The sequence below is a fragment of the Helianthus annuus genome, chromosome 2 (assembly GCF_002127325.2).
Source record: "Helianthus annuus cultivar XRQ/B chromosome 2, HanXRQr2.0-SUNRISE, whole genome shotgun sequence".
NCBI lineage: Eukaryota > Viridiplantae > Streptophyta > Magnoliopsida > Asterales > Asteraceae > Helianthus > Helianthus annuus.
This window is the reverse complement of record NC_035434.2, coordinates 51,953,553-52,097,731: the sequence shown is the minus strand read 5'-3', so window position 1 is coordinate 52,097,731 and position 144,179 is coordinate 51,953,553. Positions and strand designations below refer to the sequence as shown.

Sequence of the window (144,179 nt, the reverse complement as noted above, 5' to 3'; positions counted from 1 at the left end):
TAATTTATGTCGACGAACATTTCACCAACCTTCCGCAGCAAATCGAATCTCTGACAAATGCAGGTTACAAGACAAATAAAAATCATCCTCTTGAAAATGTCATTGGCGCAGTAGAAGAAGGAGTACGCACTCGAGGGCAGTCAGCAAGCATCAACAAAGGTCTCTTCGCAGCTTTTCTATCACAATCAGTTCCACGTGACATCGAAGACGCTATTCAAGACTCCAGCTGGGTTCAGGCAATGCAAGAAGAATTATCCCAATTCAGGAAACTCAAAGTGTGGGAACTTGTAGATCTACCTGAAGGAAAGTTTCCTATCGGCACTAAATGGGTCTTTCGAAACAAGATGGATGATCGTGGGGTGGTTATCAAGAACAAGGCTCGATTGGTGGTGCAGGGTTTTCGACAAGAAGAGGGGATTGACTACGAAGAGGTTTTTGCTCCAGTTGCAAGATTGGAAGCAATCAGAATATTCCTGGCGTATGCCTCTTATAGAAACTTCAAGGTCTTTCAAATGGATGTCAAAAGTGCGTTTCTGTACGGGAAAGTCAAGGAAGAAGTTTACGTGTGTCAACCTCCAGGGTTCGAAGATCCTCATTTTCCGGGCCGTTATTTCAAATTGGATAAAGCACTTTATGGCCTTCATCAAGCTCCACGCGCCTGGTATGAAACTCTGTCCACATACCTTCTGGATTGTGGTTATTCCAGAGGGACGATTGACATGACACTCTTCACCAAGAAGGTAGGGGAAGATGTTATGCTAGTCCAAATCTATGTGGACGATATCATATTCGGGTCAACCAATGAGGCCTTGTGCAGAGAGTTTGAATCGATCATGAAGGCAAAATTCGAAATGAGCATGATGGGAGAACTGAATTTCTTTCTGGGTTTAGAAGTGAAGCAAAGGGAGGATGGAATTCTGATTCATCAAGCTAAGTATATTCGGGACATTCTCTCGAAATATAACATGAATGACTGCAAAGTGGCAAGCACGCCATTCGCCACCCAAACAGAGCTCACTTTGGATCCTCAGGGAAAGTCAGTGAACAAATCTTTCTATCGCTCAATGATCGGATCTTTGATGTATCTGACAGCAAGCAGACCTGATATCATGTGGGCAGTTTGTCTTTGCGCTCGTTTCCAGACAAATCCCAAGGAATCCCATGAGATTGCCGTAAAGCGCATCTTCCGCTATCTGAAAGGAACACCAAAACTAGGGCTTTGGTATCCTAAAGATAGTAATTTTGACTTAATTGCTTACTCTGACAGCGATCATGCAGGTTGCAAAGTGGATCGCAGGTCGGTTTCAGGAGGATGCCAATTTCTGGGAAACCGGCTGATTTCATGGCAAAGCAAGAAGCAAACAACAGTGTCCACGTCAACAGCTCAAGCGGAATACACTGCGGCATACAGTTGCTGTTCACAAGTTCTCTGGATACAGAATCAGTTGTTGGATTACGGAATCAACATCATGAAGACTCCGATATTCATCGACAATGAGGCTTGTCTGGGAATTGTGAAGAATCCCGTGCACCACTCCAGAACCAAGCACATCGAAATTCGCATTCATGCAATTCGAGACGCTTACGAAAAGGGTTACATTCAAGTGGTGCCAGTGGATACGACACAGCAACGTGCCGACATCTTTACGAAAGCTTTTGACAAAACCCGTTTTAACCAGTTGGTAACCTGGTTAGAAATGGTTAATTTCCTTGATTGGAAATGAATCTTGTGTTGATTAAAAAAAAAAAAAATTAATTCATAATAATAACGTTTTTGCTTGTTGATAATAAAACGTGCATTGAAAGACGTCGCCTACCAAAAAGATTTTCTGTTTAAAATTTTATTTTCGGGCAAATGGACTTACGAAAATGAAAATTTTAGGAGGGATATTCAGAAAATCCTTAAAACAGGATGCTTATGTCAGACGACGCTTATGTCAGACTCCTGTTAGAGGAAGTGATAGAAAATTGCTAACACTTTGTCATTTCTTTGAACAGAATACAATATACAATCAGGGTACCAAGCAACGATGTGTCGGTAGATTCAGCAACACCGACGAGTAAACTGCTGGTAGGGAGCCGAACATAATGTCTACACAAGAATTCTGGCTTTTCTCAGGCATTACGCTCCTTAGTGGGTAACACGTTGCGGCATATGACTTAATGGTCTTGAATCTTGCGTTGACGGATTGCCAAAATCTGAGATTTCGGGTCTTTATATTGGGATATCATTCGGAGAATATCATAGTTGCTCTTCTGCTGTACGGTGGTACTGACCTAGACGCAATGCTATGATATTCTCTTATTAATAAGTGCCTATTAAAAAAAAAAAAAAAAAAAAAAAAAAAAAAAGGGGCCAAACCTTGTATAATAAGCGCCATTATTGGCCAAAAATCCATAATAAGTGCCATCCTTGGCCAATCTCTCTGATAGATCAGTAGGCAACTCTGCTGTACGGTGGTACTGACCTGTTAGCCGAACCATCTATCTTAACCCTCGATAGTTCCTGGAATCTCTGTTGTACGAAAGTACAGACCTGATCTCCGATCTATTGTTGAAGAGAATGAACCCAATATACTCACCTGTTATGAGGAATCTTTGTGCATACCCTGATCGCGGGGGTATGTCCTGATGTGGGACTCACGAGGGCGTAATGATTCTATTTTCAATAGCTTGTGTGGGGGCCATCGAAGACTTGTCAAAATTACCAAAAACATGATAAAACACGCTCTCCGAAGGTATGTTGAAAGAAGGATGCATGGATTTAAGCGGACAAACATACTGACAGTTTTTCTTGTGCCCTGGTTAGTAATATAATAGTAATAATATATAAAGAATGTGGCAAGTGTTGGCAGTATGATCCTCTGCAGGTAAGCTCGGTAAGTGTCGGACATATCAGGAAATTCTAAGTTAAATGAATCCTCGCAGAGCAAGATATTTGAAGTTCGGAGTCAAAATGGCCCAAATTTTAGCATCACTGTAAATATTCCGAAGTAAACAAGCTTTCAAATTTAAACGGGCACGTTTTTCGAGAACGTTTGAAATTTTCAAGCAAAAACCAAAATCCTTTTGAAAATAATAAATGGGCCGGCGAAATTAAGATTCCAGTGTTCGCTGGCTACTTTTTGACCGTACCCATATATACCTTCTTTAACCGTCATATTTCAAATTTTTACTTCTTCTTCTTCATTTCATCGCCGATATTTCCCTCTCTTCATTTTCTTTTACACTGACTTTCATATCATCAATCAACACAAGGTCCATTTCAAATCAAAGAATATCAGGTATGTTTGTCGGGTTAATTTAAAGTTCATTGGTTTGATGATTATCTGTTTAAATCGCCGTTCATGATGGATACCATTGTGTTGAATTTGTTTGAAGGTCTTGGGTTAGTTAGTGGGATTTGTCTGATGAATCTGTTATTGAGTTTTAGGAAGTTTTTAATCATGTTCTAGTTCTCATCCGTAAATGTTGTTAATATTCGAGTCAATTTTGGGTAAGTTAATCAAAAGATTTAAGAGGAATCGATTAATCATGAACAAGTTGGGGGTTTTGAAAAGGGTTTTTCAAGAAAAACATGAACACAGCGATGAATACAGCGATGATAGCGAATTTAAGGGAAACCCAAAAGTCTCGAACGCGAGTTCGAGCAATCAGCGAGCGATTTAATTCGCTCGGATAGTGATCAAAGTCGCTATCTTCGCTGATCAACCTTTTCCGGTAATAAAACGCTGTCTTCGCTATGCTCGCTAGCGAAGATTCACTTGAAATCACGACTGATCCACCAGCGAACATAGCGAATTTGTCGATAGTTATCAAGATCAGAAGTGTTGGCGAAGTCAGCGAAGACCGCAAGTCTTGAACGCGAGTTCAAGCACCGAGCCACATACTCTATTTCGCTCGGTTGGCGAGATAGATCGTGATCTTCGCTAACAAATCAGTTCCGTGTCAGAACCATGTTTTCATTATCTTCGCTAGCGGATTTAACTTATCTATCCGGTAATCTGTGTCTTTGGCCAACATTAGCGAAGAAATCATCTGATCTGGCAGTGAAGTTGTTGTATATATTCAAATTTTCTTTAATTGATTTCTTTTCATGGTTAAATTGTATATATCTTATGTAAATTCTAGTCTCGTACATAGTTTATCTGGTATCCACACACTCTAACTTGCTTCGTTTTCTGTGCAGAATGGTGAAAGTGCTCGAATGGGATAAAACCCTCAAGCATAACCAGAGTATAAATCTTAATCTAGTTCCAACCGACTTCGAGGACGTATCTAGATGGGTTCACGATAGCAGAATCAGTTATGCAGTGGAGACTTCCGTTCCTGTCTACCCTCTTCACATTCGAGAATTCTGGGAGAACGTAAAGCTGGAATCAATTAACAACAAACCGGGAATCTCTTCAACAGTACGCAATAAAAGAGTTGAAGTGACAGAGGAAAGGGTACGTAAAGTTCTGAAGCTCAAAGACAACAGTGATGAACCACAAAGCATGAGTCAAGACGATATTCTTGACGGTTTCAAAGGAATGGGATACGCAGGGGATTTTAGAAATAAGAAGGAGATTAAAAGGGGCGGTCTAACTCAGGATTGGAGGTTTATTGTTTATGTAATTTCGACAAGTCTAGCGCATCGAAAAGGCGGGTTTGATGGCTTAAATTTGGAATGGTCTGCAGCTATGCTGAGCCTATGCACAAATCAAAAATTCAATCTCTCTGGATTAATTTTCAATTATATGAGAGAAAATGCAAATGGAGCGACTTGGGCGATGTATCCGAGATTTATTCAGATGCTCATAAATGATCAGCACAAAGACCTCCCCAATGACGGAAATACCTACAAATTCCACGTGCCCACAAGTAGACAATATACTGAAATCAAAACCAACGAATGGGTTTTGTTGCACGACTGGATGTACAGAGCTGAAAGACTACCCATCGTGAAAGCTGCATATCAGAGGTACAAAGAAGGGGTCAAAGCTAAACAACAGAGAGCAGCACAAGCACAGGCCGAAGCAGCCGCCAAAGAAGGAAGTAGCAAAGAAAAACGAAAGGGCAAGCAACCTGCAGATGAAGAACCTCCTAAGAAGAAAAAGACAACAGGAGGTTCTGAACGTTTGATGAGTTCTGCAATCAATGCGGCACAAACTGAAGAGCAACGTAAACATATTCAAGATCTGAAAGCCATTCATGCAATGCAGGAGAAAGAGAAAAGAGAAAAGAGCCTGAAACGTAAAGAAATATCTTCTTCAGAGATGCCCGAAGTAGTTCCTGAAGAAACTCAAAACCTCAATGATTTCGTTGATCAAATTCTTGTTGATCCAGATGAGGCAGAAGCAGATGAAGGCACATCAAAAGTTTCCCCAGTCAAACCAACAAGAATCTCAAAACCACCTGTTGTTCCACAAAGGCTACGTCCATTTCAAGATCTGTATGATCGGCTCATAAAAGACACCGGGCCTTCTGTGGCGAAAGAAATTTGTCTTTTAAAGAATCAAGTTAATGATACGAACATTCTGAGAGAGAAACTCAAAGATCAAAGAAAGAAGAACAAGGAAATGAAGGAATACATGGCCAAGCAAGCCAAGTTTGTCAGATTTCAGCAAGCCAGCTTGGAGAAGCTCTACAGGATGATGCGGGGAATATGTGAAAAAGCGAACATTGAGCCGATGTTTACATTTGATGAGATCTTCGATTTTGAAGCTTTCATTCAAGAAGAAACGGCTCGCAAAGAAAAGGAAGCCGAAGCGAAGAAAAAGAGATTAGAGTCGGTTGACAAGGCATTGGAGGGAAACGAAAGCGAAGAAGAGGAAGCAGATCGAGAAGTCATGCCACCAACCTTTGTTGAATGGGGGCTAGAAGACGAGGTCTTATATGAGCAAGAAGACGGCAAGACATTTGCTCCTGAACATCCCGAGTGGTTCAGAAAAGAACGAGAAAAGCTCCCTGATCTGCATCAAGTGATAAAGGTCGTTAAATCTGAGGAGACTGAGAAAATAATTAGTTGGATGTATGACAACCTCAGGGGCATGTTTGTAGTAAAGAGACGGGGTGGTGTGATACAATATTTCGCAACTGGATTTGATCTCTTCTCGCTCCCAAGGTGGGATTTAAGAGAGCTTGGGCGTCTGAATTTGCTAAACCATGGCGACAGAGGCATCGGAAGAGACTTTGAACGTCTAATTACGAGCGAATGCGACAAGAACTTCCCTAATCATGCCCCACAGCGCCCAAGACGCCGAGTGTCCAAAACTTCTTTTGATACAGTAACAGGCAAGGGAAAGGTGACGTGGGTTATTAACCCTGCTAAAGTAGTCACCAGAGTCAAGCTTCCGGAAGAAATCCCTGTGGCTCTTAAGGATTTCAAGAAATGGTTCTACGATAGTCAAACCGGTGAAGCTGTAATAAGGTCGAACGACAATGTTGATATTCGAATACTGGATCCTATGGACGTGTTTCAGTTCGGGCTCTCTGATCTCACCATGCTGAATGCGAGTCGTATCAATGTCGGAGCTGGAAATGCAAATCTTGAAGAGGCAGCACTGTTTCAGCGAGCAGTGGAGCGTGCCTGGAGATTGAAAAGGGAGATGCTCGACATGGTAGACAAAATAGAGAAGCGAAAAGAGAAAGAGCAGAAAAAGAAAGAAGGTCGAAGGAAAAAGAAACACGAGAAAACCATGGAAGGAAGCTCTGCCTCAACTGTAGATCCATCCACCACCGACTCTCAAGCCACACCAACACCTCCGGCCTCATCCACATATGAGGCCACTAAGGAGGACCCAAAATCAAGTGAAGCCGTCATTAATCAGGAACCTCCGGTAGCACCAACGGAGATTGTCGCACCACCAGAAACGATCGTTGTAGAAGAAAATCCAATCGAGCCAGAAAAACAAACTACAGAAGATCCAGTGGTTACAACAGAAGATCCAGTGGTCACCACGGAAGAATGAGAAGACAAGCACGCAACGATCTAGGGGGGATATTGTTAGAGCATGTGAGATCGTTGGTACTTGTACTGGATTAGTTTAGTTGTAGTTTGTATGCCTTTTGAATGTTTAGGGGGTTGTTTTGTAATTATCTAGAAGTAATATTCCTGACCTAGTGTAGTTAAGATTCCAGCAAATTTATAAATTTGCTGGTTAGTCAGGATGCTAGTATAAATACCCCAAGCATTGTAACACATTTAAGCTTTTGGCTCTTGGTGGAATCAAGTGTTGTTTACATTCTTATTGAGCTTTGATCTGATTTCCAAGGTTGTTTATTGTTATATCATTCTGTTTGGATTCAATACAACACTAGTTGTATTCCTCAATCCATTAGCTTCACCTTCATCTTCATTCTTGATATTTCTTGACTAGTCATAGTTCAAACACTTAATCAATAGGTGTTTTGGACTAAAACAACCAACCACTGTGATCCGGATACGTTTTGGGATCTACAAAGGCGGAAGAAACGAAGAAATCAAATGCGAGAGTTTTCCGCTTGGATGCAAAGGAAGCGGTCAAGGACGACAATGTGCTTACAGGTACTTTTCTCGTAAATAATATATTTGCAAGAGTACTATTCGATTCTGGCGCTGACAAGTCCTTTGTAGACCAGAAATTTTGCCAACTACTAAATATGCCAATCAAAACCCTTGACGTGAAATACGAAGTAGAGTTAGCAGACGGCACGATAGAAACCGTCTCTACCGTTCTAGAAGGATGTGAAATATCCATTAGGAACCATTCTTTTCCTTTATCTCTACTTCCTTTCAAACTTGCGGGTTTTGACATTGTGCTAGGCATGGACTGGTTATCCCGTAATCAGGCCCAAATCATCTGCGGCAAGAAGCAGATAGTTTTAAAGACTCCGAGTGGTGAATCTCTTACCATTCGAGGAGATACGCAGTACGGGTTGCCCGAAGACGTATCTATGCTGAAAGCTTCAAGGTGTTTGAACAGAGGCTGTGTAATTTACATGGCTCAGGTGATAATTGAAGAACCAAAGCCGAAGATCGAGGATCTTCCTGTCATTTCTGAATACCCCGAGGTCTTTCCTGAAGAACTACCTGGTTTGCCACCAGATAGACAAGTGGAGTTCAGAATTGACATCATTCCTGGAGCAGCTCCGATAGCAAGAGCACCTTATAGGCTAGCTCCAACGGAAATGAAAGAACTGAGGACCCAGTTGGATGAACTACTGGCGAAAGGTTTTATCAGACCTAGTTCATCTCCCTGGGGAGCTCCTGTCCTATTTGTAAAGAAGAAGGACGGATCGATGCGGTTGTGCATCGACTATAGAGAACTGAACAAAGTTACCATAAAGAATAGATATCCTTTACCAAGGATCGATGATCTATTCGATCAGCTGCAAGGAGCAAGCTACTTCTCAAAGATCGACTTAAGGTCGGGTTATCATCAACTAAGGGTCAGAGATGAAGATGTACACAAGACTGCATTTAGGACTCGCTATGGTCATTACGAGTTCCTAGTGATGCCTTTTGGGCTCACAAATGCACCGGCTGCGTTCATGGATCTCATGAATCGCGTTTGCAAGCCATACTTGGACAAATTCGTCATAGTCTTCATTGACGATATCCTTATATATTCCAAGAACCAAGCTAACCACGAGAAGCACCTCCGTTGCATTCTCGAATTACTACAGCGTGAGAAACTCTACGCCAAATTCTCGAAATGTGAATTCTGGCTACGAGAGGTTCAATTTTTAGGACACGTTGTGAGTGAGCGTGGTATCCAAGTGGATCCCGCTAAGGTGGAGGCAGTCATGAACTGGCAAGAGCCAAAGACGCCTACCGAAATTCGTAGCTTCCTGGGATTAGCAGGATACTACCGAAGATTTATTGAAAATTTTTCGAGGATTGCTGCGCCCTTGACTTCCTTGACCAAGAAGAAAGAAAAGTACATTTGGGGCCCAAAGCAGCAAGAGTCCTTTGAAATACTGAAGCAAAAGCTGAGCAACGCACCTGTGTTAACCCTACCTGAGGGTACAGATGAATTCGTAGTTTACTGCGATGCATCACACACAGGCATAGGGTGTGTTCTTATGCAGAAGGGCAAGGTGATTGCCTATGCTTCAAGACAATTAAAGGTGCATGAAAAGAATTACACCACCCATGATTTGGAGTTGGGTGCCGTTGTATTTGCACTAAAGTTGTGGAGGCACTACCTTTATGGTATTAAATTTGTGATTTATTCAGATCACAAAAGCCTTCAGCACTTGTTCAACCAGAAAGAGTTGAACATGAGGCAACGCCGTTGGATGGAAACCCTGAATGATTATGACTGTGAAATCAGGTACCATCCCGGTAAGGCGAATGTAGTCGCCGATGCATTGAGCAGGAAAGAAAGGGTAAAACCCATTCGAATCAATGCCAAGAGCATTGAAGTTAAAAATAATTTGATTGAAAGGATTTTGGCTGCACAGCGAGAGGCTGTGTTGGAAGCTAATTATCCTAATGAAAAGCTGGGAGTAACTGAGGAGCAGTTGGCTCTTAGCAAGGATGGAATTCTTAGGCTGAATGGACGTATATGGGTTCCGATTTATGGGGGACTACGAGATGTTGTTCTCCAGGAAGCCCATAGTTCCAAATACTCAGTCCATCCTGGTGCTGATAAAATGTACCAAGACTTAAAGGCAAATTATTGGTGGATAGGCTTGAAAAAGTCTGTTGCCGCCCAAGTAGCAAAGTGCTTGACTTGTGCTCAAGTCAAAGCCGAGCACCAAAAGCCGTCTGGCTTGCTACAACAGCCTGAACTTCCCGAGTGGAAGTGGGAATGTGTAACTATGGACTTCATAACCAAGTTACCCAAAACCAGGAAAGGAAACGATACAATATGGGTCATAGTCGACAGGCTGACTAAATCAGCTCATTTTCTACCCATCAAGGAGACGTATAGCTCCGATATGTTAGCCCAACTATATGTTGATAAGATTGTAGCCTTACACGGCATACCTGTGTCTATTATCTCCGACAGGGATACTAGATACACATCTCACTTCTGGAAAAGTTTCCAGCAATCTTTGGGCACGCGTTTAAACTTTAGTACGGCTTACCATCCACAAACGGACGGTCAAAGTGAGCGTACTATACAAACGCTAGAAGACATGCTTCGTGCATGTGCAGTCGATTTAGGTGGTAACTGGGATAAAAACCTGCCCCTGATCGAATTCTCCTACAATAATAGCTACCACACCAGCATAAAGGCTGCGCCTTTTGAGGCATTATATGGTAGGAAATGTAGATCGCCTGTTTGTTGGGCGGAAGTAGGACAGGTCCAATTATCAGGACCAGAGATTGTTTTCCAGACAACGGACAAGATTGTCCAGATCCGGGAACGTCTCAAGGCTGCCCGCGATAGGCAGAAGAGCTACGCTGATCCAAAGCGTAAGGATGTTCACTTCGAAGTGGGTGAAAAGGTATTACTTAAGGTATCGCCCTGGAAGGGGGTGATGCGTTTCGGCAAGAAGGGCAAGCTGAGTCCGAGATACATAGGGCCTTTTGAGGTCATTGAACGAGTCGGATCAGTTGCCTATAAACTGAACTTGCCTGAAGAGCTCAATGGAATTCACAATGTGTTCCACATCTGCAATCTCAAAAAGTGCTTCGCCGATGAGTCGTTGGTGATTCCACACACAGATGTGCATATAGATGAGAGCTTAAAGTTTATAGAAAAACCCTTGTCGATTGAAGATCGACAGGTGAAGAAGCTTCGCAGAAAGCACGTACCGATTGTAAAAGTCAAATGGGATGCTCGTAGAGGTCCTGAATATACGTGGGAAGTCGAAGCTACAATGAAAGAAAAATACCCCTATTTATTTGAGTAAATCTCGGGTCGAGATTTATTTTAAGGGGGTGAGGATGTAACACCTCGAATTTTTGTGTCCAATAATGTGTTAACACGTGTCATTTGTTTACACGTGGCATCTATAATAAATAAAGGACTAATTTTGACAAACCTTGAAAGTATATAAATTCGAGGGTTATAAATGTCAACAAGGGTAAATATACTGTATAGTATCCCTAAATAGTGCTTAAACCTTCAAACGAATAAATTATAGATCGTACAAAAACAAAACGCGGAAGAAAGTGAGAGATTACAAACTACAGGGGTTAACTGTGTCAACATGTTTAATAATACCTCTGAGTGACCCTTTAACGTTCCAAAGACTTTGTAACAGTATTATACCCTCACTAAAATAATATATATGAATTTCGCGAAGTTTCGATATGAAACGAGAAAGTTACGATCGAATTCGTAGAAGAAGGGTTAAAAGCGTCAACAATGAAAGTTAAGGCTTTCAGAATAATTAAATAAATAAACCGGGGACTTTATAATGCGGGTAAATAACACGAGGCCCCTATCGGTAAATAACCGAGGGCCAAACCGCAAAGTTACCCCTTCAAAACCGAAAGGTCAGGCGAATCATTACGAAAGATTTCGTTATTAATGGCCAGATTCTGTAATCATTATAAAAGATTTGAGAAATTCAGAAAATATAACCTCTCGCGACCCGCGTGAGGTTTAGACATAAGTTGAGGCGAGCCGCGAGCCTCCTCACTAACTCGCCTGGTTTCTTAATCTTTAGGCGACCCGCATTATAATGTATGGGAACTCCCATGCGGGCCGCGTAAAGTGCCCAGATGCAGAATTGTTGTAACTACTTGGCTTTTGGAGCTTTTGAACGATCATGAGCCAACAAATGGGGCATGGGCACCCTATGCTCGACCCATAACACTTAGGGGACATCTACCCATCACCCCTGACCTGTTGTAGGTGTTTGTAATGATCATACATCCTTGACATTGGCTATAAATACCAAGGTTATGAGCATATGTTTACCACACCTCAAACAACACCTCTCTGATCATTCTAAGTGCTCCCAAGCATTCTCTTCTGTTCCATATTCAAGTACTAACTTCTGTAAGTTACCTTGATCATCCATTGTTCAGTTTATGCTTAGTTTTTAGCTAAAAACCAAACCGTCGTAACTACGGTTTGACTTTACAATAAATCAGTAATGGTTCAGTCGTATGACGAATCAAAAATGGTTAGGAGTTGGTATTTATGTGGGTAATAAACCTCTAAAATGGTTCCCCCTGATCACCACTCTAACTATGTCAAATGTCGAGTCAAACGTGCGGTTAAAAAGTCAACAGAAAGCTATTTTAGCGATTTATGCATAATCTGTAATATATATGTTATGGAACCTGTTTTGATAATCATAAAACATGATAATAAGTATATAAACATGTTTGCGCTCGTTTGAATCGATCATTTACTATATAGAACCGGTTCGGAGCCGAATGTCGCATAAGTTTGACTTTTGCTTTGACTTCAGTTCTGACCCGTTTTAGTGAGGTATAAATATACCTTAGGACTCTCTTAGGACCAGGTCACATGTTGGTATACGCCTCTGTGGTCGGTTCATGAGTTATCCGAGTCTTTTACGTATTTCCGTCATTCGCCTAAAAGTTGACCGTAACGACCTTTTAAAATTAAAACGAGTATTTCGGACACGTGAACGGACCAAAACCTTGCTTGTTAAATTATAAGCATGTCCTCAAAGTTTCACGTCAATCCGAGACCTAGAATGAGAGTTATGCTAAAAGGCGCACTTTTAAGAAAGTTTTGTAATTAACGGCGCAATTAGCATAACGCCCATCTAACCCAAGTTTTCGTCACCAATGCTTTTACCCACTGTGGTAAAATAATATTTTGGGAATTTTAAAGATTTTTAATAATTTTTACCTTGCTCATAACCTGCGGTTATGGCTACGGTTCGGTAAATACCGAATATGCCCTTTTTGGCCAAAACGGGAGTTCTACAAGGTCTTTTGACCCGATTCCAATTGCCACTGATTTTAAATAATAAATAAAGTATTTTAAGATTTATAAGCTGTTCGGGAAACTCAGATTTCCTGTAGAACTCGAAAAACCCTTTTTAAGTCTTTAAAATGACCGAAAAGCCCCTACGGGGCATAATATAAACTTAAACTCGTTACGGGCATTACGGAAGGTATCCTACTGATACCAAAATACTTTTAAGGCATATTGACTTAGGAAATAAGCGTAGGACACTTATGATTAACCGTTTCGCCTATTTGCGCACACGGTACGGCTCATGGAACTAGTTTTAGTGCAATAGCCGATATGGGTCAAATTATATTATTTGAACCCCAAAATCCAGAGTATGGACTATAAACCCATATAAAACAAGTCACTGAACTTGTTGGGTCCAAATCATACTCCATTCTCGGTTTTCGCCTTTTCGTGCGAATTAACCATATCCATATATCGGAATCAACCGGTTTAAGCTACGGCTACTATAAGGACCGTTAGGATTCTAAGAGGTTAATTAAAACCTTCGTTCCAGATTAGGAGCCCCAGTAAAAGCTATCGGTGACTTGATCTAAATTAAGGATTAATACTTGCAAAGGTAAATACTTTAACTTATTTCCCCTATATGGGCTTGGGTTACGGTATATTAATACCGCTTGATTGAGCATTATATAATTGTGTGGTTTGACTATATTGTTGCCAACATCGTCACGGTAATCCCCCACCGGGCCCACCGGTGAGACACGTGGAAATCGGGGTGTGACAAAAAGGTTGGGCCCTAGCTGGGCTTTGGGCCGGCGAAATCAGGTGAAAACCCTTTTGGTTTTCATCTAGTATGTTAGGGCGAAATCACTCTTGTGCTTTTGTCATATACTTAACATGTATAATAATAAGATTAAACAAGATGTTAACACACCCATATATACATATATCAAACAGTACTTAGTTTATTATTTCATTCCACTATAGCTTAATGCTCCAAACATACCACAAGTATAAGCAAATCATAATGCAAGTAAGTTATGAAAGTGTGACTGTAAACAAATAACGTGTTAAAGAAAGACCTTGGAAATTCGGGTTGTCACATTATCCCCAACTTGAAAGAAATTTCGTCCCGAAATTTGGTACGCACTCACTGAGGAAGCTAGGTAGGTTGTGTCGTTCACTGGTTTTCCTGGGGTGTCACATCATCCCCCCGTTGATTTGGAATTTCGTCCCGAAATTCTGTAGTAGTAGCTTCAGCCTCAGTAGTGGTTGCACGGTTTTCGAATAACTGGGGATACTTTTCTGTCATCTGGTCTTCGCGTTCCCAGGTGTACTCTGGGCCACGTTTGGAGTTCCAACGTACTCAAACAAGAGGGATTCTCTTGCTTTTGAGGACCTTCACATCCCGGTCCGTGATTTCTACTGGTTCCTCGACGAACTGTAACCGCTCGTCGATAGTGAGTTCCTTAAAAGGAATGATAAGGGTCTCATCTGATAGGCACTTCTTCAGATTCGACACGTGAAATACATTGTGAACTGCCCCGAGTTCAGCTGGTAGGTTTAGCTTGTAGGCTACTTTGCCGATTTTCTCAATGATCTCGAACGGTCCGACATACCGCGGATTTAGTTTGCCCCGTTTGCCAAAACGAACCACACCCTTCCAGGGTGAGAATTTTAGTAAAACCCGGTCCCCGACCTGAAATTCCAAAGGCTTTCTACGCTTGTCCGCGTAGGCTTTCTGACGGTCGCGTGCTGCCGCCATGCGTTGTCGTATCTGTGCTATCTTTTCTGTGGCGTCCACTACAATCTCTGGACCCGTAATCTGACTATCCCCCACCTCTGCCCAACCGAGAGGTGACCGGCATTTACGCCCGTACAATGCCTCGAATGGAGCGGCTTGAATGCTGGTGTGATAGCTGTTATTGTACGAAAACTCCACCAAAGGAAGGTGCTTTTCCCAGCCGTTGCCGAAATCGATGACACACGCTCGAAGCATGTCTTCAAGAGTTTGGATCGTTCGCTCAGACTGCCCATCCGTCTGAGGGTGATACGCTGTGCTCATATCTAACCGTGAGCCGAAAGATTTGTGCATCGCTTGCCATAGCTCTGACGTGAATCGTGCATCCCGATCCGAAATGATGGAGGTGGGCACCCCGTGCCTCGAAACAACTTCCTTTAGATAAACGTCTGCGAGAGTGGAGAACTTATCCGTTTCCTTTATCGCCAGAAAGTGTGCAGACTTGGTGAGTCGATCCACGATCACCCATATGGTATCATTCCCGCGCTGGGATCTAGGTAAGCCTGTAACGAAATCCATGGAAATTTCTTCCCATTTCCATTGCGGTATCTTGGGTTGCTGAAGTAGGCCCGCTGGTTTCTGGTACTCGACCTTGACTCTCGCACAAGTCAGACATTTGCCGACGTACGTTGCGATGTGGGCTTTCATGCTTGGCCACCAGTATGTTGTTTTGAGATCGTGGTACATTTTATCCGACCCTGGATGTACCGAGTAGCGAGACTTGTGAGCTTCATCCATCACAAGTTCTCGTAAACCGCCATAAAGTGGGACCCAAATACGCCCCGTTACATAGTAGGCGCCGTCTTCTTTTTGTTCCATTCGTTGCCTTGAGCCGCGTAAGGCTTCAGCCATGACGTTTTCGGGTTTCAATGCTTCTATCTGAGCAGCTCGTATCTGTGCAGGAAGACTGGACTGAATAGTAAGCTGTAGCGCTCGCACGCGCTTAGGTAGAGTGTCTTTCCGACTGAGGGCGTTAGCCACAACATTGGCTTTGCCTGGATGGTACTTGATAGCGCATTCATAATCGTTCAGTAGTTCAACCCATCGTCGTTGACGCATGTTCAAATCCTTTTGCTTAAGGATATGCTCGAGACTCCTGTGATCGGTGTAAATCGTGCACCTGGTACCGTACAGGTAGTGTCGCCATATCTTAAGCGCGAAAACAACAGCTCCCAGCTCTAAATCGTGCGTCGTGTAATTTCGTTCATGTATCTTAAGTTGGCGTGAAGCGTAAGCAATATCCTTGTCGCGCTGCATTAACACACATCCAAGACCCTGAATGGATGCATCACAGTAAACCACGAAGTCGTCTGTGCCCTCTGGCAAAGAGAGGATAGGTGCACTGGAAAGTCTATCCTTTAAGTGCTGAAAAGCAGTCTCCTGAGGGTCTCCCCAGCGATAGGTGACACCCTTCTGTGTCAGTAGCGTAAGCGGCTGAGCAATCTTTGAAAAGTCTTTAATAAACCGTCTATAGTAACCCGCCAAACCCAAGAATTGGCGTATTTCCGTTGGCGTATGTGGCGCAGGCCAGTTTCTGATCGAATCTACCTTGGATGGATCGACATGGATCCCATCCTTGTTCTCTACATGGCCTAGAAAGTGGACTTCACGAAGCCAAAAGTCGCATTTCGAAAACTTAGCGTACAGCTGTTCCTTCCGTAGGAGTTCCAGAATAAGGCGTAGGTGCTGCTCGTGTTCCTCCTGACTCTTGGAGTAAATTAGAATGTCGTCGATGAATACTATGATGAACTTGTCAAGATAGGGTTTGCATACCCTGTTCATAAGGTCCATAAATACGGCAGGCGCGTTCGTTAACCCGAATGGCATGACAAGAAACTCGTAGTGGCCGTAACGAGTTCTGAATACGGTTTTGGAGACGTCCTCATCCCGGACTCTCAGCTGATGATACCCTGACCTCAAGTCTATCTTGGAGTAGTAACTCGACCCCTGCAACTGGTCGAATAAGTCGTCTATACGCGGAAGAGGATAACGGTTCTTCACCGTCACCTTGTTTAGTTCACGGTAATCAATTTCACATCCTGAAGGTGCCATCCTTCTTTTTCACAGATAATTGGTATCCAAGAGTTCTTGTAGCTCCCCAAGGCGAAGAGATAGGTCGGATAAATCCCTTATCCAAGATTCCTTGTAGTTGCGTCGATAGTTCCTCCGATTCTGGTGGAGCTAAGCGATACGGTGCTCGAGTTATGGGTGCTGCTCCTGGAGCGAGCTCGATTTGAAATTCGACCTGACGATGAGACGGTAGACCAGGTAAATCTTTAGGAAACACCTGAGGTAAGTCGCGTACAACTGGATGGTCTTCCAACTTCTTTTCTTTCACTGATGCGTCAGTAACAAGAGCCAAAATTGCGGTGTGGCCCTTCCGCAAACATTTCTGAGCCTTCAAGAAAGAGGTGATGCCAACCACAGCACCACTCTTGTCGCCTTGAACTTCGAGAGGTTCTTGACCAGAACGAGGAATGCGAACAATCTTTTCTTTGCATAGGATTTCTGCTTGCTGTTGCTGCTGGCGATTCCGATTTGCAGGCCGTGGACTCCTGAATCCTAAGCTTCATGGCCCATCTTGAGACACCTCTGGCAACGTCCCTCGTTGCACTAACCACCGTGGTGTCTGTTGCATTAGTTACACGTTGGGTGATTTCTCCGATATCCACCCTGCCCTTGACCACCAGAAGTTGGCTGACTCGGCTCTGGTGATCACTATTCTTGCGCTGCTGCTGTGCTTGAGACCGAACAGTAGCTGAACCCTTGCTGGAATACCCATCCCATTTCCGGTTGCTGTCACTAGGAGTAGCGGGAGTAGTAGAAGTGATAGCGGTAGTAATAGTGCTGATACAACTAGGTAGCCTGTTCTGTTCCACTGCCTGATCCGTGAGGCGATGAGCAAGACGCTGAATGTCTTGGATATTGTCGAGGTTAGCCGATGTAGCATGGCTCTGAATCTCTGAGGCTACCCCCTTGAGGTACAATTCGATACGTTTGCTTGGAGGGTCCACCATGGTTGGACACAAGATGGCCAGTTCGTTCGACCGTTTCGTATAAGTTTCAATTTCTGACCCCGTCATTTTCAAATGGTAAAGCTCCACTTCCAACTTGTGGATGTCATCACGCGTGTAGTATTTCATTTTAATGCGTTCGTTGATTTCGTTCCAGGGGGTGGCGTTAGCAGCTGCCAACCCTAGTATCCGTCCTTGCGCGTTCCACCAGGTTAGCGCGATTCCCTCCAAAGTACCAGTGGCGTACTTGACCCTGCGAGCCTCAGGGCATTCACACATCTCGAATTCTGACTCGAGCTTCCCAAACCAATGGAGTAGTCCCACTGCTCCTTCCGTGCCACTGAATGTGCTTGGACGACAGTCCATGAAGTTCTTGAAAGTGCAGACAGGTTGCTGTGCGTTCTGACCCGTTGCGCGAGAAAGATAGGTCAAGGTTAAGCGCGAGAGTTGGGTCACGAGAGTAGGATCTAACATCCTAGGATAGGTCTGGAATAGCAGGTTGTACCTCCTGCTTGTGCGGCTGCAAGTGCCGCAGCAACTTGTTCGTTAATGAGAGCCGTCAACTGGGCTTGAGTCATGTGCACACGTCCACACATGATCGAGTAGTAAAAGTAGCATAAGTATGGATGGTTCGCGAATAGTGCGATGACAGAAGAGTGTAAGCACATAAGTGTTCTTAAGCAATAACAGGTAGTGAGCAAAAGTAAGGTATGCATACTACGAGCAAAGTTCTAAGCAGTTCTAGCAAGCAGGTAATAAACATAAACCTTATTACCTAGGATGTCGAGTCTTGCACGTGGAGCGAAGCGTCGTTGTGGATCGTTGAGAGCACTATTCTGGTTATAGTCTGGTTTTAATAAAAACGTTTTCCCATATTAAAACCAAGTTCTCTATAACCAATGGCTCTGATACCAATCTGTCACACCCCCAAAATCCACACGCGGAGTATCACCGCTTGGAGGCGTGACGCGACCAGGATCAAGCCATCAATCATATTGAACATAGCATAATATAATTAATATAGTTTGTAAAACCCAAATCAATACGACTGATGTTCCAAACCAAACATAGTATCAATAGCGGAAGCGTAATAATGAAAATCCAAAGTAAAGTTATAAGTTCAATTGTTTAACATAAAGTTTGCGATCCGAGTCCCACAACGATCCGCTCCTCCAGTGCAAGCTCCATAAGTACCTAAGGTCCTGCAAGGCATGCAACAGAGAGTCAACAACTAGTTGAGCGAGTTCACAGTTAATAGTTCAGTAATAGTATAGCGTGAGTAGTAGTATGTTCGTTCGTTATATCGTATGTCATATATTGTATCTCCATCGCGGCCTCCCAGGCAGGTATGCGAAGATGTTAGGGGATGTTCCTCCCAAGTATTCTAGACTAGGTTTAATTGTATCGCGGCCTACCAGGCAGGTGTGCGAAGATTAGTATGTTTAGTTCGCGGCCTTCCAAAGGCAGGTGTGCGAAGATGTTAATAAGTTTAGTTCGCGGCCTTCCAAAGGCAGGTGTGCGAAGTCAGTCATAATATCGCGGCCAACCCTTGGCAGGTGTGCGAAGATCAGTTCAATAAGTGTTACTAGTCTAGTCGGTTTGTATTCGATAAGTTCTATCAGCTAAGTATACACAATAATCCATCAACCCCATTCCCACCCGGGAACCCATGCCTTGGCTGTGTGAACTCACCTTGGTTTGCTCGGTATGCTAAAAGGGTTACACGCCCACAATTAATCAATCACGACCTATAGTACGCACGTGTATATAATCAGTTCATGTTCGTAATATTTTACATGTCATTTATGTCACACAGTGTGTTCATGCATTTCTCATCAAAAGCACATACCAGTTGGTTCATGTTCAGACTGTCCTACTACATATGACTGAGTTCTTAGTAATATCTAACATGGTTAATCAATTAACATGCTTGATGGGGGCTAACAGACTTAACCAGGTTAAGGTATCGAGCAAAGATAACAAGCTTCCAGAATAACAGGTATAACAGGAATAATAAACTGACAGAGCTAGATAATTAACAGAGTTACAAGCTAATAAAGTTAACTACTTAGCAGAGTGTTCTAAATGAATTCAACATAGTAAATAACGTTAATTGAGTTAATAAACTTAACTCAGTTAATAGGCTAACCCAGTTACATAATCAACAGAGTTACATTCTCAACTTATTAGCGCTCAGTGTACAATCAAATCAAGAAAATCACTAAGTGAACGAAGACACTCTATGGCGAAATCCCTATGTGGCCGAAAACCAATACTTGGGCCGAAAACATTAATGGGCCGAAAACCCTTTATTTGGGCCAGAAATCACCTAAAGTGATTTCGTCCAGTTTGTTGTTGTAGGGGGTGTTTTCGTTGAGTATGTGAGTGACGAAATCACTAGGGTGCCGAAATCCCTTAGTGATTTCGTTGGTTTCCCCAACCTCTACAACATCAGTTACGTAATAACCCTCAACATCGCTAACAATCTTGACAGTTTTAACCAAACAAATCATTCAATCATCAACAGTTATAAAAACAGAAAAAAAATTCTAACGATTGTATAATAGTTATAACAGTTGCAACAATCATGCACTCTATCCGAATCTATTCATATATTACCCATACGAACAGAATCATCATTCTTTCCACAACAACACCACATAGCAACCGATCTACGTACATGCAATTTATCCGAGATATCGAACCGTTTACAGATAATAGTTACAATCATGCAGTACATAACAATAATCTAACAACAGAGGTGGTCTACTAACCGGTTACAATGTGAGACTATCAACGGTTCGAGAGGACCAAGGATTGCCGTCGCACGAAAGAGAGGAAGTGAGAGATCTTAGGGTTTTCTAATAACTGATTACGTAACCTATATTCACTTATACGGGAATTATGAAAAAGGTTGGGCCCTAGCTGGGCTTTGGGCCGGCGAAATCAGGTGAAAACCCTTTTGGTTTTCGTCTAGTATGTTAGGGCGAAATCACTCTTGTGCTTTTGTCATATACTTAACATGTATAATAATAAGATTAAACAAGATGTTAACACACCCATATATACATATATCAAACAGTACTTAGTTTATTATTTCATTCCACTATAGCTTAATGCTCCAAACATACCACAAGTATAAGCAAATCATAATGCAAGTAAGTTATGAAAGTGTGACTGTAAACAAATAACGTGTTAAAGAAAGACCTTGGAAATTCGGGTTGTCACACAACCTCAGCCACAAATGCATATCCGACCACATCTTCTTCAGGGTAAACTTGACTCCAGTCGTAACCTTCATCGTCATGAATAACTGCCATTGCCCTAGATTTTGATGACCCATCATCGATCTGTTTCTGATTCACATTTGATGATCCACTGGAACGATGATAAATTGCTTTCTTGTAGTAATCATCTCTGAATGGATTCGTGGGTTCGTCAGTTTCCCTGTTGGTACACTCTCTTTTGAAGTGTCCTTTCTGTTTGCATTTGAAACAGGTAACTTTTGTTTTATCAAAACCCAATTTCGAATCACCAGATGCCAAAGACGATCTTCCAGTGATCTCCATGAATCGTTGTGCTCTCCTCATTGTGCTAGCCATGCACCATTTAATATCCATTAGCTCCATCTCCTCTGGATCGATCTGATCATAATCTTCTTTTGTCATTTTTGGGTTTCCAACTTTTCCTGCAATCAGACTTTCGTACGATTCCAGGATGGATGCTAAGAACACCATTTGTTGCTTGACAGCTTCAGCATTCAGATTTTGAGAGTTTTTCAGATCAATGGCGATATTGCAATGGACTATGTTTGAATTTGAAGAATTTGAATCAAATGAATGATAACCAGGATCTCTTGAAGAAACCTGCTGAGGTGAATCCTTTGAGCTTTCAGCACTAAATCCCGAATTTGACTTTTGTTCAAATATGTTTCCTCTGTAATATAGCTCCATATTCTGTTGGTATGTTTTGACTTTATTTGTTTTTCTAGTCTCCAATTCATGGCTTTCAAGTCTTTCAATCAACAAGTCGACTGTAAGATCCTCAGACTTGATCGTATTCTTCAACATTAACGCATAATATTGCCAATCTGGTTCATCTGGCAACGATTCAAACAATTTATCGACTAACTCTTCTTGAGAGTATACAACCCCATGTCTTGCCAATTCTAATTTCAAATGCCCAAACCTCTCAATCATTTGACCAACTGATTCATTTTTAAAACAACCAAATAAATCATACTCTTTTCTAAGCAATTTCTTTTTGTTCTTTATGATTTCGGCACTTCCCAAACATTTTCTTTCAAAAGCTTCCCATAACCCCTTAGATGTTTTTTCATTTTCAAGCAGTGAAATAATGTCTTCTCTTACCGATTGATGTAACAATGTGATCATTTTGTTTTCAGCTACAAGATTTTTAACATCTATCTCTGTGAATTCTTTTTCATTTACTAATTCTCCTCCCTCTTTTACTGGTTCTGTGTATCCATATTTTAATTTTAACCAGCTTTCAGGAGCGAAAGCTTTTACCCAACCCTCAAACCGGTTTTTCCACCAATTATAATCTTCAATCTTCATTAGTTTTGGCGGTTTCTGTTGGTTTCCATACAGACTATCAAACTTCAAATGATCTGAGATTTCCTTCGAATAATTTCTTGTTTCTGATCTTCTCTCAGATGATTCCGAAGTGAAAGCGTTGTAAAAAGTATTGTAGAATTCTTCGCTGTTGTCTGACATCTTCGATTAATTTCTTGGAATCTTGAAGTCTGTACTTTGTTGATTTTCTTGAATTTCCTTGAATCACCTACAAGCAATCAAACAATCGATTAGTTTAAACTATGAAATAACTCTTGATTAAACTTGAAATGACAAGTATTGATGCTCTTTGATCGAATGAGCCGATCGAACGGATAGGATACTGGTCAAACGGATGGAATGAGATGAGATACTGTCCGAACGGTTGAACAATGTACGACAAATATGTTGTTTGATCGGATAAGCTAGCCGAACGGTTGGGAACTTGCTAGCTGATCGAATGAGAGTTGTTGCTAGCCGATCGAATGAGAGTTGTTGCTAGCCGATCGAATGAGAGCTGATGCTAGCCGATCGAATGAGAGCTGATTCAATGCTAGTCGATCGAGACAAAATGTTATTCGATCAACTTTGCTACTTGTGAAAGTTTTGATATTTTCTAATAAAGCTTACCGACAATCTGATAAACAATCACATTCAATCAATCCTATTTGACCTTTTAATTCCCTAACCCGACAATGCTATAGGACCTCTTCTTTCCACCTTTAAAATTCTACTTGATTTGACAATTAAAGAGACCGAATGACTTTAATGAATTCTGACAATTTATGTGATGACTTTTCAATACAAATTCAAAATATAAGACCTCACAATCTTAGTGGACGACAAACAATGCATGAACCGACAATGAGTAATGCACTTATTTGTTTTGCTCAATTCTTTAACATATCACGTGCATTTGTTAAGTGGCACTTAATTCTCATAGGGCCTCACTTATGAAGTGGCTGACAAAGACTTTGAGTCAAACAACAATGATTGAACCGAACAAAAGGTGCAATAGAATTCACATGCAAACTGTTAATGGGCGGCACCGTCTTGGAATTTTAAAAAGATGTATTTGACCGATATTTATAACAGAGTTGACTTAGTAAGTTGAAATGAATGATGTGTTATAATATGATTTGCTAATCGATCGGTTGAAAGTGATGTGTCATAATCGATTTGCTTAACCGAACAGTTGGCCTAGCCTATCATGTAACAATTTACTCTGCTGTTCGATCGGCCGAGTTCTAGCCGATCGGCTGAAAGCTAGCCGATCGAGTGAGATGTTCAATACACAAAATACTAGCCGATCGGCGGGGAATATATGTCTGCTGTTCGATCGGCCGAGTCCTAGCCGATCGAGTGGCTGGTTCGATCGAAACACTTCCTAGCCGATCGAGTGACTGCTTCGATCGAACAGAAAGTTTTGCTAGCCGATCGAGTGGTTGGTTCGATCGAAGTTCCTAGCCGATTCAAATTCTGTTCGATCAAAGACATCACACAACAAACTTGAATTGCTTGGCACAAAAGGACAAATCTTAACCGATCGTTTAACCTGTTGATTTATCACACGCAACAAACTGACTGACACTTTGACTTACAATCTCAAAAATCTGCCAACTTTTAACAAATACAGTGTCACATGGGTTGAATCAAAATGGCTGACAAATTTGGCCGCTCAATGAATGTTTTAAGTGAATCACGTGACATTGTTGATTATAGTTATCAATTTCATTTACTGTTTCACATGAGTAAAAAAAAAACTTTAATCACGCATTGATTGGATGCATATGACGGTGAGTGCTAATATGTCGGCCGATCGATTGGTCTAGCCGATCGGCTGGGCTAGCCGATCGGCTGACATCCATCTTCAACAACAACAGTGAACATGAACAACTTTTTCGAACACAAAATTTCAGATTTCTCTCAAACCGTTAAGAATTAAGATCTGAAAATTTGTAGGCTTGTAGATCAAGTGTTTCCGCACATCATATCCAGAAATCAGCAATTTTCGACCATGAAAACCTGTTCAATCAGTCAACATTCAGTTAAAAACGTGAAGAACAAGAAAATATGAAGAAATTTTACAAATCTGAATGATTTTGGCTCTGAATCTGCTCAAAACTTGTACGAATCTATGTGTTTTGATCTTTCAATCGAGCACCTGCTCTGATACCACTTGTTGGTCCCGGATTTGACACCAAATCGATTGCGAAACGACCGTGCGACGTGCGGAATCCGTGCACGAACGAGACCGAAACACAAAACCGTACTAATAACGTGATTCTGTTTATAGATCTGAAAATATACACACCTTGAATCACCACTTGAAGCACTTTCTCTCTCTAGTTTCTCTCACTAGACTCTAAGCTTCAAGTTGCACAAATGGCCAAAAGTCTTAAATTCTAAGCCTAAGACTTCTATTTATAGGACAAGGAATAAGAGATTTCCCCTTATTTACAAGTTTGCCACCTTGACCTTTTTAACTAGATATTATAATAAAACTCTATAAAACTCTATAAAACTCTATGATTCTTCTGTTTCTGCTACGGTTCTGATTGACGCAGGCGATAGACATTACTGCACTAACAATAATTCTTTCTAGAAATATTATTTACTGACTTATAAATAATATACTTGACATCGTCTAATCCACGTAGTATACGGGTACTTAAACTCGAAAGTTTTAACAACTTATGATTTTTTTTTGATTGACTTTTTTCAGTTCTTTATAATTTAATCTTTTCATCAGTAATGGAACGAACGGTTCCTTCCTTTCAAAATTTACGTGAACACTAAATCAGGCAGCCACTTTGAGAAATGTCCGTATGTTTTGTCATACATTGAAGGTTACGGAATCAGGCAACCACTTTGAGAAATGTCGGCACCTCTCGACCACTATATCAGGATCTACTGCCTCCAAAGTTGCAGTAAGTTTATCGTTTAAACTTCATATATAACTTGATTCTGATAATGTACGGCAAACCGGAATATTGGTTACAATATATGCTGGTTGGTGGGTTGAATTAATGAGCCCGAGCAGAACCCATGCATTTTATTTGTGTAAAAAACGTCAATTTTAACCCGAGCAGACTAAAAATAGTGTAATCCGTTGAATGGGTTGGCGGGTAATATTCATATCATGCATCAATAGTGGTGGCAACCGTTTTAGAGGAGATATTTGGTAACTTAGGATGTAATTTTCACTTTCAGTTTGATATATTTGAAGTTTCCTTTAAGTTATTTTGGTTTGAAATAAATTTTTCTAAATTGCATTGACTACTTTATTTTGTCGTATATTGACTACTTTATTATGTTGAAGTTGGTATGCTGAGTAATTATACTAGCTGTTTCTATGGCCATATGTTATTTATTATAAAATAAAAAATTATATACTCAAACAGTAAACCAATAATCATTAATAATGTGTCATAATTTATATAGGATTATCAGTGAATATCCTCACAAAATTTTAAAAAATAAGTCGTTAAACTTAAAAAATATACATGATTAATAACTAATAAAATAAAACAACCCGTGGGTACCATACCATTTCGAGAAGCATATGAATACACGAAAACTATGAATACACATGGAGACAAAATTAGGATACTGATGAAACCGAACAAATAAATTATTGTGGAAGGGGTTGAAGATACTAATGAGTTTGACAATGTTGTTTATATACTTTTTATTATTGAAAACTATAATTTTCCAAGCCCGGGATGTTCCGGGTGATAGCCTAGTTTTTTTTTTAAATAAACAAGTGGGCCGCCCCCCATATGTCTTCCCAAGACATAATGTTGGTCCAATGAGAAAGCATGCAAATTGTCATATTTGCATGAATTTTGATTGGGTGAAAAGGTGGCAAGATATCTCTCATCTTTTAAGGCATTTGTATGACAAACGAAAAGTGAAGAACTTGATAAACCTCTCATAATTTTCGGCCAAAATAGTGCCAATTTTAGGAGATAATTTTTCAAGTGAAGAACTAGTAAAAGTGTCTCTTATTTTCGGCCAACATGTGGTTGATCAAGAGGGTTTTTCAAGTTTGAAAAATCAAGTGCAAGAACTCAAATAGTCCTTCTAATTTTCGGCCATATGAGGGTTTCAAATTTGAGTTATAAGTGTATAAAATTCTAGCTACAATCAAGGTGTTTGTTGGAAGGCTTGGGGTATACAAGCTTGAGGTCTTCTAAACTTGAAGGCAACCGTTCAAGAAGCATTATCTTCTTCATATCCTTTACTCCTTGTAAGGTAGAATTCTAAACACCCTATGGTTGTGTTTTAATTTTTGATATCATGCATGTTCATATATGGATCCGGGGATTGGGTTTTGCATATAAAATAGGTTTTATATCTTGAAAGTAAACATGTTTTAAATAATATTCCGCTGCGTTTTTATTTCATACACGGATGAAATCACTTTGATAAACATGTGAAAAACCCAACAAAACCCACTTTGTTTTGTTATGTAACAAAAAAAAAACACTATGTTTCATGATTATACCAAGAACCCAATATGTTTCATGATTATACCAAGAACCCACTCTATTTTTATGTAACTACATTGATCTAACAATCATCTGTTTCATGTAACAAAACCCACTATATTTTTATGTAACCAAACCCACTCTATTTTGTTATGTAACAAAAAAAAAAAAATTGAGAGTACAACCAAGGGTATTTACGGGTATCATGTGTTAAAATTATGAATCTTTGGGAAAATTGAAATTGCATGTGTCAGATGTTTTGTTTCTTTTGATGTAATTCTCCTTTTTTCATTTTTTATATACATCAGATCTTTTGTTTCTTTTTTATATACATCTGTATTTTTGTATTATATAAAAATGTAACATACATTTTTTCATTATCAATTTATGCCACATTTGTAATAACACACTTTATTTTTGTAACATAAAATATTACATAGAAATGTAACATATAATTTTTACATGATCAATTTTACGTCACATATGTAACACTTTTTTGTAACATAAAAGAATGTAACACTTTGTTTCTGTAACAGGCACTTTATTTTTAAAATAATCTGGAAAAAAAATTGACAACACACTTTATTTTTACAATAATCTAAAAAAGTGTAACAAAGCACTTTATTTTCTGTAGCGGGCATTATTTCTGTAACACAAAAAAATATAACAGCCACTTTTGCTTTGATTGACTGTTACATTTCTAACACAAAAAAAAAATATAACAACATACTTTGTTTCTGTAACAGTCACTTTATTTTTACAATAATCTAGAAAAAAATGTGACAACACACTTTATTTTTACAACAATCTAAAAAAGTGTAACAATGCACTTTATTTTCAGTAACATGCATAATTTATGTAACACGAAAAAATATAAGATGCATTTTTTTCTTTTATTGTTAAATTTCGTAACTAAGACGCAAAAGAATTGTTATGAGAATTGTTACATCAAAAATAAACTTCATTAACAATAATCCAACATAAAGTAATGTAACTAGCAATGTTACAAAATGTATATAAAAAATATAACTTCATTAACAAGAATCCAACAACAATAGATTTTTTAGATTCAATCATAAAATCAGTAACAAAAAACAACATATCCAGAAAAAAGAACTTAATAACATTCATCTTCTTAAACAAAAAAATAAAAATAAAAGTTGCAGATCTACAAAACACAAAAAAATAAAGATCTACAAAACACAAAAAAATGCAAATCTAGAGGACCTTTTAGATCTGGAACAAAAAAAAAATTGCAAATCTGAAAATTACGAAAAAGGTTGGAGTCTACAAAACACAAAAAAAAAAAATGAAGATCTACAAAAACACAAACATACTTATGGATCTGGATGATCTTTTAGATCTGTAATATCATGTTCAACATCAAACATCTTTTGGATCATCTTCAACATCTGAAACATCATCTTCAACATCGGATTTGTTGACCACGCCGGATCTTGAAACCACCATCGGGTCTTGAACCACTCAAAGCACTAAATCCAAGAAAACAAGTGGTTTTGGTGATTATTTGTGGTGGATCGATGGATAAGAAGAAGAATTTTGAACTACATCGTCACTGGGTTGTTACGCTTGTAGATCTAGTGTTTTGGTGGTTGATTATGAATGATTTTGATAAAAAGAAGAATTTTGGTGGTTGATTATGAATGATCTTAGATCTGGAAAAAAAAGTTATCTAGAGAGAGAGAGAAAGAGAGAGAGAAGTGTGTGTCCATGTCTATTGCAAATTTAATGTCCATGTCTAGTGCCAATTTCAACTGGTACATTTAATGTCCTTGTCTAGTGCAAATTTCTCAATATGCCCCTCAGTCAATCTCTTACAAAAAAACATGTGGCTACTTCTAGTCCACTTATAGAGTTTTCATAGTTTTCTTAACTGGAGTGGTTTTCTTCATTATAATTAGCACATATATATATATATATATAGGGTAAGATTCATGCGAGAACCACCTTTATAGCGAGAACCGCGAGAACCAATGTGAACACAACCTAAAATAGCTAAAAAAACCTAACCCCCACCCCCCCCCCCCCCCCAAAGAAAACCTAACCCCCCCCCCCGAAGCTAAATGCTAAAAACTAAAACCCCCCAAAAAACCTAAAAAAACCTAACAACCCCCTCCCCCACCCCCCCAAAAATCTAACCCCCTCTCCCCCAAGCTAAAATGCTAAAAACTAAACCCCCAAAAAACCTAAAAAAATCTAAAAAAAAAAATTAATATTTTTTATGTTAAAATCGCTACTTTTAGTAGCCAAAAGGAAAAAAAATTTTAAAAAAATTGCTTTGCTACTAAAAGTAGCGATTTTTTATAAAAAATATTAAAAGAACTTGTGTGTTTTTTAGCTATTTTTAGGCATTTTTGTTTTGTGTTCACATTGGTTCTCGCGGTTCTCGCAATAAAGGGTGGTTCCTAACGGATCTTTGTCCTCTATATATATATATATATATATATATATATATATATATATATATAGAATAAGTATAATGTATAAAAAGCCTTATCCTACATTATCGTACGCGACAAACTATAGAACTTGCGTAATTATGTTCCATGCGTTATTATCAGCAAGGTTTGACAAAATGAACATGCGTAATAATGTTTCAATGCGTGATTAGGTCAAAAAAAGGATCCCATGCGTTATTTTGTGTCCAATGCGTGATTTGTGCCTGATCGAACGGTTACGCCCTTCGCGTACATGATGTACGATAAGGGTTTTTGTATGATAACCTTTCCCTATATATATATATATATATATATATATATATATATATATATATATATATATATATATATATATATATATATATAGAGAGAAAGTATAATGTACAAAACGCCTTAACCTACATTAACGTACGCGACCAGATATATAACGTGCGTTATTATTTTTTTTGACCATCTCAACGTGCGTGATTATACTTTCCATGCGTGATTATCACTTCTCATGCGTGATTATCACAAAAAATCTAATCCCATGCGTTATTTTGTGTCCCATGCGTGATTATTGCCTGATCCGATGGTTTACAGCGTCGCGTACGTGAAGTACGATAACGCGTAATGTATGTTAACCGCACTCTATATATATATATATATATATATATATATATATAGGGGACCGCTAGAATGAGAACCACCACGAGTTGTAAGAACCGCGAGAACCACACCATCCGGGTCGCCGTTTACCACGATTTTTTTTTACAACTAGATGTGTGTATTATAAACACAGCCGTTAAAAAAAAAATTTAACGCCCCCCCCCCCCCGAGGGGGTAGTTTTTTACACCACAAGTTTGGTGTTTTTATTTTTTTTTCTTTTTTCTTTTTTTTACACCAAACTTGTGGTGTAAAAAACTACCCCCTCAGGGGGGGCGTTTAAAATTTTTTTTACGGCTGTGTTTATAATACATACATCTAGTTGTAAAAAAAAATCGTGGTAAACGGCGACCCGGATGGTGTGGTTCTCGCGGTTCTTACAACTCGGGGTGGTTCTCATTTTTGCACAATTCTATATATATATATATATATATATAGTGGAGGGTTCAAATGAGAAGAAAATTTTTGTAAGAAGAAAAAAGAAGAAATTTCAACCAATAGAAATGCTTCATTAGACTTCATTTAATATTTGTACTTAATGTAACTATAAGGGTATATTAGTAAACTTACATACATCATTAATTGGTAGTTTCATCTTTAATAACTAAATATATTAAATTTGTAACTTACTTTTAAGATATATATTTTTCACAAAAAAATAAAAATAAAAATTTATTTATAGTGTAGGATAAATACGAGGCGTGTAGGATAAATTACGAGTTGTGTAGGATAAATTTCAATATGTGTAGGATGAATTCCGAAATGTGTAGGATAACTTTTGATGTGTGTAGGCAAAAATATTTAGTGTGAAGGATTATAGTCTTAATGAATAATTAATTAGTCAAACATAATAATAAATGAGATGAGAAAGAAACTATTTAATGTTTTACAATTATACCCTTTTATTCTTTTTCTTCTCAATTAAATTTTCTTCTCAAATGAACCTTCCCCTATATATATATATATATATATATATATATATATATATATATATATATATATATATATATATATATATATATAGGGAGAGGATCATGAGAAAACTACATCTAAATGAGAAAACTAGAAAACTAACTAAAAAAGCCTAAAAAAGCTAAAAACATACCACATTTTTTTTTGCAAATTTTTATAAAAAATCGCTATTTTATATATAAAAAAATTTCGAAAAAAAAATTGTTGTACTGCACATGTGCATTATATGTGTACTACACATGTGCATTATATTTGTAATAGTGCACATGTGCAATACAACAATTTATTTATTTATTTATTTTTTTGAAAAGTTTTTTCCATACATAAAATATAGCGATTTTTTATAAAAAAAATTTTTAAAAAAATTGGTATGTTTTTAGGCTTTTTTAGTTAATTTTTTGGTTTTCTCATTTAAACTAGTTTTCTCATGATCCATTCCCTATATATATATATAGTGAAAGTGTAAAATACAATATCTCTTAACGTACATTACGTTCGATATTGTGAAATCGCATGTGATAAAGAAACATGTTGGAAATCGCATGTTGGTTTTTTTGATGAAATCGCATGTTGTTTTTTTTTTATGAAATCGCATGTTGTATTTTTGATGAGATCGCATGTTGGTATAAAAAACAATTTCGCATGTTGGTTTTTCAGCACAAATCACATGTTCAAAAGTAAATTCGCACCAGATCGGAGGGCTGAGATGATCGTGTACATATTGTACGATAAACGCTATTGTACGTTAACCTAATCCATATATATATATACATATACATATATATGTATATATATGTATAGGGGACCACTAAAATGAAAACCATCTCCAGTTGTAAAAACCACGAGAACCACTTTCTGGCCATTAGATCAAGATGATGGATAGATGAGATTAAAAGTAGTTAAAATTAATATTATAAACTTTTTGTCTTATTATGTTTTTAATATTTTATTCTTAAAGGGTATATATGTAAAATTGTCTTTTTTGTCTTTTTATATATATTAATTTTAAATTACCTTTTTTGTCATATTCATTAATTACTTTTTTGACTTAATTATTTTTTATTTATAAACAGATTTTTTTTGTTATACAATTTTTTGAAATCAAATTTTTATTACAATTTTTTTTAAGATCTGTTTAAAAAAAAGTTTTGAAGAGCAGTTTTTTTTACGCCCGGCTTTTTCAGGTGTCGTTTTTTTAAACGCACCGTCATTTACGTTAAAAGCTTTACGTTTTGCGTTACGCGCCGTCATTTACGTTAAAAAACTTTACGTTTTGCGTTAAAAAATTTACATTTACCGTTTTTACGTTAAAACCTTTGCTTTTTCAGGCGTCGTTTTTTAAGCGTTGTTTTTTTTACGCGCCGTTTTTTACAGGCGTCGTTTTTACGTTTTACGTAAAAAAAAAATACGTTTTTACGTTTTACATAAAACTTTTTACATTTTACATTAAAAATATTACTTTTTACGTAAAATTTTTTACGTTTTACATAAAACTTTTTATGTTTTTACGTAAAACTTTTTACTTTTTACGTTAAAAATTTTACGTTTTACCTAAAACTTTTTACGTTTTACGTAAAAAAAAGTTTACACAAAAATGAACGCAACCAAAAATCACAGCTCGGTAGGTGTCTCAGATAGATTGTTATCATCATCGACTGGAAAAAAAATAACAAACCAACAACAAAAATCAAAACAATGTTTGGATTCTCGAAAAAAGTGGGGTTTGGGCTCAGATTTTCCCGATAATCAGAGGCTGCAAATCGGGGTTGTAGGTTCAAAAACCTACCCTCCGCCATCCTTGCCGCGCCATCGTCATCAAAATCTAGGTTTTATTTATTTATTTATTTATTTTTTTGCATCATCGCCACCCAAATCCAACAGATCAAAACCCACATAGTTCACTGGTCAAAAATCGCCAGAAAATCAAGAACACAGGCGTTAAATCAGCATAAAATAAAAAATCACTAGAAAGCAAATATTCATCAGATTCTTGTTCATGACCACAAAGTTCATCAAAAATCACTAGAAAAGCAAAGTTCATCAAAAATCACTAGAAAAGCAAAATCACCACAAAAGTTCAACAGATTCTTGTTCGTCACCCACGGATCAAACCCACATATCAAAAATCAACAGATCAAACCCACATATCAAAAATCAAACAGATCAAATCCTCCGAATATACAACTTACTCGAACAAAGAATCTGATGAACTAGTAAATGGAAGTAGCAACAAAAAACTCAAGAAAAGTAAAACCCACTTGAGATGTAGTGACCGCCGCCGGAAACACCCACCGCCCATCTACCCACCATCGCCGTCACAGGTGTGGGTGACCCACACCTCCGCCTTCATCCATCGTCACCGACACACCGCCGCAAAAATAAAACCACCGAGAGATGAAGATGGATCTGAGAGATTTGAGGGTGGTTGTGGGTTGCGGAGAAGGGTGGGCATGAGGGGACGTTTGGCATCACCGTCGCCGGAGAAATGAGGGGACGCCGCCGTCACAGGTGATAGTGGTGTGGTTGTTGGTGACCGGCCGGAGGTCCGCCGTCACCAGTGATCAGAAACCCAGGGGTTTTGTAACCTCTTTCTCGATCCTTTGAAACCACATTGGTTTCATTTCTTGATTTTAAGAGAGATGTGAGAGGAAGTCACGGAGAGAATTATGGTGAAGTTTCATCTTCATCAGAGATGAAGTCACAGAGAGAATTATGGTGAAAATTCAAAATCTCAAATGTTTGTTTGAAATGAAGAGAGAGAGGGGAATGAATGATATATGAAAGAGGTGAATAAAGTCAAGAAAGAGAGAGAAAGCGGACTTTAATAAAGAGGAGAGAGAAGAGAACTTTAAATGAAGAGAGAGAAGGGGGGATTTGACATTTGGGGTAAAAGACTAAAATACCCTTTTAGTTGGCAAAATCTGATTGGTTGATAGTGGTTCTCGCGGTTCTTACAACTGGAGGTGGTTTCTATTTTAACGGCTCCCTATATGTTTATATATGTATATATATATAGATATATACATATATATATATACATATATATATATATATACATATATATATATAGGGGAATGTTCATTTGAGAAGAAATTTATTGTGAGAAGAAAAAGAAGAAAGGGCATAATGGTAAAACATTAAATAGTTTATAACTCCTCCCATTAATTATGTTATCTCTCATTAATAAAGAAAAAAAAAAAACATTTTATCCTACACATTTCAAAATTTATCCTACATATATCTTACATCTACCGAAATTTATCCTACTCATATCTAAAATTTATCATACACATTTAAGAAGTTATCCTACACATACTAAAATTTATCCTACACATGTCGAAAATTGTTCTTCACCATAAATTATTTTATCTTGAAAGAGTATATCTAAAATGGGAGTTACAAGTTTAATAAGTTAGCTAATTAATTACAATTGGAAATTTACCTATATACCCTTATTAATAACATTAAATACACATACTAAATAAACTAAAATGGAGCATTTCTATTGGTTTAAAACTTATTCTTTTTATTCTTACAAAATTTTTCTTCTCATTTGAACCTTCTACTATATATATATATATATATATATATATATATATATATATATATATATAAACGAGATCAGGAGAAAACACTCAAAAGTGTGAGAACGCATCCTGGTCCAACACGTGTCACGCGGCTTAGAGAAGGGCGAAGGGGCTCTTTTGTCTTTTTATCTTCTGCTTTTCTAGTTCCGCTTTTCCCAATATTGTTTTATTTTTTGGGGTTTAAGATTTTTGGCGTTAACCAAATTCAATAATTAATGGCATTTAATGGTTTCTTCGTATTAACATTTTGGCGTTTATGGCGTTTTTCAAGTCGTATGCCATTGGAACCCCAGGGTGGTCAGGAATCTATCTGAATGGCGTTTTTTCAAGGCGTTTTAAATAAGATGGCCCACTGTTCTATTATTTTTTTATATACATTTTGGCGTTTGTGGTAACTTGGCGTTTTACAATTGTAAGATTATATCATACCCACAGGGAAAAAATAGAAGCGAAGAAAATAAATTGAAAATCATAATCGGATCTCTCTTCACAATCTTCACTGTCATCAATCTCTCTCTTCTTTAATAGTACAAGAACTATCACCAAATATATGGCGTTTTAGGTAAAACTTAACAAACACATCGGTTTGATTATTTTGCCTGCTCGTCTGTTGAAGTGTCTTTTTGTGGATGTTTGGGTACATAGATCTATGACGTGTGGGTGGGTTTTTCGCTTTTTCTTCATCGTCATCTTTCTCTTTATAATCATGGCACTCTTCAGTGTCATTGATCTCTTTTCATCATCCAAGCCTTATTCAAGAACAAAGAACACAAAATGACATTCGATTGTCATCTATATCTTTTTCTTGTAGAATTGTCCATCTCATGCAGCAAAATCTTTCTGAGTTACTCCTCTCAGCTAACAATCCATTCAGTGAAACTTCCCGAAGAACAATACTGAATATCCAAGATAGCATATTAGCCATCTTTGATTTTTTTGATTTTTGGCGTTTTGCAGTGAATGGTATTTAGTAGTGTTTTAGAGTTTGTTTTTTTTTTGCTTTGATTAAATGGACGTTGCTGAGAGTTATTATGTTATAGGATTTCTTTTGGCAGTGTAGGTTAGGCGGTGCATTATTATAATAAAGTATTTGTCGTTTCAGTTACTGTTTGTAGTTATTGTTTTCGATAAGCTTTTTTCTCTGAAGTCTGTAACACGTCCCGTCTTTCAAGTTTGGCGTTTTAGATTATAATATAATAAATTATCCGTCTCTTCATTTTTACTGTTTTTTAATTATTGTTTCTAGTTACATTTTCAAGTTTGCTTTTTATTTTTTTTTGTTTTTTTATAATACTTTTTCAAAGTAATTATATTATAGTTTGGGAGTTTTTTGGGGCGTTTTACGGGATGATAGCGTTTAAACAAGCATTTTGGCTGTTTTGGCATTTTTATTATATATGGCGTTTTTATTATATATCAATCAACTGAAAAAGAAAATACAAAAAAGAATATATAAACAATTTTTTTTACAATTGATCTTCCAAATCTTCACTGTCACCAGTCTCTTTCTTCTTTTTTGAATCATCTTAACTGGCTGATTCGACTTTCGTATGATTCCTTTTGTTTTTTTGTTTTTCAAGTAGTTTTTTTTTCACCGTTTGGAAGAATAAAGTGTGACATCAGCCTCTTTTTCTTGAAGATTTGTCCATCTCATGCAGCAAAATGTTATTGAGTTTAGACCCTTCAACCAACAATCTTGAATTTTCCAATGAACGATGTTTGATTTTTTTAACTTTTTTGGCGTTTTACCGATAAAAAGAACGCCACCAAATAAAAGCAACTTAAACCTCAAAATTTGATCATGCTAAACTCAATAATGTTTTGTTGTATGAGATGGACAACATTGTTAATCCTCGGTTATGAAAGATAACTGTCAATGTTGTCCACCCCATACAGCTAAACTTTATTGACAACAAACCTCAATAATGTTTTTGTATATTTTGGCGTTATAAATTGGATGGAAGTTGAGGATAAGTTAATAAGATTTTACTCAATGAAATGTACAATATCCTCACTTAAGGATTTTGACCATTTCATTGAGCGAAATCTTACAAACAACCAAATTGAATTTCAAAAAAACATTTTGGGTTAGAAGATATTTGATGTTTGGGTTTTTTTTGGCGTTTCTAAGGCGAATGGGATATATTAAATATGGCGTTTGGGTTTTTGTGTGTTTTTAATTGAAGGTCTGAGATGTTGTATATATAGGATTTTTTTGGCGGTTTTTTTAGGCGGGATTTTACTATAATTAAGTTTGGCGTTTCATCTAATGGCGTTTTTACTTAGAATGGTGTGTGATTTTTGTTTTTTGGCGATTTATTTCATGAGATGGCGTTTTGTTTGGAGTAGTCAAAAGACCCTTTTACCCTTAATGAAGCGCATCCACGTAATAAAATTGATGTAATTTACAAAAACGCCACCGCGCCAATCTAGTCCATAGATTGTTTTGATCGGACAATCCATAAGCGTTCTCACCGTTCTCACACTTTCTATCGTTTTCTCTATATCCCGACCCTATATATATATATATATATAGGAGAAGGATCCGTTAGGAACCACACTTTATTGCGAGAACCGCGAGAACCAATGTGAACACAACAAAAAAATACCTAAAAATAGCTAAAAACACACAAATTTTTTTTTTAAATATTTTTACGTAAAAATCGCTGGATTTCGTTAACAAAAAAAATTATTTTTTTTAATTTTGTTTTTTTTTTTTGCTACTAAAAGTAGCGATTTTAATGTAAAAAATATTAAAAAAAAATTGTGTGTTTTTTTTATTTTTTTAGGTTTTTGGGGGGTTTAGTTTTAGCATTTTAGCTTGGGTGGGGGTTTAGGTTTTTTTTTTTTTTTTTTTTTGGGGGGGGGGGGTTTAGGATTTTTAGGGGTTTAGTTTTTAGCATTTAGCTTGGGGGAGAGGGGGGTTAAGTTTTTGTTTTTGTTTTTGTTTTTTTTTTTTTTTTTTGGGGGGGGGGTTAGGTTTTTTTTGGGAGGGGGCGGTTTAGGTTTTTTTTTCGGGGGGGGGGGGGTGGGGGTTAGGTTTTTTTTATTGTGTTCACATTGGTTCTCCCGGTTCTCCCAATATAGGATAAGGATCCATTAGGAACCACCATTTATTGCGAGAACCGCGAGAACTAATGTGAACACAACCAAAAATGCCTAAAAAATCTAAAAAACACACAATTTTTTTTAATATTTTTTAAAAAAATCGCTATTTTTCGTCACTGAAAAAATTTCGAGTAACAACTATCGATGCACATGTGCATATATATCATTTTTTTGACAAATTCCGTAATATATTACTAGTATTAGACAATTGCATTTTCATTTACACTACCATGCGTCATACACTACTTTTTATATTACCAATATTATGCCAGACGGTATGGGGACCGTCCCCCTTGCACCCTGAATCGCCCCTGATCAGCAAACTGTCCCCCCCCCCCCCCCCGCGTCTGCGTCGTGACCGTCTCCATGGAGACATTGGGGACGAAGCACAAGAGGACAAAAAAAATCCCCGTTTTCCACACTTTTTGACCGTCATAAATTAAAAAAAGAAACTAATTTCCTTTAATTTAAAAAAAAACGGCTATTAATTCAAACCCACCCCAAAACCTTCAAATTTTTTATATAAAGTCAACCTTTTTATCTCATTTTTTACTCACTATCTCTCCATCTCTCTCTCAACTTTCATACTTTTTATAAAAAATTAATCATGTCTTCATCTTCTTCGTCAACGTGATTTTCATCATCTTCAGGTGAGAATGAAGCATTTCGAAAACATGATTATGTACACTGCTCAGATGTTCATGGGGGAGGATGACAACTCCGAAGCGTCGCCCCAACGGCAAAATAGGAGAGCCAAATTAAACCGAGACAAAGAAGGTAAATGAACTTAATTTATTTTTCATTTAAATATATAGACGCCCACGATAAACTAGTTGCCGATTATTTGCCGACGAACCTGTGTACATGGACGAGATGTTTCAACGTCGGTTCCGAATGAGTCTTCGACTTATTTTGCGTATCGCAGACGACATGGCCCAGTCTGATCCGTTTTTCACACTGCGATACGACGCTAGGGGGAAAAGGGGATTCATTACTTTACAAAAATGTACGCCGGCCATTCGCCAACTGGCATATGGGTACGCACCCGATGCATTCGACGAATATTTAAGGATGTCCGAAAGAACCGCATGTGAATGCTTGCACAGGTTTTGCGAATGGGTCATCAAATTATATAGCAAGAGATACCTGCGGAAACCAAACGCAAACGACGTTCAAAAATTATATCAAGCACACGAACAAAGACATGGTTTCCGGGAATGCTCGGGAGCATTGATTGCATGCACTGGCCGTGGCAGAACTGCCCTACTACTTGGCAATGTCAGTATACTCGGGGAGATCATGGTCATCCCACTATTATTCTAGAGGCTGTTGCGTCACATGATTTATGGATCTGGCATGCTTTTTCTGGTCTACCTGGTTCGCTTAATGACCTTAACATCATATACCAGTCACAGATATTTGACGATGTAATGGCGGGAACAGGTCCAGACACAAGTTTTACGGTTTCGGGGGTGGAATACAGGTGGGGTTACTACCTTGCAGATGGAATATACCCAACGTACTCGATAATCGTTAAAACTATTCCGCATTCGACAGACGATAAAAGAAAGAAATTTGTGAAGTGTCAAGAGGGTGCGAGAAAAGATATTGAACAGTGTTTTGGGGTTCTACAAAAAATGGCATATCATTGAACATCCAGCACGTTCTGCTACACCAACGAGGTTACGACACATTATGTACGCTTGTATCATCCTTCATAACATGGTCATTGAAGACGAAGGTAGAGCGATATGTGAGTACCACGAAAACGCGTCTAACGGGAATTCTGTTCCAGTTAGTTTGGAACAACAAGATTTAAACATGTTCTCTCTACGTAACGAGTACACACATCATAACCTACAAGCGAACTTGGTGGAGTACTTTTGGTACAACGTACAAAACGAACCTAACGACCACATGCCGGATGAAGACTAGTAGTTTTTTTTAATATTTTTTAAGTTATTAGGATTTTTTTTCTAAGTTTATGGTTTTTTAACTGATTAGGATTTTTTTTAAGTTTATATTTTTTTAAGTTTAGGTAATGATTTTTAATATTAATGAAATTATTTTCCTATTTTATTTGTTAAATGTTAAAAAAATGGATGATTTAGAAAAAAGTAATAAACTAGTGGGGTAAGATCATCCTCCCATTTCCATTGTTTTTGTGGGATGGACCATCCTCAAAAGGATGGTGATGTGGCGCCTAGGTGGCAGATCATGAAGGATGGTCACCATACCATGTAGCCTTAGAAATGCACATGTTCATCTATATGTATGAACATGATATAACGTGTTTTGGTACACTACTTTGAATACACTTTCCTTTTCATCTATCATACCATCCATAATACACTACCATTACCTCATACTAGGGCTGTAAACGAACCGAACGAACACGAACAAGGCTATGTTCGTGTTCGTTCGTTAAGGAAATTTGGACGTTCGTGAATTGTTCGCGAACACATGACGAACAAAAGTTTGTGTTCGTGTTCGTTCGTTAAGGAATTTTGGTTGTTCGCGAACAGTTCGTGAACACTAACCACGAATGCAAACGAACACAAATGAACTTTAGTTTTGAAAATTAAAAAGCGCACCGTTAATCTTAAACATTGGGTTCAAGCGATTGGAGATAAGCTGAATGAAGGAGCGTGATATCAAAAGAGGGAGAGGGCCAGAGAGAGGGAAATAATACATATGGGGAAAGTTAAAAATTAATAAAACATTAAAAACTTTTAGAAAAATAAACATAAAAAACCGAACATATACAGACATAAACGAACGAACACGAACGAACATAAATGAACATATTACCGAACGTTCACGAACGCAGTCGAACGAACGAGACCTTTGTTCGTGTTCGTTCGTTAAGCTTATCGAACGAACATAAACGAACTTCACGCCGAACGGTTTACGAACTGTTCGCTGAACGTTCGGTTCGTTTACAGCCCTACCTCATACTATCCATAATACACTACCATTAACAATGTATAATATTTTCATTTTATGCACATGTGCATCAACACCCACTAAACCATACCAAACAACATATTACATCATAAAGTGACAAATATAACCAAACCATCAACCATTAGATATAACTAACCAAAAACATGTATATGGGCCTACTTTATCATTCAAAATCACAAACTTTTTGTACCAAAACACGTTATATCATGTTCATACATATAGATGCACATGTGTATTTTATATATTGCTAATGTAAAAAAGTAATGTATTACAGATAATAGTGTAAATGAAAGTGCAATTGTATAATACTGGTAATGTATTACGAAATTTGTCAAAGAAATGATACATATGCACATGTGCATCGATAATTGTTACTCGAAATATATATTTTTAGTGACGAAAAATGGCGATTTTAGAAAATATATATACATTAAAAAATTTGTGTTTTTTGGGTATTTTTTTGTATTCACATTGGTTTTCGTGGTTCTTGCAATAAGAATGGTTCTTAAATGAACCCTACCCTATATATATATATATACTATCCTATATATATATATATATATATATATATATATATATAAGGTGGGGTTCTAGAGTGAACAAATCCTGGCCATTGGCCAGGATCTCATCATCAAATCGTAAAATACATTAGTGTATTTCAACATCAAATCCTGGCCATTGATCTACACACGTGTAAGGCCAGGATTAGTTCAATCAGTTCGCAAGCTACACTAGTGTTCACTCTTGAACCTAATCCTATATCTATATATATATATATATATATATATATATATATATATATATATATATATATATATATATATCCCTGACTCACCCTCCGTGGATGAACCTTGCGGAGGAACCCTTAGGTTTTCGGGGCATTGGATATATATATATAGGGAGGGGCTCATGCGAGAACCACCCTTATTGTGAGAACCGCGAGAACCAATGTGAACACAACCTAAAATAGCTAAAAAAACCTAAAAAAACCTAACCCCCATCCCCCCCCCCCCAAAAAAAAAAAAAACCTAAACCCCCCCCCCCACCCCCCAAGCGAAATGCTAAAAACTAAAACCTAAAAAAAACCTAACCCTCCCCCCCCCCCCAAAAAAAAAAAAAAAAAAAAAACTAACCCCCCCTCCCCCAAGCTAAAATGCTAAAAACTAAACCCCCAAAAAACCTAAAAAAATCTAAAAAAATTAAAAAAAATCAAAAAATTTTTTTTTAATATTTTTTATGCTCAAATCGCTACTTTTAGTGGCAAAAAAAAAATTTTGGCTTCGAAAAGTAGCGATTTTTATTTAAAAAATATAAAAAAAAAAATTTTTGTGTGATTTTTAGCTATTTTTAGGCATTTTTGGTGTGTTCACATTGGTTCTCGCGGTTCTCACAATAAGAGGTGGTTCTCGCATGATCTTCTCCCTATATATATATAATCACTCTCTTCGCACCTCTATGTCACTCTCCCTCTCTTTTTCCCAGGCGCCACCGCCACCTTGGAAATCCAACGCCTCCTCTCCTCAGATCGATGTTAATAAGGTATGGCACCGCTAAAGTTTCACCCTAAGACCCGTCAGCGATTGTAATAGAGGTGTTGAGCGGCGGTTGATGACAGATTAAAGAACTCTGACGAGGTCCAACTCCAAAGGATCTTCACTTGTGTGTGATACTCGTTACCCAATCTACACATCTAAGGGTTTCACATTCAACTTCGTTATCCGATCTCCCAATTAAACCCTCCTCCTGCCACCCTTTCGTCTGACAAAACCGTGGCCCGCCGTCGCTCCATTATCTCCGACAACTTTTACACAGGTAATTTTGTTTGTTGCTGTCAATCGTTCTGTCGTTCCCCTTCGATCCCCTCTTGAATCTGATTCCAATTTCTCTAATTTTTTTAATCTATACTAAACACTCTTGAATGTTATGCGCTAGATGATGTTCTTCCTTTTGATTATGTTTTCTCACAATTTATGCTACCAACAGAAGTGTCATGTGCAATCTTCCTTTTGTATCTATTCTTTTGTGATAAAATGGTATCAAAAAGATTTACCATATACTCTTATCACCCTTTAAGTGTTGTATTACAAATAAACTTTAAATATTGTATACTAAGTAGTATTTTAAAGTTTGTAAGTTATTTGAAGTATGTTTTATAATTCACCACATATTATTTGTTCTGTCATGTGAAGTTCACGGGAATTAGCACTAGTTCATATGAAATATTATGTATTACATGTTTTGTTTTTACGTAATTATGTAGTCACTCAGTGGGGTTTCACATAAACATTATAATGAAATGATGTAATCACGAAGTGGATATTCAAAATCACGTAATAATACATACTCAACTATTGTTACGTCGTGGGGTTTCACATAAAATACGATAATAAAATCACGCAATCACGTAATCAAGTAATGGGTATTCAAAATCACGTAGTCACTTACTGAGTATTCAAAATCACTTAATGGGTGTCCAAAACCCTGTAATTTTTTTAAGAAAACTATAGCAATAGGTTCTTTGAATTAAAGAGAATGAAATAATCGTTAATACGGTGTAATTTAAAAAAATATTAACGTATGAAAAAATTATAGCTGCTTGAAAATCAAAGAAATGAGAAGTTCAAGTGAGAAAAGACCAAAATACCCTTTCTCTATTTGTTTGTTCAATTGTTTGAACCTTATATTTATCAAAATGTCACCGCCTAGTTTTGAGTCATTGATCTTGAGAGATGAATAATAAGATTATTTCGTATACTTCACACGCACAATGTGTTTTGTATTTGATCCTTTACCTAAATGCCAAGTATACATATCAATTACCTTACAAAAAAATAAGAGTAAACTGCCATTTTGGTCCTTGTGGTTTGGGCACTTTTGCCATTTTAATCCAAATCTCAAACTTTTTACATCTGGGTCCCTGTGGTTTCGTTTTTGTTGCCATTTTGGTCCAAAACTCAAATTAGATCAGATTTCTCAAAAAAGACCTGCTATTTTGTCCTTTTCTGAAGGGGCATTTTGGTCATTTAAAAAGAAACCCCTATCTGTCTCTCTTCTCTCCTCTCTATCTGCAGATCACCAAAAAAAAACTGTCTCTCTCTCTCTCTCTCTCTTTTCTCTCTCTCTCTATTTGCAGATCATCACCAAAAAACTCGTCTCTCTCTCTCTCTTCTCTCTCTATCTATCTACAGTTTATACCCTTCACTTAGGGTTATATGACAGTGAGCAAAGAAGAACCAGAAGCAACACTCCTCATGAACACAATCAGTTCTTAAACAAGAACTGAATCAAGAACCACAAGTAGCCTTCGTCGAAGATATCGGTTCGAAGACACCAAAAACCACATGAATCAAGAGGTCACTGGTTCGAATACACGAAACCCTTCACCCCACCACCACCATCAATTCCTGCTGGCCAAACACCACAACATACGATCATTTCATCAAACACTTAATCAACATATAAGCAATAACAACAGACCAAACACTTCTTCAATCTGCAATTAAACAAAAACCCACATGGCGGGGACCAACGGCGGCTTAGCCGAATCACCGCCGCCACCTCCGCAATACCCAGATGTTGATTGTTGGTCGTTTTCGCAGCTTCTCGCCAGAGCTATGGCCGTTTGAAACAGACGGATAAGAAGAAATCAGGGGTTGAAACAGACGGATGAGAAGAAATCAGGGGTTTTAAGTCAACATTCATCTTCATGGCCGGTGATTCTATTTCCATCTCCCTCTTGCGTCTCTCTCTCTCACCATCGATTCTCGTTTCGTCGCCGCCGCACGAGAACCACAGATGATTTGGGTGTCAACTCTACAGTCGCCGGAACCCTCTTCTTCTCTGGCATCGAAACACAGGCGAACCCATAACCACGTTGACGCCATAAAAGGGGGTGATTTTCTTCTTCCAATTTTGAGGGTTCAAGATTCGAAATCTCCTTCAAATTTGGTTGATTTTGGGGGTCATTTGGGGGTTTTGAGGGTTGTTAGAAACAGAGGTGTGTTCGAGAGGAGGAGAGAGAGAGAAGAGAGACAGAGGTGTGTTAGAGAGAGAGTATGCAGAGTTTTATTTATATATATATATATATATATATATATTAATGCTTAAAATAACCAAAATGCCCCTTCAGAAAAGGACAAAATAGCAGGTTTTTTTTTTAGAAATCTGATCTGATTTGAGTTTTGGACCAAAATGGCAACAAAAACGAAACCACAGGGACACAGATGTAAAAAGTTTGAGATTTGGACTAAAATGGCAAAAGTTTCCAAACCACAGGAACCAAAATGACAGTTTACTCAAAAAAAATAAAATAAAAGTTACGTTGTGATCCAATCGAATCTTCCATCTGTTACTTTACTTAACTTCAGTAGCATTTTGATATTTTCTACATAGCCCAATAGACCATATTCAGCCCATCTAAACCCATTAGTAAATTGTTGGTAACCCAGATTTACCCATTATGTTATTGACCCAAAACATCTAAACCCATTAGTAAATTGTTGGTCATCCAAATGTACCCATTATGTTATTGGACCCAAAATTTTGATGTGTGGGTTTGTTTTGCCAGTTATAGTTTGGGATTTAATTTTAACCGATTAATTAAGACTGATGTTTATGTTCATTTAGGCATTAGTTTGAAATAGAGATGGGCATAATATCCGGTTCCAAACCCGACCCGGTAGAACCTATCTGGAACCGGTTTCAGTTCCTACCTGATGTATAGAAGAACCGATTCCGGGTTCAAAAAACCCGTATGTTCGTACCCGGTTCCACAATTTGTAAAAAAAAATAGGGTCCAACCCGGTTCCTACCCGGAACCGGTTCCGCTATAAACACAAAGAACCGGCAGGATCTAAATGAAACCAAATACATTAAAAGTTAAACTAACATCACAAGTCACAACCAAACATTATAACCAACTATAAACCGTTACCTACCTACCATACATTAAAACCAAACATTATACCTAAACACAAAACACATAAACACAACCAAACTAACATCACATAAACACATTAAACCTTCAAAGAACCGGTTCCGGATGATTCGCCGCCTTCACTTTTCTTCGCCGCAGCCTTTGTCACCGGACAATGACGGTCGGTGTGTTTTTGAGGGTCGAGTTCGTCGTAGCCTTCATGAACTTCCCACAACCTTTGCAACGTGCCATTTCATAGCTATCAGACATCAGGCACAGATCAAGGTGCTTCCAAACTTGGGGGTTTCTTTTGGTTTCCAAAACCATTACCACTTCGTCGTTGAATGCCATAACCGATTTTAGTTGTAACTTGTAGGGTGAAACCGATTTGAGTGGGATTAAGTTTTGGTTGAAGGTGATGTTCTTATATATAGTAGAAAACGATTTCGAAATTTTAATGGCAATTAATCGATTCTAACCGATGTAAAGCCGTTAGGAATCGATTCCAGCAGGCTTTTTGCAGCTTTTTGTGGAAGATACCCGGCGGAGCCGGTTCCTCCGAGGAACCGGTTACAAAATACCTGAACCGGTTAGGAATAGTTCCGGTAATTGTCGTTTGAAACCGGGTACTAACAGGAACCAGGTCCTAGAAGAATCGGGTCCAGTCAAACTCAGTCAAGAACCGGGTACGGGTTGGAACCGGTTCTAGGTATACAAAAAACCCAATTTGCCCATCTCTAGTTTGAAATCAATTTTAAAACATATAGGTTGAAACCATATAAAACCGAACTGAACCAGATTATAAACCAGTTTCAAACCAAACCGAAATATATTTTTTTAAAAACCGGTTTGGGTTGATCTGGTTTTGACTTTCTTTGACTCAATCAAAACCAAGTTTAAAATATGGATTTTTGGACCAAAATATGCACCTCTTGATAGGGTGATAATGGTGTTTGGGTGATGTGCAACGATGGATTTTGATTGGCGATGGGCTGTTGATTAGAAGAATCCATGGTGTTAGCAGTCGTATGAGGGTGACAACGGTTGTATTCCTTTTTTTTAATAACCTAGAGGGTATGATAGGAGAGTAAGCAAGCCAGGCTAGGCTCAACTCATTTAACTTTACGAGAGCTTGAACTCGAGCTTGGCTTGTTTCATACTCTATTTCAAAAGCTCGAACTTGACTCGTGAGTAGTTTTTCAAACTCATGTTCAGCTCGGGCTCTGTTCGGCTCGTTATTTATTAATTAACTTCTATGCATTTATGATTAGTTTTTACACCTGCTTTTTAATGATAATTTTTCTAATATATATTATTCAGATATTTCTATCATAAGATCATATGTAATAACTATTATTGTAACTTTATAAGTACAAATATTTAACATATTAAATAACATCATATAAATAATAGGCTTGTTTAGGCTTGCGAGTCAACTCGAGTTTAATAAGTGAAGCTCAAACACGTTTTAACAAGCGTATTTTCAATGTTGAGCTTGTTTTAATCTTGGTTCGATTCGAGCTTTTAGCCAGCCAATCTCAAATATCTCACGAGCGGCTTAGCTCGTTCCATAGCCCATTTTATAAAATGTAACATAGTTTTTAACGTTAGTTGGTATAAAGAAAACCAAAAGTGTTGCTATTGACTGAACAATAAAGATAGAAAGTGTATTTTCCAAAAACTTAGGATGGAAACCACACTTATTTAGAAAAGAACCCACATGACCATCTATAAGATAACTCATTAAGTGTCTAAAACCATAACTAATGCATTAGTTATCTATAAATCTAAAAAAGATCTTGACCCGATCTTTTTTAACCCTTATAAAAAGTTAATCAATTCATTATCCAACTCGTCGATCTGACAGTCTCTTGCACTCTATACAATCAATCATCGGTCACAATTCTTTACTCGAAACCAAACAATCTTACATGATAACATCCATATACATCACTTTATACAAAAGCTATACACACCTATATGCATGACTACATATATTTCACTTGCAGAATGCTAATCCTCAAAGAGTTTACCCAACCTTCTGCGACTCATTTATCAAAAAGATCTTTAAAGAAAAAAAGATCCAACTTTTTTACAGATTTCAAACTATTTTCCCAGATGAATCTGAAACCATCTTAGAACTATCTACAGCGGGTGAATAAGGTCTGGCCCATATACCCGCCAGCCATTGTTCTCTTTACATTGAACGCGAACAACTTAGGATTGTCTCGCAACACCTTAGCGGCCTTTGCATTCAACGGATCCTCATGATTTGGTTCCTGTATAAGAAATTTAGTTGGCCAAATCAAGAAATGTCAATCCAAAAACTCAAAAAGACGTATGCGTTTCATAACAGATTATCTGATTAGTCACCATCTGAAATTGCAAAAAGTAAATACGCGACTTTCAATCACGTATCTAAAATGAGTGATTTGTTTCTGACATGACTATACAGATTAACATACTTGGAAAAAAAAAGTTTTTCATGATATTATTATTAAAAAAGTTTATTCAATATCGCATAATCACTTTCATAACACACAAAAACGCACTACATGGGTAAATGAGACAAATTACCGTGAACAAATGATACAATCCGTAGATTATCGTGTTGATGTTTAGAATCGGGTTCCAGTCTTCTCGAAGAATGTTAAGGCACACATTTCCGTCCAAGTCGATGTTAGGATGGTAAACCTAAGAGAGAACAAACTCCATTAGTTTAACACAATTTCAAGTACGGGTCGGGTTATGTTGACCCGCAAATGAAAATTATCTGCACCTTTGCTTTGCATTTGACCTTTGGTGCATCATGAGGATAGACGGAGGAAATCTGGAACGTGAACGTAAACATGCCACCTCTAGAAGCATAATGTTCGTTAGATCAATATATATTTTCGAAATAATAAACATTAAAGTGGCAAGATGTGTAACAGGTCAAAGTTGAAATGGATCTTTTGAGATATGGGTCGAAAAATGAACCGTTCAAAGTTGAATTGGATCTTTGTGTTTTGTTTTAAAACACATCTGCCAGCTGTTGTTCGTAACAAAGAGATTGGAAAGAAGCACTTACGAGTAGTATCCCTCGTCAGGCCGAATGGTTACCTCAAAGTTCATGAGGTCATCTTGTCCATTTGGGAATGATATGCTACATGCATTGGGTAGGTTTAACTCGCTTATATCTATATACATAACGAAAAATAATAATATAATCAGAGAAAATAATCTTGGCACATGAAAAGACGGTACTTTCCTTATCATTACTGATCAATGATGAGCAACTGAAAGCTGGTGTTTTATGTTCATTTTAGTAAACGGTTGGTCAAAAACGTCTATGTTAATGATTTTTCGTATAATAATAACGCAATGTACCTTTTTGAAGACGCAGCTCCCCTGCACTTTGAGTTTTGCCAGGAGGCTTCCCGTTGGAATTTGCAGAAAGTTCCTGTTGCTTCTCCTTTATTTTGAACAATCTTATCATTTTCACTGTGGTGACCAAAATGTCTTCAAGATTAAGATAAAATATATCTCGATAATTACACAATTTTCCAGAAAAAAAGGACAAAATAGCAAATTAATCCACATGTAACATGAAAATAGTCGTAGCTGTAATGAAAAAACCCAAAACCCAAAACCCTAAACCATCATTTTTATATGACTATAAAGCGCGATGATTACAACAAATAATGGCACATGTCAATATTTAACCTCAAAACAAGAATCGATAAACAAGAACAAGAAACAATAATTTGACTAACTCCCAAACGTTTATTATCGACAAAACTTCTGGATAACTTGATTATAATGTCAGGTTTCAAACCTGCTTCTATCGCGATACCCGAACGGAAACAGATGTATTATCCAACAAACAAGATTCAAACAAGAATCAAAGAACACAACTAAATTTCATCATGATCGTGATTAAATTCCCATTTTATTCTAGCCCAGAACAAGATTCAAACACATCTAAAAGTACAAATTTTCACAACATAATTAAAACAAGACATTATCAAGAATCAATATTATCCATTAGGGCACCAGAAACAGCAATAAAAACAATGAATTATGAATGTTAAAGATAAAATTTTCTGCACATTATTCCAAAACAATCAGTTTTACGATCTGATTAACAAAATGTTTACTGATTTACGTGAAATTGTTATGTAACTATGTATATGATGCATATGAAGATAAAGAAGATAACCTGTTCGACGAAATGTCGCAAAGAAACAGGTTTCGCGTGAAGAATGTTTATCGAGAGGGTGGTGAGAGAATCTAGAAAAGAGAACTGAAGAAGAGTTTAGTTTGTGAAAAGACAAAGAAAGGCTATATATATGCAAATCTAACACCCCCTTTGTAGTGATTTGGATATTATAAAAGTGTACATTGTAACTTTTAAAGTATATTAAATAAATTTCAATAACCAAAATATGACTTAATTTCTAATACTTTTTTTTATTGATAATGTGACAAATGATATTCTTAGCATTTATTTTCGTTGTCTTCGGGTGTAATCCTTTTTTTTTAACGGTGACTTTCTTTTTGAGTGACCTAATGTCACACTGTCTAAACAGCGGTCCTAGCCAAGACCTGGTCAGACTTGTTGTCTTAACCGGGTTCGTGTTAGGTTGGTCAGACTTGGTTACGCCGTTTCCCCAGAAACCGTACTGTCTCCACACGAAATGTCTCGCTGAAGTAACAACCGGATGAAAACCAGGGTGCGGCTCAGGATCGAACATGTGACATTAACTTTCATTTATGATGTTTTAAAACATTTTACTGATTGTCAGTTAGTTTTTCATTAAAGCACATATAGTTACTTCTCCGTTGTAGTATGATTGACATTTATAACGAAAGTGAAAGATAGAAGTATCATCGATTACATGGTCAGTATTGATTATAACTATCGATGGGTCATGTTTTAGATTATTTAAATCATATTTGCTTTTGTTAATGCTTTATTGTTTTATGTTTTATCATGTATTAATTTTGACCGTATATAGATTATCACCTTTTAATTTATATACGAATATAATAAACAATAATATATATTGTGTTATATGTGAATAAATCTTTCTATACTAATAAACAAAAATCTTTTTTGGACACGTGTCATTCTCTGTTAATTTCTCACTCTTATTTTTATTTATCTATTTATCTCTTTTATTTTCATAATTTGAAATTAATTTTTTTTTAACTCTAAAGTTTCAATGTGTGGCAATTTAAGTCTAATGTTTCAGTCTTTGGTATTTTAACCCTTTGATTAATTTGATTTTTCATTTCCAATTCAAAAGTTTTCATCTTTTGCAATTTAACCTCTTTAATTTTTTTACTTTCAACCCAAAGCTTTTCATCTTTTCCAATTTAATCTCAACACTTTTTTTACTTTCAACTTTAGTCTCTTATATACTTTTCATCTTTCATAAGTTTTCCGTTTAACGTGTTGTTCTAAATTTCCGAGTTAACACGTTGCAATGCGCGTGTCAGGTTCAACGTTTTTTCATCTATTTTTTTCCAGTTTAACATGTCCGTCGCAACGCGTCTATTTTTCACGTTTGATAGGTCTGTCGCAACGTGCGAGTCAGAAATCGACTTAGTTAACATCATACGGATTCAACAAATGGGTGACATAACAGGAATGAATCTTATATAGATGTGTTGACCCTTACACCCTTAGAAAACTAATTAGAAGAACATCATCATGAACTATATCTCTCCTGGGAAAAACAGGTTCACCTTCCTGTTGACATAACATTCTCGGTTCTTGTCCCATCTTTTGTTTCTAACAGCATTTTCATACTCTTCCTGCATTTTCTCCATTCTGCATCCAACAATGAATCTTTCTCTTTCGGTTTTCTCTCTTAGAATCTCTTCTCGAGTTTTCTCCTTTATTTCAGCAACAAAAACATGATGTTTACTTTTTGATGTAGTTCTGCCATGAGCTGTAACTTGATTATCAATACGATCTTCTTCAGGAAGAATCTGACTCCAATCATATCCTTCGTCATCATGGATTACTGCACAAGCTCTTGATTTCTCTTTTGGATTGTTTTCAATCATTTTTGGCTCTTCTTTGCTTCGGTGGTAGATCGCCTTTCGATAATAATCGTCTCTGAAAGGATGTTCATTTCCATCAACTACAAAGTTGTTGCATTCTCTCTTGAAATGACCTTTTTGCTTACATTTGAAGCAGGTCACTTTGGACTTATTAAATCCAAGCTTTGTTGATGGTCCACCGATGATCTGTTTACCAGTAATCTCCATGTATCTCTGAGCTCTGCGGATGCAACTTGCTAGACACCAGCGAATATCAATGAGTTCCATCTCTTCCGGATCAATCTGGTCGTAGTCTTCTTTGGTTAATTCAGAGTTTCCAATTTTGCCAGCTACTAGACCCTCATATGATTCCAGAACCGATGCAAGGAAGCTCATTTGCTGTTTGGCAGAATTGATGCTCATAGCCGGAGAATTCTTCAATTTGAGAGCAATATTGCACAGTATCTCCTCTGATCCTTCAGGATTAGCTTTTGAAGAAGATGAATGATATCCCGGATTGTAGCTTGATGAGCTATTCTGTGGTTCCTTTGTCTTCTCACCACTAAATGTTGTCTTTGGTGATTCACCAGCTTTCACCGAAGGTATGTTACCTTTGTAATAAAGACCAACATTCTGTTGATGTGAAGAACTGCTCATCTTGCTTTGTTTCTGCAATTCAAGCTCATGAGCTTCAATCTTTTCAATTAACGCATCGAGAGAAATTGTATCATATAAAACATCATTTTTCAAGATAAGCACAAACGTTTGCCACTGATCAGCTCGTGGTAACGCTTCTATGATTTTGTCAACTATTTCCTCTCTCGTTTTCACAATTTCAAACCTTTCAAGTTCAATTTTTAGATGACAAAAGCGTTCATTCATTTGTCGAACTGATTCACCTTTCAAGCCATCAAACAAATCAAATTCTTTCTTTAATAAAGCAATTTTATTTTTCCTGATTTGTTTACCCCCCTCAGCTTTAACCCTTAACACTTCCCAAACCATTTGTTGAATCCGTATGATGTTATGTCCACTAATTCATGAATCTGATTTGTCCACTAATTAGAAGTGGAATAACTCACGAGTGTAATACCGTGTATTGCGGCGGATGATAATTCTAAGGGTGTAAGGGGCACTCCCCTAAGAGGGGAGTCCCCTCTCTTACGCATAACCAATCCTCGTGTGCCACGTCAACTCCCCTCTTAAACTCCCCTAACACCCTAAATTGATGGCGGCACTCCCCTCTTAGGTGACTTGGTTTTTATTAAAAAAAAAAAAAAAGAAATTTTTCATTGGTCCACTCCTCCCTCTCTCCTCCCTCTCTCTTCGGTGACTTCCCACCGATTTCCTCCCTCTCTCCTACCTCACCGCCTTGATGGCGGTACCCCCACTAATCGGCAAGCAGCTTCCCGCAAGGGGTCACCGCAGGTGCCCCGATCCCCCTAATAAGATAATAAAATAGATAAGTCAAGTTTGAGCTTAAAAAAATTATTCATGACTTAATTTCGAAACGTTTTAACTAAAAATAGAATGAGCTCGGTTCGACTATTATCCCCTCCAAAATATAGTTTTGGGAAGAAACAATTAGACGAGGACCTAACATTTTATTTATTTGGTTAGATGCGTTTCATAAATTAGAATTTTAATTGATGCATCTGTTTGTAATTCTTAACTAGATTTTGCCCCGTCCGCGTTGCGGGGCACTAAACCGAATATTTCTCTCTCATAACATGTTCGTCTGTGTTTCGATTACTTGTACATACTACTTATAACACGATCTCAAAAAAAATTACATTGAGTCAACCAATTAAATTAAAACACTATCATACTTTTGCTTAATAAAAACAAAAAGATAGAAAAACAATAATTTTAAACTGGTAGAAAAATAAAAATTACACCGAGTCAAACAATTAAAACAAAACACTACTATAGTTTTGTCAAAAAAAAAAATTTAAAGCGATCGCATGACTGTAATTTTACACTGCGGTCCAAATCGTAATTTGACTGGGAAAGCAAAGGAAAACGATGGCAAAAATGTAAATTTAGATTGAGGGCAAAATTGTAATTTGGCTGGGTGGGGAAAAACAAAACTAATGGCAAAACTGTAAATTTCAACGAGTCAAATCGTAATTTTGAATCGAGGGCATAATGGTAACTTTTTGTTGGGGGCAAAAGCATAATTTTATTTTGAATTGGGTGTAAAAAAGTAATTTTGAACTGATGGCAAAATTGTAATTTTAAAGCGAGGACAAAATTGTAAATTGGTTGGGCCAATGGGGGAGTGCTATGCAGCTTCCTGACACTATTACCCGGCAAAATCGTAATTTTAAACCGAGGACAAAATTATAATTTTTAACTGGGGCAAAAACATAATTTTATTTTGAACTGGAGGTAAAAACGTAATTTTTAAATGATGACAAAATCATTATTTTAAAACGAGACAAAATCATAGTTTGATTTAGTCAAAAATAGGTGAATCAATTAAGTAACAAAATAATGTAATAATATAATAATGAAATGTATATATAATATTATACTAATAATTAGATACTGTTCATCACAAATATGTTTTAATATGTATAATGTATAATGTATAATAATATAATATGTATAATTTTTGTTGATATATATTATTTAATTATTAAAAGTTTAATTTACAACTGAGAAATCAGATGCACAACCTATGATCCATGTGGATAAACAGATGGCTGAAGAAGTATGGCCCTAAACCACATGCAGACACCTGTAACGGGACCACATCACTCCAGATATACGATCTCGCCATCGAATAGTTCTAAGGTTCTAGAAGGAAACACCTGGCGATAAAAAGATGCTCCTAGCAACAGGTAAGGACTACAGATGGCACCAATTATAAGGCGTTAGCACCTGCCACAAGATCTTCATGGGACAGACCGACAGAAGGTACAAAAGTACGTTGAGCTGGAGCGAATATCCATGTGCCATGTCACCTTCAGTACAGGACCATGTTCGTTTACGTCAAAGGGGACAGAGTGGATATTTCTCCTGGTCGGACAGCTGGCAAACAACCAGCTGGCAGTCCTTCTCCTTTACAATTCTTCGGCTATAAATAGAAGGCTCAACCTCCAGGTTTAGGGATCAATTTTCTTACTCTCTCACTCTATAAACACACTTTATTCCAAAAACGATTACCTATTCTCACGCCAGAGGGTGGTTACAAGGAGAACCCACATCTTCTCCTCCTTGTAGCGAGTCATCGGTATTGTTCGTTTTGCAGGATCGTTGGAAAGAATCCAGTCATTTGTCGAGTGAAGGAAGGAGATTGAACTAACATACACGAGACAATCCGGCTATATGGCATAGTACTATCTAGTGTTTCTTCATTGCGAGACAATTCAGATGGAAGTGTTTCTTGGATTGTTACAAGGGATATCACCAAGTTCAAATGGCTTTAGAAAACGAGGACAAGACAGCATTTCGAACCGAAATGGGACTTTACTGTTATACCAAGATGTCGTTCGGACTACGTAATGCAGGAGCTACATATCAACGGTTGATGAATAGTATGTTTGGTGATAACATTGGAAAACATGCTGAAGTTTACATGTACGACTTGGTAATCATGAGCAAGGAAGAAGATCAGATGTTGCAGAACATCGAGAAAACCTTCAATACGTTGCGCAAGGCCAACATGAAGCTCAACTCGAGCAAGTATTCATTTGGCAAGGAAGAAGAGAAATTCATGGGATTCATAGTTACCAAAGAGGGATTCAAGGTGCACCCCAAGAAAGAACAGGCAATCGAGCGCATGCCATCAGCCTCAACAATAAAAGAAATGTAAACTTTGGCAGGGAGACTAGCCGCGATAAATCGGTTCCTCGCCAATCATGCTGCAAAGTCATTCCCGTTCATAAAAACACTGTGCAATTGTGTTAAGAAGAACAAATTTCAGTGGACACAGGAAGCCGAAGCCGCCTTTATAAAAATGAAAGAATGTCTAATACAACTGCCAACCCCCACTGCCCAAAGAAAAAAGAACCATTAGTAATGTTCTTGTCAGCTTCAGAAATAGCAGTAGGAGTCGTTCTTCTGGTTGATCAGGATGGCGTACAAACTCTTGTTTATTACGTCAGTCCAACACTAAACGACCTAGAAACCCAGTACTCAATGATGGAAAAGTTGGTTCTGGCCCTCGTTCATGCTTCTAGATGGTTGCGCAGATATTTTTTTGGCCATGTTATAAATGTCCTCACTAATACAACATCGGCCACATCTTAGCAAAGCCAGAAATCTAAGAAGATTGGCTAAATGGGCCATTAAACTAGGAGGACATAACTTGGTTTATAAGCCAAGGCAAACAATTAAAGGGCAAATACTCGCAGACTTTATCACGAAAGTTCCTGATGAGAAGGACAAGGAATGTAAAGCAATGGAAAAACTTAAGCAAACAAGCACAAATAAAGTCTGGTTGTTGTATACCGACAGCGCATCTAACGACGATGGAGCAGGGGCAGGTCTGCGGTTGGTAAGCCCAGACAAACATGAGTTTACCTACGCCATACGCCTTGAGTTCAAGAATACCAACAATGAGGCGGAATACGAAACATTCTTAGTTGGCCTGCGTTTGGCGATCAAAATAGGAGTCAAGAATCTCGAGGCGCATGTAGACTCCTGGTTAGTGGCGGGCCAGATAAACAGCCTATACGATTCGAAGGGGGAAGTCATGGCACTTTACCTGGAACAAGCTAAGTCCGTGATCCAACAGTTTTAATCGTTCAAAATCAATCACATCAACAGGAATGATAACAAGCAGGCAGACATACTAAGTAAGCTTGCCTCGACAAGTTTTCAACATCTGGCCAAAGACGTGCACATTGAGGTATTGAAGAATCCATCGGTCCCATTGAGACAAGTAAATGTTATATAAATGGGTTCCTCATCATGGATGTCACCAATCATCATGTACATGCAATCTGGGATATTACCGGCAAACAAGGCAGAAGCTAGGAAAGTTCAACACAAGGCCTTACATTACCAGATGTCTTGCTGACTCCAGGATCTGGCGAGTTTGACGGAGCTTCGGTCCCGATCCGACGTGTTTGGTGCGTTTATTACGACTAAGAAAGGAGTAGAAACAGAATATGACACCGATCAGTCAATTTCAATCTGGTCTCTATTGATTATTCAACGATTACAGCACCACGAGACCAGTTGGACAGCATGTCCCCTCTGGGAACCAAAAGCTTGTCCAAATGGAACCCCAAGGTCCCTATTTATAGACATCTCACACTATGTGTCCATCCGATCGGATTAACCTTGACATGTACAAAACCTGTCCAACTTTCTCTATTCTATACAATATTCAACACACGCTCTATCTAACTATTCGCACAATGGCAGACGTACGAAATATGCACCAACAGATTCCCCCTCGGATGTCACTGTCGAATCGTCTTTAAAACTTTAAGAACATTGAGCCGTGTTTGAATATTATGTAATCTTCAACTTTTCTGCAACTTCAATCAGGTATCTTGAAATCTGACTATCCAAATTCCCCCGCGATTGATGATTCGGGTTTGCTTTTGTCAAAGTAAAGCACGAATTCCCCCTGGAATGAATCTTCAGGTCTTTTGCACAGTTTACGACTCTCCTCTGATTTGCTAAACTGCAACCTTCACGAACAATCACCAACTTGAAACTAATCAATGCAGCATCCTCTGTTTCAACTTTAACCGCATCCGAGCTTAGTTTTTGATATCACAAGTAAGCACCACGATCTTCGCATTCCGCCTGCTCGATCTAAGAATGTACAAAAACTCAACCGGCAATTGATAGAAACTTCAAATACCCCACTGGTTAACATCAAATCCGTGATTCCCCCTGAAGATCTGATATCCCGTTTACCGTGATCCACGTTAACGCACCTAAAGAATGACAGATCCGTGTAAACGGTATTCTCCACAATCAGCAAATCTTCATCGGAAACCAAATCATTTGGGAATATACTCAGATCTCCGAAGCAGTCATCCACGATCAGATTCATTTCCTCGGATAATCTAGATCTCAGAAGCTTTCACCCACGATCACTCTAAGATCTCTAAAGCATTCGTCCACGATCAGATATCAACACCTCGGATCATCTTGATCTTAGAAGCTTACACCCATGATCAGATTCACATTCCCCGTGACAATCTGAAGTCGAAACTACCCGAATACAGTTGTAGTGTCACGAATTTCAAAAATGCCGGAATTTCATCATACGACAGTGAAATTTTTATTCCCCCCAATTTTTGCAAATTCTAACGTCTCTATCACTGAATTCCCCCTCAAACTAAATACAGTTTCTAACTCTCTTCTCCGAAAAACTTGACAAACCCAGAATATCACAATATTCGCCACAATTGTCAGTTTTTTGTCTTTGCGGATTTTACAATTTGGCCCATAAATAGTCATATACCCTGAAAGATAAACTTTCTGCACCAGTATTATGACTACCCCACTAATTTCCACAATCCGTGATCACATCATCATATATGTTCACTGAAGCCCCCGACGGTGTCCCCGAACAACCCAGCTTGGTCGTTAAAAAACCGAAAAAATATTCAATCACCAAATTTTTTCTGGAGGCTCTCCTCGTCGTTGCGATCAAAAAATGCCTTTTTTTAGACAATTGATCATCTGGTCGAATGTCATGTGTCGGATAGCACAAGTGTCGGATGGTCATCCGATCGGACTGCCATCCGATCGGATTGTCATTCGATTAAAGGACAACATGGGCAAGTTGGTATGATGGATCGGATGGTCATCCGATTGGATTGCCATCCGATCGGAATGACAGAAGAAACAAACTAGTGTTCGTGGATCGGATGGTCATCCGATCGGATTGCCATCCAATCGGAGTGCCATTCGATTGAAAGAAATTGATCTTCCAAACACCCCATAGTGACATGGATCGGATGGTCATCCGATCGGATTGCCATCCGGATCGGATTGTCATCCGATTGAAAGCATATAATACTTCAATAATCCTTCAAGTAAGATAGTGATGTGGATCGGATGGTCATCCTCGGATTGCCATCCGATCGGATTGCCATCCGATCGGAAATGTTCTAATAGCTCAAGAACACTCCAAATCACGTTTTTTCGATCCAGAATCTTTATATGTGTGAATTTCATGATGAAACTTAACAGGATTGTGCGTGATACAATTCCGAACAGATTGACGGCTTCAATTCCAAAATCCATCCGTGAATTGACCTTTATTTTGATGATTTTCTCTGTTTAACGTCAAAACTCCCGTTTAACCCAAAATTGATGAGCTTTGGGTGATTTAACCGACTGTTAGATCGATTAAATCGGTACCGTAGCTCTGATACCACTGCTGACTCCAGGATCCGGCGAGTTTGACGGAGCATCGGTCCCGATCCGACGTGTTCGGTGCGTTTATTACGACTAAGAAAGGAGTAGAAACAGAATACGACACCGATCGGTCAATTTCAATCTGGTCTCTATTGATTATTCAACGATTACAGCACCACGAGACCAGTTGGACAACATGTCCCCTCTGGGAACCAAAAGCTTGTCCAAATTGAACCCCAAGGTCCCTATTTATAGACATCTCACACTATTTGTCCATCCGATCGGATTGACCTTGACATGTACAAAACCTGTCCAACTTTCTCTATTCTATACCATATTCAACACACGCTCTGTCTAACTATTCGCACAGTGGCAGTCGTACGAAATATGCACCAACATGTCTAATGGTATCTTGTACCGGCGATCATACTTGGGGCCCTTATTGCGATGCGTAGACCTAGAAGATGCAAGTTGCCTCATCAGAGAGATTCACGAAGGCATTTGTGGAATCCATGCAAGCCTGTGCATGGTCGTGGCAAAGTACTGAATGCAGGTTATTACTGGCCAGGAATGCATTTAGATGCGGTGATAATTATGAGAAAATGTAATGAGTGTCAACGCCATGCACCAAAGACATTACGTCCCAAGAATGCCTTAGTTCCAGTCACGGCTTCTTGGTCGTTCCAACAGTGGGGGATTAATATGGTTGGCCCATTCCCCGACGCCCCCGACGCAGTCAAGTTCATAATAGTCACGGTAAACTATTTTACCAAGTTGGTGGAGGCCAAAGCTCTAGCTTCTACAACGGCGATGGTGGTACGAAAGTTTATTTGGGAGCATATCATATGCAGTTTTGGCCTACCCCTACGCATAGTCACCGATAATGGTACCAACTTCGTAGCAGAAGACCTACAAGACTGGTTCAAAGAGTTGCATATAGAACATGTCTACTCGCCGGTGGCACATCCACAAGGCAATGGCCAGGTCGAAAGTGTAAACAAGAGTATCGTGGACAGAATTAAAGCGAGACTTGGGACATAAAGGAGGGGTTGGGTAGATGAACTCCATAGTATCTTATGGGCCCACAGAACCATGCCAAAAACCAGCCATAGAGAAACTCCTTTCAGTTTGGTGTTTGGAACAGAAGTAGTCGTTCCAGCCGAAATTGGCCTCCCATCTCCACGGATGCTCTCAAGGAACACCATCGACAATGAAGAAGAACGTCGTATGGACTTGGACCTCTTAGAAGAAAGGTGAGAGATGGCAGCCATCAAAGAGGCCAAGTAAAACACAAAGCTGGAAAAGTACTATAACAGCAAGGTGCGCATATGCACCTTCAATCCTGGCGATTATGTCTTCAGAGACATTGAAGCCTCCAACACGAAGTGCCCATGTAAGCTTTCCCCCAAGTGAGAAGGACCCTATGTTGTCGACAAGGTCTTAGTACTAGTTGTCTACTGTAATACCTCGTAAAATCGTGTCCAATGATGTAGTGACACGTGTAATGAACCCTAATAAAGTCAAACGTTGACTATGAGGGACTAATTTCGTCAAAAATCAAAAACCTTGATTTTAGAAGAACTGAAAGTGTCAACATGCCTAAACTAGGCCTCTGAGTGACCTTATACGATGTCCGTGTTCTCAAACGAGCCACTTGTTGGACGAGAGGAGCCGTTTGCGTATTTATGTGAAAGTATGCGCGTAGAAGGGTTAAAAGTGTCAACATGTTAATTCTTACCTCTGAGTGACCTTTTAACAAACCGAGAGCTTCATTATGTTTAATCATGTTCTCGGGAATGCCTAATATTGGCTATTAAAGGCTTTTATGCCAATAAGTGAAGTTACGCGCAAGTTTGCGAGTTAGAGGGGTTAAAAGCGTCAATATGTTTAATTATACCTCTGAATGACCTTTTAACGAACCCGAAGCATTTTTATGTGCCATCATACTCTTGAGAATCCTTAATATGGGCTACATAGGGCTTTCATGCCATTAAATGATGATACGCGCAAGTTTGCACATTAAAGGGACCAAAAAGCGTCAATAAGCGAAACTACGCTTTCGAGCGACCTTTAAGAGAACCAGAGACTCCGTAATGCTCGGTCACGTTCTCGGGAATCCCTATATGGGCTATACAAGACTTGGATATCAATAAATGGCTTTACGCGCAACTTTATGCGTTCAAGGGACTAAAAGTGTCAAAACGGTGAAAGTATGCATATTAGCGTGTATTCTACATTCTGGCCATATCCGCACATCCATAAATTTTTGTAATCATTAAAATGTTATATTTTAGTGATGGAAATGCAAAAATATCATCCGTCGCGAAATCTGGATTGTTTTCGCGTCCGTTCAAACGTTCGTCATAATTAAGCGGAAAACGCGGCCGTGCGACCGAACGAACTGGCCTCCATAATATTTTTGAGCATGGTTGAAGTTAAATATACTTTAACTTCCTTATAGTGCTTAGAATTAGGGTTAACGGGTGTTAGAAGTGCCAAAAACCCAACCATGCAAGTGCAGGGGCCAAATGTGTCAATATTTGAAAGTTGGTGTGAGTTGGACTGGTCCTTACAGAACGTATACAGGACCATACAGTCCGTATACATGTGCCAGATACGAATTTTTGATTGCTGCTCAAGTAAACTGCTATAACTCTCATCAACCGACTCTAGGGGCTTGTTGCTGGTTTGTAACAAATACCAGGACACTTGTAATCATCTGAAGAAGCCCCTAACACCTGTCAATCATCTACAAATTCACCCAAAACTAAATAGGTCTCTTGTCCAACCATTTCATTTGCTCATCCCATTCATTCTTCTCCTCTCTCAAGTTTTGGAACTTCTTGATCTGATTGGGACTTGTTTTCTTGTAGAAAAGATAGCTAGGACCTGTTGTAAGTGTCTTGGCTCCCTCCTTAGTTCAGTTTTATGTTTTAAAAACCGAAAAGTCAAGATATCGTAAATTAACTTTGACTTTCAGTTTAAACCCTAATGGTCCAGCCATGATCAAATTGAATGTGGGTATAAGACCATAGATAGGTAGGTGATTAACCCTTAAAAGGGCTCCTCTTAATTCCTCCGTTTGCTTAGTTAATTGCTGGGTCAAACTATTTAATTAAAAAGTCAAACTTGGCAGATTTGTGTATAATAGTTAAACCAATAATGCAAGGGTTATAAATTATATTTAACACTTTAATAACTTGGTAATTATTATTAAACATGTCTAAACATGTTTAACCCGGCAATTCTAAGTTTAAGATTGGTTCGCAACTAAAAGTCGCATAGTGTGACTTCTACGTTGACTTTTGGTTATAAGCCGAATTAGACTAGTACGCTACTGATTTTAGGTTCCCTTATGATCGTATTATAATGTAGCATAACCCTCTGGGATTATATTACATGATCATACTAGTAATCCGAGTCTTATGCAAGTTTCCGTTAATATGCCATACTTTGACTATTATGCCCTTTTTAGCAAAAATAAGGTTTTAGACACCAATAAGCTTTCAAACAACTTAGGTACCGATATGTTAACATGTTTAACATATTTTGATGTTATAAATCTGATCATAAACTGAGTTCGCGTATAATGTCGTGAATTGTGCTTTAAAGTGACCAAAATGCCATTTAGGCACATAGATCGGTTTTAAGCATAATTCCTTATACCAAACTCATTGCCTACTGATTTAATATCATAATTAGGATAATTTGGGGTATCAATTCAGATTATAAACTGAGTTTATGCACAAGTTCTTGAATTATGTCTTCAAATGACGATAATGCCCTTTTGGCACCTAAAATGGTTTAAAAGCATGATTATCATACGAAACCTTTTTACTACTGATATATCATATTAAATAACATATTTTGGTCATATAAACCTGACCGTAATATCAGTTTTCATAAAAGATCGCCTATATCGTCATTTAGCGACTTAATCGCCGTTTCGGCACGTAGTATGGTTTCAAAACCATAACTACCAACCAACACTTGTTACCTACTGATTTTATAAATCATTTTAAATATATTTTTACAATAGGTATATGTTATAAACTCAAATTCCCAAATTAGCCTTCAAAACTATGTGTGAAATTACCAAAATGCCCATATGGAGCATAATTTGGTTTTAATCTATGAAACACACATATGTTTGATATCATACTGATATTATATCATAAATAAATTATTTTAAAAGAATGTTTATGATCATAACATCAGATTGTACCCAAGTTCCTTTTATATGTCATTAAATGACCAAAACGCCCTTACGGGGCATAGTTTGAGACCTAAACGGGCATACAAGTTGATATCCCACTGATATTATAACTTGTTTAAGTATATTGGCATACGGAACTTGTTCATGACTCATCGGGTTACTCGTTATCGCAAATACGCGTACGGTTAGACTTACGTAACTAGTTTATGTAAGTTTGCTGAAACGGGTTTAACCTTATTGTTTTTACTTCAAAATCCAGAATGTACTTAGTGTACTCATATTATATAAGTCCTCGTACTTGTTGGGTCTGAATTACATTCTATTCCGGTCATCGCTTAATCTAGCGTATCGTACCGTTCTAGATATTTTAAGCTAGCAGGTCTAAGTCTACGACTTAAATAAGACCGTTAGCATTCTAAATTGGTTATACATTACCATCACTCCAGACTAGAGCCACCCGGTAAAAACTACCTGCATTTAGATAGATTGGATACGACTGAGTTATTGTGCTGTGAATCAAGTATTAGCTCAGGTAAATACTTTTAACTTATTTTTCCTTATACGGGTTTGGGATACGGTATTATAATAATACCGCTTGGTCGGGCATGAGATTATTTAATCGGATTGTGATGTAATAAATCTGCATAACCCGTTTTAATCTGTATTGTTTGATAACATAAACATTGGGGGTTAACGACCGTGTCCTGGATATCCTCGGCTCATTTAAGTTATTAATGGCCACGACCTATGCACGGGGTGCAGGCATGCACCTGACAGATGCAAATGCTAAATATTAAATTACCCACAAGTTGGGGATAACTCCTCTGTGGGATCCATAAGTGGTGAGTCAGTTAATCATGTCCGGCTTCCAAACCGGCCCCATATGTATGACAAACATGTAAAACTATATACAGGATTTGATTAAAGATTGTCCCAAGTTATAAATGGTTTGTGCTATGTGCGCTTAAATCAATTTTCATAAACTCTTTTCAAATGAGTCGGTTAATTGTATTTACCAGTGAAAACTGACGTATTTTCAAAAGGCTAAGTGGCAGGTACTACTCGTAATAGGCTGGGAGTTGCTCGGTGTCGAAAAAGAGGATCTTGCAAATCCTTAAAGATGCCATAAAGTAAGCTAAGCTTCATTTTACACATTCTGTAATGGTCCTCCTGTGGATTTGATATTACAGACTCGTCTATTATAAATACTTTGATATTTTCAGGCATTTGAGTTTGTAATAATATTTTATATTCCAAGACTTCCGCTGTGCTATTCTGTGTATGATTGACCATGATGATATCAACTACGTCACGATACTCCCCACCGGGCCCATCGGTAATACGTGGAAATATCGGGGTGTGACATGTACCCTGAATGACAAAATGGTCCCCCGAACCTGGAATGCCCAACAATTAAGTGTAGGGTCAAATCGAGCCAAAAATCTGATTTTCAATAAGAAGTCAAGATGAACACACTCAAAATATATACTTTAAAACCCTTGAAATATTTGCAAATGATATTACAATGTTAGCCCCCAAATCCTCTCTAAAGTGTGTGTTTTTACTAAAACCCTAATCATCACTTTCTATTTATAGACAAAATAACTTTTGGCTAATTACATTTAGGACCCTAAGGATAATAACTTTCCAAAACTAGTAATAACATGAAAACTAATTAATAAGATAATAAATATATTTTGTCTAAACAAAATATATTTAATTATCCAAAACAGTATAACTATCAAATCTCGAACGTTCACACGCCATATCTTTCTTCAATCTTTTCGTGTCGACTTGTGCGTTGACTTTGACTTGTTGGCGTTGACTTTGTTGACTTGATTCGTTGATAACATTAGACTACACGATTTAGACCCAACAATCTCCCCCTTGGGCTAATGTTATCAAACTCTTGCATCATCTTTAGAAACGTCAACATCATGCATGATGTGATCTTCAATTTGGCAAGCTTCAGTCTCAATTTTAGACCCAACAATCTCCCCCTAGACTGATGCTTTCCAAATATTCTTCACTGAAGATCTTCTTTTGACACTTTGCTCTTTGAGTACTTTATCTGGATAAGCTCCCCCTTTTTGCATGCATCATCTTTGACAAACAGGAACAACCTTTTTCAACTCTCTTTAGCTTGAGTGAATCAGAAGACGTAGGAGGAGGATTCCTAGCTTGGTGTCTTCTACAATCTTCAGGAAACAGGTGCTTTGGTCTGGTATCTTGCTTAATTAATGATTGGCCATCATTGCAGCAAATAGTCGAAGTAACATGTTCACGGATATAAACACAACTCCACATTTTCTTTTAGACTGATTCAAAGTACAGACAAAACCGTATTTATCTGTATTGTGCAATGGAAAGAGTATCTCAAGCGGTTTGAGACACGATTGATGTGATATGGAAGACTTAGAAAAACAACTGTATACAAATCAAAATATTTTTGGATTTTAGATTTTTTTTTTTAACTTTCAACCTTTGAGATATAGAGCTGATCAAATATGAGATCATACCAACTTGAAAAGCCTAGTAACACTTCAACTTTCTTTAGGATAGTTACGACTCAAGAACAATTGCTGGTATGTTTGTCCACTTAAATCCATGCACCATTCTTTCAACATACATCCGGTGATTAATTATCATGTTTTGGGTATATTTAGGATATAGCTAGTGGACCCCACACGTGTTCGGTTTAAACTTTTCTGTCCTCATGGTCTTTTGAGATGCATACCTTAACAACTGAGAAATAGTATATACTAGGTGATGAGAGCTCCAGGTCTATGTTTCCATAAGCAGAGGAGATGATCACCTTAAATCAGATGATGAGAGCTTCATGTCTATGTTTCCATAAGCAGAGAAGATGATCATCTGATTTAGAGAGCATAACTAATAAAATATTTACTTAGTATATGTACGCGCTTTGGCGTATCTTTTTATTCCTATTGCACGACATTAACATTGCGTGTCTTTTTGCTCTTTTTGGATTGCACACATTGGTGTCTTTTGGTTACACACATTGGTGTCTTTTCAATAGATATATATATGCACAACATTGTGTATCTTTTCAACGCCTAAACTTAATCTCGCAACCCCTTTTGGACATAATCGGTTCGTGCAATCCTGCAACAAGCTGGGTATCCACATTATCATACGATCTTTATCTTTATCACCAAGATGCAGTTTACTTGTCTGAAATGCTGAATCTACCGACATATAACTTGGAGCCGTATCTTCCATCAAATCCTATTCATGCGAAGACATAATCAAGTTAGTTCCTATCATTTCTCATATAAGATCATGATTATCTTGCAATAATTACATCTCATGGTCTAGAAAGTATTTTAATACTCCCCCTAAAATTTTATTTATGTACAACCATTTACTGAAAAACTGTATTTACAAAATAAATTCTTCCACACTAGGCACACAAAAGCATATGTCAGCAAGAAAAAGAGTGTGTTACAGCGGAGCTAAAAGCGCGACCAGGTTAGATACCATAACCAAACCTGTGATTTTCCTCTTTAAACTTGTATCTGGAACAACCACTGATAATAACCGGTGTTACTAACAGTCCTCCTTGGATGTTCCTACACTCATAAGCATTTCACTTAGAGAGTGGAACCCAAGCCATTGTAGTCTTGGGTTGTCCCCTTTCATCAAAATAAGAAACCTCCCGATATGCCAAATCTTTTCCCTCATGGATTTCTTTTACGACCATTGGTTTGACTCGCCAAACCTATGTTGGTTTAAAATTTTTGTTTGTAAAACATCTAAAGTTTGAAACAATTTTATGTTTAAGACCCGGAGGGAAAGATTGAGGTTTTGATGTGTTGGTCCTTTTCATCTTTGAATCATGTGAAACCGGCTTCACATGTGGAGATCTAGATGGAGAGTTTTCCATCTGATCTTTCAAAGATGTGTGATTTTTACCTTTTGATCCAGAGAAGCAATATTGGTTGCCTTTACCGTCTGGATCGTGTCGTTCTGGGCATTGCTTGAGCACATGACCTTCTTTTCCACACCTAAAACAAGCCTTGAATGGCTTTTGAGACTTTAGTTCCGTGTGATGTAACTAGGGGCGAGGATTGCTTTGAGCTTTACTAAGCATGTTCACAAACGTGCTGTTCGACAACTTCAGATGATATTTGTATCTTTGACTCCCCAAGACTTTCATTTGTCTTTGATTCATCATCTGAACTCGTGCAATCATCAATGTGGAAGTCTTTTTCCAATACGTTTTGATTTACTAGACTTGCAGAGTCATTTGGGGTTGTTGGTTCTTGAACACCCGATGGTTCAAGGTCTTCAACCTTTTTGCAAGCATCTGTTACTGAAGTTTCCGAGTCATTTGAGCTTTCCCATTCTTGGTATGAATGAAAATCTGAGTTGTGATCCTCAGTTGAGCTTCCTTCGCCACCTTCTGAAATTGTGGTGCTTGAGTCTTCACTGCTGCTTTCTTCATTTGGTTCCTTACCAAACTCTGACATACCTGTATGAGATGGAACAAATTCTGGAATTTTCTCAGTGAGGAATTTTCCGAATCTGTTTTGTTTCAATTCTGGAACGAACACAGGAAGTTCACACACAACTTGTCCATCACAAAAAGCAGATTGTAAATCAAAACATTTAACCACTACATTATCATGATTGTGGGTCATAGGTTTAGGCAGATGCCCATTACAGTTATCCCGAATGGAAGTTTTGTTTGCCTTATCACAATTCCAGGTGAACCAGTTAACAGTCAAATAACTATCGCCTGAATATCCTATTCCTATTTTCGTGCCCCCACAATCCTCATCGCACGCATCCTCACGCTCAATCACCTCTGCATTGCTTTCAGAAACGTTAGAAATTTTATCATTTTCACAATTGATATTTTGAGCAATCAAATCATTTTTATCAATTAAATCGTTGTCAGGATGAGGAGTTGGCATGGGTACATAGTTTTTGCTGTGAGGAGGAGGAAAGATCTTTCTTTCATTTCCAAGCTTATCTTTATACCCAATACCATCTTTCACATATGTCGGTTGTTGGCAATTTTTTATATCAACCGGTGCCTTTTTACTGACATTCCACTTATGAATTATGATTTGCAATCTATTGTTTTCATTTTGAGATTTTTCTAATCTCTCAATTAGATCATTTATGACAAAATCTTTTCTGAAAACAAATTCTTTCAAAGTCTGCATTTCAGCTAAAGTCGAGTTTAACTTTCTCTGATATACAGCTTCATTTTCTTTTACTTCTTTGTTAAATTGTAAAACTCTGTCCTTTTCTCTGATTAGGTCATGGTTGAGAGATTTATAATGAGCCACGACATTGACACATGGTTGTGAGCACAGTTTACTTTGAACTCGTAGGGTATGCTGTTTACCAAGTCCTTTTCTTCCTTCTCCTTGCTAGATTTTGCTTGTTGGGCTTCACCATGCGTCTTCTCTTCATACTTTCTACCAGCTTCACTGAATCCTGCGTCCACCTTCTTAATCTGCTTCACCTTATCACCCTCCTGAGTGACTTTCTTCCCATCATCATTTGTGCAAATCTATCTAGCGGGGTTTCCAAGCTTTAACAAAGGCCCTATCAACGAACGAATTCAACATGTTTGAGGAATACACTACCACACATGAACTCTGGTTGGCTCTACTTGACTACTATGAAGGGAATGGAGAAATGATTCAGAAAAAGAGAGACATCGTACAGAAAGAGTACGACATGAAGTTGTTATGGCTATAAATAGAAAGTGATGATTAGGGTTTTAGTAAAAACACACACTTTTGAGAGGATTTGGGGGCTAACATTGTAACATCATTTGCAAATCTTTCAAGGGTTTTAAAGTTTATATTTTGAGTGTGTTCATCTTGATTTCTTATTGAAAATCAGATTTTTGGCTCGATTTGATCCTACATTAAGAAGGTGTTACATGTAACTCGCAACTATCTTTGTATGAACGGCCCCAGGCCCAACACATTATATTAATACAAGAAGTGTTGTTTACATTACCTTTCGCATTACTTTTATGAATTTTATTTACAAATATATACCACTTTGGGTATACACAAAAACATCCTTGGCCTACAACGACTGTACAAGAGCTATGGATCTTCAAGGCTCGTCACGATCAAGTGCACAACCAGGTCCATTTTATTCACTTACCTGTCTTAGCCAATATTTATTTGTGTTACCTGTACAAAGCAGTTTACATATGCACAAATTGTAAAACAAGTAAAATTCAAACAAACGGACCAAGGCCATTTAGAATAGATCAAAACCAGGTACTCAACCTTCACGCGGTTGTACCATCAGAAATTGTTTAAACAAGCATAAATACGAATGCAAACATGTCCAACAAAACATACAACCTAAATTGTTTTAAGAGTGTTACACGGTCACATGACCATTCCAAGGCATGCAAGCCGGTTTGACTCCTAATGGTTAAGTTGCCCACTAGTACCTGCACCACCACCAACTGTTGCCCCAGCACGTGTATCTCCACCTCCTAGCACGGAGCACAATACATCTACAACCACTCCCTTCTGCGACAGCTTGTTAATAGCCCTCAAAACCCCAAATTACATGGTATCAAACTCGTTGCGTTTGTCGCGGTAATGAGTGGCACAATCGGTCTTGAATAACTCAAAATCGTTATTCGGTTTCCTTTCGAGGGCAAACGCTTTACCTTCAGCATAGCCATCTTTCTGACCATTATTATAAGCCGCTCCACCAAGCTCGAGCTTATACTTCGCTAACTCCTCAGACGCCATCAATGAGTCAGCAAGCTGCAAACAAAAGAAAAAACACAAAACATGAAAAATATGTGCCAAAAGAAAAGAAAGAGACAGCAAACTAAAGGACTCACCAGTGGTATCCCACGATTGATAAGCTATTTGCAATCCTGGTCTAACTCATGCGCCAGCATCTCAGAAGCTGTAGCTTGAGCCTTGTGATTACCAACCGCTTCTTCCAGCTCAGCAATACGCACCAGAGCTTCCTCATGAGTTTTTTGGACTGCACTGGCTTGGCCATCCTTCTCCATTTCTAGCTCCTAATTGCGTGCTTGCAACGTGGCCAGCTCGACATCCCTCTCCCTCACAATTAATGCAGAAAGGCGCATCACCTCTGAGTCAGTCTTCTCATATTCACCCTTCCACTTCAAAGCTTCATCACGTGCAAGTTTCAACTCACGGTTAGATTTGGCACACGATGTGGCCCATTCTTGCTGGTGGTCAGCGTTAAGTTTCTGCTCCTTAGCAAGTTTTTCCTCCGCATTCTCGCCAATTCAAACCCATCTTATATGCATTAAACTTCTCCCTGTCAGCAATGAATTCCCTCTTCTTAGCTTCAAACTCCATGACTTGTTCACCCATTGACCTCCGTTCACGTACTATCTCCTGGGTAGTCGCGAAGTAATTTACCCCAGGACGAACATGGTCATCCAGCAATCTGAAGCGGTCCCTATTTTTCTGATATAAACATTCAACAGAGGGAAGAGACATGGAGTAAAACTCATGACAGTTATCCAAACTATCCATTCGGGGCCCCTTCATAAGAGACCAGCGAGGGGCGTAGGTAAGTTATCACAAGCAGGATTATGATTCGTCCGTGACCCACCTGCTTCCCTCCTGCCAGAATCACTCCCAACTCGCCCCTTAGAGTGACTATGCTCTTCAGCACCAGATGGCACGTGACATGTATATTTGGTGACTGGGGGAGTGGCTTCATTGGATTCCACATCCGTTTCAATACATTCTACTCTTTCTCGGATAACCACTCCTGGGAGAGTGGATGCTTTTACCTTCTCAACAACAACAAATTCTACAATCCCTTCCGGGCCCTTCCCCTTAACAGCTTTGGGACGGACAGAGTCCCTAACAGGAGAATCATCAAACCTCGCAGCAGGAGGTAACTCAGGACCAGGGATAGATGAAATGTCAGGAATATTAGATTTAGACGGGCGAGTAGTTGACCGCCGAGATCTCGGACCAAACACCTCCGTCGACCCTACAGACAATAACTCATGATTATAGCCACATGAACACAAAAAAATGGAGGAGGGATACAAGATTAAACATTATAAGGAGAGAAATAATACCTTTCCGCCCAACGTACTCAGCAAACATTTCTTCAAGAATATTGCTAGTCTTTTTCTTGAAAACACTCAAATCCACCTCACTCTCAGATGGCGCCGACCCTTGGGTTATCCCATCAATTTTCTCTTCTTTCAGAAACATTCAGAACAACTTCAGTATCTAGCTTGCGCTTAGCATCGGTTAGAATTCTTCTGTTCCTCTCCAAAATTTGGGTAATGGTGGCTTAATCCTCCTCAACATCCTCAGGAGGCGACCTAACGCCTACGTCCAGTCCAGACAAGGTGTCAGACACAATAACATAATCCAAGTACCGAATATGAGAAGAGTTTTTACCGGTATGCGCACCCGATCGAGTGTGCACTCCTGGTTCCTTCTATATCAGTTCATCAGCAACAAACCCAGGGTTCGTAGTTACAGGCTCCGCATGAGCAGCAGCTTCAGAGCCACCTGTGGACTCTACATTCACACCTGTACTAGTTGAGCGAGACTGATGAATGAAAGCATCAAAAGAAGCGGTGGACTCCTCGCTCGAGAGGAGAATAGTCTCCCTCCAAGCAAGAGACTTCACCGCCTCAAGCTTCGCAGAAACAACGGAATGCGCACATGTGGGAGTAGTAACATGTGCACCCAAGCTCTCCTCCATAGGGTGATGAAAGTAATCTTTTATTTGCTCCAACCACGAGAGCTCTCCCTCAGGAAGTACCCTCGTAACCATCATACCACCAACCTTCAGTTTCAAGGCGATCATTAGTCCATAAGCTGCAAAATAGTTTCTGATAAGTAACCCAATACACAATCATACAAGTGCAAAAAAACATACAGCAAGATTCTACCTTTATTCGGTGTACCCACAGACAGGGGCCCCCATTGGGTTTGTGGACACCCATAACATAATCATACCAGCCGCCACCAAGGCAGCCTCTTCCAGTTGAAGCATAGGGGTAGGGCGAGCAATCAAGGTCTTGTACCATTGCTCATCTACGTATGCCACCACTGGCAATTTTGGAATGCCCTCATCAGGACGACGATAGTTCATATCAATGGGTATTACCCCACGACGGATATAAAAGAATTTGTGCTTCCAATCATGCAAGCTCTTGGGTGGGTCTTTGCTGCAAGGCGAAACATTGGCGGTACGCGAGTTGAAAGAATAAAAGCCACCAGTGCAAGAGACATAGTAAAAAACATTAAACATGTTAACTGACAGAATCAAAGTTGTGCCTGGCATATAAACTCAAAGTGAGTAACCCAGGGCATGCCGACAGGACTAATATGAGATACATGCAGTCCATAGCGAGTAAGAACTTCTCCGAAAAACTTGGTGATCGGCAAACGGAAGTTATCCTTCCTGAAGAAGGCACCATACAAAGTGATATAGCCAGGAGGAGCGTCGAGTGCAGTACTTCCCGGAGTAGGATACTGTGCACCCCAGTTCACCAGAAATTGGAAATTCTGGCAGATTTGTTGGAACTCATCTTCTCTCCAATTGATAACGGCTTGATCTGCCCTCAAAGGATCTTTAGATTTGGACTTCTTCCCCTTCCAAGAGCCCTCCGGTCTAGATGAAGTCGACATGATTTACAAGAAACAAAGAACTGCAAGTAAAAATTATGAGATGAAAAAAGGAAGAATGAAGAAGGGAGAAGAAAAAATTACCAAGGCAAGTGAGAAAGATAGGGTTTGATATAGTGGAGCTCCGGATATTTATACCCATAACATTTAATGTGATGGGAAACCGTACCGACAAGTGGGGAACCCTAACCAATAAGAAGGCGACACGTCAGGTGGGAGAAACTTAAACTACGTCTTATGAAGGCGCGTGGCCACCACGCGCCTGACACCGCCGTAAAAAGCACCTGTCATCCTGACGAACTCCTGCAAAAAGTGACTGCTCCACTCCCTGATGCGACAGTCACCTTAACTAGTAAATCTACAGTGACAAATGTCAGACATCAATCATACCAACCAACAACTTGCACCCTTAGAAAGAAAACTTCTCCTTAAAGAAACCTCAACCAAATTCCATACCGTTTTCGCTCACTTCTGTACGCTAAAATCATTTGGCTCACTTTCGTACACCAAATTCCATATGCCGTTTTGGCTCACTTCTATACGCCAAAATCCATGCGCTGGTTTGGCTCACTTCCGTACGCCAAACTCCATACGCCGTTTTGGCTCACTTTCGTTCGCCAAACTCCATACGCCGTTTAGGCTCACTTCTGTATGCCAAATCCCATACGCTATGTCGTCTCACTTCCGTACGCCAAATCCCATACACCGTTTTGGCTCACTTCTGTACACCAAATTCATGCGTCGTTTTGGCTCACTTCTGTACGCTGATTTGGCTCACTATTGTACACCAAAACCCATGCACTGATTCGGCACACTCCAGTACGCCAAATTCCATGCGCCGATTTGGCTCAACTCTGTATGCTATTCACACATGCCGACCCAAATCACGTGAGCATGAAACCCTTAAATACAAGAATACTTTATAAATCCAGAGTCGCTCTCAGCTGATAAACTCATCTAGAAGCCACACTAGACTGGGAGACCTGAAGAGGTATGGCCCCAAATCATGCGCAGACGCGTTTAACGGGACCACACCGCTCCAGATATACGATCTCGCCATACGAAGAGATCTAGAAGGTTCTAGAAGGAAACACCTGGCGATAAAAAGATGCTCCTAGCTGACAGGTAAGGACGACAGGTGACACCAATTATAAGGCGTCAGCACCTGCCACAAGATCTTCATGGGACAAACTGACAGCAAGTACAAAAGGATGTTGAGCTTGAGCGAATATCCATGCGCCACGTCACCTTCAGTACAGGACCAAGTCTGGTTATGTCAAAAGGGGACAGAATGGATATTTCTCCTGGTCGGACAGCTGGCAAACAACCAGCTTGCAGTCCTTCTCCTTTACAATTCTCCGGCTATAAATAGAACGCTCAACCTCCAGGTTTAGGGATCGATTCTCTTACTCTCTCACTCTCTCACTCTATGCATACACTTATTCCCAAACGATTACTTATTCTCACGTCAGAGGGTGGTTATAAGGAGAACCCCTATATTCTTCTCCTTGTAGCGAGTCACCGATGTTGTAAAAGTGGTATTTTTGAACCTTACACTTTTAAATATATTGTAACAGGAGAATTAAATACGACCTACATGGATTCAAATTTCTTGTTGCATGTATCCTTTGAACCCCTTTAAGTTTTTAATCTTTCATACACACAATTCATAATGATAGCATCCTGGAAGAACAACTTTTGGTGTGGTGCCTAAGAAATCGATGTAGCAGCTTGCAGAGAGAAAACATTAACATTTGGGTTTTAAGAAGCTATAAAATTAAATTTCTAATTTTTATTAGTTTAATGCTAGTTTGATCATAACCATTTAACTACCCATTGTATGCCCTTAAAAAAATGACCCATTGTATAGGTTAACCAAAGATCATGCACATGTGGATTATGTTTGACAACATGGTAGCTTCCGTAGAACTAAAGTTATGTACTTTTGTATGTACATGTGGATTTGTCATTACGGCAGATGTGGAAGCGATAGAGATTTGTCATTGTCGAATACCCAAATCCCGGTGACGTTAGATGGATCTTCGCTGACGTCAAGGTGCCTCTGTCTTTGTTGCTACAAAAATATAAACTGTTAGCCTCGCCACGGGGGACCCCGGGGGGGGGGGGGGGTCCGTGACCAAGCTCCGGCGTGAGAGTAAGTAAACTTGCCGGAGAATGAAAGGAGTTTATTCCGATGAGTATGATCACCGGAATAGTTCCTCCAAGGTGTGAATGTAATAAATGCTTGAATGTGTTTAATGTGTAAGAATATTGGTCGGAACCAATGAAGGGAGAGTAAATGAGAGTGTGTTAAATGTGCTCATACCTCCTTGTTACCGTTTTCCTCTTCTTATATAAGCAAGTAACCTTATCTTGCATGTGGGATATTGGTTAAGGTGATCCAACGGTTTCTGGTAGTCTTCGGGGGGCTCAGACACGTGTCTGACCCCCAGCGGTGAGATGATAGCCTCATTTAATGTTTACGGCTGGAGAAGTACCATGCCAGCCAAGATGCCATTTATATCAGACATTAAATGCTCCTTTTCTCTTCTGAACTCTTTTTTCCCGCTCGTATCTATATGGGGAAAACCTTAATGGAGAAGTAAATTCATCTGTGGGCTTTATGTGTTGGGCTTTTGTGGCATCAGCCCAAACCGGGTAAATGGAGCAATCCATTGGCCCGTCGTCAAGTCATCTTTAGTCCCTGGCTCTGAGTCCCAAGGCTCATGATCCGGGGCTGAGCTATACTTGTTTTTCAAAAGGTAATCCTTTGGCTAGAACATGTGGGCCCGTGCCCTAAGCGGTTATTATTCACCCTCTACTAGACTGCCGGATATTAATGGCGAGGTTTAATCCTATCAATACACGTGCCCCCTTTTAAATTTCGAAAGGACGGTGATGTGACGGTTATTTCCACCATCAATTATCTCTTTAAACACCCCTTTGGCCCTCTTGATTTCTTGTTCTACTTCCATTGTTATCCTCTGTTTTTTCTTAACATTTCTCCGATCATCATTTTCTTTACTTGCCATGAGTCGCTCCGGTCGCTCTGCAATCAGATCGGTCTTGACGGCGAAGGATTTGAAGTCCTTTGTCGAGACATACAACATTCCCAAGCAGTTTTCTCCCTCCTTGCCGGGCCCTAATGAATCGGCTGAATGTACGCCGGACAGAATTCCTCTTTATACACTGGCATTTTCCTCTTGTGGAGTCCGGTATCCTCTTTCACCTTTCAAGGTTGCTTTGCTTCGCCACTTTGGGGTTCACTTCTCTCAGTTACATCCCTTAGGTTTTATGAGAGTGGTACAATTTGAGTTGTCTTGTGCAGCCATTTCCGGCGAGCCCTCTATCCCTTTGTTCTGCATGTTCTATAAACTAATCTCCGACGGGGATTGGTTTACTTTTGCTAAGCGACAGAACAACGTGTCAAAACCCTGTTACTCTTTTATGCCAACTTCTACTTACCCGAAGGATTGGAAGAGTCGGTTTATGTAACACCCCAAAAACTCGAGTTCGTTAGCTATTAGTATGTTATCACGTTTAAAAGAAAGGAATGGAATAACTAGGTTATTAAACCTAGTTAAAAACTTGGTTAAAACAAATAGGTTATGAAATTGAGTTAAATAATGAGCAAGTAACAAACATGAGGGGTGGTTTTTGAATAAAGGGAAAGTCTAAATATAAAACAAAAATAAAAACCCCCAAACACACACACCTGGGCGTGTGTGTGTTCGATCAGAGAAGAGAAAGAAAGGGGGAAACCCCTCATGAACCCTAATCAACGAAATTGGATGCGAATTGGGCTGAATTCGAACTTGCATGAGTCGAAATAGTGATTATCTAAGCAAGTTCTAGCCAAGGTAAGTCTTAATTTTCAGTTTTGATGAACAACCAAGGAGTGGGTTTTGTTAAATTCGTGGGTTTGATCTAAATCAGGATGAAATCTTGCTAATGTTATCATGTTTAAGCTGAATCTTGGTTAAATTTTAGTTATCTAGTGATTTAGAATGAAACCCATGTTTATGAGTATGATAATGATTATGATGAGCATGTGTATATGGATTATTTTGATTATGTTGATGCATGTGTTACGTATTAGGTTTTGATAGTAATATGATGAAGTTGAAAATGTGATCTTGTTTGAATAAAAGGATTCATGAGGTGAATGTGGGGAGAATATGCTTAAATTGCTTGTACAATGTGCTTAAATGTTAGTGCGCACGCCAAGTGTTCGATGAAATTGCTAGATGAAGTTAGAAAGTGAAATTGTATACAAGTTGTAAGTTTATATGTATAAAAAGCGATTGTGATGAAAGTAGTAGTTTACTAACTTGAAAAATGTGCCTTAGATGGAATTCGTACATGAATTCGGGTTGAAGGTATATGTTGGTCAAATTTATGCATTAGGAGCTTGTACATTGTGTTTGAACGGGTGAGGTTGCTATGTGGTCTACTAGTCCCTTAATTACGGTTAAAAGTGAACATGTACTAAATATACATAGCATATAACCCCACTAACCAAGGATGATGCTAGGATTATGCTAATTTGATTTTTATAAGACATGGTTGTCAAATGTAGCGTTATGAAGATATGAGTATGTGGGCATTAATTATGTGTTATGTGTGATAATGAATTTGGATTTCGAAGATATTAAATATCGTGGTTGACAAATTATGTCGTATGCATGTTAGCGAAAATCGTTGTTGGTAAGAATAGGTAAATATGTGTTAATTTGGATTACCCGATGAATTATGTGTGTTGGAAAGGATATGAAGTTGATTAGATGTTTTAATGTTTGATAGTAATGACTATGGAAAGTTAAGTATGAATTATGCGGATGATATGATTGTTACATGTACAAATGAGTATGCTAATATGAGCGTGGTTTCGATGAAATGAAAGTATAGGAATCACGTCGTGACGGACTCAAGCATGAAAGGATAACGGGTCAAGAAAAGGCGAGGAATCGGATACGAGCACGGACGTATAAGGTAAGTGATTCTGTAATCACTTCTTATGTTCGGTTAGGTGATATGGCGTTTTGATTAATTAAACATGATGGTTGAGGTCAAATATGTGTCGTAGTCTTATGTCGTAAAGGATGGGATTAAGTTGACCAAAATGCCCTTGATGGGTATTTTGGGCAAACGATTTTAATAAGTGGTTTAGAAACAAGTTATACGATTAGTGTAATGTTTTGGACAAGTATGGAAGCGGGAAGTATGGTTTTGCTAGTCTTAGATCAATTAATGCGCAAACACCCATAACGGGTCAAATAATTAGGAAATGACAATAAGTCAATAGAGCGTAAGATAAGAATTTCCTTAATCCGGATGTGGGATTTTAAGTTCATATGATAGAATATGAATTTACAAGCATGTAGGAAGAAACGGGAGGTTAAACGGGTAAACGGTTCAAAAGTTATGCGCGTTTTAGTGCGTACGGACGACGAAACGGAGCTGCAGAAAAATGCAAAATCTAGAGGGCGTCGCCGACGGGCATGGGGGCGTCGCCGACGGGCTCTAGAAAACCAGTTTTTGTGCTGACGGGTTAATTACCTGTCTACGGGTTTTTGGGCTACGGGTAAATGCAAGGCCCGTCGCCGACGGCCCTAGGGGCGTCGGCGACGGCCTTCCCAAGTCCCAAAAGCTGAAATCTTGTTATTTAATTTAATTTATGTACCGTGGGCTTCGGTTTGATATCCGTGGACTACGGTGGACTTTCCAAACATGATTTTGATGGTTCCTTAGATGTTTATGGGCTATAAAGCTAAGTCTAAGACCCATGTTAATGATGTATGATTATGTAAGAGGTACGCGTGATCTAGTACGTGTTTGTTAAAGTATGTACGTATGTAGATGTGTATGTAGGTAGGAATGGATGTAATTAGGTATGCACGTACGTAGGTACGTACGTATGTATGCAGGTACGTATGTAGGACAGTTGCTATTTGTGACCGTAAAGGTATGTATCAGTTTGTATGAAAGGTATGTACGCATGCATCTAATGAAATTGAGTACTAACGGTAATAGTTGCGTGCTTGGTGAATGAAGTGTAACGCAGGAATACCAAAGAAGTCTCACTACGGATCATATGATCAGGATGGGAAAGCTGGGATGTCAAGAGTTAACGAAACGAGAAGTAAACGTGAACAAACCTTGTATGTTTATAACGCGTACTAATGATGTGAAATTTTATGTGGTGAGCGCAGGTAGTACCAGTCATGAGGATATCCAAGGATTGGAGATCGAAGATCGAGTCACTAGAGAGATTGTACGGAAACGTTGATGTACATAATGTAGTAAACATAAGCTATGTTTTTAACTAGTAAATAAGAGGATGACGGATTTATGAGAAAGAACTGTGTTAAAGTTAAATCTTAAATAAGTTGAGGTATTTATAGTGAAAGAAATTTTATGATACGTGTTTCCGCTGCGACTTTTGACAAATACGAATTAGGGCGTAACAAGTTGGTATCAGAGCCCTGGTTTGAGAGAATCAAGTAATAGAAAGTAAATGCTTGAACTCAAACCGGTGTGCTCTCGTAATCAAGAACCCGTACAATCCAAGACTCGATCGAGGCCTAAATGCAAAAGCAAATGTAAGTATGTATTAGATTATGTATTTGAAGGAAACTAATAGTATGTTATGTGCAAGGTAAGCTTAAGAGTTTGAAGAGGATGATCCGTGAATGCAGAATAGGATGAACGCTAAGGCGGGCAAAGGTGCAAATAGGCAAATTAACCCCAGGTACACACTACTAACATGTATGAGTACCGATGTCAAAAGAAAAAGGAAGGGGTCTCCTTGGGAGGGTAATTATTAAATGAAAGACAATGATGTGGTCTTGGGGAAGTTTTAGAAATATGCACGAAACTGAAACCCATTTCTCGGGCATAAGGCGATGATTACACGAAGGCACGAAATTAGTGTGTGAATTGCGCACCTGGCCAGTACGCAAGAAGCATATGACGTTCGTGAGACCGTGGCAATTATTGCAGGTATGTCCGGTAGAACTGGGTAGCAGGTGGGCGCTATGTTGTAGCGAATGCGAAAAAGCAAATCCATTGCGGATTTGGTTATGCTAACGAAGGTTATGAAAAGTTATGCGAGTCGACCGGTTCTAGCGAACAAGTCGAATAAGAATAAGCTACCATCCGTTTTTAAACGGGTGATTTTGAATGCTCTAATGAATGCTAGAAGCTTAATCCGTTATACGGATTGAAAGAAGAAGTTATGATTAAAAGCGAAAGACCCAGTTATTTGGGTAGTGGAATGTGTATGCTTAACTCTCGTTGAGAGTGTTTATGCCAAACCCAGTTATTTGGGTAGTGGAATGTGTATGCTTAACTCTCGTTGAGAGTGTTTATGCCAAACCCAGTTATTAGGGTAGTGGAATGTGTATGCTTAACTCTCGTTGAGAGTGTTTATGCCAAACCCAGTTATTTGGGTAGTGGAATGTGTATGCTTAACTCTCGTTGAGAGTGTTTATGCCAAACCCAGTTATTTGGGTAGTGGAATGTGTATGCTTAACTCACGTTGAGAGTGCTTATGCCAAACCCAGTTATTTGGGTAGTGGAATATCTATGCTTAACTCTCGTTGAGAGTGTTTATGCCGAAACCCAATTATTTGGGTAGTCGAATGTGTATGCTTAACTCTCATTGAGAGCGTTTATGCCGAACCCCATTTACTTGGGTAGTTGAATGTGTAAGAAAGAAGAAAGCTCCTATATGAATAGAACTAAAATGAAGTAATTATGATTCGACAACTAAGATGACTAACCTTAAAACCTTGTTGCTGAAGGTAGGTAAAACTTTAAGTTTTTGTTAAACACATGCAAGAAAGAAAAGGTAAGAATGACATGTTTGAAACCGCTAGATGGATTCAAACATAGAAGGAATGAAGGGTATGGATGTTACGTTTAAATCCGTGGGACGGATTTAAAACATAAAAGGATGTAATGAATGCCTTTATAAGTAAGCATTAATATAGGTTTGAATATATAGGGACGATGAACTATTACTAGTCGGTCAAGGAAATGAGAAGGTTACGTGGAAGTATGGCATGGGAAGTATAGATTTGTTAAGAAGAAGTCAAACATGATAGGTGTATGTATAAATGGAAGTGAGAAAGGAAGTATCGTTAAGAAATGCTAACAATGATGCTCGGCTTGTTGGCCATGTTCATTTGAACAAAATGAAAGATGGCACATGATGAATGAGTAGTATAAAGTAAATCGATTTATTTTGATTAGCAAATATATGAATGTGATATGCTTAAATAGGGAGTTAGAAACAAGCCGCGTACTTAGATTTGTACAATTTATAATTATAAACAATTGGAATAAATTCGATGAAAGAAACGTAGTAATGCTATTTGTTAAGGGCTAGTATTATAAAGTAAAAGACACTAATAAGAGCTCTGGAGAAGAGTCGGACATAAGTATAATTATGAAAGTAACTTACTTAATATGAGGGCATATGAACGATGTGTACAATTACGTTCATGCATGAATAAAACCTTTGCCAAGGTCCCGAATGCGCTTAGGTTGTAGTAAGTATAGTGAATGAACAACCTGAAAGGGGTAAGAGTATAATTGGTCTAGTTTGAATGAGAAAGGTTTCGGGGACGAAACCTCATTTAAGGGGGGTAGACTTGTAACACCCCAAAAACTCGAGTTCGTTAGCTATTAGTATGTTATCACGTTTAAAAGAAAGGAATGGAATAACTAGGTTATTAAACCTAGTTAAAAACTTGGTTAAAACAAATAGGTTATGAAATTGAGTTAAATAATGAGCAAGTAACAAACATGAGGGGTGGTTTTTGAATAAAGGGAAAGTCTAAATATAAAACAAAAATAAAAACCCCCAAACACACACACCTGGGCGTGTGTGTGTTCGATCAGAGAAGAGAAAGAAAGGGGGAAACCCCTCATGAACCCTAATCAACGAAATTGGATGCGAATTGGGCTGAATTCGAACTTGCATGAGTCGAAATAGTGATTATCTAAGCAAGTTCTAGCCAAGGTAAGTCTTAATTTTCAGTTTTGATGAACAACCAAGGAGTGGGTTTTGTTAAATTCGTGGGTTTGATCTAAATCAGGATGAAATCTTGCTAATGTTATCATGTTTAAGCTGAATCTTGGTTAAATTTTAGTTATCTAGTGATTTAGAATGAAACCCATGTTTATGAGTATGATAATGATTATGATGAGCATGTGTATATGGATTATTTTGATTATGTTGATGCATGTGTTACGTATTAGGTTTTGATAGTAATATGATGAAGTTGAAAATGTGATCTTGTTTGAATAAAAGGATTCATGAGGTGAATGTGGGGAGAATATGCTTAAATTGCTTGTACAATGTGCTTAAATGTTAGTGCGCACGCCAAGTGTTCGATGAAATTGCTAGATGAAGTTAGAAAGTGAAATTGTATACAAGTTGTAAGTTTATATGTATAAAAAGCGATTGTGATGAAAGTAGTAGTTTACTAACTTGAAAAATGTGCCTTAGATGGAATTCGTACATGAATTCGGGTTGAAGGTATATGTTGGTCAAATTTATGCATTAGGAGCTTGTACATTGTGTTTGAACGGGTGAGGTTGCTATGTGGTCTACTAGTCCCTTAATTACGGTTAAAAGTGAACATGTACTAAATATACATAGCATATAACCCCACTAACCAAGGATGATGCTAGGATTATGCTAATTTGATTTTTATAAGACATGGTTGTCAAATGTAGCGTTATGAAGATATGAGTATGTGGGCATTAATTATGTGTTATGTGTGATAATGAATTTGGATTTCGAAGATATTAAATATCGTGGTTGACAAATTATGTCGTATGCATGTTAGCGAAAATCGTTGTTGGTAAGAATAGGTAAATATGTGTTAATTTGGATTACCCGATGAATTATGTGTGTTGGAAAGGATATGAAGTTGATTAGATGTTTTAATGTTTGATAGTAATGACTATGGAAAGTTAAGTATGAATTATGCGGATGATATGATTGTTACATGTACAAATGAGTATGCTAATATGAGCGTGGTTTCGATGAAATGAAAGTATAGGAATCACGTCGTGACGGACTCAAGCATGAAAGGATAACGGGTCAAGAAAAGGCGAGGAATCGGATACGAGCACGGACGTATAAGGTAAGTGATTCTGTAATCACTTCTTATGTTCGGTTAGGTGATATGGCGTTTTGATTAATTAAACATGATGGTTGAGGTCAAATATGTGTCGTAGTCTTATGTCGTAAAGGATGGGATTAAGTTGACCAAAATGCCCTTGATGGGTATTTTGGGCAAACGATTTTAATAAGTGGTTTAGAAACAAGTTATACGATTAGTGTAATGTTTTGGACAAGTATGGAAGCGGGAAGTATGGTTTTGCTAGTCTTAGATCAATTAATGCGCAAACACCCATAACGGGTCAAATAATTAGGAAATGACAATAAGTCAATAGAGCGTAAGATAAGAATTTCCTTAATCCGGATGTGGGATTTTAAGTTCATATGATAGAATATGAATTTACAAGCATGTAGGAAGAAACGGGAGGTTAAACGGGTAAACGGTTCAAAAGTTATGCGCGTTTTAGTGCGTACGGACGACGAAACGGAGCTGCAGAAAAATGCAAAATCTAGAGGGCGTCGCCGACGGGCATGGGGGCGTCGCCGACGGGCTCTAGAAAACCAGTTTTTGTGCTGACGGGTTAATTACCTGTCTACGGGTTTTTGGGCTACGGGTAAATGCAAGGCCCGTCGCCGACGGCCCTAGGGGCGTCGGCGACGGCCTTCCCAAGTCCCAAAAGCTGAAATCTTGTTATTTAAGTTATATTATGTACCGTGGGCTTCGGTTTGATATCCGTGGACTACGGTGGACTTTCCAAACATGATTTTGATGGTTCCTTAGATGTTTATGGGCTATAAAGCTAAGTCTAAGACCCATGTTAATGATGTATGATTATGTAAGAGGTACGCGTGATCTAGTACGTGTTTGTTAAAGTATGTACGTATGTAGATGTGTATGTATGCATGTATAAAGATATGTACGAGTGTATGCATGTACGTAACGATATAGGAAGGGTATGTATGTATGTAGAGGTGCATGTACGTATGCATAAAGATAGGTATAAGCATATGCGTGGATGTAAAGATGTAAGAAAGGTATATACGTATGAATGTCTTTTGCGTTTAAATGTATGTATGTTGGTGTGTAGGTAGGTAGAACGTATGTATGCGTTTAGATGAATATGGGCTCACGAGGGGATCCATACACGAAGGTATGCACGTATGTAGGTTTGTGTGAAGGCACGTAATAAGTATGTATGTATGTATGTATATATGTATGCATGTATGTATGTATGTATGTATGTATGTATGTATGTATGTATGTATGTATGTATGTATGTATGTATGTATGTATGTATGTATGTATGTATGTATGTATGTATGTATGTATGTATGTATGTATGTATGTATGTATGTATGTATGTATGTATGTATGTATGTATGTATGTATGTATGTATGTATGTATGTATGTATGTATGTATGTATGTATGTATGTATGTATGTATGAATGTAGGTATGTATGTATGTAGGTAGGAATGGATGTAATTAGGTATGCACGTACGTAGGTACGTACGTATGTATGCAGGTACGTATGTAGGACAGTTGCTATTTGTGACCGTAAAGGTATGTATCAGTTTGTATGAAAGGTATGTACGCATGCATCTAATGAAATTGAGTACTAACGGTAATAGTTGCGTGTTTGGTGAATGAAGTGTAACGCAGGAATACCAAAGAAGTCTCACTACGGATCATATGATCAGGATGGGAAAGCTGGGATGTCAAGAGTTAACGAAACGAGAAGTAAACGTGAACAAACCTTGTATGTTTATAACGCGTACTAATGATGTGAAATTTTATGTGGTGAGCGCAGGTAGTACCAGTCATGAGGATATCCAAGGATTGGAGATTGAAGATCGAGTCACTAGAGAGATTGTACGGAAACGTTGATGTACATAATGTAGTAAACATAAGCTATGTTTTTAACTAGTAAATAAGAGGATGTCGGATTTATGAGAAAGAACGGTGTTAAAGTTAAATCTTAAATAAGTTGAGGTATTTATAGTGAAAGAAATTTTATGATACGTGTTTCCGCTGCGACTTTTGACAAATACGAATTAGGGCGTAACAGTTTATTTTTGTTTCTGCTGCCATGATACCGGAGTCTCCACTGCCGAGGGATGCTGAGGCCGTTATTGAGGATGCTGTTCCTACTCTGTCTGCTATTGAGACCGTTCAGTGGAAGCGAATGTATGAGAACCCAACAAAGGCCTTTACTTTTTCCGAGGGAATCCTTGCCATGGGAGGGCTGAGCCCTTCTTACCTAGTTCGTCCCAAGGCCTTCTTTGGTAAAAAAGGTATCTTTTACTCTGGGTTGCTGTTGTTTTCTTTTGTGCCTTTGGTGTGTGTGCAGTCATCTTTAGTGCTTTTCTTGTGCAGAATTAACTTTGTGGAGGTTTCTTCAAGGCGATTCCAAGGATGTCAAGTTTATAGTTGGTAATGAAGTTGATCCTGGCTTGAATGTGGAGGTACAGGCTACCGGGGGGTCTACCCAGGCTGGGGGTTCTGTCGCTGTGGGAGGCGATGAGGGAGCCTTTTCTGATGGGGAGGAGAGTTCCCCTGATCTCCCCCCTGTTCGGCATTCTGATCAAAGTGATGATGAAGCTCTGGAGGTTCGTTTAGTTCGTAAGAGGAAAGCCGCAAGTCCTAGGCCAACCCCTGCTCCCCGTGACATCCGGCAAAGGCTCCGGAGTGCTAGTGGACAGAAGCTTCCTCCTTCGTCGAAGGTTGTTTTTGATCTTCCCCCTGTTGGAATCAAGGGTTCCTTGTCCAAACACCTGAGGTCTTCAAGTCTTGTGAGTGCACCTTTGTTGGTAAGTCTCTTTTTCCTCCCGTTCTCTTTTTTCTACCTTTGTTTTGTTTTTGATGTTCTTCCTCTTGTTATGCAGGGGAGTTCTCATGATCCCATAGAAATCCCCACTGGTCCCTCCTCTTCCCGTGTTCAGGATAAGACTTCAGAGGTGGGCATAGCTCGTTTTTCCTCAGCTTTTGAACTTTCACCGTCTCATGCTACGGGGACTAGTAAACCCACTTTCCTTGAAGGTCCTGCTCATCGGTCCCCTTTGGCTCCTCTGTTTGCTGATGTTATCCCTCTCACATATGTCCCTAAATGGAAAGTATCTCATTCTTCAGTGATAGGGACTCCTGAGGCTGCTAGGGACTTTCTTACTCATGCTGTTCCTCCATCCTATAAGTTCGTGAACTCTACTTTGAGGGATGATCTTTTTGAGGATCAGTACATCATGTCCCTTTGTGAGAACTTTTTCAGGGGTATCGGTATGCTGCAGCGGATTGATGATTTAAGGAGGGCGAATGAAGGACTCAAGGCAGAGCTTAACACCTCCCAATCTGTTGCTGCCGAGCTTAGATGCCAAGTGGTCGAAGCTGAGAGAAAATTGCAAGAGGAGAAGGTATATAGCCCTTCCTCTTCCCCCTTCCCCCTTTTTTATACCTTTCAAATTGACTTTTGGATCGTTTGTAATGTTTCCTGTCCGGGGGGGGGGGGGCGGGAGCCATGTTGGAGCAGAGGAAGCAAGCTTGGGAGAGGGAGATGGCGGTGCTGCTGGAGGAGAAGGAGGAGCTGGTTGCTGAGTTAAAGCATTTGAAGGAAGTTGGCTCTGTTTCCCAGGAGCAGTTGAATACCATGTATGCAGATTATGGGATAACTTCTGATGATAACCAGCAGTTGGCCAGGGAGAAGCATTGGTTAATTACTAAAGGTTTTGGAGCCTTTCTTTCTGCCGTTTCTCAGTCAGAGGAGTTTAAGAGTGGCTTGGAAGAGGTATATAGGGCCTATCGGGATGTTGGCTACCAGGCTGGGCTGAAGGATGGTTATGCTTATTCTGCTCAGGGTCTAGGTAGGAAGGAGACTCCGTTGTACAACTCCAAGGCTAAGAAGAAACTACCCAAGCTGGATGAGGAATTTGGGAGCAAGACCCCGGCCATTCTGAAGAAGATCCTGGAGCATCCCTTGATATCGATAGATGAATTGAAAGCCTTGTTTTCCTCTGCTGGTCCTTCCTATCCACCGTCTTTGTCTGGGGGTGCCCCCCAGTGATTTCTAAACATTCGCTTTCTTCGATATGGTTGTAACCTGAATAACTACTTTCCCTAGGATACTTTAAACTTTTTGTGTTTGGAAGGGGAACCTTTGTGTAGGGGTTCTCCTTAGTACCTGATCGTATGACTTATGACCGTATGCTGTTGTCCTATCTCTTGCTTGCTTTTTGTTGTGTTTATGGTTTTGCAGGAACCTTTGCCTAGGATCGAGCTGGTGCTTTCCTGAGGACCTTTGGGCCGTTTTGCAGGAAGTTGTGCTTTGGTCTTTTTGGTTGAACTCGTGTTTTGTTGCCTTATATTTTAGCTATTTTTTTCCAAAGTTATTAAGGCTTTTCCTTGTACATTTGTTCTGTAAATGAATAAAGGATGATCTCTTTTTGTGGTTTATTTACACAGATGTGTTGTGCTTATGGTTTGCTTGGTAAACCAGGATTGTCTGTTCGAGGCCAATCATCGGACAAGTTTATAATGTGATATTATGTTTTTGGTTTGTTTTGTCCGCTTTCTTTGGGTTAGCTAGACCCTATTTTGCCCCACGGCCGGGCTTTTGGCATGTTTGATATACCTTGTACACGTGTGCTCATTTATTTAGTTAGGTTTTATAGTGTTTCTGGGCACGTCTGCTTAGATATAATACCTGTTATTTTGTCAAAAGAGGACATGCTAGTTGTCCATTTTTCATACATTCAGGGATTAAACTTCCCAGCATAAATTGTTACAAAAGATCTGTCCGTGGGGGCAAGCCCCAGATTAATAGTTAAATATTACAAAAGTGGCTCCTTGGCCGTTTTTTCCGGGGGTTTACCCCTCATATGTGATACTTCCTAAGTTGCATGAGGTTCCATGTCCTGGGGACCTCCTTGCCTTGGAGTGTTTCCAATTTGTAGCTTCCTTTGCCGTTTGCCCATACAACTTGGTAGGGCCCTTCCCAATTAGGGCCTAGTTTCCCGGTGTTTTCTTGTAGGCTGGCTTTGTTTGCTCTTAGAACCAAATCCCCTGGGACAAGGCTGATCTTTTTCATCTTCGCGTTGTAATAACTTTCCAGCTGCTTCTTGTATTTGGCCTCCTTGATTGCTGCCACCTCTCTCCTTTCCTCCAAAAGGTTCGGGTTCATCCGGAGGTCCTGCTCGTTCTCCTCATCCCTGAGCTTCATTCGGGCAGTTGGGGATCCTATTTCAGCCGGGATAACAGCTTCCGTCCCGTAAGTTAGGCTGAAAGGAGTCTCCCCATTGCAATCTTTAGGAGTGGTCCTATATGCCCAAAACACAAATGGTAGTTCCTCCAGCCATCCTTTTTGCTTCCTCCCGAGTCTCCCTTTCATTCCCTTGATGATGCTTTGATTGGCTCTTTCTACCAATCCATTGTTTTGAGCGTGGGTGATGGAGGTAAACACCTGCTGTATGTGCATCTGTTCACACCAGGGTCTGAAGGGTCTTCCCGCAAATTGGACGTCGTTGTCACTTACCAGCTCCTTTGGGACCCCGTATCTGCAGATGATGTTGTCTAGTACAAATCGCCTTATCTGGTCCCCGGTTATTTTTGCTAAGGGTCTTGCTTCTATCCACTTAGTAAAATAATCGATGGTGACTACCACATATTTGACCCCTCCTGGACCCTCCGAGAATGGCCCTATTATGTCAATGGCCCACTTCTGGAAGGGCCAGGATGTTGAGACGGGTATCATTGGATGCTTGTGTCGGTGGGTCATAGGTGCATGTACCTGACAGTTATCACATTTCTTGATTTCTTCGGAAGTTATTTCGTACATTCGAGGCCAATAGAACCCCGCATTCATTGCCTTTGCTACTACCATCCTTGGCCCCGAATGCATTCCACAAATCCATTCATGTATTTCCCTAATCACATACTCAGCCTCTTCCATGTCAACACATTTCAGGGACGGGCCCAGGTATGATCTTCGATACAGCTCCCCATCAATCAACTCATATTGCAGGGCCTTGACCCTCACCTTTCTGGCTGCCCACTCCCCCTCAAGTAGGGTTCCGTCCCTGAGGAACTTTATAATTGGTGTCATCCATGTTTCTTGTGCATTTTCAACTGCAGCCACCTCTTCTGCTCAGAGGGAGGGGGGGTCAGGACTTCCACTTTGACTTCTCTTGCTAGGTGGTCGAATGCTACTGAGGCCAGCTTACTAAGGGCGTCAGACTTTCTGTTTCTTCCGCGGGGGATGTATTCTAGCTTGAAAGTCTTGAACACTTCAGCCATTTCTTTTACTTTTGCCACATATCGGGCCATAGTACTATCTTTGGCCTCGTACTCTCCTTGATACTGTTTGACCACCAGCTGTGAATCGGTGCTAGCCTCTACATGCCTTGCTTTCATTTTCCTTGCCAGCCTCATCCCTGCTAAAAGGGCTTCGTATTCTGCGGTATTGTTGGTGTTTTCGAAATCTAGTCTTATGGCGTAGGTCAACTCAACCCCCTCAGGACTTATCAGGGTAATGCTTGCTCCACTCCCTTCTTCACTGGAGGCCCCATCTATGAATATCTTCCATACAGCCTCATCTTCCTCCTCTTTTTCTTTTCTTTCCAAGGCTTCCCATTTTTGGAGTTCTTTTTCTTCGTCCTCCGGAACTTCTGCTAAGAAGTCGGCCAGTATCTTTCCTTTCATGGCTGTCCTGGGTTTAAATTCCAGTGAATGTTCTCCCAGTTGTACGGCCCATTTAGCCAATCGTCCGGACAGCTCCGGCCTCTTGAGCACCTTTTGTAGGGGCTGATCTGTCATCAAGGTGACCTTTTGTCCCTGGAAGTACCTCCTGAGTCTTCGGGATGCAAAAACAAGGGCTAACGCTAACTTCTCTAGTGGCATGTAATGTTCCTCAGGGCCTTTATGTGTTCTACTGATGAAGTATATTGGTATCTGCTTTCCCTCCCATTCCACCATCATGACCGCACTTATGGTTGTTTTCGAGGCTGATAGATATAGGAGCAGATGTTCCCCAGGTACTGGGGTGGCTAGGGTTGGGAGTTGACAGATGTAGGCCTTCATTTCTTGGAAGGCAGCTTCCGCTTCAGAGGTCCATTTAAATCTGTCTGTTTGAAGGCAATCCTTCAGCACCTTCATGAAGGGGAGGGTCCTGTCAGCCACTTTTGATAAAAAAAAACGGTTTAATGCAATTAGCCTTCCATTTAGCTGCTGGATGTCTTTTAGGGACTTGGGAGATCTCATTTCGGCCACAGCCTGGGTCTTCTCCGGGTTAGCTTTGATTCCGCCTTTGGTAACCACTACCCCCAGGAACTTCCCTTCTTCTACCCCGAAACAGCACTTCCCAGGGTTCAATTTCATGTTTACGTCTTGCATGGCTCGGATTGTCTCGGCTATGTCATCTATCATGGCCGCTTCAGTCAGGCTCTTGATAACAATGTCATCTACATATACCTCCAGGTTTCGTCCCCGTTGTTCCCTGAAAAGGGCATTCATGAACCTTTGATAGGTTGCACCTGCGTTCTTGAGTCCGAAGGGCATTTTGGTATAGCAAAATGTCCCTTCGTCTGTGATGAAGGCGGTCTTCTCCTCATCTTCCATTGACATCTGAATCTGATGGTATCCTTTATAGGCATCCAAAAAGCACTTCAGGGGGTATTGAGACAAAGAGTCCACCTGCACATCTATTTCTGGGAGGGGATAGCAGTCCTTGGGACATGCTTTTTTTAGATCTTGAAAGTCAATACACATCCTCCATCCCCCATCTTTCTTTTGAACCATGACTGGGTTTGCGACCCAGGATGGGTACTTTACCTCCCTGACTATTCCAGCTTTGAGCAACTTCCTGGTCTCCTCACAGGCGGCCCTCCTTTTACTGGGTCCCATGCTCCGCTTCTTTTGTTTAACTGGCTTTGCCCAGGTGTATGTGTTGAGTCGGTGTTCAGTCAGGCTCCTGGGGATCCCTGTCATGTCCCCGTGCTGGAATGCGAATACATCTGTGTTGAGGAGGAGCAACTCCTTAAGGGCGCTTTTGCATTTGTCACTCAGGTGACTCCCTACTTTAATCGTCTGCTCTGGGAACCTGTCACAAAGGACCCATTCTTCGACCCCCTCCTTTCGAGGCTTCCCGGGTGCCTCCCCATCAGACACAGAAGAGATTACTTCATATGCGGACTTCACCCAGGCTAAGCCTTTTGGTGTCTGGAATACTAGGGCTCCGTGTGGGGTGGATGCCTGCGCTTGCAAATCCCCAATTCCGGGTCTTCCTAAGATTGCGTTGTATTTAAGGGTGCCCGGACCACTGTGAAAGTTAGGTTTATAGTTCGCACGCGGTCCCCTACCCCGACTATGAATGGGAGCCTGATTTTTCCCAAGGGGTGTGACATACTGTTGTTGAACTCTACTAAGGGGATAGAGTCTTCTTCAAGCCGATCTCTTACATCTCTGTTAAATCTGAGGAAGCAATGTTCATATATTACTTCAACTCCGGATCCCCCGTCCACATGTATTCGGGATACCTTGTGACCGGCTATTATGGCTGAGATGTTGAGGGGGAGTCGTTGCACTTCGTTTTCCTCCAAGTGTGGCATGAGGATGGGAGCTCTCATGCAGTCCGGGGAGCCCAGGATTCTGGCCTTTACACTTCGGGTATTATCAAATTCATTCCTCCTTCTGATCGGGTCTACATCTGCCCTCCTAGGCTTCCTTGCATCTCTCCCTTTGCGATCCCCTCCTCCCTCCTTAATTTCCTTAACAAAATGGGCCAGCCTTCCCGTTTTCACTGCGGCCTCTATTTCTCTCTTCAGATACATGCAGTCGTCAGTTTTATGGCCAAACCCTTTGTGAAACTCACAATATTCGTTTGGTTGTGCCTTTGGCCCAGGTTTTATGGGTGGTGGCCTTGGGAAGGAGCTCTTCACCCTCTCAGTGGCTAGTATTTCGCTCGGGGTTTTGGTGAGAGGGGTGAAATTGTCAGAGTAAGGAGGCGGGCCTCTCTCCCGAGGCCTATATGGGGAATATGAGGGCCTTGCTCTATCGTGCAACATTCTATCAAAAGCAGGTTTTCTGGAATAAGGTGTACCTTTGTCAAGAGGTTTTGCAGCCGGGGTGACCCTTCGGGGTGTGACGTCCGTCTCCTTAGCTTTGTTGACTGTGTCTTTTCCCCTGACAAAGGCTCTGACCCTGTCCATGAGGTTGTCAAACGAGTGGGGGAATTCCTCCCCCAGTTTCTCACATAGTTGTGCATGCTTTAGTCCGTTTATGAAACTGCTGATCTTCATGACCTCCGGGACATCCTTGATCTTCATGCTCTCCTTGACAAACCTCTCCATGTATTGGTCTATCCGCTCGTTGTCCCTCTGCCTTATGTGCAGAATTTCGTTTGGATTCTTGACCACTTTTCAATGCTGACCAAAGTTCCTGAGGAACTTCTCGCTTAGCTCTTCATAGCTGTCAATTCCTCCTGGAGGGAGGCTGTCAAACCAGAGTGGGGCTCCCTCCGTCAAAGTTTGTACAAACATGTGGCACCAAACCGGCATGGGCCATCGTCCTAGTTGCCCCGCTCACCTGAAGGCATGAAGATGATCTTCAGGGTCTCTTGTCCCATCATAGCGGTCAAAGTTTGGAGGCAGCTTTGTTTTAGGGGGCATCGGTGCTTCTGCAATCCTCCGAGTAAATTTTGAGACTTCGGCTAAGTCCCGTGGTAGGTACGGTTGATCCAAGCCATCATCATTTTGATTATCCTTTTCTTTCTCCCTTCCTTTTGGCTTCTTTCCCGTGATGAGATCCTCCCTTTCCTCCGAGGACATCTGTCGAAGGGCTGTCATGAATGTTTCTAGTGGGTCACCACTACTGCCTCTGTTTTGAGGGTCTGTCCCTTCCTGGTTGGAGGGTGTATCAAAGGAAAGTCTAGCCCTAAGGCTGTTAAGCTTTTCTTGCCTCTCCAAATCCTCGAGACACTTTGTTAACTTTTCTCTGTACATGGCTACAAAATCTGGAGTGATATGTTCCGCTCTTTCTGGGTTTTCCACTTGATTCTCGTTGCCTTCTTCATGAGTTATATCTTCTACTGTGACCTTATCATGATCATTCTGTACCGTCTGGATGGTACGTGAGTTGGGTGGGGTTGCCATACTGCTGCTTGTGAAGCGGGCTATCCTTAACGTCGGAGTTTAGTGTGGAAACACCGGTCAGACTGGCGTCCCACGGATGGCGCCAATGTCGAATACCCAAATCACGGTGACGTTAGATGGATCTTCGCTGACGTCAAGGTGCCTCTGTCTTCGTTGCTACAAAAGAATAAACCGTTAGCCTCGCCACGGGGGACCCCGAGGAGGGAGGGGATCCGTAACCAAGCTCCGGCGTGAGAGTAAGTAAACTTGCCGGAGAATGAAAGGAGTTTATTCCGATGAGTATGATCACCAGAATAGTTCCTCCAAGGTGTGAATCTAATAAATGCTTGAATGTGTTTAATGTGTAAGAATATTGGTCGGAACCAATGAATGGAGAGTAAATGAGAGTGTGTTAAATGTGCTCATACCTCCTTGTTACCGTTTTCCTCTTCTTATATAAGCAAGTAACCTTATCTTGCATGTAGGATATTGGTTAAGGTGATCCAACAGTTTCTGGTAGTCTTCGGGGGGCTCAGACACGTGTCTGACCCCCAGCGGTGAGATGATAGCCTCATTTAATGTTTACGGCTGGAGAAGTACCATGCCAGCCAAGATGCCATTTATATCAGACATTAAATGCTCCTTTTCTCTTCTGAACTCTTATATCCCGCTCGTATCCATATGGGGAAAACCTTAATGGAGAAGTAAATTCATCTGTGGGCCTTATGTGTTGGGCTTTTGTGGCATCAGCCCAATCCGGGTAAATGGAGCAATCCATTGGCCCGTCGTCAGTCATTACGGCAGATGTGGAAGCGATAGAGAAGGACGCTGCAAACGCGTCGAGGATAGAGATATTGTAGTGTGTGGGGGAGGAGAGAGAACGGAGTGGTCCATGGGGGCAGTGGTCGAGCCACGCCAACGTGGAAGAGAGAGGAAGCCGTCCATGAGCCTCACCGCTAGCTGAACTCGAACCACAGTTTTTAGGGCTAGTTTAGGTTTGAAGTTTTTAAAAGCTTTTAAACTTTTAAATTTTTTTTACAAGTTAACTTTTCAAGAGAAGTAATTCTAATGAAACACTCGATTTCTAGACACTAACATACAAAATGTTGATACCTCTGTCCAGTCAAATATTCGAAAAAAGTAAAAGGTTAAGCCTGAACAAGTTGACACCGCTCACACAGAAAAAATAAAACGCCGTTGCCGGGGATCGAACCCGGGTCACCCGCGTGACAGGCGGGAATACTTACCACTATACTACAACGACTTTGTTGAAAGGGTTTTGCACTTAAATTTCAAATACGTTTTCTCAGAATCTATATATCTTACGACTTCGTATTCTAATTTGATACTATTGTTGATTTAATGATTAAATGAAAAAAAAATCACTAATAAGATACGATTATGAAGATTAATACACCAATAAATTCTAAGATATATATATGTGTGTGTATAATGTAATAATTATAGTAAGTAAATAGATATTACTTTGCAAATTTAGAAACAATTATAAGATTAAAATGTTCATAATTTTTTGCTTAACATTTAACTAATACCGATATTTGATATAATTCGCTCATGTTGTATCTCAAAATCACTTAATTGAAAAGTATAAGCAAAATTTAATTTAAATTTGGTTATAAATCAAATTTTCAACAATTAACATGAGTGAATTAACCAAGAGGTCAAGTCCGACTAGGGTTAAAGCTATAGATATATGGGATATAAGGGAATAAAATGGCCAAAAGGTCCGGATGAACATTCATAATGAATTCTTTATTCGTATCTATATATTTACATTAAAAATAATTATTTTTCTCCTTCATTTTTAATTAATTAATATTTTTATACCTTTATTATTACTTTTTTTCTCTTCTCTATTCACAAACATTTCTAAAAACATTAAAAAATTTATAAGGTTTTCACTCTTCATATATTTCTTTCCTACACATATTTACAGATGAAGAGTAATATTTCCATATATTTTCTCTTTCACCCACTCACAACCACTTAAAAACACTAAGGCTGGAAGGTGTGGGATGGAGCCCCCTAGGAGCTTTATCAGGACACGTTAGCGCCACCTAGGATCCACGTTAGCCAGGGGGCTTTAGAACGTCCTCATTTTACTTGCATGGTATGGTATAAAGCCTCTTATTAAACAAAATTAAAAAAGAAAGATTCTATTGGTTGAAATGCATGTGGGCCCCACCTGAACACTTCTTCCTCCTCGTTAACATGCTCGCGCCCCACCTTGAAATCGATGGTGTGGGGTGGCGCCACCATCCAGGCACCATAGAGTCTGAGATGGCAAGGGTGGCACCCCATACTCTCCGGCCTAGCAAACATTCCTTATAATATAACTAAACTCACTCACATACTTTTAACGTGTTCATTGTGAATGCTCTCAATGATAATTTTGTTATAACAACTTGAATATTTTCTTTACTCCTAAATTATACATTGCCTAAGATTAAAGCATGCATTTTCTTTAAAGAAGCTTTGCTTCTTAACATTGCTTCTTAGCCTATGTCTTCTTTAAAGAAGTTTTGCTTCTTACCATTGCTTCTTATTACTGAGCTAAAACTCAAGTGACGCATATTACTAATAAGAAACTCGTTTTATTATATTTCTTACTGAAAATATAATTCTATATTCTTTCTCTTTTGTTTATTTTTTTCTTTTTTTATTTTGTTTAACACTACTAAAATTCTTACAAAAGGGTGTAAAGCTAAGATGTTATGTTGGGGAAGAATCGAAGATATTATAAGTCGCATAAAAACAATGAAAACAATTATATTATAGGTGAAAGTAAATGAAGGGTTCTAACTAGGATTCTCTGACCGTAGCACAAGCCACTGAGTATGGAATGAACCGAGTAGAATTCCCTCGTGTGTTGTTGTAGAAATTCGGTCAGTACCGGCACGATTTAATACGGTATCGGTATGGTATCAACACTCGATATAAAAATTGAAACCAAAAGGATATCGGTATGTGTTTTACATTGATCGAAAACCTTGAAGACAAATATCAGTAATGGTTCCAGTATTACTGGTAGAAATCAGTTTGTTTTGTAACAGAATCAGTACATCACTGGTACTTGCTATACCTTAAGATAAAAATTAAAAGGGCAAATTACATTTTTTGTCCCTTATGTTTGTATCGGATTGCAATAGATGACCTTTAACTTCAATAATTACAGTATCAGTCCTTTATTTGGAAACTTCATTACACCCTACGTCCTTTAGCACTAACCGGGTTACATTTCATGGTTAAATCTAGTCATGTGCATTGCACATAAGAATATAATTGTCTTTTTATCAATTTATTCAAAACCTATTAAATAAAACACTTAATCCATATGTGTGTTAAAACCCTAGCCAACCACCACCACCAACCCACCATCTGCAACCACCACTAACCACCCTCACACAACTAACACTGTTCACCACCACCTACAACCACCAATATCCACCCTTTCACAACTACCACCGACAGTGTACACCACCATTGCGATCCCTACCCTCACACAACTAGCATCCTAGATCAGATGGCAGTGACTTCCCACTACCATCTGGAAACCCTAAGCCCGAATCCGAATGAGGAACACCAAATCGAGACCATGTTTAACCCAAATCGGAACCATAATGTTAAATATGGGTCGCCTGATAGCCTAAACCGGACTGAAGTCGTCGGATGGATACCAAATCAAGCCCATGTTTAACCTAAATCGGAATACCCTAGATCATGAATTGGACTGAAGCCGCCGGATCTTGTTCTCGTTGGATCTGGACTGAAGTGGTCGGATTTTGGGGTGTTGGTTGCCGGAAAAAAATGATGTGCGGCAGTGGTAGGTTCTTTCAAGGATCTGATGGACGGTGAAAGCTGAGGGAGGTTGGAGATAACCAGTGATGGTCTTGGTTAGTGACTCATGTGTGCGTTTGTCTGTTTCGGGGTGAAAAGGTGTTACTGAAAAACGTTGTAGGTCCCTTGAGATGAGAGAGAGACAATGAAAGCTTTTAGAGAGGGAGAGAGAGAGGGGGGTATTTATATTGTTTTCATAAGTTTTTAAATTTTAAATTTTTATTTATTAAATGCTATAAATAATTAAGTAAAAAAACTAAATTGCCCTTATATGAAAAGACTTAACTTAAATTTTTAATATGGTTAGAGCCAAAGGACGTAAGCTATAATCTGTTTTCCAAATAAAAGATTGTGGCTGTAATTATTTAATTTAAAGGTCACCCGTTGCAACCTGATACAAACATAAAGGACGAAAAGTGTAATTTACCTAAATTAAAAAAACACTCTATTTTGATTGTTTGGTCGCAACGGTTCGGTCTCGCTACGCTAAACGGCACTAATTTATAAAATAAATGTAGGAAAGTTTTAATAACATGTACTTTTGTTACTTTTGTATTTCGATCACTTGTAATTTGATACTCAACTCGATTTCAAAAAACAAATTATCTCTGTAACATTTCACAAATCGGATGAACAAGGATTTATTATTATTTTTTTCCTTTTGATTTTCTTTCCTTTTGTCTTTTCCTTTGTTTATTTTATAGTTTCCTATTTTTTTAATTTTTTTGTTTTTTGGGCCTTTTTCTTTTTTTTATTTTTATAGCTTTATTATTTTTTTTTGGCCTTTTGTCTTTTTCTTTTTTGATATTTATTGCATGAATAGTGGTCATTTGGTCACCACTTCCATGACAGACGACTATTGATTGTTTTCCCTACTTCAACTTCTTTTATTTGCCTTCCCTTCTATCTTTTTAAGTTTTTTTTATAGTTTAGTATTCTTTTATAGTTTATGATTTCTATTATGTTTTTTTTTATATAGTTTTGTATTATTTTACCTCTTAACTTTCAACGTTGACACTTACAACCCTTTAATGTTATAAAAACTTTGTAATCAAGTCTTGCGTGTTTATTTTCAACGTTGACACTTACAACCCTTTAACGTTATAAAAACTTTGTAATCAAGTTTTGCGTGTTTATTTTTACTTACGCGTTGGTATAAATTAAAATTGAGTTGCATTATTTTGTGTGTAGAGGTAATTTTTCACGAAAATGAGTTGGGTCAAGTATAATATGTTCTCATCCGTATAATTATGTACGTTTTTAGTTAGTCTATATTTTAACGTAATTTTTTGGGGTCGGGTCAAATATAAAACACTTTCGCGCTTATTTTTATTTACATTTTCAATTTCTCTACGTTTTGACGTAAATTTTGTTCGGAAACGAGTAGAGTAAAATATAATACGTTTTCATTAGACGGTAGAAATTTGAGTCACTTTGCGTTTTGACATCGCCGCAACGCGCCGTAACTATTTTCTTACGTGCTTATTTTTTTTGCACGTGTCGGTATAAATTCAAGTTGGTTTACCTTTCAATGTAACTTTTTTCAGAATATGTCAACTTAAACATAACACGTTTCTATGCTTATTTTATGTACTATTTTTTCCTTTCTTGAATTTGTTTTCTAGACTTTATTATTTCTATTTTCATACTTTTCTTTATGTTTAGTGTTTTAGTTTTATGTTCCTTTTTTTATTTAAGTTATATTTAAGATAACGCTTAAGTTTTCATTTACAATTAATTTAAAATCAGCAGATCTCGCTCTCCAATTTAAAATTATTTTTATGGTTTTCAATCAATATAAAAAATGTGTCTGTATTCTTTTTGAGTTTTTTCTTTCGGTTAGTTTTTGTATTGAACCAGAATAGATATCGAACAAAATTCCGCAGCGTAGCGCGGGTAATCTCACTAGTTGGTAATCGTTTATGGCTTTTTTTTTGCCATTATACTTGCTATATAGTTAATGTGACACATTTTCTCAAGCTTGTTACAAAAAATTATTAGTAGAATTATATATCTCTTCTCATCCTTTCACGCTTGTTACAAAAAATTATTAGTAGAATTATATCTCTTCTAATCCTTAAGTTAAACTATGTCCTCAATGATTATAAAATAAGCCAAAGTTAGCATGTGTATTAAGGGAAATGGAAAGAAACTCCTGTCTTAAAACCTAAAAAGGGTAAGATGTTAGGCCGCACGGTAGAAGACGACGTTCGACCTCGGCTGTAGCTAAACATTACAAAAACAACCAGCTTTACAAGAAGCATCAACAAGCAAGATTTCATAAACGTTAAAACAAAGCCGTAAAGTAATTAAGTGTACAAAAGACGGGATGTTTGAAGTACAATTGGTAGTACAACAGAAAAAAAATACAAAAAATGTGTAATAAAAAATACAAAAAATCATCACCCAAAAAGCATTAATAGGAAATAAGGCCAAAACAGTAAGTACAATTCCTAGGGCCGTTTTGTTAATTAATTATCTTGTTACTAAAGTTAAAAACATTACGTCAAACTAGAGCCAATCGACAACCTGTCATGAGGGTTATCTATCTAGTTGCCTAATGACTCCACTTAATTTTATTCACACTTTAAATTTAAATAGTTAAATCATAAATGTTAACGATACATTAACCTCACCATTCACGACATCAATGAAAAAAATAATTTAAACTAGTGAATCAATAGGACGCATTTGAGAGCAGACGATTGGTCTACATCTCAATACCATGATACATGATAAAATGATATTTATAACTATACTAGGTTATAACCCCGTGTATTACACGGGTTAAATAAATAAATTTTATATACCAAATAACAAAACATTATCTTTTTAAAAGCCTCTTTTATTGCACGGGTTGAAGAAATGTAATTTTATATATTAAATAATAAAATAAGTTATATCTATAAGAACCATATGTATTGTACGGGTTGAATAAATGTAATATTATATACCAAATAATAAAAAAAATTATATCTTTAAAACCATTGTATTATACGGTTGAATAAATATAACATTGTTTACCAAATAATAAAAAAAGTTGTATTTTTAAAAACCCCTGTGTATTACATGGGTTAAATATATATGATTTTATATACCAAATAATAAAAAAATATATTTAAAAAAACTAACAGGCTTTTTTATATTTAAAGTAGGATAATTAAGATTGAATATTAATCTGAACTAACGGATTTTTTTATATTTAAAGTAGGATAAGATTGAATATTAATATTTATTTATTTAGTTAATATAAGATTGAAAAATCATATGATTGAACAGGTGGGAGGTTGTATTATGATAAATCGATTAACCGTACTGAATGATAAAGATAATAGTGATTGTTGAACAAATTAATTAATCGAATTTACCAGAAACATTTGTGATGTTAGGCGGATTTTTTTTTTATTATTTGAAAGTTAATATCAACTTTGGAATTCGTATGAATTCTAATTAGATTTGATTAAATATTATTGATAATAAAAATTTGTATTAGATTAGATTTTAGATTTGATTAAATATTATTAATAATAAGAATTTGTATTAATTTAGATTAAATATTATTATTTTTAGTATTATTAATAATTTTAATCAATTAAATGAGAGAATGACAAGTGTCACAAAACAGGTTTCTTTTATTATATAGTACAGATATAGATATTTTCTTTTAGTTATTTGCATAATTATTACTTATAAAATAATATTTATGACCCATAACATTATTTAATTATATTGTAAACTAGGTTAGAACCCCGTGTAATACACGGTTTGAATAAATGTAATTTTATATACCAAATAATAAAAAATATCTTTAAAAACCTCGTTTATTACACGGGTTGAATAAATGTAATTTTATATACTAAATAATAAAACAATATATCTTTAAAAATCTCGTTTATTACATGAGTTGAATAAATGTAATTTTACATGTCAAATAATAAAAAAAGTTATATCTTTAAGAACCCCGTGTATTGTACGGGTTGAGGAAATTTAATTTTATATATTAAATAATGAAAAAAGTTATTTTTTTAGAACCTCATGTATTGTATGGGCAATAAAAAGTTATATCTTGTTATATCTTTATAAACCATGAGTATTATAAAACCTTTGGGCTAAATTGATAAAATGGCCCAAACCACAGGGACTAAAATGACATTTAACTTTTTACATTATATTAATCTATATTTAGTGTATGTCTTTTGTTAATTTCAAGATAAATAATTTTGAAATCTAATAAATATTTTAAAAGATTATATTATCTCCTATACGAATTGTTTAAGTTTATATTAAATTTAATTTTATAATTATCTTTTAATTAATATTAATTATCTATAATTATGTAGGAGATAAAGATGAGAAAACTAAAAAACAGATGACTCAAATGAATGACATGTGTCCCCTTATTGGTTTCTTTTATTATATAGTACTAGCGGTAAGACCCGTGTGCAAACACGGGTCGTTTCTTAGAAAACCATGCATAGCCCATATTGACAGAGAGTAAAAAAATAATTAGTGCAGACTTATAAAACAGATATACACTAATGGTCAATAGGTTTATTCAACAGCAATTCCATTATGTTGATAGCAAACTACTGTTATCTATTAACTGTTAAAAACTTCAGTTGCTTTCCAACAGACTTTCCTAAAAAATGTTATCCATTATCTCCAACAGAGTTTACCAGATGGATAGCTTAAAGTGAAACCACTGTTTTCAAAACCATCTGAGATACTATATTTTATTAACTTTAGATCGAAGACAATTCTTGCAATAAGAATGAGAAATATACGGTACTTGTAATTTAAATTCAAATAAAGTTAAAACCAATTTTTGCAAATAAAGTTGACCAATTCCATTGATGATTGCTTAAAGTGAAACCATTGTTTTCAAAAAGTCTGTTTGACCAAAGTCAAACCACTGTTGGCAAAACTATGATTCTTAGTGGTTCAAAATCTGCTTGACTTTTGGTCAACATCTGTTTAACTGTTGGTCAACATCTGTTTGATTTTTGGTCAACAACTGTTTGACTTTTGGTAAACATCTGTTAGACTTTTGGTCAGCATCTCATTTAGAATTCAACAGAGAGTAAAAAAATAATTAGTGCAGACTTATAAAATTGATATGCACTAATGGTCAATAGGTTTATTCAACATCAATTCCATTATGTTGATAGCAAACCACTGTTGTCTATTAACTGTTAAAAACTTTTGTTGCTTTCCAACAGACTTTACTAAGAACTGTCATCGATTATCTCCAAGAGAGCTTGCCAGATGATTAAATAGATAGTAACTATCAGATGTTAGTCGACCCATGTTAAAAAGGTTAGTCAACAGAAATTACAAAGGTTAGTAAACAAATATTAAGAGAATAATATTATTAACAACATGTGTTCTCAGGATAAGCTTAATGCAGAGCAAGTATCAGATGCTTTCAAAAAGTTGTATTGCTTTCCAACAAACATTTCCTAACAACAGTTCCTCCATTATACCCAACAGACGTTGCCAGGTTGACAGATGTTTAGTATCATTATAGATTTTGTAAAACTTCTTTGTAAATCACATTAGTAGTGGTTGTACAGACTCGTTTCTCTTTATCACAAATCAAAATTTTCAACCCCTTCCTACTTTTTACTCTAGATACAGCAACATAGAGCTGGCCATGACTAAACACTGGACGTGGAAGATATAAACCAACACGCTCCAATGATTGTCCTTGACTTTTATTTATTGTCATAGCAAAACACAGTGAAAGTGGGAATTGTCTTCGAGAAATCTTCACTGGTATTCTTTTATCTGAAGGTGTCATCTTCAGTCTTGAAATCAAAGTATGATGACCTATATTAGTCCCTGTGATAATTTTTGCTTCAATCACAACTTTGAGCTTCGTGATTTGTAAACGTGTACCATTACACAATACATTTTCCTGATTAATATTTCTGAGTAACATCACCGGAGCACTAACTTTCAGTACTGAAGGGGTAAGGTCCCAAAAACCTCATAATAAGTGCTTGGGACCATACCACAACTTTAACTTTCAGCCTGGCACCTTGCGCGGCCGCACACTGGTCTCACAAAAAGGAAGTCTTAAAAGGCCTACAACAGTCAACACTTGCGCCAAAAGGGAACCATTAAACCTTGCGCCTTTTCTACACAAAGCAAAGGATAAAAGTCCGGAGTTAGATACTTCCGCTTAATATCCAGATTTGAATATTATCTGCCCAGACTTAGGATTTATTCACCTGCTTCCACACGATAAGGTGTCACACCAGATTACAGCAGCAATCTTCCAGAAATAATACAATCGTGCACCACCAAGACGGTTACAACCGTCTGGACACGTGTCACTATATCAGTCGTCCCTAAATTCACAACGGATACATGCAAAAAAAGAGTAATCTCCTCTTAGTCACTTTACACGTGGCCAATCCCTAGCCCTTGATCTAAACCACGATCCGTGTGCTATCACATCGGATCAAGGAGTATTAACGGAAGGAAACATAACTGCTTACGGAGTTAGCATCTTCCGTCTTCTTTTTACTAACGGGTTTTCCCGCCTTTAAACGACTCCCGGCTATAAATATGAGAAAAATCAGGTATGAACACAAGTTACTCACACTTCTCAAATACATCTTCTTCTTCATTACCAATACTTATTCTCACACCGGAGTCGGGTCAAGGAGAGAACCCTCTTCTCCCCTTGGCGAGGCTAACGATGTTCTTTTTTGCAGAATTATCGGAGAAGAAGGTCTGTTAGACCTGAATCGATCGAGTGGAAACCAACCTTTTCTATGCGGATTCAAACCCCCTAGATATCTCGGTTCCGACCATTTATCTAGTGTTTCTTCATTGGCGCCCACCGATTCCTATGTTTTTCTAGTTTTCATCTCGTTTCGATTTAGTTCTTTTCATCCTCTGTTTTGCACATGGCAGAGGATTCATTATTCCACTCATCAGATCCCCGATCCGAGTGTGAAGGTTCTACAACCCAAAACACTCACAACAACGGTTATTCAGATAGGGAGAATTTCTCAGATCTAATCATAAAAAGATCCCCATCACATTGGTTCAACAGATGCCAAGCTGCTTTAAACACAATCGTTATACAAATCGCCAGATCTGAGGTCCTAAACATCAGATCTGGTAAAGAAAGCAACATTACAGTATTGGACCCACCAACACCCTGTCGGGGGGACATCCAATCTAGTCGTAACATTGAAATACTATTCAGAAATAACAGCCATCAGAAAGTTAAGCCAAAACAAATAAACATGATTCAAGGAGGTCCATCGCGAAGGACAAACAAACGAAGTTATGACCAACATTGGAGGGAACAGCAAGTCATATTTCCCGTCGTTCCAGGAGGCCCTCAGGAAGAGCGACCGGTAATTATTACTGGCATCTTCGGTCATTACCGGACAGACTACATGTTTGTAGATCCGGGAAGCTCGATGGACATCATATACGAGCAGTGTTTTAAACAACTTGACCCAGATGATAAAGCACGTCTAGAACCGGTCGATTGTGACAACCCTCACCAAATCAGGTTTCCGTACGAATTAATTTATATTTAATTAATGCTTAATTACTGTGCTTGCTTACAATTATGGTTAAACTGCTACGTGATTTCTGATACATACATTTACAGGCATCCTACTTTATTTTCTGTCACTCCATTATTTACACAGAACTATAATGACAGACTTGACGCACAAAAGCACAGTAGCACAATGAACGGATAACCCAGTAAACGTGCTGGCATAGCCAGCACCAGACAGACACTGTCTCTAAGGCCAGTATGAGCCGGGAATAGTTTACTACACTAGTACAAAGTGTAGGGAGATGAGGATTGTAGAACTGCGTCTCTAGGTGATAATTATAGTGACCGGATGTGCCTAAAACGTGCTTCAAGGACAAAATTCAGCACTTTAAATAAAAATTCAGCATTAAGCTAACTAGTAAAGTGCCAAATCATGAGAAAAATATTACTTGACACTTTCCAAAATGTCGGGAATAAATTGTGTCACTAAAAATATTACTAACGACACTTTAAAACTTTGTTAAGCACTTTAACGGATCAGTATCCAACCGAACAACCGGACTTTACCCGAAACATAAAAATATTATTGTTATAATTGCTTTTCTTTTTCTGAGCCAGATAGGGTCCCCGAATACCCTAATACCCGTTACAACTTACAACACACTAGGAACTAAATTAACCTCCTAACTAACTAACTAATACTTACCTATTTAGTTACAATCTAACCGAATACCCCCCCCCCCCTAACGAGATCGGTTCCCATGAGGGGACACCCTACCAAATTTTTGAATATTATATTCTAGGTTGCTTAATATCTTGTGGACATATAATCCAAGGGGTAATTGTGATGGATGGACAATAAATAAGCACAAAGATCACTTCACCATTCTTAAACCACCCAACTAAAATTTCTTACCCCTCTCTCCTTCTCTTGAGCTCTCGGCCGAAGACATAGGCCACACCACAACCATTTTTCGATTTTGATCAAGGCATTCCAAGCATATACAAGTGTGAAGGATCACGCATAAGGAAGCCCGGTGTTTACGGAATCGCAAGGACCTCTCTACGACGCTATTAACCACTCATTTTTCATCTAGTTTCTTCCCTAGCCTTGAGCTAGTTGTAAGTGTTTCTAATCACCTTCTTGTTCTTATTTAAAGTGGTTAATAAGAGGTTTAACGGATAAAAATCGAGAACACTAAAGATCAAAACTAAAAGACTTGAAAGTATGATGAACTAGCTGGTTAAAAAGAAACTAGTGGTATAAATCACGATAAATCTGAAATAAACAAACCATGATCTGCTGTAACGGACTCATGATCTGATTTTAATCATATTAGAAGGTTGGCGAACGTATGGGTGCGTTTTAGTAACAAATAACCTACAAACAGCATGCTGATTGCCTTTTTCAGCCGACTTTAACAGCCTGTAAACAGGTCATAACCTAACGAAAAATGTATTTTCTGAAGTCTAGGTTTATGTACTATGAAATACGGTTCTAATGGCACCGGAATCATAATTTTTGGACTTCGTTTACTATTTTTAAAGTGTCATTATGTAACAGCAACTAAAGCTGCATTTTTACAGCAGTAAATGAGAGTCATATTTTCAGTCATAACTTGATTTCGGTGTAGGGTTAGATCATAAAATTTACACTGAAGATAGTCACTGTTGTCGCCGTGATCCTCCAACTGGAATTTCATAAATCGGACTCTTGGTGAATTTTTAATAAAATGTTCCGTGAACTGCAGTCAGAAAAAGGTAGATCTGAATGCAGTCCGGAAAATGATTTTCTATAAAATATTGGTGATGAATTGGACCACGATATTTTTACAAAATAATATTTGGGTCGTATACGTCATTCTGTAAAAATTTGGGAATTTTCGGAATAAGGTAACTATTTTAATAAATTACCCGAAAACAGCCCAGTTTTGTGTTTGAAAACTGAATCGGTATAAGTAATGTTTAGCATGTCTAAATATCGGGATGGTTATTTGAGAATGAGCTAACATGATTTTACAAAAGAAAATGATACGCTTGTAAGCGTGGCCACCTCCAGTTACAAAGGAAACTCTGGCAAAATTTTTTCAGAAATATAACACTTAGAAATATTTTTGTGACAAGTGTTATAAATATATTTTTACTTGTTTTCAAAAATATAAATTTCGCCACGATTTTTATTACAAATTTCTAAGTGTCGGAGGTGGGATTTCACAAAATAAAACTTGCTAAAATATATATTTAGAATATATATTTTCATAACAACACTTGTGTAAATTTTTGTGATTATTTTGTGAACTACGTAAATATTATTTTTAGGGTAAAAATAATATTACCAAAGATTAACGATCCCAAAATAATACGAACGCCTTAAGTTACAACGGTATTATTAATACCACCCGAACCTTACAACGTAACTTACGTAATTTCAGAAAATACCCTTAAGTGTGTATTTTGACAAGGATATTATTTTGGAAAATTATATGGAATAAAATATAATATTTTTGGGAAAAATATTTATATTTTGGAGATAGAATGTTTTAGACAAATGAAATAAAATATATTATTAAGTGAGACTTAATAATATATTTCGAAGTTAAACGAATGCACAAGTATCAAAGCCCCCATCCTTGGGAAGGAATATATTTACCAAATAATTACGGAGTGTAATTACGGAATAGTTACCTAACTATTTCTCCAACAAAACGTTAAACCTTAAGCCAAGGCACGGCCGTCCGTCTAATAGAAGTTAGTACGTGTAGGTCGTCGCACAGCAGGTTGACAGGGAGATACTTTTTAGAGACGCACCTCGGTGATTTCATGTCCCCCTTTTCTCTTAACTGTTTTCAGTTTTCTAAACTGCGGGGGTGAAATACATGTTACTTTGATTACAAGTACTTTTTACATGGTATGGATAGCGTAAGGAGGGTTATTACTTAGATCATGTGAGTGGGTAGGCGCAACTTGAGGCCATTAATCCTCATTGTAGGACGGAGGGACAGTAGCGGTAGATCTATCTGGGTGTAGCGAGCCCAACCCCTGAGCCCGCTTAATGGACCAGGTGGTGACTTTGTACCCATGGCGAAATCTGCTAGGTTTGAGTCTTCCTACTGCACTTCACACATATCATTGGCTTTGCAACCCAATGGTGATCTCTTTTTCCTTATTTGCTACATACCAGGAATTTTTATACAGACATTTTTACAACGGGTTATACATACTCACTTACACATGAACTCGCTCAACTTTATGTTGACTTTTCAAACTACATGTATTTCAGGAAACTAACGGATCTGGCACGGTATGCACATATTTTCAAGCTGCGTTTGAATAAAGAAGTCATCCAGGGGTTTAGAAGGTGTAACCTCTTCCTGGACGGGTATTGTTTTAATGTCTTTTGATAAGTTTTTATGAACTCATTTAAATCAAGTCAAGGTTTGTAACTTATTTTGTGATTGTTGAAAATGGGATTTTCTAAACTTTATTAATGGATGAATATCTCATGTTTTTATCATATAGTATTGTTATGATTGTTGTTGTGGTATTAAGAAGTCACACCAAATAAACCCACGCTTCCGCAAAGCCAGGGTGTGACAGCTTGGTATCAGAGCCTCGATCATAGCGAACTAGGATTCTCTCTCGAGTCTAGACTATGATCACTAGGGCTCTCACGAAAACATTTTTACACTGCATACCACTTAAGTCCAGATCCAAAACATTTTTACAAACAAAAGTTGAGCACATTTTATTTATTAGTTATGGCTCAGTGTGGGAGGCTGAGGCTCGGTTTGGGAGGCCGAGGCTCGGTCTGAGAGGCTGAGGTAGTAGGCTATTGGGACTAGGAGGCTCAGTCTGAGAGGCTGAGGAAGGAGGCTAGTGGGACTAGGAAGAGCAGTCTGGGAGGCTGAGAGGCTAGTGGGACTAGGAAGAGCAGTCTGGGAGGCTGGGAGGCTAGTGGGACTAGGAAGATCAGTTTGAGAGGCTGGGAGGCTAGTGGGACTAGGAGAACTATTTGATTGGTTATTGTTGATTAATGTGCCTATGTGATTATATTATTTGTGCAAATGCGTGTGTGTATTACAGATGACCTGCCTTCATCCGGCCTTGGAGAGTCGGACAGCACAGACCCCATGCCCATAGTATCAGACGACATAGCCCCATCAAAGCACGAGGTGTATAACTCAGCTACTACCGGCACGGACGATGATGATTTCCAGCCATTCGCGCTGCCCGATGCCGTGGCTGAGACTGCTGATGGCCCTATCGCTGGGGATTTGCCGCTCGCAGGTGATCCCTGCTCCTATACCCCTTGCATCTTACCCTGTTCTTGATATGCTCCTTGACGTAGTCGCTGACGACGACGTCGACTTGTTTGACGAGGATCCACTAGAGGACGACGTTGAGGGCGAGGCCCACATAGCTGCTGGCGATCTCTTGCTACTCGCGAATGCTCCTGCTGAGGAGTCACCTGTTCATTCACCAGTCCCAGACTCCTTTGAGTCTGTGACATCTGCACCATCACACGCGCAGGGCGCGCAGCACTATTCGCATGATACAGACCCCGTTCCCCCACCTGATTTCGATCCAGACCGGGACATTGAGTTTATACACCTAGATCAGCCCATGGAGGACCCTGTTGACCCAGTTGATCCTTTGATTGACGATTTACCTGTCGATGATCATCCTATTGTAGCTCCACTGTTGGAGGATGATCATGTTGTTGCTGATATACCCGCTGACCCTGTTGTTGTTGCCCCTCTTCCTGATCCTGTGCCTGTAGAGCCCGATCATGCACCCTTTGCGACCCGTGTTGACCCTCGATACGCGCACACCCGAAATGGGTGGATAGATGATGATAATGACTACCCGCCTTTTGTGGTACCTGTAGCACCTGTTTCAGTTCCTATCGATGCACCCCTATTTTCTGCAGACATGTCTACTGAAGGTTGGCTACTCGACAACCATTATATGACTACGTTGGCATGCTTATCGATGGTCCTTCTGCCGACGCCCATAACGATAGAAAATCAGACGAGAACACCGTCACTAACTTCACTTCTTAAGACCCCTGTCAACAAGCCATCCTCTGATTCTAGCATGCCTTCAGTCTCCTTTGTGTCTGTGATACCTGCAACCTTACAAACAGCTGAAATACAGCACACTACTACTAAGACGACGATGACATGGCTGCTGCTCTATCACCTGCTTGAGACACCACACCGTTACACAACTCAGAGCCTGCTCTTGAGCTAGCTTCTACACCTTGTGGGACAGCTTGATGCTGCGCCTGCCGAACCTACACCTTTACGTGATCACGATCCTGTTTCTGTTAGACCGACCAGACAATGCACCCCTGCTATCTAACCCAGTACCAGCACCTGACAATTTCCCTACTGGTTGAAACGTTTGTTTCTGCACCCGCAACCGACGACACTGCTCCTTTCCCCTATGAAGACCGACCTCCATTGCGTCAGGGTGCCTATAGCTTTCTTTCAGAATATAACCGAACCCCGGGAGAGTACTTCAGGCCAGCACCCGCATAACAATTCATCCGCTACAATAGCATTTTCCCAACTGCACAGGTTGCACCATATGCTACATTCTCCGCTACAACGCCGGACGAGCCACTTTAATGGATCTTATGACACGCTATACTGACTTTAGACCCTTGCCATCCCTCTCACTATGGAGGCTGTACACAGGATGAGTGCTCCTGTAACATGAACTACAGTTTAAGGATATGAGCCGCAGAATGTTGGAGCTGAAGCTGACACCAAGATCGGCAACTTCGGATACAAAACATAACATAACCGAAAACAGGAGTTAAGTGTCTACATCACAAGACAGCATATTGTCTAAAAAGTTTCTGTGAAACACCACGTCCTCCACTCTGTCTTTCGCCAGCGTGCATTGATCCGCCACATACCTCAAGATCCCTTTTGCGCACTTGACCGTTACTATTACATCGTTCCCAGGATGCTGATGCTCGTTTCCTTACTATCAAGCAACAGATCACCTAGTTACTTTAACGTATATCCTAGCTCGAGGAGGGATTCACGCATGTCGACAGTTTACTTTTCTTTCCTTATCCACCTCAGTAACCAGTATAGTTGGTTTCTGGATTGTGCGAATTGCATTACGCTTGGGTAAATACGCTAATGATAAGCCGGGATTTCGGAGGCTTTTGAGTACCACTTCTGACTACGAAATTTTGATGCAACAAAATACTTGTTGGACAAGGGTAGGGTGACCCTGTATCCATTCTGATGCGACGCGTTTTGTGAGACACCGTGATTGTGGCCGGAGGATAATGAAAGCCCAATCAACTTTAAACACGCGAAAATACTTACGACCAATGACTAACGAAAAAACTCTGCCGCTATGTCCCCACTAAGCACGCTGTTGATCTACGTATTTGTGCAATAACTATAATGCTACATGCTTACTTGCTACCTTCCTATTTACAAGATGTGCAATACATGAGATAATATGTGACTGAATGTATAGCGACTGCGTATATACGTATATGTAATACACCTAGGAGGTCTTATTCGTTGAATAGAGACTAATGTGCTCGCGTCCTTCACAAGACCTGACGATGTCGACTCAAGGGAACACCAATATCAACCACCCTCTACCTACAACAGAGGCGGAAATGCGAGAGCACCTCTTATAGGCCATCGGACGGTACGAGGCCCATCGCTCTGATTGCAGCGGAGGTACCTCAGGAAATAACCCCCCCCCCCAACGGCTGCACCTACAAGCAGTTCTTGGACCAGAAACCTCGAGAGTTCGACGGCACCGGGGGTGCCTTAGCCTTCGTGCGCTGGGTTGAAAAGACAGATTCTGTTTTACGATTTAGCAAACGTGACCACGAACATCAAGTCAAGTATATAACTGGACTATTGGTGGATGAGGCTCTGTCATGGTGGAACCATCAAATTCGGACAATGGGCGAGACCGCTGCGTATGCTATGACGTGGGACGAACTGAAAGATCTGATGCGTAAGAGATATTGCTCGAGGGCAGAAGTCCAGAAGTTGGAAACAGAACTGTGGAATTTGAAAATGGAAGGACCAAAGATAGCGGAGTATATGCAGAGATTTAACGAATTATCGCAAGTTGCCTTACTTTTGGGGGCACCAGAGTTTAAGAGAATTGAACAGTTCATACGGGGATTGGCACCTCAGATTCTAAGCCTGGTAACAACATCAAAACCGTCAACGATCACCGAGGCTATCAACATAAGCATAGCACTCACGGAAGAAGCAGTTAGACGAGGGGAATTTTCCACTGCGGAGGAGAAAAAGGAGACTGCTATAAAGGCATCTGGGGATAACAAGAGAAAGCTCGCAAATTTCAAGATGGTTACTCGGGTAAGTAACAAGAAGAAGGCCAAAAAGGGAAAAGATTACAAGGGTATCCTACCTAAGTGCGACAATTGTTTACGTTATCATGTCGGGCGATGCAAATATGGAAATTGTGGTAACTGTGGCAAGGTGGGACATGTCAAGGAAACTTGTTGGCAAAATAGTGAACAGAGTAATGGGGGCCAAGACGGTAGTGAGAATCACGAAGGGGACGACGACAATGATAATTGTCAAGGCAGAATGAGCAATAAACAGAAGCGTGCTCGAGGATGTTTAAACTGTGGAAGCAAAAAGCATTTCAGAAGATATTGCCCTAAAAACAATCAGGCGCAAGGATGAAAGCTCCCCACCGGAGCTAGGGAGACACGCCAGGGATCCAAGCATGGATATCGGTACGTCCCATATTACTCAATATTATGCATCTGTATTGCCAAATACTGTTGCAAATTTTAAAATTCGCACTTCTAGTGTTCGAGAGCATAATTGGTTTAAGTAGCGAGTGAGTAGATAATCCAGTACCCATTAGAACTAGTAGGGGAAGCTAGTGGAAGACAACGCAGTAACTGGAATCGGCACGATAGAACCCGGAGAGCGTAAGTTTACGCTAAATCTATTGCCAGTTGAGTTGGGGAAGCTTCAACGTGGCAATTGGATGTATTAGTTGCCAAGCAGTCGAGCGGAGATTGATATCCGCATCTCGATGATGAATGAAGGATATGATCGTGACTCACGAAGCAGGACACGCCACCGCAGATCACGAATTGTTTAAGGCACAAAAGTTGTGTGGGAAGAATGTGTTGTTTCCTGGCTCATGTCGGGGACAAGGGAGCCGAAGGACAAAAACGTAACGATACCCCCGTGATCGGAGTATACCTTGAAGTCTTCCTCGAAGACTTGCCAGAGTAATCTCCTCGACGACAAGTCGAATTTTTACATCAATCTGATTCCAGGCCTCGCGCCTGTAGCCAAAGCACCACGAGCGACTTACACCTTCGGAGATGCAAGGATTGACAGTGCAACCTCAGCGATTGATAGAGGAGGATGATAACAGGCCAAAACTTTTTTTTTTGGATAACCTCAGTTCTGCTCACCAAAAGAAAGGACGAATAACTTTCAAATGACCGGGAGTCGGACGAGCTGGTCAACCAGAGTCGGTGGTTTTTGCTGAGGACTAACGAACTCCTTACATAACTGACTATGAGAACCCGACTTTTACTACACGTCTGGTCGACAATCAAGCGTCGGAATTCAGGAAGAAAGTATACCAGGGTGAAATTGTGGGACAATGACTTGTTCTTAGACATGGGCAAAATGGCGCTTCCTACACAATGTACAAACCAGATCTACACGGGATACGAAATCTGGAGAATCTAGAAAATTTATGTCTAGGACCTTTGGGAACCCAGGACCAAACTCATAAGGGTTTTACTTAAGAACCATATCTGTCAACTCAATCAAACGTCATTAACTTGACAAACTTGTCACTTTAATTAACGAAACCGAAAGTACTTAAACTTGCTTCCGTTGAAGTCTTCACTTTTACTTCTAACGAGTAGATATTGCGTTTCTACTTCCCTCAAAGTAGTTGCATCACGTTGATTTCCTTCGCTGAGAGCGAACACACGTTTGTTTCGAATACTTGGTCATTTCTTCAATATAGCAAGTACACATTGTTTCATCTTCTTGGAAACTTATTTGCCACACATGCACCCTTTTGTTACGCATGCGGTTTCATTTCAAATAAATATTTCATTAAAGATCAGATATTACATTGCTAAATCTAAATACTGGTTGGTGATTCGAATGACCTACATCCTTGTCATTGTTGACTCTTTTGTTATCAAGTCAATACATTTTCTTGCAACCATTTTCTTTCAAGTTACGTGTTTGCTATCATGCCAATATTCCCTTCTTGATATGTACGATTATTGTTGGGTTACGTTGAAACTAAGTTCGATTGCTTGAACTTATCCAATTCACATGTTTGATTTGAGACGCCATATGATGTATTGAGAGCATCATATTCTAATACTTTGGCACCGATCCTTTTGCTTCGGGTCATAGTAGACTTGTTTGATCTATGACTCCACTAAATCGTTGATTGACTTTGACACCTTGCGGTGATACTTTCACAGAATTGAAGCTTGCGCTAATTTGATTACGCACCTCATACCCGGATTTAATTGTTTATTGACTCGCTCTAAATCCGTTTGCTTATCACGATTAAATCGGTCTCAACACAATTGGGTGTTAAAACAATGGTACATAGATTCATTTCATAAGCCCATGTACCTCCTAACGATTCTTTCATTGTCAATCAAATGCCTTGCGGTACTTGATACTTTTTCATCTTTAATCAAAACAGTGGCTCTTTGATGATTCCGTGTTCAACTGAAAACTTTATAACATTGTGTAAATCAATTCTTCAGGCTTGTTTCAGTACACTTTCATCTGATCACAAACACGGTGAACTTGTTCAATCACCGCAATTATGTAATTATGTCATTGCAACACCTTGTGGTGTCATTACAAACTTGTGGCTTGTGCTACTCATGGTCAACCGTTTCACACAAAACTACATCAGCTGTTGTTGACTTGTCTTTTAAACATTTTTGATGCAACTACGAACCGTGATACACCAGATTCGCTTGTATTTCATTCAGTGTACTTTCGAATTTTAAGAATGTCAAAACACTAAACTTTACCATTCATCTACTCGGGAGTTGACAGATCAATTTACTATTATATTTGAGTTGTGGATTTTTGAGTTTATATAGCAGGTGCTATGTTTCGTGATAACTCGTTTGCATATTGTGATCGATCGTTTGAGAGTCTTCTTAAGTCAAGGCTCCTCTTTGTGGAACCCCCTGCTAGCTGGGTTGCACTAGGCTATACGCCAAGTACGTCTCGTACCTCTAACATTAACTGCTATGAGCACACACCTTTTAACCCTAGAATTCGGATTGATATATATATTCTTGGACTCACCAAATGTGAGTAAGGTTTGATTCGGATTGAAGATTATCTACCTTGATATTATTCATATACATACATGTGTGACGAAACCATAAGGGGGTTGAGGTAGTACAAATTTCGAGGACGAAATTTTTCTAACGGGGGGAGAATGTGACAACCCTCACCAAATCAGGTTTCCGTACGAATTAATTTATATTTAATTAATGCTTAATTACTGTGCTTGCTTACAATTATGGTTAAACTGCTACGTGATTTCTGATACATACATTTACATACATCCTACTTTATTTTCTGTCACTCCATTATTTACACAGAACTATAATGACAGACTTGACGCATAAAAGCACAGTAGCACAATGAACGGATAACCCAGTAAACGTGCTGGCATAGCCAGCACCAGACAAACACTGTCTCTAAGGCCAGTATGAGCCGGGAATAGTTTACTACACTAGTAGAAAGTGTAGGGAGATGAGGATTGTAGAACTGCGTCTCTAGGTGATAATTATAGTGACCGGATGTGCCTAAAACGTGCTTCAAGTACAAAATTCATCACTTTAAATAAAACTTCAGCATTAAGCTAACTAGTAAAGTGCCAAATCATGAGAAAAATATTACTTGACACTTTCCAAAGTGTCGGGAATAAATTGTGTCACTAAAAATATTACTAATGACACTTTAAAACTTTGTTAAGCACTTTAACGGATCAGTATCCAACCGAACAACCGGACTTTACCCGGAACACAAAAATATTATTGTTATCATTGCTTTTCTTTTTCTGAGCCAGATAGGGTCCCCGAATACCCTAACACCCGTTACAACTTACAACACACTAGTAACTAAATTAACCTCCTAACTAACTAACTAATACTTACCTATTTAGTTACAATCTAACCGAATACCCCCCCCCCCCCCCTAACGAGATCGGTTCCCATGAGGGGACACCCTACCAAATTTTTGAAGATTATATTCTAGGTTGCTTAATATCTTGTGGACATATAATCCAAGGGGTAATTGTGATGGATGGACAATAAATAAGCACAAAGATCACTTCACCATTCATAAACCACCCAACTAAAATTTCTCACCTCTCTCTCCTTCTCTTGAGCTCTCGGCCGAAGACATAGGCCACACCACAACCATTTTTCGATTTTGATCAAGGCATTCCAAGCATATACAAGTGTGAAGGATCACGCATAAGGAAGCCCGGTGTTTACGGAATCGCAAGGACCTCTCTACGACGCTATTAACCACTCATTTTTCGTCTAGTTTCTACCCTAGCCTTGAGCTAGTTGTAAGTGTTTCTAATCACCTTCTTGTTCTTATTTAAAGTGGTTAATAAGAGGTTTAACGGATAAAAATCGAGAACACTAAAGATCAAAACTAAAAGACTTGAAAGTATGATGAACTAGCTGGTTAAAAAGAAACTAGTGGTATAAATCACGATAAATCTGAAATAAACAAACCATGATCTGCTGTAACGGACTCATGATCTGATTTTAATCATATTAGAAGGTTGGCGAACGTATGGGTGCGTTTTAGTAACAAATAACCTACAAACAGCATGCTGATTGCCTTTTTCAGCCGACTTTAACAGCCTGTAAACAGGTCATAACCTAACGAAAAATGTATTTTCTGAAGTCTAGGTTTATGTACTATGAAATACGGTTCTAATGGCACCGGAATCATAATTTTTGGACTTCGTTTACTATTTTTAAAGTGTCATTATGTAACAGCAACTAAAGCTGCATTTTTACAGCAGTAAATGAGAGTCATATTTTCAGTCATAACTTGATTTCGGTGTAGGGTTAGATCATAAAATTTACACTGAAGATAGTCACTGTTGTCGCCGTGATCCTCCAACTGGAATTTCATAAATCGGACTCTCGGTGAATTTTTAATAAAATGTTCCGTGAACTGCAGTCAGAAAAAGGTAGATCTGAATGCAGTCCGGAAAATGATTTTCTATAAAATATTGGTGATGAATTGGACCACGATATTTTTACAAAATAATATTTGGGTCGTATACGTCATTCTGTAAAAATTTGGGAATTTTTGGAATAAGGTAACTATTTTAATAAATTACCCGAAAACAGCCCAGTTTTGTGTTTGAAAACTGAATCGGTATAAGTAATGTTTAGCATGTCTAAATATCGGGATGGTTATTTGAGAATGAGCTAACATGATTTTACAAAAGAAAATGATACGCTTGTAAGCGTGGCCACCTCCAGTTACAAAGGAAACTCTGGCAAAATTTTTTCAGAAATATAACACTTAGAAATATTTTTGTGACAAGTGTTATAAATATATTTTTACTTGTTTTCAAAAATATAAATTTCGCCACGATTTTTATTACAAATTTCTAAGTGTCGGAGGTGGGATTTTCACAAAATAAAACTTGTTAAAATATATATTTAGAATATAGATTTTCATAACAACACTTGTGTAAATTTTTGTGATTATTTTGTGAACTACGTAAATATTATTTTTAGGGTAAAAATAATATTACCAAATATTAACGATCACAAAATAATACGAACGCCTTAAGTTACAACGGTATTATTAATACCACCCGAACCTTACAACGTAACTTACGTAATTTCAGAAAATACCCTTAAGTGTGTATTTTGACAAGGATATTATTTTGGAAAATTATATGGAATAAAATATAATATTTTTGGGAAAAATATTTATATTTTGGAGATAGAATGTTTTAGACAAACGAAATAAAATATATTATTAAGTGAGACTTAATAATATATTTCGAAGTTAAACGAACGCACAAGTATCAAAGCCCCCATCCTTGGGAAGGAATATATTTACCAAATAATTACGGAGTGTAATTACGGAATAGTTACCTAACTATTTCTAGAACAAAACGTTAAACCTTACGCCAAGGCACGGCCGTCCGTCTAATAGAAGTTAGTACGTGTAGGTCGTCGCACAGCAGGTTGACAGGGAGATACTTTTTAGAGACGCACCTCGGTGATTTCATGTCCCCCTTTTCTCTTAACTATTTTCAGTTTTCTAAACTGCGGGGGTGAAATACATGTTACTATGATTACAAGTACTTTTTACATGGTATGGTTAGCGTAAGGAGGGTTATTACTTAGATCATGTGAGTGGGTAGGCGCAACTTGAGGCCATTAATCCTCATTGTAGGACTGAGGGACAGTAGCGGTAGATCTATCTGGGTGTAGGGAGCCCAACCCCTGAGCCCGCTTAATGGACCAGGTGGTGACTTTGTACCCATCGCGAAATCTGCTAGGTTTGAGTCTTCCTACTGCACTTCACACATATCATTGGCTTTGCAACCCAATGGTGATCTCTTTTTCCTTATTTGCTACATACCAGGAATTTTTATACAGACATTTTTACAACGGGTTATACATACTCACTTACACATGAACTCGCTCAACTTTATGTTGACTTTTCAAACTACATGTATTTCAGGAAACTAACGGATCTGGCACGGTATGCACGTATTTTGAAGCTGCGTTTGAATAAAGAAGTCATCCAGGGGTTTAGAAGGTGTAACCTCTTCCTAGACGGGTTACATATCCCTAAACCTAGTATTGTTTAAAATCTTTTGATAAGTTTTTATGAACTCATTTAAATCAAGTCAAGGTTTGTAACTTATTTTGTGATTGTTGAAAATGGGATTTTCTAAACTTTATTAATGGATGAATATCTCATGTTTTTATCATATAGCATTGTTATGATTGTTGTTGTGGTATTAAGAAGTCACACCAAATAAACCCACGCTTCCGCAAAGCCAGGGTGTGACAGCTTGGTATCAGAGCCTCGATCATAGCGAACTAGGATTCTCTTTCGAGTCTAGACTATGATCACTAGGGCTCTCACGAAAACATTTTTACACTGCATACCACTTAAGTCCAGATCCAAAACATTTTTACAAACAAAAGTTGAGCACATTTTATTTATTAGTTATGGCTCAGTCTGGGAGGCTGAGGCTCGGTCTGGGAGGCCGAGGCTCGGTCTGAGAGGCTGAGGTAGTAGGCTAGTGGGACTAGGAGGCTCAGTCTGAGAGGCTGAGGAAGGAGGCTAGTGGGACTAGGAAGAGCAGTCTGGGAGGCTGAGAGGCTAGTGGGACTAGGAAGAGCAGTCTGGGAGGCTGGGAGGCTAGTGGGACTAGGAAGATCAGTCTGGGAGGCTGGGAGGCTAGTGGGACTAGGAGAACTATTTGATTGGTTATTGTTGATTAATGTGCCTATGTGATTATATTATTTGTGCAAATGCGTGTTTGTATTACAGACGACCTGCCTTCATCCGGCCTTGGAGAGTCGGACACCACAGACCCCATGCCCATAGTATCAGACGACATAGCCCCATCAAAGCACGAGGTGTATAACTCAGCTACTACCGACACGGACGATGATGATTTCCAGCCATTCGCGCTGCCCGATGCCGTGGCTGAGACTGCTGATGGCCCTATCGCTGGGGATTTGCCGCTCGCAGGTGATCCCTGCTCCTATACCCCTTGCATCTTACCCTGTTCTTGATATGCTCCTTGACGTAGTCGCTGACGACGACGTTGACTTGTTTGATGAGGATCCACTAGAGTAGGACGTTGAGGGCGAGGCCCACATAGCTGCTGGCGATCTCTTGCTACTCGCGAATGCTCCTGCTGAGGATTCACCTGTTCATTCACCAGTCCCAGACTCCTTTGAGTCTGTGACATCTGCACCATCACACGCGCAGGGCGTGCATCACTATTCGCATGATACAGACCCCGTTCTCCCACCTGGTTTCGATCCAGACCGGGACATTGAGTTTATACACCTAGATCAGCCCATGGAGGACCCTGTTGACCCTGTTGATCCTTTGATTGACGATTTACCTGTCGATGATCATCCTATTGTAGCTGCACTGTTGGAGGATGATCATGTTGTTGCTGATATACCCGCTGACCCTGTTGTTGTTGCCCCTCTTCCTGATCCTGTGCCGGTAGAGCCTGATCATGCACCCTTTGCGACCCATGTTGACCCTTGATACGCGCACACCCGAAATGGGTGGATAGATGATGATAATGACTACCCGCCTTTTGTGGTACCTGTAGCACCTGTTTCAGTTCCTATCGATGCACCCCTGTTTCATGCGGACATGTCTACTGAAGGTTGGCTACTCGACAACCATTATATGACTACGTTGGCATGCTTATCGATGGTCCTTCTGCCGACGCCCATAACGATAGAAAATCAGACGAGAACACCGTCACTAACTTCACTTCTTAAGACCCCTGTCAACAAGCCATCCTCTGATTCTAGCATGCCTTCAGACTCCTTTGTGTCTGTGATACCTGCAACCTTACAAACAGCTGAAATACAGCACACTACTACTAAGAAAACGATGACATGGCTGCTGCTCTATCACCTGCTTGAGACACCACACCGTTACACAACTCAGAGCCTGCTCTTGAGCTAGCTTCTACACCTTTTGGGACAGCTTGATGCTGCGCCTGCCGAACCTACACCTTTACGTGATCACGATCCTGTTTCTGTTAGACCGACCAGACATTGCACCCCTGCTATCTAACCCAGTACCAGCACCTGACAATTTCCCTACTGGTTGAAACGTTTGTTTCTGCACCCGCAACCGACGACACTGCTCCTTTCCCCTATGAAGACCGACCTCCATTGCGTCAAGGTGCCTATAGCTTTCTTTCAGAATATAACCGAACCCCGGGAGAGTACTTCAGGCCAGCACCCGCATAACAATTCATCCGCTACAACAGCATTTTCCCAACTGCACAGGTTGCACCATATGCTACATTCTCCGCTACAACGCCGGACGAGACACTTTAATGGATCTTATAACACGCTATACTGACTTTAGACCCTTGCCATCCCTCTCACTATGGAGGCTGTACACAGGATGAGTGCTCCTGTAACATCAACTACAGTTTAAGGATATGAGCCGCAGAATGTTGGAGCTTTAGCTGACACCACGATCGGAAACTTCGGATACAAAACATAACATAACCGAAAATAGGAGTTAAGTGTCTACATCACAAGACAGCATATTGTCTAAAAAGTTTCTGTGAAACACCACGTCCTCCACTCTGTCTTTCGCCAGCGTGCATTGATCCGCCACATACCTCAAGATCCCTTTTGCGCACTTGACCGTTACTATTACATCGTTCCCAGGATGCTGATGCTCGTTTCCTTACTATCAAGCAACAGATCAGCTAGTTACTTTAGCGTATATCCTAGCTCGAGGAGGGATTCACGCATGTCGACAGTTTACTTTTCTTTCCTCCTCCACCTCAGTAACCAGTATAGTTGGTTTCTGGATTGTGCGAATTGCATTACGCTTGGGTAAATACGCTAATGATAAGCCGGGATTTCGGAGGCTTTTGAGTACCACTTCTGACTACGAAATTTTGATGCAACAAAATACTTGTTGGACAAGGGTAGGGTGACCCTGTGTCCCTTCTGATGCGATGCGTTTTGTGAGACACCGTGATTGTGGCCGGAGGATAATGAAAGCCCAATCAACTGTAAACACGCGACAATACTTATGACCAATGACTAACAAAAAAACTCCGCCGCTACATCCCCACTAAGCACGCTGTTAATCTACGTATTTGTGTGATAACTATAATTCTACATGCTTACTTGCTACCTTCCTATTTACAAGATGTGCAATACATGAGATAATATGCGACTGAATGTATAACGACTGCGTATATACGTATATGTAATACACCTAGGAGGTCTTATTCGTTGAATAGAGACTAATGTGCTCGCGTCCTTCACAAGACCTGACGATGTCGACTCAAGGGAACACCAATATCAACCACCCTCTACCTACAACAGAGGCGGAAATGCGAGAGCACCTCTTACAGGCCATCGCACGGTACGAGGCCCATCGCTCTGATTGCAGCGGAGGTACCTCAGGAAATAACCCCCCCAACGGCTGCACCTACAAGCAGTTCTTGGACCACAAACCTCGAGAGTTCGACGGCACCGGGGGTGCCTTAGCCTTCGTGCGCTGGGTTGAAAAGACAGATTCTATTTTACGATTGAGCAAACGTGACCACGAACATCAAGTCAAGTATATAACTGGACTATTGGTGGATGAGGCTCTGTCATGGTGGAACCATCAAATTCGGACAATGGGCGAGACCGCTGCGTATGCTATGACGTGGGACGAACTGAAAGATCTGATGCGTAAGAGATATTGCTCGAGGGCAGAAGTCCAGAAGTTGGAAACAGAACTGTGGAATTTGAAAATGGAAGGACCAAAGATAGCGGAGTATGTGCAGAGATTTAACGAATTATCACAAGTTGCCTTACTCCTGGGGGCACCAGAGTTTAAGAGAATTGAACAGTTCGTAAGGGGATTGGCACCTCTGATTCTAAGCCTGGTAACAACATCAAAACCGTCAACGATCACCGAGGCTATCAACATAAGCATAGCACTCACGGAAGAAGCAGTTAGACGAGGGGAATTTTCCACTGCGGAGGAGAAAAAGGAGACTGCTATAAAGGCATCTGGGGATAACAAGAGAAAGCTCGCAAATTTCAAGATGGTTACTCGGGTAAGTAACAAGAAGAAGGCCAAAAAGGGAAAAGATTACAAGGGTATCCTACCTAAGTGCGACAATTGTTTACGTTATCATGTCGGGCGATGCAAATATGGAAATTGTGGTAACTGTGGCAAGGTGGGACATGTCAAGGAAACTTGTTGGCAAAATACTGAACAGAGTAATGGGGGCCAAGACGGTAGTGAGAATCACGAAGGGGACGGTGACAATGATAATTGTCAAGGCAGAATGAGCAATAAACAAAAGCGTGCTCGAGGATGTTTAAACTGTGGAAGCAAAAAGCATTTCAGAAGATATTGCCCTAAAAACAATCAGGCGCAAGGATGAAAGCTCCCCACCGGAGCTAGGGAGACACGCCAGGGATCCAAGCATGGATATCGGTACGTCCCATATTACTCAATATTATGCATCTGTATTGCCAAATACTGTTGCAAATTTTAAAATTCGCACTTCTAGTGTTCGAGAGCATAATTGGTTTAAGTAGCGAGTGAGTAGATAATCCAGTACCCATTAGAACTAGTAGGGGAAGCTAGTGGAAGACAACGCAGTAACTGGAATCGGCACGATAGAACCCGGAGAGCGTAAGTTTACGCTAAATCTATTGCCAGTTGAGTTAGGGAAGCTTCAACGTGGCAATTGGATGTATTAGTTGCCAAGCGGTCGAGCGGAGATTGATATCCGCACCTCGATGACGAATGAAGGATACGATCGTGACTCACGAAGCAGGACACGCCACCGCAGATCACGAATTGTTTAAGGCACAAAAGTTGTGTGGGAAGAATGTGTTGATTCCTGGCTCATGTCGGGGATAAGGGAGCCGAAGGACTAAAACTTAACGATACCCCCGTGATCGGAGTATACCTTGAAGTCTTCCTCGAAGACTTGCCAGAGTAATCTCCTCGACGACAAGTCGAATTTTTACATCAATCTGATTCCAGGCCTCGCGCCTGTAGCCAAAGCACCACGAGCGACTTACACCTTCGGAGATGCAAGGATTGACAGTGCAACCTCAGCGGTTGATAGAGGAGGAAGATAACAGGCCAAAACTTTTGTTTTGGATAACCTCAGTTCTGCTCGCCAAAAGAAAGGACAAATAACTTTCAAATGACCGGGAGTCGGACGAGCTGGTCAACCAGAGTCGGTGGTTTTTGCTGAGGACAAACGAACTCCTTACATAATTGACTATGAGAACCCGACTTTTACTACACGACTGGTCGATAATCGAGCGTCGGAATTCAGGAAGAAAGTATACCAGGGTGAAATTGTGGGACAATGACTTGTTCTTAGACATTGTGTAAATCAATTCTTCAGGCTTGTTTCAGTACACTTTCATCTGATCACAAACACGGTGAACTTGTTCAATCACCGCAATTATGTAATTATGTCATTGCAACACCTTGTGGTGTCATTACAAACTTGTGGCTTGTGCTAATCATGGTCGACCGTTTCACACAAAACTTCATCAGCTGTTGTTGACTTGTCTTTTAAACATTTTTGATGCAACTACGAACCGTGATACACCAGATTCGCTTGTATTTCATTCAGTGTACTTTCGAATTTTAAGAATGTCAAAACACTAAACTTTACCATTCATCTACTCGGGAGTTGACAAATCAATTTACTATTATATTTGAGTTGTGGATTTTTGAGTTTATATAGCAGGTGCTATGTTTCGTGATAACTCGTTTGCATATTGTGATCGATCGTTTGAGAGTCTTCTTAAGTCAAGGCTCCTCTTTGTGGAACCCCCCTGCTAGCTGGGTTGCACTAGGCTATACGCCAAGTACGTCTCGTACCTCTAACATTAACTGCTATGAGCACACACCTTTTAACCCTAGAATTCGGATTGATATATATATTCTTGGACTCACCAAATGTGAGTAAGGTTTGATTCGGATTGAAGATTATCTACCTTGATATCATTCATATACATACACGTGTGACGAAACCATAAGGGGGTTGAGGTAGTACAAATTTCGAGGACGAAATTTTTTTAACGGGGGGAGAATGTGACAACCCTCACCAAATCAGGTTTCCGTACGAATTAATTTATATTTAATTAATGCTTAATTACTGTGCTTGCTTACAATTATGGTTAAACTGCTACGTGATTTCTGATACATACATTTACAGGCATCCTACTTTATTTTCTGTCACTCCATTATTTACATAGAACTATAATGACAGACTTGACGCATAAAAGCACAGTAGCACAATGAACGGATAACCCAGTAAACGTGCTGGCATAGCCAGCACCAGACAGACACTGTCTCTAAGGCCAGTATGAGCCGGGAATAGTTTACTACACTAGTAGAAAGTATAGGGAGATGAGGATTGTAGAACTGCGTCTCTAGGTGATAATTATAGTGACCGGATGTGCCTAAAACGTGCTTCAAGTACAAAATTCAGCACTTTAAATAAAAATTCAGCATTAAGCTAACTAGTAAAGTGCCAAATCATGAGAAAAATATTACTTGACACTTTCCAAAGTGTCGGGAATAAATTGTGTCACTAAAAATATTACTAACGACACTTTAAAACTTTGTTAAGCACTTTAACGGATCAGTATCCAACCGAACAACCGGACTTTACCCGGAACACAAAAATATTATTGTTATCATTGCTTTTCTTTTTCTGAGCCAGATAGGGTCCCCGAATACCCTAACACCCGTTACAACTTACAACACACTAGTAACTAAATTAACCTCCTAACTAACTAACTAACTAATACTTACCTATTTAGTTACAATCTAACCGAATACCCCCCCCCCCCCCCAACGAGATCGGTTCCCATGAGGGGACACCCTACCAAATTTTTGAATATTATATTCTAGGTTGCTTAATATCTTGTGGACATATAATCCAAGGGGTAATTGTGATGGATGGACAATAAATAAGCACAAAGATCACTTCACCATTCATAAACCACCCAACTAAAATTTCTCACCTCTCTCTCCTTCTCTTGAGCTCTCGGCCGAAGACATAGGCCACACCACAACCATTTTTCGATTTTGATCAAGGCATTCCAAGCATATACAAGTGTGAAGGATCACGCATAAGGAAGCCTGGTGTTTACGGAATCGCAAGGACCTCTCTACGACGCTATTAACCACTCATTTTTCGTCTAGTTTCTTCCCTAGCCTTGAGCTAGTTGTAAGTGTTTCTAATCACCTTCTTGTTCTTATTTAAAGTGGTTAATAAGAGGTTTAACGGATAAAAATCGAGAACATTAAAGATCAAAACTAAAAGACTTGAAAGTATGATGAACTAGCTGGTTAAAAAGAAACTAGTGGTATAAATCACGATAAATCTGAAATAAACAAACCATGATCTGCTGTAACGGACTCATGATCTTATTTTAATCATATTAGAAGGTTGGCGAACGTATGGGTGCGTTTTAATAAAATGTTCCGTGAACTGCAGTCATAAAAAGGTAGATCTGAATGCAGTCCGGAAAATGATTTTCTATAAAATATTGGTGATGAATTGGACCACGATATTTTTACACAATTATATTTGTGTAAAAAATTTGGGAATTTTCGGAATAAGGTAACTATTTTAATAAATTACCCGAAAACAGCCCAGTTTTGTGTTTGAAAACTGAATCGGTATAAGTAATGTTTAGCATGTCTAAATATCGGGATGGTTATTTGAGAATGAGCTAACATGATTTTACAAAAGAAAATGATACGCTTGTAAGCGTGGCCACCTCCAGTTACAGAGGAAACTCTGGCAAAATTTTCCAGAAAAATAACACTTAGAAATATTTTTGTGACAAGTGTTATAAATATATTTTTACTTGTTTTCAAAAATATAAATTTCGCCACGATTTTTATTACAAATTTCTAAGTGTCGGAGGTGGGATTTTCACAAAATAAAACTTGCTAAAATATATATTTAGAATATATATTTTCATAACAACACTTGTGTAAATTTTTGTGATTATTTTGTGAACTACGTAAATATTATTTTTAGGGTAAAAATAATATTACCAAATATTAACGATCCCAAAATAATACGAACGCCTTAAGTTACAACGGTATTGTTAATACCACCCGAACCTTACAACGTAACTTACGTAATTCCAGAAAATACCCTTAAGTGTGTATTTTGACAAGGATATTATTTTGGAAAATTATATGGAATAAAATATAATATTTTTGGGAAAAATATTTATATTTTGGAGATAGAATGTTTTAGACAAATGAAATAAAATATATTATTAAGTGAGACTTAATAATATATTTCGAAGTTATACGAACGCACAAGTATCAAAGCCCCCATCCTTGGGAAGGAATATATTTACCAAATAATTACGGAGTGTAATTACGGAATAGTTACCTAACTATTTCTCCAACAAAACGTTAAACCTTAAGCCAAGGCACGGCCGTCCATCTAATAGAAGTTAGTACGTGTAGGTCGTCGCACAGCAGGTTGACAGGGAGATACTTTTTAGAGACGCACTTCGGTGAGTTCATGTCCCCCTTTTCTCTTAACTGTTTTCAGTTTTCTAAACTGCGGGGGTGAAATACATGTTACTATGATTACAAGTACTTTTTACATGGTATGGTTAGCGTAAGGAGGGTTATTACTTAGATCATGTGAGTGGGTAGGCGCAACTTGAGGCCATTAATCCTCATTGTACGACCGAGGGACAGTAGCGGTAGATCTATCTGGGTGTAGCGAGCCCAACCCCTGAGCCCGCTTAATGGACCAGGTGGTGACTTTGTACCCATCGCGAAATCTGCTAGGTTTAAGTCTTCCTACTGCACTTCACACATATCATTGGCTTTGCAACCCAATGGTGATCTCTTTTTCCTTATTTGCTACATACCAGGAATTTTTATACAGACATTTTTACAACGGGTTATACATACTCACTTACACATGAACTCGCTCAACTTTATGTTGACTTTTCAAACTACATGTATTTCAAGAAACTAACGGATCTGGAACGGTATGCACGTATTTTCAAGCTGCGTTTGAATAAAGAAGTCATCCAGGGGTTTAGAAGGTGTAACCTCTTCCTGGACGGGTTACAAATCCCTAAACCTAGTATTGTTTTAATGTCTTTTGATAAGTTTTTATGAACTCATTTAAATCAAGTCAAGGTTTGTAACTTATTTTGTGATTGTTGAAAATGGGATTTTCTAAACTTTATTAATGGATGAATATCTCATGTTTTTATCATATAGCATTGTTATGATTGTTGCTGTGGTATTAAGAAGTCACACCAAATAAACCCACGCTTCCGCAAAGCCAGGGTGTGACATCGATTTTCCCCTCACTGGATTCTGCAATGAAGCTGTATTCCCATTAGGGCAAATAGCTTTCCCTGTGACTTTGTCGGATGGCGAACATTCACGAACAGTTACAGTCAATTTCATGGTCATGCTGGCAACATCACATCATGATGTTCTGCTCGGAAGGAGATCACAAAGAGAGTTCAATATGATCACATCTATCCCACACGCTGCATGTGGGTTCCCAACGGAAACCGGAGTTGCAATTCTGTACTCAAGCAAAGAAGTCATGTACGTGGACGACGAGCCACCAGCAAAGGTAGTCAAACCTTCAGCATCAAAAGAGCCGGAGAAATGGGTCCTGAACGAAGAATACCCATAGCAGACCATCTCACTAGGACACGCCATTTCACCGGCAACACGAATACAATTGAAAGCACTGTTGTCCAACAACAAAGATATATTCGCTTGGTGCCCAGCAGACATGACTGGGGTTCCACGCGACATAGCGCAACATTGCCTGAATATTAAACCATCAGCGGAACCTATTGCCCAGGGGAGGCGCAGCTTTAGCGCAGAAAAAGCGAAAGCCATGGACGAACAAGTGGTAGAGCTACTCAATGCGGGAATCTTGCGCGAAGTAAAATACCATACATGGGTTGTCAATCCAGTAATGGTACAGAATCATAGTGGCGGATGGAGAATGTGCGTCGACTTCAAAGACCTGAATAAAGCATGCCCAAAAGATTGTTACGCGCTTCCGGAGATAGACAAAAAAGTCGACTCTCTAGCATCATTCAGATGGAAGTGTTTTCTCGACTGTTACAAAGGTTATCATCAGGTCCAGATGAAGGAAGAAGACGAAGACAAAACCGCATTCCGCACAGATAAAGGCATCTTCGGCTACACTAAAATGCCCTTTGGCCTGCGCAATGCTGGCGCAACTTATCAACGATTAATGGACACAGTTTTCAACAGCGACATCGGCAAGACAGTTGAAGTATACATGGATGACCTCGTCATCATGAGCCATGAGGAAGACTCAATGCTCAACAATATTCAGCGTACATTCGACTCTCTGCGCAACGTAAACTTAAAACTCAACCCAACTAAATGCTCCTTCGGAATGGAAGAAGGAAAATTTCTGGGCTTCATAGTCACAAGGGATGGCTTTAAAGTAAACCCAGAAAAAGTACAGGCTATCCAGCAAATGCCCTCACCCGCAACAATAAAAGAAATGCAAAGACTCGCCGGACGCTTAGCAGCCTTGAACAGATTCTTGGCTAATCATGCGGCTAAATCTTATCCATTTATCAGTACGCTGCGAAACTGCGGGAAGAAAACCCCCTTTCAATGGACACCTGAAGCAGAAGCAGCATTCAAACAAATGAAAGAATGTTTAATTCAGTTACCAACGCTGACTGCGCCAAAACAAAAAGAGCCACTAATCTTATACCTATCAGCCGCGGAAGTAGCGGTAGGTGCAGTATTAATGGTGGAACGAGAAAACGTTCAGACTCCAATTTACTATATCAGCAAAATGCTCACCGGCCCAGAAACTCGTTACTCAATGATAGAAAAATTGGTTCTAGCACTAGTGCACGCATCCCGACGCTTGCGCAGGTATTTCTCGGGCCACGTCATCACGGTTCTCACAAATTATCATTTAGGCCAAATCTTGTCAAAACCCGATGTGGCGGGAAGATTGGCTAAATGGGCCATAGAGCTGGGAGGATACAATATCTTTTACAAGCCAAGACCAGCAATCAAAGGGCAAGTTCTAGCAGACTTCGCTACTGAAGTGCCCATCGATAAAGTACAAGAATGCGAGGCAATCCAGAACCCTACACCTGTTTTCGATGACAGAGTCTGGACCTTGCACACAGATGGCGCTTCCAATGATGACGGAGCAGGAGCAGGCCTCCGATTGGTCAGTCCGGACAATCACGAGCTCACATATGCCATACGCTTAGACTTCCAAAGTACCAACAATGAAGCAGAATGCGAAGCATTTTTAGCAGGCCTTCGTCTAGCGCTCAAAATGGGGGCAAGAAACCTTGAGGCCAACGTTGATTCAAAATTAGTAGCCGAGCAAGTTAACGGTCACTACGATGCAAAAGGAGAAGCTATAGCATTATACCTTGAACAAGCACGGATGTTAATCAACCAATTCCAGACATTCAGGGTTAACAATATAAACAGAAGTGAAAATAAGCACGCAGACGCGCTTAGCAAATTAGCCGCTACCAGCCTCAAGCACCAAGCAAAAGAAGTGCGCATAGAGGTATTGTCTAACCCATCAATCCATCTCAAGCAAGTAAACGTTATAGAGGTCGGTAATCCATCCTGGATGTCTCCGATCATCTTATACCTACAACACGGGAAACTCTCGGAAGGAAAAGCAGAAGCCCGAAAACTCCAACACAAAGCGATAAATTACGAAATGGCGGATGGCGTCCTTTACCGAAAGTCATTCATGGGACCATTATTACGCTGTGTCGACAAAACAGATGCTCAATACCTGGTCAGAGAAATTCATGAAGGTTTATGTGGAATACACGCAGGACCACACATGGTCGTGGCAAAAATAATGAACGCCGGATACTACTGGCCAGGAATGCATATGGACGCAGTTGATTTACTAAGGAGATGCGCAGCCTGTCAACGCCATGCACCAAAGACACTCCGACCAAAAAATCCGCTAGTGCCTGTCACATCCGCCTGGCCATTCCAACAATGGGGCATCGATCTTGTTGGCCAATTCCCTCATGCGCCAGGCGCAGTAAAATTCATCATTGTAGCGGTCGATTACTTCACCAAATGGGTAGAAGCTAAAGCCTTGGCTTCAACCACAGCAATGGTAATTCGCAAATTTATATGGGAACATATCATTTGCAGGTTTGGATTACCATTGCGCATTATCTCTGACAACGGCACAAACTTCGCCTCAGAAGATCTTCAAAATTGGTTCAAAGAAATGAAGATCGAGCATCATTTTGCCTCCGTCGCGCATCCACAAGCGAACGGTCAAGTAGAAAGTATAAATAAACAGATCATTGACGGCATAAAAGCACGACTAGGGACAACATGCAGAGGGTGGGTCGACGAACTCCCCAGCATCCTCTGGGCGCATCGAACAATGCCAAAGACTAGCACAGGCGAAACTCCGTTCAGTCTAGTCTATGGGTCTGAAGCCGTCATCCCAGCTGAGATTGGCGTACCATCACCACGCATGATAGCTATGGAAAAACAGAATAATGAGCAAGAACAAAGATTGGATCTAGACCTCCTCGAAGAAAGGCGCGAGAATGCCGCTATCACAGAGGCCAGGTACAAATCCAAACTCGAAAAATACTACAATACGCGCGTCCGAATATGCACATTCGTTCCGGGTGATTTCGTCTTGCGCGATAATGAAGCATCAAACGCTGAAAAGCCGGGCAAATTAGCGCCAAGATGGGAAGGACCATATGTCATTAACGAGGTCCTAGGCAAAGGGGCGTATACTCTAAATAGAATTGACGGGACTCTAGTCCCACGCACCTGGAACGCGCAGCAGCTGCGCAGGTGTTACATGTAGGTCAAATCATTCACAGGCAATGTATTTCCTATTTGCACCTGTATTACAAGCCTCGCGCTTTATTAATATAAACATTATCTCCATACTTGTTATTGTTTGTTACAAATTGCATGTAATTCTTTTGGTTTGCGCGAAAACAATACGGTAAACATTGTACACCTCATGAACAGTCTGAGAAAAGCGCAACATAAGCGCACATTCTAGACAAACGTTCACACATGAGCACAATACCATCTTTCATTCGCTTTACCTGATCAAAGCAATTAAAACACATGCAACATATTGTAACCCAAACATACAAAACAAACAAAACCTACAGGTACAGCAGTGCATCAAAAATATACATATCATCAGGCAGCATAAACAACCATTCACAACAATCACGACAGTGATTTACAAAAAAGTTTTCAGAAACAAAACCAACTTAAACATCAAAAAAGAAGGGAATATACAGTTCCCAAACCTATCCTATTCAACGGTAGCATCAGCAGTCGTAACATGACCAACTCGACAATTCTGCCGACGACGATATACTAACTTGCATCCACCAGGTTGAAGCATCGGGAAACGAGCCATCAAGGCTTCAGCAGACAATACACCGGTTTCTTCTTCAATCTCCGGTGGACAAAGTTCAGAGCTAACCCCCGTCAAGGAGGGATGAACAGAAGATATCAGCTTCCCGGCTCCGATAACTGATAATGGTGGTGAGCTAGCAAGAAGTAAGAGACTCTCAGCAGCCTCAAACATATTCAGAACATCCAACAGACGTCGAGTACGAGGGGAACGACCGATCTTCATCTTTCTACAAACAAACAAAGAGAAGAAGAGGAACACTCACATGTATATATAGGCACATAAATCCGGGAACTGGAAGGGCATGATTACCTATCAGATGTCTTTTCAAAACGGCGCTACAGGAACAAGCGTCATATCCCCATAAATAAGGCCTGACAAGCGCCACTACGAATCCCAAGATAAAAAGGAAATATAGCAATTGTTTTGGTCAAAAATTACCGAAGCAATTTAGTGATCAAATTAGTTAAGTGAGGTAGTGTGCTGAGAAAATGTGTTCAAAAATATGTTAAGTGAGTTATTTGCTAAAACATTTTCAGGATACGGCTCAGGATATAGAGTCGTATCTGTGATCAAACAATGAGCAAAAAAGTAAAGTAAATGACACGAGATGTACGAGGAAAGCCCTTGATCAATCTAGATCGCCTTGTTCTTCTATTACTTTAAATATCAGGATACAGTGCAGGATGTGGTGCGGATCAACTAAGTGTTACAACGTGAGTTGGATATAAGTGTGGTGACTGCCGTAATCTAGAGAGCAAGAGTGTATGAGAGTGTTAGTGAAAAAATTGTGTGCCTTAAACTGATCCGCCACATCTATTTATAGTAAAGATAAAGTAACTAACTATCCTAAACTCCCAGGATCCAGCGAATATTCCCACTCGAACGTTGGGGACCAAGTCTTTCGGGTTCAACGGCTTCCTCACAACGAATTCACCCGAGTCTTAAGGAGAAGAAGTCCTGATGACCGTTAGTAGCTTTCAACCATTAACCTGCACGTGTTTAATTAATAAATCTCAGGATATCGCCCAAGATATTAGCAATATCCTCTTCCAGCATCTTGGTCACAAATAAACAAACAAAGGTAGGATATTGGTCAGGATATGTACGCTTAGAAAATGACCCATAACAATTGTCCCCAAAATATATCGGTTGGTATACCAATCCAACGGATATATTTTAAAGCTTATCTCATGAATCGAGGCAATTAATACGATTGGACATCTGAAGTGACAATGTGCAACTTCCCACGCGTTTTTTACTCGATGGCTATCCACTTAGCCCCTATATCTTCTCTCTTCTTGTTTGATAAACCATCATCTCCACCGGAATCTTCAGGTAAACTCCTTTCTTTCCTTCTTCTCTGTTTCTTTTTTTATTTCTCCACGGAAATCCCTCATGGCTAGTGTTTTGGTCAAAAATCACACAAGGATAATGCAACCAAACTCTCTGTAACGGGGAATGATGCTTGAAATGATAAATAAAGATAAGGATCACTTAAATGTAAATTGCACAAGTGACACAAAGATTTATACGAGGAAAAAGCCCTTGATCAACGAATGATCTCCGGCATAAAAAACCTCGGGTGATGGAAACTACCGATCACCAAGTTCCAATATAACAAATAATGTTTACAACTTTGGATAGTAACGAGCTAGGTACAAGGATCACTATGGTGTAGTATGCTAGAGCGTGTGAGAAATGTGTCGTCCTCCCCAAATGCTTGAGAGTGCCGTTTATATAAGTGTGTGTGGTTGAATTTAGGCAAGTCACCTAACTACTAGCTCGTTACCCCTTTTAGAAATAGAAGTAAATTTAGCCTAACAAATTATCCGTAATTTGTGCTAAGTTTCCATATTCTCCACAACGTCTATTTCCGGTTATACATGTGCGAGATTAGCGTGGAAGATTCCTTAATAACGTTGCCAAGACCAGGTCCAACTCGTAATTCCTGCAAAACAACATAAAATTCAAAGAGAACAATCGTTAGTATGAGGATCCTTAGGATGATCCATGATCCTGATCCTGAAGCTCTTCTGAGGATCACTATCTGCCACAGAAACAAGGATCACTGTTAGGATATCATGTAAGGATCACAGGTCATTAAAAATCCTGCCCTAACAATTGCCCCAAAAATATAAGGAGTAATTATATAATATTAACGAGTTATATTTTGCTGATTTTATCTGTAACTAACTCAACGAATATATAGCCGTTGTAAACGAACTATCCGTTGCAATCCTGACGTCAGGAGGTGACAGCCCTGCACAAATCATGATTATAAATAGAGATAGGGATAGGATCGTTTGCATTTAAAATCAAGAACTTCTCCCTTTATAACCGCATTCAGAGGATTTGAACAGGTATTCTCCCCTTCATCTTCTTTCTTGCTTGCTCTGTTTTTCTTCTCGTATCTATTTCCTTCAAAATGTTGCTCCGGAATTCCCCTGCCAAGGATCTTCAGAAGGAAAGCCCCTTCAAGAGTCAAGGGATCATTACAAATTCTGCTAAAGAACGTTGTATCTTCACTGATCCTCAGATTGACAGGATTCGGTGCTGTTTTCCTGCAAATACTGTGTTCAAAGCCTATGATCCTTCTGCCATGAGCGATCACACCTCCGATTCATGGGTTGCCTTTCCTGTGACCCCGTTTGCCATAGGTTACATGTATCCCTTTCCAGCCTTCACCCAAGCCTTCTTCTCTTTGACCGGCATATCTTATATCCAGGCTATGCCGATGATCTGGAGGGTTTTGTATACCCTTGAGAGGATCATCGAGCAAGAGGGGATAGACTTAGGTATGGCCGAGTTAGGTGAGCTGTACGATCTGACCACCTCTGGTTCCCATCGTTATCTGTTCAAACGTAGACCTGGGGAGGAGCATCCGATCTTCAAGGCTACCAAGAATGATACTAGCTGGAAGCGGCGGTTCTTTTTTGTGAGGAGAGATACCATCCCTGATGGGAAGGATTTACCCAAGAAGTGGGCTACCCATGGTAGGATAGAGGATCCTGGGAAGGATCACCGTAGAACTTATCCTTTAGTATAAGGATCACTGACATTCTTTTGTTTTCTTGTTGTGCAGCTATCTCTGTTTCACATCTTAAGTTGACTCCTGCTGCAAAAGAGAGACTCTTGGCCTTCAAGAAGCTTGATCCTGAAATAAGAACTTTCAAGATTACCACCCAGGATTCTCAGGAAGTATCCTCTGCTTCTGTCACAATGTCAAGTAAGTATCCTTATTTAAGGAGTAATTATATAATGAGAGTCAAATAAAATTAAGATACTTATCTTGTTTTGGTTGTACAGGTGCTGGAAAATCCACCAAATCTGCCTTGAAGTTCAGCATCACTGATCTTACTAACGTCAAATCCTCTAAGAAGAAGACTCCTGCTGCTAGCCCAACTGCTTCGGTCCCTAAAGCACCCCTCAGAGGAAAGGGAGGCAAGAAGAGAAAGACCTCCGAGGCTGAGGATCTGCAAGGCCTTCCCTTGATCCGCCAACAGTTCGTGGACTATTTTAATGAGGTAAGGATCACTGTCCCTGCTTGTGTATCCTGCTAGTTTTGAGGATCCCTTGGTTCTGATGTTATCCTTGTCTTCCTTGCAGAAATTTGCTGAGATAGAGACATATGTTGGCCACGTTGAGGATCAGGATCGCCAGATTGCTGATCTTCAACAGGTTGCAGTGCTGAAGGATCTCAAGATAGCCGATCTTCAGAAGGAGCTCCAGGCCACCAAGAATGAAGCTGCCAAAATGCTGATCAACTTTGACTATGAGAAGCACGAGATCACCCAGGATGCTAAGGTCTCCGCTGCTATAGCGATGTACAAGATACAGCTGCAAATGGCCATGGAAGCTCAGGATCCTGCTTTTGACAAGAGCACCTGGGATGTTGAGGGCTGGAAAGCAAGGCTGGCTGAACTGGAGGATGATGAAGATGCTGAGGAGATCTTGACGCTTGAGGCTGGAGGCACTGGCAAGGATCAGGGTGGTGAGGCAAGTGGAGCTGGTGGTGATGATGCAGCGAAGGATTAAGCTGCAGGATTGGGCGATGAAGGAAATTTCTAGACATAGCCGGAGCCCAATTTTTTGTTTGTTTGTTTGGTGGTTGTTTGAACAGTTTATGGTCTGTACTTATGGACAATAGTTTTAGGGTTAAGGATCAAGGATCCTTCAGACGATAGGTAGGATTGCATATGGTGGAGGGATCCTCTGTTTGGGGGATGAAACCATTGTGATCCTGCCGCCTTTATTTTCCTGCACAACTTGAAAACTATTATCATGGACACCCTTTACCTACCCCAGCGGACGGGCCACGTATTGCTGGTAGATGCTCGGGGTAGGTAATTTTGACAACCTATGAAGGGTTAGTCTTTATGCTTAATAAATAAAATCTTAACTTTCGTCGCTTATCCTGTGTTGTTATCCTTTTTAATTTTTAATTGTCTTGATGTATACTTATTAAATAGGTTACTCTGAATAACTCAGATTGAAAGCATTTAGGATATGATCCATGATCAAATATCCTATAGTCGAAAAATCCCAAAAAGTAGTGTATGTTTTAAGGATCATAAGTTCAGTTGTCAAAGTATAAGGGTTATTTAAATAAACAATGAATAAGATAAAAATAGTTAAGGATCATACCTGAGGATCCAAGTTAGGATCCTTACCATAATCAGGATAACTATAAGATAAACCTTAGAGAGATAAGGATCAGGGATCCTTAGTTGTTTAACTTCAATGACCTGAAATAGAGCGTAACTTGGGACTAAGCCAATATAAGATAAGAGTTAGTAACTGGGGACGAGCCCAAGGATAACTGGGGACAAGCCCAAGGATAACTAGGGACAAGCCCAAGGATAACTGGGGACAAGCCCAAGGATCGTATGTAAACTGGAGTATGGCCCTTACTGGCGACTATCCAAACTTAGTGACATGATGATGCCAAAACCTTAGCTAACGTGAAGACGTTAGAAACCTTAGGAACGGATGTCTGGTACGTCTACCATTATACGTAGGATCCTAGGTATAGCCAGTACAATGGAATTATCAGCCCCTAAAGCGAGTACTGGTCCCAAAGACTTGAACTATACCAGGATCATCGTGCGCTACAGGCGAAACTGGGGACAAGCCCAAGGATAACTGGGGACAAGCCCAAACAACTGGGGTTAAACCCAAGGATCTGAATTGCTTCTGAATATGCTAAGGATACCTGGACTATCAAAACTCAAAATCTTATGAGAGAAGGATAAAGGATACATGATCCTCATCCTTAAATAAGAAAATAAGAAAATGAAATAGTTCTAGATTAGGATATTACCGGAGTAAGGATCATTGACACCTCAAGGATCCTTCAAGGATACCTCTAATGTAAGGATCATATGTGCCAGGAGGATCCTGCTTACATGAAATATTTATTCAAGTGGACAGCATTCCAGGCTCTTGGTAGCAAATCACCTTCCATGGTTAGCAATCTATATGCCCCCTTTCCTGCTTCAGCTTCAATCAAATAAGGGCCTTCCCATTTTGGTGCCAATTTTCCATCAGCAGGATTGGTGGTATTCTGGAATGCTTTTCTCAATACCATATCCCCAACTTGGAATTTCCTTATCCTGACATTTTTGTTGTAAGCACCAGCCATTCTTTGTTGGTAGCTAGCCATCCTTATCCTAGCCAAATCCCTGATTTCCTCAATAGTATCCAAGTCTTGAACCAAGTTCTGATCATTTTCCTCAGGATCACGGGTACTTGTTCTAGCAATTGGAACCATCATTTCTGTTGGGATCACTGATTCTGCCCCCAAATACCAAAGAGAATGGTGTTTGACCAGTAGCATTCTTGGGGGTTGTCCTATCAGCCCAAAGCACATAAGGTAATTCTTCTGCCCATTTCCCCTTCTTGGATCCAAGTTTCTTCTTCAAATTGTTGATGATGATCTTGTTGGATGATTCTGCTTGACCATTAGCTTGTGGGTGGACTGGTGTTGATGTTATCATCTTAATCCCCCAGCTGTCACAAAAGTTAGTAGTTCTGCCCCCAATAAATTGGGAACCATTATCACATATAATTTCAGAAGGAATGCCAAATCTAGTTATAATATTTCTCTTAATAAAGGATATAACTTCCTTCTCTCTGACTTGTGCAAAAGCTTCAGCCTCTATCCACTTGGAGAAGTAATCAGTCATAGCAAGCATGAACACTTTTCCACCAGGTGCCTTAGGGAGCTTGCCAACTATATCCATCCCCCATCTCATAAATGGCCAAGAGGAGGATATAGGGTGTAGAAATTCAGCCGGCTGATGAAGGATATTGCTGTGTCTTTGACAAGGATCACACTTCTTAGCATACTCCACAGCATCCCTTTTCATAGTTGGCCAGTAGTATCCTGTCCTTAAGATCCTTGAGAACAATGCCCTGCCCCCAGTGTGGTTTCCACAATATCCTTCATGGAAGTCTTTTAAAACTTCTTGAACTTCAGGATCCTCGATACATCTTAAATATGGTCCTGCAAGAGATCGCTTATACAACATATTATTTAAGATTGTGAATTGAGATACCTTAATTCTGAAAGCCCTAGGGTTTTCTCCCATAGGAATCTCTCTGTGTTGTAAGTATCTCATGATTGGTGAGATCCATGAACCTGAACAAGATTGAGTATCCTCACTAGGGATCATTGCAGAATCCTCTTCTATTTCCATGGCCACTTGATTTTCAATAGAAGGAGCCAGGATATGGATGATGGGGATACTTATATCCTCTGGGATCTTCAAAGATGATCCTAGATTAGCCAATGCATCAGCTTCTGTATTTTCTTCCCTTGGTACCTGTGTCAAACTAAAGAAAACAAAGGAGAGTGCCAATTCTTTGACTACCTCTAAATATTTAGTTAGTTTTTCACCTTTGACAGCATAGGATCCATTAAAGTGGTTAGTGATTAACAATGAATCCACGTATACCTCAAGATACATGATCCCCATATGCTTAGCAATTTGCAAACCAGCAATCAAGGCTTCATACTCAGCCTCATTGTTAGTGGCTTGGAACTCACAAGCTATGGAGTGGGGTATTATGTCCCCCTGTGGCGATTTTAGTAGTATACCAAGCCACGTGCCTTTGACATTTGAGGATCCATCAGTATGTAGTATCCAAGGATCCTTGGTTTCCTCCAGCTGCTGGACTTCCAATTCGGCTTCCTTTTGTAAATCACTACTGAAATCAGCCACAAAGTCTGCTAATGCTTGGGATTTGATTGCTGTTCTAGGCTCATATCTTATATCATAGGCACTAAGCTTTACTGCCCACTTAGCCATCCTTCCGGACATCTCTGGTTTCCTGAGGACATTCTTAATTGGAAAATTAGTTCTAACAACAATAACATGAGTTTCAAAATAATGTCTTAACTTAGTAGATGCCATAATTAATGCAAGAATAAGCTTTTCAAGGTGTGAATACCTGGATTCAGCATCAAGTAGACTCTTACTTACATAATAGACAGGATATTGTGTACCTTCATGATCCTTAACAAGGACTGCACTTACTGCTTTTGAGGATACCGCAAGATATAAGGATAACACATCTCCTTTTTCTGGTTTCATCAACGCTGCAGCTGAGGATAGGTATTCTTTTAGGGCTTGTAAAGCACTCTCATGCTTCTCAGTCCACTCAAATTTCTTGTTTTTCCTTAGGATATCATAGAAATCTTTACACTTCTCTGAGGATTTGGATATAAATCTGTTTAAAGCTGCTATCCTGCCTGTTAGCCTTTGCACATCCTTAGCGTTGGCAGGAGATTTGATATTCACCAATGCTTTGATTTGTTCCGGGCTTGCTTCAATGCCCCTCTTGGTTACCATATATCCTAAGAATTTACCTGCTTTAACACCAAAGTGACATTTTGAAGGATTAAGCTTCATGTTATATCTGTCAAGGATATCAAATGCTTCCTCCAAGTCTCTTAGGTGATCCTCAACTTTTATGGATTTCACCACCATATCATCTATGTACACTTCCATAGTCTGTCCAATCTGATCCTTGAACATCATATTCACCAGCCTTTGATATGTTGCACCTGCATTCCTTAATCCAAACGGCATAGCAATATAACAATATAAACCGGTTGGGGTCATAAAAGCCGTATCCTCTTGGTCAGATGGTTCCATCTGAATTTGTTGGAATCCAGATGAGGCATCCATAAAAGTTAACAGTTCATGACCCGCCGTTGCATCCACCATGGAGTCAATGTGGGGTAATGGGAAAGGATCCTTGGGACATGCCTTATTTAAATCAGTGAAATCGACACACACCCTCCACTTTCCATTTTTCTTTTGAACAACAACCACATTGGCCAGCCATCTTGGATATTTTACTTCTCTAATCATACCTGCTCGTAGCAATCTCTCTACCTCTTCCTGGATAATGGCATTTCTTTCTGGTGCAAATTTCCTCCTTTTTTGATGGATTGGTTTGAATGACCTGTCAATGCCAAGTTTATGAGTGATAATATCCTTAGATATACCTGTCATATCCTCATGTTTCCATGCAAAGGTAGACTTTCTTCTTTTGAGGAAGGATACAAGGTCTTCTTTCATCTTGCCAAGGATCCCTGATCCGATACAGATTTTGGATTCAGGATCATCAGGATCCATGAGGATTTCGACCACATCCTGCTCTCTCGCCTCCAAGACATTCCTTGGAGGATACTTTAATTGCTATTGCTCCCTTGATTTCGAGGCTGGTTTCATTGATGAGGTGTAACAATCCTTAGCCTCCTGCTGATCACTATCGATCTTGACTATTCCCCAAGGGCTAGGGAGCTTCACACATTGATGGTAGGTGGATGGGACTGCCTTCATATCGTGTATCCAGGGCCTGCCAAGGATAACATTACAACAAGATAAACAGTCAATAACACAAAATTTTTGATAATTATGTAATCCTTCCACACAAATTGCGAGTTTGATGTCCCCCAGGGTTCTCTTAGTTTCGCCACTAAATCCCACAAGCACGGAGGATCTTGGTGTGATATCTGATTCAGGGATACCCATTTTCTTCAGAACATCTAGCTGGATAATGTTTACTGAGCTCCCTCCGTCAATAAGGATCCTGCGGACAAAATGGTTAGAAATAAAAAGAGTAATAACTAAACTATCATGATGAGGACCCTGGATGTCAACACGATCATCCTCATCAAAGGTTATGACTTTTCCTTCCGAAACACTCGATGTTCGAATAGGTCTTTCTCCATTATCCATTTTAGCCTCCTTGGCATGCCTTTTAGCTGCTGAGAAGGATGTACCACAGATGTCTGATCCTCCAGAAATAAAGTTTATCACTTGTGCATCTGCCAGAGGGGCTGGAGCTTTTTCAGGGATCCTTTCAGGATCCTGAGTCCTTGGCTTTTTTCTTCCCAACAACTCTTTTAAATGCCCCTTGCTCAGCAGATATCCAATTTCCTTTCTCAATGCGATGCATTCTTCTGTTAAATGCCCAAAATCCTCATGGTATGCACACCATTTTGATTTGTCTTTAGTTGCGGCCGGTTTGTCATTTTTTCTGGGCCATCTGGCTTTTTCTCCTAGATTCTGCATCGCAAGGATTAGTTCATGGTTATCAACGGAAAAACAATATTCAGAAATCGGAGGATAATCCTCATCATCATCTTCTTGGTCAACAGCATGCACGTTCTGGTTGTCAGTTCTGTTATAGGATTTGAATTTGTTGTTCTTGAACGAGGATCCTTGCTTTTCTTGTTTTGAGGATCCTACCATTCTCTCCTGGATCCTCTTGTCATCCTCTAGCCGGATGAACCTGAGTGCCCGAGTCCTTACTTCATCTAGGTTCCTGCATGGTGTTATAACAAGATCATCATAGAACAATGAATCCCTAAGCAATCCCATTTTGAAGGCCTCAACAGCCGTGGCTATATCCAAGTTGGGAATGTCCAAGGATTCTTTACTAAATTTGGTTATATAATCCCTTATTGATTCATTATGACCTTGAGTTATCCTATATAAATCACTAGTTAATCGTTCAAACTTTCTACTACAAGAAAATTGATTATTGAATAAGTTAACTAGATTGGCAAATGAAGTAATAGAGTAAGGGGGAAGACTTAGCAGCCATTTGAGAGCTGATCCAGTAAGAGTGGATCCGAATCCCTTGCATAGGCACGCTTCCTTTAACCTTTCTGGAATCGGATTGATCTCGATCCTCTCCCTGTATTGAGCTATGTGTTCCTCAGGATCCGTTGAACCATCATACAGTTTCATAGTTGGAATATGGAATCTTTTGGGTATCTCAGCATCACAAATTGGTGGTGCAAAACGAGATATCTTATGGCTTCCATCTGCAATCTCCAGGATAGGTTTGACCACCCCTGGAACACTTGATATCATATCCTTCAGTTTTTGCAGCTCTTTGGCCATAGCGTGGTTGATACCTGCATCCTGCATGAATCCATGGTTAGTGGTAAGAGAATTATTAAAAGTGTTACCTCCCATTGGGTTCAAGTTAGGAACACTGGATGTGAACCCATATTGCTGGGACTCTGGGATGATGGAGGGACCAGTGAAAGCAATGGTCTGCATTGGAATAAAATCTCCCTGATGGACATCTGAACTTCCTGTTTGCAAACTCTTCAAGGATCCTGGCATCTGGAAGGATCCCTGAAACTGGGATGATCCTGGAACAAAGGAGGATCCTTGAACCTGGGATGATCCTGGAACAAAGGAGGATCCTTGAACCTGGGATGATCCTGGAACAAAGGAGGATCCTTGAACTTGGGATGATCCTGGAACAAAGGAGGATCCTTGAACCTGCTGTGCTCCTGAGTAGGCTCCTGAATTCATGAAGGATCCTATATGCTGAGGATAGGATCCTGCTGGCTGGAAGTATGAACCTGATGCATGAGTCACTATTGCTGAACTGAAGTGCACTCCTCTTGGTCCACCCACATGTTGAATATCTGGAACCTCAGATGGCTGAGAAGTAACCACCGGAGTATCGAAATTCAAAGATTTGGGCACCAGTGGAGAACGATCCTCTGCCGCTTTCTTTTGTTTCTTGAGATCTCCGATTTCTTTGAGGATCCTGTCATTGGTCTTGTCCTGTTGCTGTATATGATCTCTCATCTGCAAAATCAAAGTAAATATGTCACTAGTAGTGGGAGTATAGGAAGCAGTAGAAGTTGGAGGTTTAGAGAAAATAGAAGTTGGTTTCTTCTCAGCATTTTTCTGAGATCCAGCTGGTGGTGGAGGCAAAGGTGGAATGCCCTGAGATGAATTGACCGCAGACATCGCAGTAGAGGTATTCTTCACCGATGAAGCCATGTATTCGTATGCAACGATCCGGAATGATCACCAATATAAAACTTTCTTATGAATGAAGCACCAATTGCCCCACGGTGGGCGCCAAACTGTTTTGGTCAAAAATCACACAAGGATAATGCAACCAAACTCTCTGTAACGGGGAATGATGCTTGAAATGATAAATAAAGATAAGGATCACTTAAATGTAAATTGCACAAGTGACACAAAGATTTATACGAGGAAAAAGCCCTTGATCAACGAATGATCTCCGGCATAAAAAACCTCGGGTGATGGAAACTACCGATCACCAAGTTCCAATATAACAAATAATGTTTACAACTTTGGATAGTAACGAGCTAGGTACAAGGATCACTATGGTGTAGTATGCTAGAGTGTGTGAGAAACGTGTCGTCCTCCCCAAATGCTTGAGAGTGCCGTTTATATAAGTGTGTGTGGTTGAATTTAGGCAAGTCACCTAACTACTAGCTCGTTACCCCTTTTAGAAATAGAAGTAAATTTAGCCTAACAAATTATCCGTAATTTGTGCTAAGTTTCCATATTCTCCACAACGTCTATTTCCGGTTATACATGTGCAAGATTAGCATGGAAGATTCCTTAATCACGTTGCCAAGACCAGGTCCAAATCGTAATTCCTGCAAAACAACATAAAATTCAAAGAGAACAATCGTTAGTATGAGGATCCTTAGGATGATCCATGATCCTGATCCTGAAGCTCTTCTGAGGATCACTATCTGCCACAGAAACAAGGATCACTGTTAGGATATCATGTAAGGATCACAGGTCATTAAAAATCCTGCCCTAACAGATAGCGGAACTAGATCCCACACAGGCGATTCAATCCCAACTTTTGAAGCCCAAAACCTTCTTAAAGAACCCGAGAAAGAGGTCTGCTCCTTCGACAATGCTGATATTGCTGCCCTGCAAGCTTCCGGTGCTTTCCCTGTTGGTACGATCATCCGCCCTTTCGACAGAGAAGTCCGATCGGACTTTTCTTCCAACGAATGGGTGTGCTTCTTGGCCTACCCTTTCTCTATCGGAGTCCGATACCCCTTTCCGGCTTTCATATCCCGTTTCTTCGAACTCACTGGTCTCAGTTATGCCCAAACCATGCCCATGGTTTGGCGCGTGCTGGTGACCTTAGATCAGATCAGATCTCGATTTGTCCCCAACCTCTACATTGAAGACCTCCCGATGGCCTACCGCCTTCGTTCTCATGGCAACGGTCGTTTTCTCCTTTTCTCAACCTCCAAAAACCCCCTCGTTCTTAAAGCCACAAAGAATGAGG

At 39.4% G+C, this 144,179-nt stretch overlaps 1 protein-coding gene, 1 long non-coding RNA gene and 1 other non-coding gene across 3 annotated transcripts; 1 reads left to right on the top strand and 2 right to left on the bottom strand.

The window, feature by feature from the left end:
• Nucleotides 1–47,244: 47,244 nt before the first annotated feature.
• On the bottom strand, nucleotides 47,245–49,675 carry LOC110903358 (NEDD8-conjugating enzyme Ubc12). Its single transcript, XM_022149363.2, has 6 exons — nucleotides 49,565–49,675; nucleotides 48,733–48,846; nucleotides 48,434–48,542; nucleotides 48,143–48,221; nucleotides 47,941–48,057; nucleotides 47,245–47,642 (listed from the first exon to the last, which is right to left on the bottom strand). The coding sequence occupies exons 2-6, from the start codon at nucleotides 48,839–48,841 to the stop codon at nucleotides 47,505–47,507; spliced, it is 552 nt and encodes a 183-aa protein (XP_022005055.1). The 5' UTR covers nucleotides 48,842–48,846; nucleotides 49,565–49,675; the 3' UTR covers nucleotides 47,245–47,504.
• A 27,824-nt stretch (nucleotides 49,676–77,499) lies between these two features.
• Nucleotides 77,500–79,035, top strand: LOC118489012. Its single transcript, XR_004885783.1, has 2 exons — nucleotides 77,500–77,607; nucleotides 78,828–79,035. It is a non-coding gene; the product is annotated as an uncharacterized LOC118489012 (long non-coding RNA).
• A 15,023-nt stretch (nucleotides 79,036–94,058) lies between these two features.
• TRNAD-GUC lies at nucleotides 94,059–94,130 on the bottom strand. Its single transcript has one exon. It is a non-coding gene; the product is annotated as a tRNA-Asp (tRNA).
• Nucleotides 94,131–144,179: the final 50,049 nt, after the last annotated feature.

Coding starts and splice junctions, on each gene's coding strand:
- LOC110903358 (XM_022149363.2), bottom strand. CDS start 48,841: ATGATAAGATTGTTCAAAATAAAGGAGAAGCAACAGGAACTTTCTGCA. Junction 48,222..48,433: donor CCTGACGAGGGATACTACTC/GTAAGTGCTTCT, acceptor TTATGCTTCTAG/AGGTGGCATGTTTACGTTCA. Junction 47,643..47,940: donor GATTGTATCATTTGTTCACG/GTAATTTGTCTC, acceptor TTTCTTATACAG/GAACCAAATCATGAGGATCC.